Source organism: Pelobates fuscus, chromosome 1 (genome assembly GCF_036172605.1).
Source record: "Pelobates fuscus isolate aPelFus1 chromosome 1, aPelFus1.pri, whole genome shotgun sequence".
In the NCBI taxonomy this organism is placed as follows: domain Eukaryota; kingdom Metazoa; phylum Chordata; class Amphibia; order Anura; family Pelobatidae; genus Pelobates; species Pelobates fuscus.
Genome location: NC_086317.1, coordinates 393,856,424 through 393,999,759, shown reverse-complemented (window position 1 = coordinate 393,999,759; position 143,336 = coordinate 393,856,424). Strand labels below are relative to the sequence as shown.

General features: G+C 41.7%; 1 protein-coding gene across 1 annotated transcript; it reads left to right on the top strand.

Moving 5' to 3' along the window:
* Positions 1–82,265: 82,265 nt before the first annotated feature.
* NEMP1 (nuclear envelope integral membrane protein 1) lies at positions 82,266–142,135 on the top strand. The gene is made up of 9 exons (XM_063444767.1): positions 82,266–82,416; positions 104,206–104,327; positions 105,305–105,521; positions 118,762–118,834; positions 120,524–120,617; positions 121,184–121,298; positions 123,467–123,692; positions 133,487–133,660; positions 141,480–142,135. Exons 1-9 carry the CDS (start codon positions 82,314–82,316, stop codon positions 141,655–141,657), a joined length of 1,302 nt encoding a protein of 433 aa, XP_063300837.1. The 5' UTR covers positions 82,266–82,313; the 3' UTR covers positions 141,658–142,135.
* The last annotated feature ends 1,201 nt before the right edge of the window (positions 142,136–143,336 follow it).

The window sequence follows — 143,336 nt, the reverse complement described above, 5'->3', positions numbered from 1 at the left end:
AACACAGAACCCAGCCTGAGGCACATACCCAGGTGGCTCCGGACCCGTCCCCCCCCCTCTGGACCAGTGGGGGTGATCCCGGTCCCCACCCTGTGGCCCTGCACACACCATCACACAACGAGCCAAGGGGTCCAAGTGCAGCGCCCAAGATGGCGGACGCAATGTGCGCGGGAAGCAAGGGGAGAACCTGCTCCCTTACCATGCTCCTAACGGACAACGGGGCTCCAACATCCCGATCCTGCAACATGGTGAGGCAGAAAAACCCTTATATACCCCCACAGCTAAAAGACAGCAAGCTCCCAGCCATACCTGACAACAGCCCCCAGATGATTGAAAGCGGCAGGCTCAACAACACATGGCTGCTATTGCAGGGAACCCAGAGAACTGCATGGATGGACTATGCTAGAATACCTACTCTGATGGAAGTTCGCTCCAAGCAAATCACGAAACAAGCAGAGCAGATATAGGCTAAACATGGGACTCCCTTTATTGATGCGGTCTTGGGACCACCATGAAGCCTGCCCTCTCCCACAGAGGAAGCTCGAGTAACCCCTGATACACAAGGGTCACAGGACTTTTACAGCGACCTACCTAGCTCTAACCTGCATACTAGTACATAGCTTGTTTTATATGGTGACCATATGTACACAAAATCTGCACGGCACTCATGAACACGCACCCACATAGGTGTCACTACATCACATGAAACGCACAAACTAGCACAACGCAACCATATAGCAGCAAGACTTCACGCGACAAATAGAATTAACAAAGCAAGACCTTGATCTGCCGTAATGGTGACCTAGGTGCAAACGTCTTCCCTCTCATAACATGCAGGGCTGCATACCTAACCATAACACTAAGCGAGAATGTTGTATACACATGTAGCCTAGCACGTTTATTGCAAACTGCGGATGTCTTATAACCTGTTTGTAGCGGAACCCTATTGTGGCTGTCCTCCCTGTATTATGGATTGCCCTCATCTACCCTACCCTGGCCCTAAAGACAAACACTGTGCCTGGCCCTTGGATTACCTCAGGGCAGTGGTGCTATTTCAAATGGGCACTTCGGATACCGCTGAAGTGCCGAAGTAACCGTCGAAGCTGTCGAAGTCGTCGAAGTGCACGGCATCGAACAAAGGACCACGTGGCGGCGGCCATTTTAACTACGAACATCGCCGACCTGTACCATCGACTCCACTTCGACACTTCGACTAACGTCGAAGTACCGGCCGCACTTCGAACGGGACTTAGACATTTTTATGCCAGGAATTGACCGACCGCACAGCTCAAATCTATGGAACTATTTTGGGCAGGAAAATGTGTGTGCGGTCGGTCATAAAGGGACCTCCAGCTAACTTTTGATCTGCTGGAGGGATTGGGACGATTTTTGAGAGAATTACTAATTAAAGGCTGCTGAGTCTGAAAATGCATGTTTTATGTTTGTAGCACAAATATTATAGAAGTTATGAATATGGTGTAAAAGTTATGTTTGAAACTGTACAATAATGGGATTATGTGTCACACTAAGGGGAGGGGATGTGTGGGTTGTACCCAAGATACCATTGGTTGTTTTATGCCTCCCCCTGGGTGTGGCTTGTCTGTGTACAGTTGTAATAAAAGGCAGGCTGGATGTACCAGCCAGCAGTTCTGTTCCTGAAACTGTGTGTCGTCCAGTTATTGGGATTGCTGTGGGGATATCGCTGTGTTACTTTGCCTGCTGGAAACTCTACCTATGGATCTACTATTGCCTTGTTCCTGAGCCTTCCTGGGATCGTCAGTGGAGAATAGCTGTGGGATATCAGCTCTCCGCTACACTGTTATTCTCTGCCATTTTTATATCCTGTCATTTTCATGTTTTAAAACAAAAAATTGTGCTGTATAAACTGCCACATGTTGAAATGCTGACAAACCGCCTGCAGAAGCTGTCGTGGCTCCGCACGCTTTATTGTTATTTCACGCACAAGTAAAAATAAAGAATTAAAAAAAAAAAATTAAAATAGTTTTTCCAGGTGGCAATTATAAAATATATTTCAACTCTAATTACATCAATAGAACCTATTGTTATTTTTCCGGAAAAGAACATCTCTTGCAGAGGAGTAAAAAAAAAAAGAAATACAACCACCTACGTAGCAATACTTGGAATTACAGTCAGGGTGTGGAAAGCCCAAGGCCCAAGCGTTGATTTCACCTTCCTACATAAATCCCAGGACACACTAACATTAAGTGTTTGTTTTCTTGCCTAAGATATCATATGAACAAAATGACACAAAATATAAAGAATTTTTTTTTGTCTATAAATAAGAATAACTAATGTCTAGAAATAAAATGGGTTGGCAGTTTCTCAATCCTATGATGACATGTATTGGTTAAATTAATATTCCTTAAGCAATGTTAGCATATACTTTTGTAACCCAATAATTAAATCTGGAGGTAACTTAAACCCTTAAACTGTGGGTACCAGAGCTGCTTTATCTTAGTGAAGTGGTTACAACATCAGGAATACCCTGGCAGGTCCTTCCATTCAGCATTAAACAATTTTTTTGTTTTGTTTTTTTAATGCTAAAGAGTCCCAAGAAGAAATCCATTCCATCTGTGGTGCTGGGGCTAATGTAGAAACAATAGTGAGGGATCCCTTACTCTGGCTCCCTGCCCTTTGCCTGTTCTTTTTTACAGTTGTTCCGGTCCTGCAGGATCTACTTTCTTGGCTCCGCCATCTTAGAAAGTTTAACACGGAAATAGTATTTTCTGCCCCTCCCTGGCCATGTGTGTCATCTCACACGCATACCCAGTACCATGATGGGCTTCAGCAGACCTCAGTTGAGTCTAGCAATTGTGTAAGAGTCAACAATGAGGATCCGTGACGAGCCACTGGGGGAAGGTGAGTATACACATAGACAGCCAATGATAAAGTTGACTGTAGGCTTGGAGCATCACTAAAGCTCCACTCTTTGTCAACTTTTGTCAACCTGCAGTTTATACATGAGGAAACGTAGTCGCTACTTTGCCTTATGTATAACTTTGCAAAAACGTTGAGAAGACAAAAATGTGAATACAAAAATAAAAGTTCTGCGCTCACTCCCATCACTCCTGGGCGGCAGCAACAACCACAGTACACATCAGCCCCAATATATAGTAAAAACCAAAGAAAAAAAAGTTACCTGCGCTCTCTCCTTAATCCCTATGTATATTTAAACAAATGGAGGTGATTTAGTTACTCCAATGGCCACTGGAGGGAATGCCCGCTTGTCAACTTCAAGGCAGACCCCCCCCTAGACGGGTCCTTTAAACATTTCTGTCTCTTTAGAGATATCTTTGCCAGAAGCTCAAGGAAGCAAGGTGAAAGGTCCGTGTAGGACCCGTCTAGGGGGGTCTGCCTTGACGTTGGCAGGCGGTCATTCCTTCCAGTGGCCATTGGAGTAACTAAATTACCTCCATTTGTTTAAATATACATAGGGATTAAGGAGAGAGCGCAGGTAACTTTAGTTCTTTGGTTAAGACAAAAATGTGGCAGACGAAGGGAAGATGCCTGATTAGTACACTTTAAGATCTGCCTTTCTGCTTTCACAGTTGCCAGAGCTGCTTGGTTGTTTGTTTTCAACCTCCTTTGGCCTACAGACCTCTGACCTGTCATTAAAAAAGAGCTTGCTTCTATACAAGCAGGCAGGGCCGCCATCAGGGGGTGACAACCATAACAGTTGTCACGGGCCCGGCGGCCCTGGGGGGCCCGGCCGCCCGGGCCCCACGTGTAGCGCATGCTGATGGGGCCCATCGGGTGGCCCACTCACTTAGGGCCACCCCATGGGCCCTGTATCTTCAGGGGCCCGGTTAGCGCTGCGGCCGTGCAATAGCGCGACCGGGCCCCTTAAAAAAAATCCCAAACGCAAAGTACTGCTGGGAGGAAGTGGCCGTCACTTCCTCCCAGCTCCCTCCCCTCCCCTCCCCTCAGCACCGCGCGGGAGGCAAGAAGGACAGGCCTGCAGCCCGCAGGAGCCACGCCGACTCCCATCAGCCACAGCCTTCCACCTGCAAAAAAAGGTAAGAAAAATTAGCTGTATTTGTGTATGTATGTCTGTGTGTATGTCAGAATGTCTGTGTGTATGTCAGAATGTCTATATGTACGTTAGAATGTCTGTGTGTATGTTAGAATGTCTGTGTGTATGTCAGAATGTCTGTGTGTATGTCCGTATGTCTGTGTGTATGTCAGTATGTCTGTGTGTATGTTAGAATGTCTGTGTGTATGTCAGAATGTCTGTATGTATGTTAGAATGTCTGTATGTATGTTAGAATGTCTGTATGTATGTTAGAATGTCTGTGTGTATGTTAGAATGTCTGTATGTATGTTAGAATGTCTGTGTGTATGTTAGAATGTCTGTGTGTATGTCAGAATGTCTGTGTGTATGTCAGAATGTCTGTGTGTATGTCAGAATGTCTGTATGTATGTTAGAATGTCTGTATGTATGTTAGAATGTCTGTGTGTATGTTAGAATGTCTGTATGTATGTTAGAATGTCTGTGTGTATGTTAGAATGTCTGTGTGTATGTTAGAATGTCTGTATGTATGTTAGAATGTCTGTATGTATGTTAGAATGTCTGTGTGTATGTTAGAATGTCTGTATGTATGTTAGAATGTCTGTGTGTATGTTAGAATGTCTGTATGTATGTTAGAATGTCTGTGTGTATGTTAGAATGTCTGTGTGTATGTTAGAATGTCTGTGTGTATGTTAGAATGTCTGTATGTATGTTAGAATGTCTGTGTGTATGTCAGTATGTCTGTGTGTATGTCAGAATGTCTGTACGTATGTCAGTATGTCTGTACGTATGTCAGTATGTATGTAAGAATGTCTGTATGTCAGTATGTCTGTACGTATGTCAGTATGTCTGTGTGTATGTCAGAATGTCTGTGTGTATGTTAGTATGTCTGTATGTATGTCAGAATGTCTGTGTGTATGTCAGAATGTCTGTGACTGTCTGTGTGTGTATGTCAGTATGTCAGTATGTCTATATGTATGTATGCCAGTATGAATTAATGTATGTCTGTGTGTATGTATGTGATGTCGGTGTATGTGTGTGTAAGTCCTCATGCATGTGTGTCTGTATGTATGTATGTTAGTATGTGTCTATCTGTCACTATGTATGCCTGTGTGTCTGTATATGTGTGTATGTCTCAGTATGTGTGTGTCAGTACGTATGCCTATATGCGTGTATTTCTGTTTCAGTATGTGTGTCTGTTAGTATGTATTTTTGTGTGTGTGTGTGTGTCTGTGTCCTTTTGTATCAGTGTGTGTTTTTGTGTCTGTGTGTATTCCTGTGGGCGGGATTTGGAGGCGGACCCTGTGGGCGGGATTGGAGGCGGGCCCCAGGGGGCCCAGACCCTGAGCTGAGTTAGGGGCCCCAAAATTTCTGGTGGCGGCCCTGCAAGCAGGCAGCATAAACCAAGGGCTCAATTTGCAGTGAATGTGATTTAGAAGGCCCAGTCCCTATTTGGGGCCCAAATCCCTCTGTCCCTCTTTTCTAGGAGCTCCATATAGTTGATGTGCCTTAGTGTATAGCAGAGCTCCACCGCCATAATACTCACAGTAATGTGTCTATAAATCACTATAAATATGTTTAGGAATCAGTCTGAGTAAATAAGATACATTGTTCTTGTCCTATATTACATTTTAGTTACAAGAATTGCCACTGGTAAGTCAACTAAAATTTATCAGAACAGCCCTGCCCCTGATTACACCCCTGTCCATGTTAAAGGAACACTATAGTCACCTAAATTACTTTAGCTAAATAAAGCAGTTTTAGTGTATAGATCAGGGATAGGCAACCTTCGGCACTCCAGATGTTGTGGACTACATCCCCCATAATGCTCTCACAACCAAAATGCTAGCAAAACATCATGGGAGGTGTAGTCCAAAACATCTGGAGTGCCAAAGGTTGCCTATGCCTGGTATAGATCATTCCCCTGCAATTTCAATGCTCAATTCACTATCATTTAGGAGTTAAATCACTTTGTTTTTGTTTATGCAGCCCTAGCCACACCTCCCCTGGCTATGATTGACAGAGCCTGCATGAAGAAAAAAACTGGTTTAACTTTCATGCAGATGTAATTTACCTTAAATAGTTGTATCTCAATCTCTAAATTGAACTTTGATCACATACAGGAGGCTTTTGCAGGATCTAGCAAGCTATTAACATAGCAGGGGATCAGAAAATCTTAATTAAACAGAACTTGCAATAAAGAAAGCCTAAATAGGGCTCTCTTTACAGGAAGTGTTTAGGAAGGCTGTGTAAGTCACATGCAGGGAGGTGTGACTAGGGTTCATAAACAAAGGGATTTAACTCCTAAATGGCAGAGAATTGAGCAGTGAGGCTGCAGGGGCATGGTCTATACACCAAAACTGCTTCATTAAGCTAAAGTTGTTCAGGTGACTATAGTGTCCCTTTAAAAGTTATGTTGCTGTCTTGTTTTTACATTATTTGTTTACTTTTCAGTTTACCATTAACAATTCAAGTTGATTGTCTTGCCTGTTTATTTCAGTTTAAGTTCCAAATAATCACGTCACTGCTGAGATGCTCTGTCTCAGCACCACACTAGCACAAACCTTAACAGGATACACGCAAGTCTTCTAAATGCACAAAACTCTAAATGGGAGAAGGAAACTTGAACACTGATTTTCAGTAACATTTTTTGTAAATGTATTATATATCTTTGTTAAATATACATATATTACAAGTTACTGTTAAGACTGTCTTTGAGAATAACCATCTTGGATGACCCCATGTTTTTCTCTAATACTAACTGTACATTTTTTAGACTTGTCCTTTTTTCAAAGGGAAAAATAAAAAAAATCTGTCTCGCAATTCATGGTCATATTAGAACCATTTTAAAAAGACATAAAAGTTATTATTTTCATTTTCTGGGACAAGAAACCGTGAGGACCTTGATCCGACAAGTTCACAATCTAAAAAGTAAAAATACGCAAAGGGTTAAGTGCATTCTATTCAAAGTAAAAATGGATTGCTAGGTGTAACAATGATATGTCTATAACATTATTCAAATTAAACAGGTGACTTGAAGCTGGGATTAGTTAAAACAAAGAGGAGATGATTCAGGGTAAAGAGGTTAACTCAGGGATAGGCAACCTTCGGCTCTCCAGATGTTGTGGACTACATCCCCCATAATGCTCTTACACACATAATGCTGGCAAAGCATAATGGGAGGTGTAGTCCAAAACATCTGGAGAGCCGAAGGTTCCCCACCCCTGGGTTAACTCATTGGTTGATATGCCTTCCTAAACATATAAACAAACAAATCAATGTAACCATATCTGCCCCATTTTCCAACTTACTTGCCTTGGTTTGGGATTCCTCTTCAGTTCGTCTGACCTGCAAACTCTCTCCGCCATGAAGGAAGGTAATCTTTGTTTGAATGTCGAAGTCAAACCACTTCCCGAAAAAAAAAACCCTGAAGAAATCTCAACCACAAAATTAAATGCCAGTGTAAACAGAGCCTGTGCTGCAAATGATTGTAGTTATCCTGTTTGTCTTGTTAGCTGTTACTGAATATTTCTCTCTTCAACGTTCTGTCAATGTATCTTTATTGAGCCTTGCAACCTAATCTGTCTTTTGACCATTGGTATCTAGTTCAAATTGTTCTCACTCATTCTCTAATTACCTAGATTGTTTTTATATTTCTTTTTTGCTTTACATCTGCTATCTTGTATCTTGCTTTTTCTTCTCCTTCTCCGCTTTGCTCTGGTCTCTGCCCTGCCTGAGGTTGCAGTGCTCTTACTGCTATTTTCCACCCACATACACATTGCAATAAAACGCTCTAAGCAAGTCAGGGTCTGTGTAGGAGGACTTGGGGGGAGGGCTAAATAGAAAGCTTCTATCACAGCAACACAATGCAGTGGCACAACTAGCCATCATAATAACCATTTCAGTGCTGATATAACCAACTGACCAGTAAATAATATGATTTAACTATATAGATGCAAGAAAAATGCTACAAAACACTACAGAAATATGTAATCTGAAGGACAGTTTTTTTTTTGTGCATTTCACCTATTTGTGTAGTATTGCAATGAGCCTTAAATTTATAGCTTTTGTTTTGTACAATAATATTATTATTTATAAAGCGCCAACAAATTCCTTAGCGCTGTACAATAGGTGGACTAACAGACATTTTATTGCAACAAGACGAGCTGGACACACAGGATCAGAGGGTATTAAAGGCCCTGCTCAAACAAGCTTAGACTCTAGAGGGAGTGGGGTCTCTGATGAGTTTTTATTTCAAATAATGTTCTCCAGTTTTTCTCAGCAGTACTATTTTGATGGGGTGAGTAAGGTGACGAGGTCTCTTGTTTAGTAGTGACCTAGAACTCTCAGCCATAAAATAATTTTTAGATCTGATACACTTTACATTTCCATATTATTATTATTATTGATATTTATAAAGCACCAACTAATTTGCTTTACAATATTATGGGGCATACATTTACAATAAATTATACAATTACACAGTGATACAGGAATAATAGGTAGATGAGGGCGCTAGTTTACAGTCTAGAGGTGGTGGGGGTACAAATACACAACAGGGCAGCAAGGGTGACAGCCACCAAACAAGGTGGAAAAGTAGCAGAACTGGAGGTGAGAGTGGAGTATGGCTCTTTAGGAGAGAAAGAGACAGACGTGGATAGGTACAGATAAGTTACTCAGGGAGTCCATTAACATTTCTAACAGATGTGTTTTGAGGGACTTTTTAATAAAAAATGAAGACTATGGGATAGTCTGATGGGGGTAGGCAGGCTGTTCCAAATTAAGGGAGCCACCCAGGAGAAGTCCTGCAAGCGCAGGAGAAGCGCAGGAGAAGGTCACCGGAAGAGCGGAGAGACCGAGAAGGGGCATATCTATTAATCAGTGAAGAAATGTAAGAGGAGCTAGAGTTGGTTAGAGCTTTATAGGTAAGGGTTAGTATTTTTAATTGACAACTACAAGATTTAGGAAGCCAGTGTAAGGATCGACAGATGGGTGAGGTAAGGGAGGAGCAACAGGTGAGAAAGATCAGCCTGGCGGCAGCATTCATTACTGATTGTAGCGGAGCAGTTTGGCTTCTGGGGAGACCAACTAGGAGAGAATTACAGTAATCCATGCAAGAGATTATCAGAGCATGAACAAACTCCTTGGCAGCATCTTGCGTGAGAAAGGGGTGGATGCGAGCAATGTTTTTAAGGTGGAATCAACAGGTTTTTGCAACATTCTGGAAATGAGGTGCAAAGGTGATGCCAGGATCAAAGATAACACTAAGACAATGAGCTTGCAAGGATGGACTGATGCAAGTACCATTAACTTGCAGGGAAAGTAAAGTAGTAGAATGAGCACTATGAGGGAAACAAATAAGAAGCTCAGTTTTAGAGAGATTGAGTTTCAGAAAGCAGGAGGACATCCAATCAGAGATTGAAGAAAGGCAAGCAGTGACACGTTGTAGGACCATGGGGGAGAGATCAGGTGAAGAGAGATATATTTGGGTGTAGTCGGCATACAGGTAGTAGCGGAATCCAAATGAGTTAATGAGTTTGCCAAGAGAAGCAGTATAAAGAGAGAACAGAAGGGGACCAAGAACAGATCCTTGGGGACTCCAACTGAGACAGGGAGAGAGGAGGAGGTGTCATTGCAAAAGGAGACACTGAACAAACGTTGGGAGAGAGAGGAGGAGAATCATGAGAGGACAGTGTCACAGAGACCGAGGGATTGAAGAGTTTGGAGAAGGAGGACATGATAATGGTCCAGAAGAATTAGTATGGAGAAGTGGCCTTTGGATTTAGCTGTGATTAGAGAATTTGTAACTTTAATAAGAGCAGTCTTAGTTGAGTGGAAGGGACAAAAGCCAGATTGAAGAGGATTGCGGAAGGAGTTCAAATTTAGGAAGTGAGTCATACGAATAAAGACAGGTCTTTCTAGAAGCTTTGAGGAAAAAGGAAGCAGGGATATGAGACGATAGTTGGAAGGGGAAGACGGGTCTAGGGATGACTTTTTTAGGATGGGTACGACAGTAGCATGCTTAAGGGGAGCAGGGACAACACCAGATAAAAGAGAGCAGTTTAGGACAGGTGTTTTGCGTGAGCTTGAACTAGCGAGAGAGGAAAAGTAGGATTGTTAAGCAAGGGCTGTGCTGTATGAACATAATATGAATTTATAACAGATGAGGTCTGACAAGGTGCTGTTGCGGCTAACGCTTCACCACTTTTATTTTTTATTAGGAAGTATACAAACACTGCTCCTGAGTAGTCATTCGTAAACGCCATGGCATATTTGAAACCTTCTCTAGCTTATGGTTCTATGCAACCTGCTAAGACAGTATGCACCATTGCTGGTGTTGCTGTGGCTCTGGCATCAGGCTCTCTGCTTCTATACCAAACAAATCTTCCTTGAGTGCAAATTTAATTTAACCCTTAGTCCATCAATTTAACCCTTAATCTTCATTCCTTCTATAACACTCTGTAAACACAGTGACCTAGAATTGTTTGACATATTTTAATATCATAACATACAAGACAGTTATCTTCATTTTCAGCAAAAGTGCGTAGGTAGTCAAGTCTAGTGTATTTGTGTATTATAAATATGGTGCGGTTCTTACCAATGAGTTCACTTCTTCCTTGTTTTAAGTTATCTGATCCATTATTGCTTATTGCTGCCTCTACAGAGAAGATGTCTTGAGAATATGAAGGTATATATCATGATTTCTTTAGGGTTGCTAACACTAGATTTACTTTACTATCAAGTAGGCTAATCTATGCGTCACTTCTCTTCAGTGCCACAGCTGCTGCCTTTTTCCCATCTGCAAGCTCAATTAAGTATTTCTTTGGTTTAAAACCTTTCAAAGTTATTATATATGAGGAATGTTGCTCCTGTGCCAGCCATTAGCCCTGTTGGTATTAGCTTATCATCTCTTATTTTAAAGTCATATGAGTGATTGTTTTGTTCTTTATCAGCTGCTTGTTTAATATCATCTCTTTTCTTGCGCCTACAGTCTGCATGTCTAAGTATCGAGCTACTACAGTAATTGCATTACAGTAAATGGCCTTCGTTTTTGACTGTTTGAGCACGCTCTGGTCCTGTGCCCTCTTTTGCTGCAATTGTAACAAAAATATTAGAATCATCCATCATTTAACACACTCTGTCACTTTACTGTACACCTTTCTGAAAGGAAATTAGCTCAGTAAATAAACCAACTATTTGCTTTCCATTACCTGCATGATAATCTCTCAGTATTTTTATTTTTTTTTTATATTCTTTATTTTTGTTATGCAGAGTATAACAGTAGTACTTTCCTTGCCCCAACGGCAGTTGCAGTACTTCAGATTCAACAGGTTATAAACACAGGTCGGGCAGTGAGACACAGCACATTTTGTATTAAAAATAATAAAACACAATAACAAACAGTAATGACAAACACAAGCAAACAGCAAGTTTGCAGGCAAGTGAGCGACTGCCAGCTTTGGGAATTGCAGAGCTTTGCTGTATAGCTTGCGGTAGTGGCTGGGTGGTCTCTCAGCTCTCAGGGGAGATTATGTGGTTACAAACAGGGGAAATTAGAGGCGAGTCGGACCTTTTGCCTCCTGGTATGGTGCTAGTTGGCTGGCGTGAATTTATGCCGGGAGGAGGCTATCACCCTTTACTTAACCTAAAAGACATAATGCACAAGCTGTGGTTGAGTGAGTGGGGGGGGGGGGAACGAGGTGCAGCCGTAAAACCATCTATCAAGGGGCTTATGTGTCGGCGGGTATCTAAGGCAACGTCAGGACTTAAGATTCATTAAACTGTAAACCTGATGTAGGTAACAAAACCAAAACAAAACATTGCGTGAAAACATAGCGTTAAACTGTCCTGGAGTGGAGAGGTAGCGTGATCTGGCCAGTCCTTCAGGTGGTATCTGCCGGTGCCGCAGTGGTTTGTTTGGCAGCTGGTACAAAGGATCGGATCCTGGCTGGGTCCCAAGTGTGGGGTTGAGGCTTTTGGGTCTCCGGTGTCGAACATGCTTTTATCATGGGCAGTCCCAGGCGTTGCAGGGTGTCGTTTATTTCCGCGGCCTCTTGGACTTTTAGGTTCCCGGATTCACGGAGTATCATCAGGTAGCTTGGGGAGCCCCATTTGTAGGGGATATTGTGCCGAATCAGTTCTGTTGTTAGTGGCTTTAAGGATCTCCGCCACCCCAGTGTTGCTCTGGAAAGGTCTGGGTAAAACGTGAGCTTGTGGCCTTCAAAGTCGTACGGTGCTTTATTCCGTAGTGCCATGAGGAGCGCTTGCCTGTCCGGCCCATTCTGGAACTGTACGATAACGTCTCCATACACTTCAGTGGAGCGCGATGCAGGTGCCGGTAGCCTGAAGCACCCGTCCAGGGCCATCATTTTGGCTTGCTTGGCTGAGAAGAGGTGCGTAAGTAGCCTTCTTATGAGGTGTGGGATTTCAGCAGCGCTTATCTGGGCTGGTATGCCCCTTATTTTAACATTCTTCCATCTTCTCCGATCCTCCATCATCACCATGCAGTTCTGGGTCTGGGCCTGCTCACGTCTCAGCTCACAGATCTCTTGTTCCACTTTATTTAAGCGGGTTGCATGTGCGGCCGTGGATATTTCGGTTTCTTGGAGGCGTCTCGACACTCCACTAATCTCCTCTTTAAAGGAGTTAATGTCGGCAGCCAGATTGCGTCTGAGGTCGTCTAGGAGAGCCTTCAGTGTGCCCTCTGTCACCGGAGAGCCTCAAGCCCTTTTAGTCGGCATCTCCGCTTTCTGTTTCCTGGCAATGGTGGCCAGCTCCTCCAAGTCAGGGAGGGATGTTTCGCTGGAGGAATAAGATAGCTCGTCGGAGAAGGGCGCCATGACAGGCTTCAGATTTCCTTGAGGCCTCCTCAGAAGCTCCCCGATGTCGGCGGTTGTCGCGATTTTGTCCGCTTTATATTTTTTTGGATTTTTGCCCCATCATAGGTAGGTGCAGCCCTCTCGTGCAGTGCGCAGTTTTGGGCTTAAAAAGGAGGTTTTTGGCTGTATTTTGCCGGTTTTATCAGGAGCACTCTTGGTTTGCATCTTGTCAGTGCGGTAGCTGGCTCCGCCCCCATCTCTCAGTATTTTAAGCACCTTTCTTCCATCATCACTGGCCTTCCTCATGATTAAAGACAAATTTTTATCAGCTAAGAATTGAATCAACTCCGCATATGCTTCCTCATTCTTACATTTATCTTCATCCTCATCACTGGTATCACCCAGTTCAATCATAATGGGTTCCTTAGCATTCATCAACCGCTTATGTCCCAAGAACTTTGTCTCTCATTAATCTGTCAAAGAAATTGCTACTGCATCTGTTACCAGCATCCCTTCTGGGTTTATAACCTGTTGCAATCTGCATGATAATTGGGTAAGTGCACATAGTAATGGGAGAACAACACCACATGTGTGTTTAGTGTCACTGCTCCACTGCTCAACACTCAATAACTTTATTGTACTATGGACAAAAACCCTATTGACAGTACCTTAGGATTGTATCTTAACAGTTTCACTATTGTTTTACCATCACATCAAAGTTTTATGGCATGCATTAACTATTTACCAAGTGCAATGTGTTATCTAATACCCAGTTGCTTGTGGTGAAGATTTATCACATTATTTAACAAGTATTATTTTACATCAAGATGGATCTCACAAAGATTAATGGAAAAAAGGAAAAAAAAAGTCCATAACCCTTAGCTGAATGAAACATTCTTAAAGCTGTAGTACTAGAAGTGCAACTTACATAGGGGTTGTAGTTATAGTACAGCTAATGTATTCCATTTGGATAATGCATTTTACTTAACAAAGCCATCATTATCAGTCAATGTAATTAAAACTGTATGTGATATGCCTACGATCAACATATATTAAGGATTTAGCAATTGACATTACAATCCAGTGCAGTCCTGGCACAGTCAAGGCATATACAGCCTTGCAGAGGAGAATCAAATACATTGGGGTTATGTATAAAAAGTGAGCAATCTGAAAAGTAGCACAAACATAGAAAAGGGGTAGAGACACCAATACAATGTGCCCTCTGCTTTCACCATTTTCCAAGATAATTGCCCCATGTGTAATTCTTTAGACCACTTTTCAGAAAACAACACTTAATGCACAACCTAACCTCAACTGTTTCTGCATCTCCCCGCTTCCCTTCTAGACACTCATTATCTCCACCTTTATGAAGACCTTACAAACTTATATTTGTTAAATATAGAGTATAAGCAAACAGTAGAATATAATGTTTGATAACCAACAGGTGCTATTTAAGAGGAAGGAAATAAAATTGTTTACCAAGACTCTTGAGTTTCAATACCCAGAGAGAAATTTAATTATTTATTAAACTCATCTAAAATTTACAGTGATTTATATAGTGACTAATCCAATTGGCATATTGTGACATTCAGATTTCTTTACATTAGAGCTATTCTTGTTTCTGCAGCATATGGGGACATAAAAGAGCATAAAGAGAGCATAAAAGTAAAGAATATGACAAACCCACATTACACACATTAATATGACCACGGAAGGGAATACAATCAAGTAGAATTATTGGGTTTACTTGCAGAAGTTGGGACTCCACCTTCATTTTCCATCATTCTCATTCATTCTTGTTACATGTGTGAGTATAGGTATATAAGATGATCTGAATATGTATCATAGATAGAATGTATACTCTTATATCCCACATTTGGGGTACTTAGTAACTCCATAAATATTCATATATACCAAAATACAACTGCAATAAGTACTGTATTTCACATGTGCAATCTGTAATAAATCATAAAAAATATAGTGCAGACTATCTGTTAACACCAAAAAAGAAATACAGGAGTGTGTCTGGGAGAGAACTCACATGTACCAGAGCCCTATCACCCCTGGCTCTGGGTTTGAATAGCTCCACTTGAGAAGGATATTCCATGTTTTATAACTCTTATACTAATATGGTGATTATATTAACTCTCATAGTCTTTCTTTTTACTTGAACTCTCTGGGAATTTGATTACAAATGAAAGCGGTTGTCCAAATTTAGTTTGCAACGAAAGTATGCAAATTAAATTTGGTTAATAAGAACCAAAACACTGACATAATTCAGCTTGGCCAGATAGTTTATTATTTTCTGACGCAAACTGTATTCTGTCTGTGCACAAGTCTAATATCCAGCTCACCAACCAGAGCCAGCAAAAAATGCATTAACAACATAAGCCCATGTGTAGACCATCCAATTATTAGTCTCAAGGAAGTATATGTAGAACCTATAAGGTTCTACAAAAACAGAAACTATAGTGCCAGGGGAAAAAAAGGTAGTTTTCCTGGCATTATAGATTCCTATAGTGCCCCTTTATGTGAAGCAACTCCCTCCCCCCATGGTGCAAAAGGGGCTAATCACCCTTTCTGTGACATACCCGAGTCCAGCGCTGATGTCTCTCGGCACAGACTCGGGATCAGCCTCCTCTTCTCCCCTGCCAGCGTCAGCGGAGACCTAATGCGCAGCATGAGTGACGCTGGTTTTCTGGTAGACAGCCACTAGAAGTGGAGTTAACCCACAATGGTAATTATTGCTGTTTACTAAAGACTGCAATAATTACCTTTTACAGGGTTAACAGACCTGGACCTGGGAATATGCACTCAGACCACCTCAATAAACAGAAGTGGCTTTATTTTCCTGAAATGAATCACCATGTAAAATTATGCAAAGAAACAATATAATACCAAGATCTTCAACTTTCAACAATAAGCTTCAATTATCTTTGTTATCTTGTTTTTATTAATTCTGGCCCTCTCTCCATATTCTCCCCCCGACACTCTATCAGGATGAATCACTAAAGACTGGATTTTGTTCGGATGGACAAAATCTAGAGAAAATGACAGAAATGGCAATTCTCATATATACTAAAGCTAATTCCGGTTGGAATTCAAATGGCCCTAGTGAACCTGCAGCAATTGCCTGGATGCATTCGGTGTCCAGATAACACTGGGTGCATCGATTCACAATGCACCGGTTTTACTAAAATTTGGAACCAAATACATCCAAATTTGCAAATTATGATTCATTTGATCTTTTGCAAGTGAATGATAATTTTAAGTACTACTTGATCACTGCCAGTGCTAGCAGCCACCGGGCATATAGTTTAAAAAAAAAAACCCTCATGAGTGAGATAGTTATGTTGTTGTTGGCCAGAGCCACATTAAAAAAGTTTTTAAAAAATGTATATGGGATCAATAAGACCATGTGGAAGGTAGCATATCTACTAAACTTTTCAAATTCGCATCTGGGTAGTCATTGCTAGCCAGTCACTAGAAAGGCTCCATCCCATTGGGATAGGGCTTTTGATGTAACAGGGGTGAACATAGTGCCTTTCTCCCCAATTCGGCAATGGGTTGGGGACATTAAAAGAAATAATGGTGGTGGACAGATCACTCTCTCCACCCCCTGCTTCCACCTAGCGGTTGGGGCTATTTTAAGTCTGGCCCCCACCAATTGGAGAGACTTGGCTGTCAGAGCACTCTGATTGATTGGCTTGCTATCCAATCAATCAGAGTGGTCTTACTGATATTGCATAGTTTGGGAAATTTCCCATGTGATATAATACCTGACACAGCATGAGAAACCCTTTATTTAGGATTCATTTTATTACATTGAATTTTAGTATTTTTTTGTCTTGTTTTTGCAAAATAGATTTTTTTATTTTCATCCGGAATTCTGGATCTGTGTGTGTGTGGTGGGGGGGAGGGGGTGGTTTGTGTGTGCGAGGGGAGGGGTAGTGGTGTGTGTGTGGGGAGGGAGTGGTGTGTGTGTGTGTGGGGGAGAGGGGGATGGTGTGTGTGCGTGTGTTTTTGTTGTACACCCCTTACAATTATTAGAGTTAAGGGGACGCAGTTAGGGCCACTTATTTTAATGGGGGGTACCTGGGGAATTGGGGGTCATGCCATTATTGGGGGGCTTGACAATCGCATTTCTACCCCCACCCACTGTCTAAATATATACTAGCTAGTGGACTTGTTACCTCAAACTTACTTTTCTCCAATTGTTTCCTCTTCTCTTTCTCTTTCAGAATCTGTTATTCCTTTCTTCATTTCTGATCTATTTTTGTTTAAAACATAAGGCAAAGTGAGGACTACTTTGTCCAATGTATTTTTCCTACTCTTGACCATTGTGACAAAAGCGTAGAGCTAAAAGCAAGCTCAATTTTCTTTTTCAAACTAACAAAGGGTGAAGCTTGACAACGGTAGGATATATACATAAGACAAAGTAGTTCCTACATTGTCATATGTGTTAAAGAGAAATAAAGTAGAAATTGAAGTGACACATTGGATTGGCTGAGATTGTCAGTTGTAAAGATCTCAGCAAAGGAGGTGCAGCAGTGTTGTAGCCAGCAGTGACTGACCCACACAGCGCCAGAATGAAGGTAAGTAAACTACTTATTTAAGGGGGGCAAGGGGGCTGGCAACCTAAATATTGTTTTTAACACTATAGTGAAGAATACATGTTTGTATTTCTGATCCTATAGTGTTCCTTTAAGAAAAGAAGAAACAATAGGAAGAGAAGAGGAAACAATAGGCGGTAAGTATGAGGTGATAAAGTTACTTTAAGCTTCATCCAGAGTCAAGATATGTCAGGCGTAGGAAAAATACATAAGATAAAATAGTTCCTACTTTGCCTATGTTTTAAAGGGAAATAGAACAGAAAAGAAGAACAAATTCTGAAAGAGGAAGAGAAGAAACAAAAGGAGAAAAGTAAGCTTGAGTTTTCAGAGCTACTTAACCCCTTAAGGACACATGACATGTGTGACATGTCATAATTCCCTTTTATTCCAGAAGTTTGGTCCTTAAGGGGTTAAGGGTATTTCCTGCTCTCTTTCACCGTGCTCCGATTATAGAAAGATTCCCCAATAGGGCTAATCTAGTGAAAAGGAGTAATGGGAATTACTCACTTACAAAGCAGAAATGGTAACTGCACTGGAATACTCAACATGATCTTTAACAGTTCCAAAAGCAATAGAATCTGGCAATTGATAAATTATATATTTGTTGCTTTTATTAACTCATACATTAAGGTAAAACTTTCATGAGCGGTTCACTATAAGCAGATGTTAACGACTTATCTCCTCTCCAGGGTTAGTGTATCCCACCACCTACTATCTACTACATCCCATCGCCTGCTACTCATGCGAACAATCCACTGCTCCCACCCACAACCCACACATGCAGTCGACACTGCTTGGTCATATTTATCCATATAATCCTTAAAGGGACACTATAGTCACCTGAACAACTTTAGCTTAATTAAGCAGTCTTGGTGTATAGAACATGCCCCTGCAGCCTCACTGCTCAATCCTCTGCCATTTAGAAGTTAAATCCCTTTGTTTATGAACCCTAGTCACACCTCCCTGCATGTAACTTGCACAGCCTTCCATAAACACTTCCTGTAAAGAGAGCCCTATTTAGGCTTTCTTTATTGCAAGTTCTGTTTAATTAGGATTTTCTTATCACCTGCTATGTTAATAGCTTGCAAGACCCTGCAAGAGCCTCCTGTATGTGATTAAAGTTCAATTTGGAGATTGAGATACAATTATTTAAGGTAAATTACATCTGTTTGAAAGTGAAACCAGTTTTTTTTTTCATGCAGGCTCTGTCAATCATAGCCAGGGGAGGTGTGGCTAGGGCTGCATGAACAGAAACAAAGTGATGTCACTCCTAAATGACAGTGAATTGAGCAGTGAAATTGCAGGGGAATGATCTATACACTAAATCTGCTTTATTTAGCTAAAGTAATTTAGGTGACTACAGTGTTCCTTTAAGAAACAAGAGTTGTGCTTACCAGAGGACTATCAGAACAACTATAGTACATGCACTGTACTTGCAGGGTCAGAGAGCAGGAGTAGTCTTCTGATCTCCATCCACCAGTTCGCATGCAGGTCCATGACATCAGTATAGCCCTACATGCTTATGCTGAAACCTAAGTAAAAATTGAGCGGAGGAACCATATTTTACATTATACCTTTACATTAGCTAGTAATTCCGTTTGCACAATCTATGGATAGAAATGTATGTACTTTTCTTTTTTATAAATATGTCCATACTATGGCTGACAACAGAATTGTTATTCCCTAATCAAAATGTTACATATTCCATAAAATATTATTTCAATTCAATGCTTAGCCTAAAAACGGGTTGTCTCAGATAAGGTTAAATATAATATTTAGCTATCAATTCAAAGAGACTGATAACAATGTCTCCCTTAATTCAGTTTGGTTTATAACATCCTAGATCATCTTTTCACATGTGCTATAGAAATATTATTTTTCTCCTATGCGCTTCAGTGTAGGCTGTGTATGTAGGAGTCACAGCTGCACATTGTTTGATAAATGAGATTTGATGAGGTTTTTAAAAATATATCAATAAATGAACACCGAAGTGCATGAAGATAAACTTAGTATGGATCACACAGACAGCCACTAGAGGTGCTTCCTGGGCCAGTCCTGCCTAATGTGCATCATCGTAGTTCAGTGTTTCCCAACTCTGCATGACAGTCCTGAAAGTTCCTCACAGAGAAGCATTGATTGGGCATCAGCTGATTGAATATTTAGAAAATATTTTAATATTGTAATATACTTACTGATCTGTTAATATTTTGAAAAAGATCATTTAAAATGTGTATCCAAAAATATTAAATCATTTGAAAAGCTTATCCAATCCAACTTATCCAGAAATCAGCAAAAAAAAAAAAAACCAGTTTGCTGACTTCTGAGCGTAATTCCCAGTGTGTGTGTGTGTTTTTTTTAAATTGTGAAGGACATGGCAAAAGTATTATCAATGATAATTAAATTTAACCTAAAAAAACTTTTTTGAGGGTACAAGTAACGTGAAAGAACTAAAGTAGGTCAGAATTGGTTTTAATAGACCTGAATATTAAATGGGGGGTCTGGTGAATTATCCCATTTACCTGAACTGATATTTTGGGAGCTGAGGGAATAGCCCAACATGTAATATCCCAACAAATATTCATTAACATTAAAGGAACACTATTGCGTTAGGTATAAAGACATGCATTCCTAAAGCTATAATGTCCTGCAGATGTTTATGTGTCTGCTCCCCACTTAAAGTGTTTGAGAAAGATAGATTTACTTTTCTCTTCGCTGCATTGCTTTCTCTGTGGTCAACCCTCCTCCTTGGCTGAGATTAGCAATCTTGATGATCTCAGCCAATCCTTCCCTTTAGGAAAGCATTGGAAGGCAGCATTTGATTGAGAACCCATTTTGACTTGGTTCTCATCACATAAGTGCTTCTAGAGGCTCTCTGGAAAACAGCTACTAGAGTTTTGTTAGCTCTACAATGTAAACATTGCAGTTCCTGCATAACTGCAATGTTTTACATTACAGGATTAAAATGATAGGATCCCTGCACCCATGGGCAAACTTTAGTGGTCCTTCATATAAACATTGTACACAATGGACTTGAAAGGAATGATAAACCAATTAGGTGCCTGTCAAGTGGTCCATACCTCTTCTTGCATTCTCTACACTGTGTTGGGTGAATAGTAATAAAATTATGGGCTAGAGAGTTCCTAAGATATCTGGCTCAGTCATAAGAGGACATGGGCATACGGCTCTGTATACGGTCTCTTGATGGACCAGTCATCATCAAGAGAATGATGGACACGTTTTCCCCTACTTTACTCATGGCTGTATTAACGCATGGGCACTCGCCCTTAGGCTTGCCAACTTTTCAGTATATTATTCCAGAAGATTTATTCAGAACCTTTATTAAAACGTTTAGGTGGACTAATCACCCCAGTATCAGCTGTTATCTGTACAAATGTGCTTGCTGTTGCGAATACATATCTTGACCTTGATGAAAACAACGTACACATGCTAGTTTTACATAAGCAAGACAAAATCAACACACCTATTTTTTTTTAAAGCTATAATAAATTTCTTTATTAATAACAGTTCTTGTCAGTTGCCTCCCATTGCTACCTACTAAACATTTGTGTAGATTAATCTCTGCTGTACATTTTTATTTCTGTGAGTGATTGTGTAGTCAGGCTCCCAGTTCACTGCTTTGCCCAGGGGCCTATAATGCTGTTAAGATGACTCTGACTTAACTATTTGACTTTTAAGTGTGATTTTCTTATTTCCCTTACAGCTAAATGTAATATAGCAATTATTGAGGCAGTAACTTAAATAACCTTGCTTAATTAATAGGCAGAATATATGTAAAAGTGAATGTACTAACGATAAAATTAAGTAATAAGAAAGTCATGATCAGTACAATAGCTGTTTAGAAATGGGTGACTTAAAAAAAAAATTTCGGACGGACGGCTAGACACGACTTGAAGCAGACGCTTATGAGCAGTGCTCCCAGGAAACCTTGGAATTACATGATACTAAATGCCCTACGACGGAGAACTTACCCTACCTTGCTAATGAACATCAGTGAGGTGCCTTTTTTTTTACTTTTAGCAGACCTACACGCCAAGCAGGTGCCACAACCGTAGTACCCGCTTTTCTGATTAAAAAAATGTTTATAGTTGCTGGGCCTTCACTACTCTGAACTAGTGATTTCTTCAGGTTTGCTGCACCTCTATATATAATTTGAGGTTGTGCTGGTAAAATCACTTTTAAAATTGGGTCATCTCTTAAGATATGCCAGTGCTTATTAATCGCTTTCCTAATTTTTTTTGTTTTTACCATTAAAATTACATATAAAGGGAATTTTCTGAGTATATGTTTGTTGTATATTTTTAGGTTTATAAGTTAGTAATTCTTGTCTTGATGTATTTTTTACTTCTTCCATCGCTATACTCAATCTATTTTCTTCGTATCCCTTTTCTAGAAACTGTTCTTTTATTCTCATTGCTTGTTGTATGTAATCCTCATCATTGGTGCAATTTCGTCTGATTCTCAGAAATTGGCCTTTGGGTGCATTGTTCAATCATGGTTTGTGATGGCAGCTATTTCTTTCAATGTATCCATTAGCATCTACCGCTTTAAAGACGTTTTTAGTTCTGACCTGATCATTTTGTATAAAAACATGAAGATCTAAAAAAATTCATATCCGTTTCACTATGAGTGGTAGTAAGTATAATGCCCCACTCATTGTCGTTTAAAAAGAATTCAAACATCTCTAAAAGTTCAACAGAACCATTCCAAATAAAAATATATCATCGATGTAACGGCGATAGCACGCCAAACTCGACACCCAGGGATGCATGGAGAATATAAAGTGTTCCTCCAAATACGCCATAAACAGATTAGCGGAACTGGGTGTGAATTTGGTGCCCATCGACGTTCCTCTGATCTGAAGATAAAAAGTGTTGTTGTACCAAAAAAATTGTTCGTTAAAATAAGGTAAATACCTTCTAAAATAAACTCTATTTGTTCTTCTTTAAAATCTGCTTTAGTTAAAAAATATTTTACAGCTCTAATGCCTATATCGTGGGGAATAATACTATACAATGACGTGACATCACTAGTAACTAAACGATAGTTACTATTCCATTGGATAGTATTCAAGACTTGCAAAATATGGATTGTATCTTTTAGATGTGATATATTTTTTACCACTAAGGGCTGCAATAGGGTGTCAATATATTCAGAGACCCTAGAAGATATAGAGTCAATCCCTGATATGATGGGGCGGCCTGGTGGATTGACTAAACTTTTATGAACTTTAGGCAAGTAATAAAAGACTGGAATCTTTAGATGTGTTATCTGTAGATATTTCCCTTCTTTTTCTGTTAATATTTCTTTCTCTAATCCCTTTTGAATAAATTTATCGAATAGATCTTTCACTTTCTCTGTAGGGTTGGAGTTAAGTTTCTGATAGGTCGTATTATCCGAAAGGATTCGTTAAAATTTCTCCATGTACTTAGTTTTGGACAAAATTATGACCCCCCCCTCCCTTATCGGCCCGTTTAATGACCAAATTTTCGTTCTTTTGTAATTGTTTTAAAGTATTTTTTCCCCGTATTGACATAATCTGTTGGAATCTATTACGTTTTTTTTCCTTCTTAATTTCTCCCATGACCATGGTCTCAAAAGTGTTCATTTCATCGGAGACCATGTGTCTGGGGAAAAAAAAGGGATTTCTCTTTTAATTGTCTGCTTTTATTGCGAATTCTGTTCCCTATCCAATGGTTATTCCTTATCGTGAAATTATTTTTTCAGACATAAAATCCTCATAAATGTATTCATGTCAACAAAACATTCAAATTTGTCCAATTCCGCTGTGGGTGCAAATTTGAGACCTTTTTTAAGGACTTTTATCTCCTCTTTATTTAATGGATGATCCGTAAGGTTAAAGATTCCTTGTGTATCTATCTCTTTCCCTTCTTCTTCTTCTCCTATTTATTGTTCCCTGGATCTTTGACGTTTGCCTGGGGATTCCCATGATTTGGGTTTCTCTTGCCATTTCAGTCCCTCTATTCTGGATTCCTTCCGAAAAAACGACTGATGGTCATCTAGATTTCTAGGTTCCACTTCTGGAGTTGTTGACCTTCTTTCTCTGCTTCTATTGAAGGTTATGGTTTCTTTTTCCAATCTTCTTGATCTTCTTGTAGGGCTTCTTTCCATGGTTGTATCCACATTAGTCCTTCTCACAATTTTTGTTGGACTTCTCCTAACAATGGCTATGGGATCTTTTCTAGTTGCTGATTGTAGCGGAGAGTATGTATTTCTTGTGGAGATCCTATTTTCACCCATCTTACTTGGAGGTTGTTGTTTTACCACTTCGCTGTATTTTCTATTTGGATGGTGGTCTGTGGAAGTTGATGCTCTCGATGGTGAACCATTCTTGTAATAATTTTTGATGGAAGGCCTCCTCTGATATCTATTACCTCTGGGATTACGTGGTTCATTTCGCAATACGCTATTGGTCAGTGAATCTCTGGGAGGTGGTGCCCGATAATGTCGAGATCTTTCGAAGTCCTGGGTGTACTGATGATCATTTGGATTTTTCCGTTTAGGTTCCCCTTGTGGTCTCCGCCACTCCATATCTCTATTCCAATATTGTTTTGCTGAACCAGTATGTGTTCTTTTGGGAAATCTAATGTTACCTGTTTTATAATCATGGGTGTCCCTTAAATATTTTTTCTTTTTAATTGGAATAGTTTCCTTTTCCGCCTTTTCTAATTTAATCTTAATCTCTCTTATTATTTGATTAAATGTTTCAAGATTAGTAGTATCGCTCAGTTTTTGTCTCCATGCAATTATCTCTTCATCTAACTGAGTTAGGTTCTCTTCCCTTCTGGAAACTATATATCCTATCATACTGAATGAAAAACCTTCAAGAAGCTTCTTCCACCCTGTCATAAAGCAAACATCTTCTTCTCTATCGAAGGTGGGGTCTTTTTCAAATCTAAGCCCCCTTGGTGTAATTTGTTCTTTTACGTATTTTTTAAGGGTAGCTACTTCCCATTTAATTTTCATTTCACGGATAAGTATTTTTTCTAAATGGTTTTTGCATTTATCCGTATTGATATATTCGGTGTCATTTACAGTTTCCACAGTTTCTGAGAACATATGGGCTATATCTTTTACTGTATAATTTCTATCCTCTAGAAAAGACATGTTTGAATGTATCACTGACACTGTATATAAAAGGGGATTAAAACAACAGTAATAAATACGAAATGTATACAGTGACAAAAGTGAATAAGTGTGATAGCAAAGAATGCTATAAACCACCTGAGTGGGAACGCCTTAGACCACACTAACAAATACAAAAGTAAAATACATACAATGGTGGATCACATGTCTAGATGCGTCTAAAAAGAAACATAAAACCATATGGTGTAATATTGTCAATTAATGTCAAAATATGGGTTTCACAGAGATCATGTACTCACAAGCCTGGAGCCAAATACTATCATATAGCTCCAATGAGTTGCGCAGTGGGACTTTTCAGTAGGATGTCCCCGTCCGTCTTCTAAGTACGTAAGTATGTCCGAGCTTCTTGGCGTCCTTTTCTGTTGTCTCTTTCATCTACTTCCGGGTTTTGTTGTCGCATATTTGGAACGCAGTCATCTGCGTCGACTCGGGCGCATAGCTGACGTCACTGGAACACATGGTGCATGACGCATGCGTTCCATTTTGGAATTACTACGATTTTTTTTTTTATCTGTAGTCTTAATGAATGGACAACAACTCTGGGTATAATCTCTAGAATAACATAATAAACATCAGACCACCATTCAAATAGAAAATACAGCGAAGTGGTAAAACAACAACCTCCAAGTAAGATGCGTGAAAATAGGATCTCCACAAGAAATACATACTCTCCGCTACAATCAGCAACTAGAAAAGATCCCATAGCCATTGTTAGGAGAAGTCCAACAAAAATTGTGAGAAGGACTAATGTGGATACAACCATGGAAAGAAGCCCTACAAGAAGATCAAGAAGATTGGAAAAAGAAACCATAACCTTCAATAGAAGCAGTAGAAAGAAGGTCAACAACTCCAGAAGTGGAACCTAGAAATCTAGATGACCATCAGTCGTTTTTTCGGAAGGAATCCAGAATAGAGGGACTGAAATGGCAAGAGAAACCCAAATCATGGGAATCCCCAGGCAAACGTCAAAGATCCAGGGAACAATAAATAGGAGAAGAAGAGGAAGGGAAAGAGATAGATACACAAGGAATCTTTAACCTTACGGATCATCCATTAAATAAAGAGGATATAAAAGTCCTTAAAAAAGGTCTCAAATTTGCACCCACAGCGGAATTGGACAAATTTGCATTTTTTGTTGATATGAATAAATTTATGAGGATTTTATGTCTGAAAAAATTATTTCACGATAAGGAAGAACCATTGGATAGGGAACAGAATTCGCAATAAAAGCAGACCATTAAAAGAGAAATCCCTTTTTTTCCCCAGACACATGGTCTCCGATGAAATGAACACTTTTGAGACCATGGTCATGGGAGAAATTAAGAAGGAAAAAAAACGTAATAGATTCCAACAGAATATGTCAATACGGGGAAAAAATATGAAAAATGATGCAGACTATTTTGGCAAAAAACTGCTTATACGATGCCTGGAGAACGTCCAATCCAGAAGCGAGAGATTATATGTTTTTTTCAAATGTTCACCAGACATATACTAGAATTGATTATTTTTTGGTAAAATCTGAAATTTTGGAGCGAGTTAAGAAGGTGACAATTGGACCTATAACATGGTCTGACCATGCACCTGTAAGTCTAGTCATAAAAAATAATCCGGAATATAAATGTAGAGATAAATGGAGACTAAATGAAAATTTACTAAAATCAGAAACTAATGTAGAAGAACTGCGCACTCAGACTAGAGAATTTTTTTAAATCAACGATACAGGGGATGTCTCCAATACCATGCTATGGTGTACTTTTAAATCATATATGAGAGGATGCCTCATAAAAATGGGCGCTATTATAAAAAAAAAAGAAAGGAAAAGAGCTCAACGAGCTTTATATTGATCTGGCAAAACAAGAACGCTTACACAAACTCACCATAGATGATAACATTTTGGAGGATATTAAAGAGATCAGGGGAAAAATATTAGTAAGAACTCAAGAAAAGATTAACAAAGCTATGTTAACCTTAAAACAGAGATGGTACTATGGAAATAATAAAACAGGGAAAAGTCTTTCAAATAAATTAAAAAATAAAAATAAACTTCAATCTATAAACCATATAACAGTTGGAAGTAAAAAAATGTTTTCTCCAACTCAAATAGCTAAAGCATTTGAAGACTATTATAAAAGCCTATATAATATAAAATGTAATGAGCCATCTGAGGGCAAAACAAAACAGTTTCTGGATAAATTGAGCTTACCAACAATATCTATGGAGAAATTGAGTCATTTAAATGCCCCATTTTCCATTCAGGAGATTAGTAATACTATTAAAGCACTAACAGCAGGCAAAGCACCAGGCCCAGATGGCTTCTCTTCAATCTTTTATAAAAAATTAAGTGATATAATTTCTCCATATATATTAAGAACATTTGAAGATTGTGCTAATCATATAGCCATTCCAACGGAATTACTCCAGGCCTCTATAATACCAATTCCTAAGATAGATAAGGACCCTAAGTACACTTCGAACTATAGACCAATTTCTCTTATTAATTTGGATATCAAAGTTTACTCTAGAATTTTGGCCGATAGACTCAAACAAATCATACCTAATATTGTACATTTAGATCAGAGCGGGTTTGTAGAGGGTAGGGGCACATCTGATAATATTAGGAAATTACTGAATGTCTTATATCATGCGGACCAAAGTTTGTCTCCCTTTGCTATGATTACCCTCGATGCCGAGAAGGCCTTCGACCGGGTTAACTGGAAGTACTTGGAAGAAGTACTGAGGGCCTTCGGCATCGAGGGTTTCTTTAAGGAGTGCACAATGGCGCTATATAAAGATCCCCAAGCCAAAGTATCAGGATACATGTTTCAATCAAACTGGTTCCCTATTAGAAATGGGACGCGACAGGGATGCCCTCTGGCACCCCTGTTATATATCCTTTCTATAGAACCGTTGGCAGCCGCGATTAGACAGAACGAAGACATCAGCGGGCTAAAAGTGAATAAGATGGAGAACAAAATTGCACTATATGCAGATGATGTTCTATTGACCCTTGCAGATCCTATTAGATCTATCCCAGCCGTATTTCGGCTTATTAACGTGTTTGGTAAACACTCAGGTTATAAAATAAATATAAAGAAAACACAAATCCTGATAAAAGGCCTAAGTGGACCAGGGGTAGACAAACTCAAAAAAGATTTTAAGTGTGACTGGGAAGTAAGGAACATAAAATATTTAGGGGTAAAACTATCTCTAGATTATAGAGAAACTGGAGAACTTAATTACACAGACATTGCCATCCAATTTAGGAACACCTTAAAAAATTGGAAGGGATTGGAACTTTCTTGGTTGGGTAGGATTGAAGCAGTAAACTTCTATCTCCTTCCCAAGTTGACATTTTTATTTAGTAACCTCCCGTTGAGGGTGCCATGCCAGACGATATGCGGTCTACAAAGGCAATTATCAAATTATATTTGGCAAGATAGGAGACCTAGAGTCTCATTGGAAATACTACAGAGAGACTGGAAAGAACTATATATGAACAATATGGTAGCACACCTAATTAAGTGCGATAATTTTACAATGGCTAGACCAAACTGGTTAGACATTGAAAAATCAGATCTCGGTGACATGGAACCTCTATCGCTCTGGTGGTGCGACAGTGAATTTCTAAAAAACATAAGATCTAGTAATCCGATGAATAATACAATGATTTACATCGTTAAGCACTTGAAAAAGAAATACGGAACAAAACACATATCATTAAATGCCCCATTAACAAGCCTAAAACTTTACATAAAGGATATAAATATCCAAGAATGGGAAAATTGTGGAATAGTAAGAATAGCGGAACTTTTAAATAATAATAAAATGTTGCCATTTCCAATATTACAATCTAAATATAACCTCCCTTCGAAGGAAATATTTAACTATTTAAGAATAAAATCCTTTACTATGGGAAAAGTCCTTTCGGAAACTTCTCCAATTGACCAGTTCGTAGAATTTCATTATAAAAAAAAAATTGCTTCCAGATATAATCAATTCTTAAGAAGTCAAAGGCAAATAGAAAAAGCACCAGCAATGAATAAATGGGAGCATGAACTTAATTTTTCATCCTCGGTCGAGGACTGGTTGTTGGGTTTACGAGCAGTAAAAAGATATATACACGGGGTGAATATACAGGAAGTGTACTTCAAACTAGTATACCGTTGGTACTTGGTGCCTACTCGCCTTCATAGGTTTCAACCCACACTCCTACCAGATTGTTGGAGATGTGGCAGGGAGTTAGGTTCATTCTCCCACATCTGGTGGGACTGTGAGGAGCTGAAACCTATGAAGGTAATCCTAGCGGAATTGGTAGACTTTTTGTTTGAGGTTCGGACTGTGATTACGCCTCAAATGTTTTTGTTCCATCTAGATTTACCAAAAAGTAATATAAAACTAAAAATTCTTATGATTCACATCTGTATGGCAATAAAACTAGTTATGGCTAGAAATTGGAGAAATATGGGTGCGTTAAACTGGAATGATATATGTACACAGATAGATTACCAACGCAGCATGGAAGCTGGGATTGCTCTAAACAAGATATCTAGAGAAAAATATAACGAAGTCTGGGTCCCTTGGGTTAGATATACTAACCATAAAACTCAAACCCCCCTGCTCCCCTTATAGATAGCTATCCGTAGGAAGTAGTGAAAATGGGATGTATGGATAGGATGGAATGTATGTATGGTATGTTTGTACGACTGTAGATACAGCAGAATCTGGTATATATATATTGTTATTTGAAGCACGGTCCTACCGTTATCTACACTTTACTGTAACAAAACTTTTTGTACTGTGTTTAAAATTTATAGTTGAAAGCTGTATCTGTACTTGAATGAACTTTAAAAAAAAAAAACGTAAATAAAGATTTATATATATATAAAAAAAAAAGAAGGAAAAAAAACGTAATAGATTCCAACAGAATATGTCAATACGGGGAAAAAATACTTTAAAAAAATTACAAAAGAACGAAAATTTGGTCATTAAACCGGCCGATAAGGGAGGTGGGGTCGTAATTTTGGCCAAAACTAAGTACATGGAGGAATCCGAACGAATCCTTTCGGATAATACGACCTATCAGAAACTTAACTCCAACCCTACAGAGAAAGTGAAAGATCTATTCGATAAATTTATTCAAAAGGGATTAGAGAAAGAGGTATTAACAGAAAAAGAAGGGAAATATCTACAGATAACACATCCAAAGATTCCAGTCTTTTATTACTTGCCTAAAGTTCATAAAAGTTTAGTCAATCCACCAGGCCGCCCCATCATATCAGGGATTGACTCTATATCTTCTAGGGTCTCTGAATATATTGACACCCTATTGCAGCCCTTAGTGGTAAAAAATATATCACATCTAAAAGATACAATCCATATTTTGCAAGTCTTGAATACTATCCAATGGAATAGTAACTATCGTTTAGTTACTAGTGATGTCACGTCATTGTATAGTATTATTCCCCACGATATAGGCATTAGAGCTGTAAAATATTTTTTAACTAAAGCAGATTTTAAAGAAGAACAAATAGAGTTTATTTTAGAAGGTATTTACCTTATTTTAACGAACAATTTTTTTTTGGTACAACAACACTTTTTATCTTCAGATCAGAGGAACGTTGATGGGCACCAAATTCACACCCAGTTCCGCTAATCTGTTTATGGCGTATTTGGAGGAACACTTTATATTCTCCATGCATCCCTGGGTGTCGAGTTTGGTGTGCTATCGCCGTTACATCGATGATATATTTTTTATTTGGAATGGTTCTGTTGAACTTTTAGAGATGTTTGAATTCTTTTTAAACGACAATGAGTGGGGCATTATACTTACTACCACTCATAGTGAGACGGATATGAATTTTTTAGATCTTCATGTTTTTATGCAAAATGATCAGGTCAGAACTAAAAACGTCTTTAAAGCGGTAGATGCTAATGGATACATTGAAAGAAATAGCTGCCATCACAAACCATAATTGAACAATGCACCCAAAGGCCAATTTCTGAGAATCAGACGAAATTGCACCAATGATGAGGATTACATACAACAAGCAATGAGAATAAAAGAACAGTTTCTAGAAAAGGGATACGAAGAAAATAGATTGAGTATAGCGATGGAAGAAGTAAAAAATACATCAAGACAAGAATTACTAACTTATAAACCTAAAAATATACAACAAACATATACTCAGAAAATGGTAAAAACAAAAAAAATTAGGAAAGCGATTAATAAGCACTGGCATATCTTAAGAGATGACCCAATTTTAAAAGTGATTTTACCAGCACAACCTCAAATTATATATAGAGGTGCAGCAAACCTGAAGAAATCACTAGTTCGGAGTAGTGAAGGCCCAGCAACTATCAACATTTTTTGAATCAGAAAAGCGGGTACTACGGTTGTGGCACCTGCTTGGCGTGTAGGTCTACTAAAAGTAAAAAAAAAGGCACCTCACTGATATTCAAGAATATATTGGTAGGGACTTTACTATTAAGGACCAACTTGCATGTTTCTCGAAAGGTGTTATATATGTATTAAAATGCCCCTGCAACTTGCTCTATATAGGCCGGACCATCAGATGTATCCATACTAGGATCTCAGAACATGTACGGAATATTAAAAATGGACTGGAGACCCATAGTGTCTCTAACCATTTCAAAAAATATCACCATCAAAATCCAGAAAACCTGTTCTTTTGTCCCATAAAACTCATAAAAAAAGATTGGAGAGGGGGAAATTACATTAAAAAAATAGGAACAGGGGGCGGAGCCTGACCGCCAAGCGAAGCAGACGTGGGCGACATGGGCTTCTGCATGGCGGAGAAAAAACTATGCCATTTCGGTGGCTACGAAGCCATGAGACACACCAGGGTGCACTACCCAAGCCGGGGAGGCACCACTGTAGCGACAGACATAAAACTGAAGCCCGTCGAAGCCACGGGCGCAAAAGCCAAGCGCGGCCTACTGGAGTTGGAGCCGGGGAGAGACGGCCACACATGGGCCTAACAACCCTGTGGCCGGAGCTCGAGAGAAAGCTCCCATCGGAACCAGCAGCAGAACACGGGACAACCCCACTATGGGCATCGGCTGAGTGACCCATGAACTTTACCTGCTCTCTAGCAGAACCCACAGCACATGGTGCTCTGACTCCAAAGTTCCCATAATACCGCCCCCTATCTCCTCTACACTCTTTGTCCCTATGTCCATCTTGGCGAATCTTTGCTACCATCCTCCCCACGTATCCAGTGGCTCCAACAGCCTGGAATAAGTCGCAGCTCTATCCCCAAACCTCTCTCTCCCATCGCTAACCTGACATGATAGAGCTATTTTTTTTTTTATGTTTTATATGTTTCTTATGTTTTAATGTCATTGGCAATATTACTGATGCTTTCATGATACAACAACCTAAACCTACCTATACTAGAAACTCGATAGTAATGTTGATGTTTTAACGACCGATATGATTATGCCTGATGGCATTATAATCTCATTCTGAATGTTGAAGCTTTGCTGCACTAAGCCTGCTTAAAACATAGAATTGTGCCAGTAACTCATTAAGCGAGAAGACACACTGGAGGACTGCTTTTGGGGCACCTCAAACCTGCTTGTACTGTTTATTAAGGCAAAACAACGCCAAGCTACTCACAAACTACACTACACTGCAGTAGAGCTTCAACAAGGTTTAGCCTATAATTGAGCGTGTTATTACTACAAAAATGTGCACACACACAAGCCACTGCCAAGCTTTTGTGAATGTTTGTGTTCATGTACGCTGTTGTGGCGTTTGCCAATGTTATGTACCAACCTGCACAACAAAAATAAAGAATAAAAAAAAAAATATATAGGAACAGAGGAAATGAAGTTCATTTACAAGTTTAATACATTGGTATCGCATGGCCTCAATTTAGATTTTGAGATATGCCACTTTTTTTTTTAATTCTTTTATCATTTGGTAACGAGTGTATGCACTTTTGCACTTTTTTATTATATCTTTATGCACTTTTTCCCATATCTCCTTCACCATTAATTAATTTAGGAGGTTGGGATTAAAAGGTTGTTGATGTATTTTTCCACCTATGAATTTTTATATATCTATCTGTTCACTTTAAACACAAGGGAGAGTGCAATACATTATCATATTGATGCTTATATTAATATCTGTTTTTATTATTTTTTATATAATTAACACTATTGCAGTTCCTTCTCTTTTTTTCCCCTTAAATGATGTTTATTGTTATTATCTTATCCTAGAGATTATACCCAGAGTTGTTGTCCATTCATTAAGACTACAGATAAAAAAAAAACGGAGTAATTCCAAAATGGAACGCATGCGTCATGCGCCATGCGTTCCAGTGACGTCAGCTATGCGCCCGAGTCGACGCAGATGACGTAACCCGGAAATGAAACGCATGGCGCCTGAATTGGAACGCACACTGCGTTCCAAATATGCGACAACGAAACCCGGAAGTAGACGAAAGAGACAACAGAAAAGGACGCCAAGAAGCTTGGACATACTACTACCGACTGAGGAAGCCCCCAATAGGGGCGAAACACGTTTCGGGCTTTGAGAGACATTATTAGCCATTTGGCTATATTGGACTTTGGATCTATTATAGTCCATGTTTTTATATTTTCATTTTTTATTGTATACCCTGAATAAAAGCTCTTTGTGAAGAAATCCCATTTAGTCAGCTTTATTCCTATGCTGCCTGGGAATTACAGGAGTACTTAGAAGACGGACGGGGATATCCTACTGAAAAGTCCCACTGCGCAACTCATTATAGTGCTCCTTTGATATGTTGTATTTGACTCAGTTGTTAAAGAATTGTTTACTTGTTTACTCTTTGTTTCTTGTATCAGTACGTACTTAATTTTTTACTGAGCAAAAAAAAAATAATCAAAAAAATGTTTTTGCCATCTATTGCCCTTCTCAAAAATCTGACATTTTATATTTGTGAGTAGTTAAAACTACTATTAGTCATTACACTCACTGTGACATTTCCCTAACTGGTTTCCACTGAATTAGCAGTAACATCAATTCTTTCCACCTAATGTTAGTGGTCTTTAAGAGAGGCCAGAAATAGTATTACTGTTTTATTGTCATGGCTGCCTGGTTCTGCAGGGAATTTCCTTATATTTTCCTGTACAGTGAGTTCTGTCAGTCAGGTACATTTCACATGGTCTAGAATGGAGACTCGGCAAGTTTAATACCATAACTGCCAGTATTAACAAATATGTACCTGCAATAAGAGGGGGGGGGGGGGGGTTAGTTGAGTCAGTGCACTGATGTGCCAATGATGCAATTTGTACATGGCAAGTGAGTCGATGACATGTGCTCCAGGATGAAAAGCTGTCCAAGCAAGCCAGCCAACCATTTTTGACCATATTTCAAGTGCTACATAAGTAATTACATATGCATGCCACCCAACCATCCCAATTTTTGTAGTACAGTCCTGATTTCCTGGGCACAGTTGGGAACTGTCCCCAACAGTCATAACATAAGCTCTTTATGTTTAGGGCATTTGGGCCCTGCAGGGAGCATTAAAACAGGGCTGGCTAAAACAATTGGCAGGTAGCATGGCGTGTATTCACACCAGGCTAAACCACCAGTAATGTAGGTAGACACACTCCCTCTTCTTACAGGTCCACCCCTTTTAGCTGGAGCCTGTGACACAATTGTGCTGCTAACCCGTCCCCTTTACTCCTCTTCCACCAATGTCACAATTCTGGGACTGCCTTGGGAGGTATGCATATGGGCAGATATGCCCTGGAATTGCTGTCTATGCATTTTATGGGTACATGATATAAGACAAACTAAAGCAGGTCAGGTGGTTCAAGGTCTGACGCATTTGGCTCTTATGGCCCGGCGCTGGAAAAAGGTAAGGGACTAACCCCTTCCTACCCCTAGAGCCCGGCGGGAAGGGGGCCGTGAGGGTGGGGGGGACCCAAAGACCCTATAGAGCCAGGAAAACGAGTTTGTTTTCCTGGCACTATAATAGTCCTTTAAATCTAGTGCTGCAGATGATTTTTTACTGTTTGCAGTTTGCTAGTGCTTCCAGCTGGTAAATAGTAATTACAAGTTATGTTTCTTTGCAAAAACAGTAAATGATGATAATTTGTAATGGTTCCCTTACTGCTTGGCCCCCCGTTTTTTTAAAATTGGTGCTTTGAGAATATTCTGTATTCTGCACATTGTATAGAGTTTAGAAGGCGAAAAACAGAAATTTTAAAATCAGACACAAATACACCGGGCTGAATGGTGCAGATTCAGTCGGGTTGACCAATTTCAAAATGGAATTGGTTTTAGTAAATATGAGAATTGCTAATGTGGCTGGAATTTGCCATTTTACAGAATTTCGACAATAACGAAAAAATGAAATGTATAATAAACAGACCAGACTGACTTGGATAATAGGAATAAGAATACTTCTTGTGCATTACACAAATCTCTAACTTCTTAACAAAGTAGCATCACTAACCAAGTGGCTTATGCTCTGCTCTGGTCATGCAAGGGAGGACAAAAAAAAGTAAGCCCAGAAAATGTCAAACCCACACATACAATGTGGGCTGTGATGATGTGCAGCATGGGGTTAGAACATATCATTGATCTAAAATGGACTGCTGACAGCAAATGCAGCACTACATCATAACACTTTAACGTAGGGTGATCAGATAAAAGGACCACTATAGAAAATGTGCATTGCAAAGCTGCATTAAAATCAATGGTATATTATATAGTTTTAGCTTTTTCATATATATATATATATATATATATATATATATATATATATACAGATGAAAAGAGTGCACTCGAAAGGTCTTCTTAAAGATATAAACAATTTATTGTGCCAAACTTCAAAGATGTACAAGTCGACGTTTCAGTCCTCGTGGGACTTTTTTCAAGACAATGAAAGGCGAAAAAAAGTGATTTAAATATACCATGCAGGTGATTTGATTGGAGAGTAGGTTATATGAAAGAGAGGCTGTGCAAACGTGAAAGTGATTACTCAATTTTGAAAATAGGGATTAACCCCTTAAGTGCCTAATAAGAGGGCCTGGAGGTGAGTGTGGTTACGGCCAACAGTCTAATAATCTGCACTCGCAGACATATTAAAATTCAAGGATAAGAAATATCGAAGCCACCTTAGATTGACTAAGTGTTTAAGACTCTATTTGAATATTTAAAGAAATTTGTTAAACAAAGTTAAACAATACCTTACGATTGCTACATTTTTAAATTTTTAAACAATAGCATAAGGTGGCTACATTTTTACATTGGAATTCCAAGTGCCAAGTGGTTGCCGACCTAATTTTAGACACATTGTAGAAAAGAACTTCAAAGTTTATTTGAATAACCCTAGGGATACTATATATATACTTACTTAATTGCATTATAAACTAACGGCCATACAGACTATGGAATATAACAGGAGCATCTATAAGCTAACCTGCCCAGCTAAATAAAAATTAAAAATTAAAAGTAATTAATATATGATTGATTTAACAAAAAGTCTCATGAGTTAATCACCAAAATTGGTTTTTCTGTGACCTTTAGTACAGATATGAATCCATTACTTTTATTTACGAAACTGTGGCTTCTTTATCTTTTCGGGATGAAGCAGCTGAGTGGGTTGATTTCATTAAGTCCCCCCGGGGATAAAGTTCCTAATGTGAAGATCCAAAAAGCTTCTCTTTGAAGAAGTAAGACATCTCTGTCACCCCCCCTGTTCGGGGCCGGAACATGTTCAATGCCCATAAATTTCAATGTGGGCAATGTATGCCCTATTTCCAGAAAATGTTTGGCTATGGGGGTAGTTGCTATGCCGCTGGATAACGCAGTCCTGATGGTAGATCTGTGTCCCCTCATGCGCTCCCTGAGGTCATTAGATGTTTTGCCGATGTACATGAGTCCACATGGGCAGGTGATGCGGTAGACTACGTGTGTAGTGGTACACGTGATCCTTTGCCGTATCCTGTATTCTTTACCTGAGCGAGGGTGGTAAAACGCTTTACCCGGGGTCATACTATTGCAAGCCATGCACTTCAAACAACGATAACAGCCTGGACTTTGAACAGACTGATGCGCCATAGATATATCTGTATGAACCAGATAATCTCTCAGGTTCCTGTTTCTCCTATAACTAATCATAGGGGTATTCTGGAATATCGTCGGTAGTGTCTTGTCTTTTTTAAGAACCTCCCAGTTGTTTCTTATTTTCTGGGACATCTCGCCCGATAATGAATGGAACGTTTGGGGGAAGATCATTCTATTTTGGTTGCTTTTAATTTTAGGGCCATCCGTGTAGTTTTTGAGTGCTTTTGAATATGCACTCTCCAGCATCTGTCTTGGATATCCACGTTGTGAAAATTTTTCAAACATTTCTTGTACCTGGTTTGCTGCTTTTATAGAATCAGAGTTGTTCCTCAGTATTCTCATAAATTGAGATACCGGTAAAGATTTTATAAGATTAGGTGGATGGTGACTGCTGGCGTGTAGTAACGTATTGCGGTCAGTTTCCTTTGCAAATAAAGTATACCCCAGCTTGTTATTTTCTATGAAGATACGAAGATCCAGGAAGTCGATTTGTTTGTTGTTAATTTGATGGGTAAGTCTTACTGGTGAATCCAATTGATTCAGTGACCCTATCATGTCATGTAGACTTTGTTCCTCACCCGTCCATATGATGAACACATCATCGATATATCTCAGGTATTTCAGAATGTGATGACCATATTTTTGAAGAATGTGTACCTGTTCATATGCATGCATGAATGCATTAGCATACATGGGTGCCATAGGGGCACCCATCGATGTCCCGGATATTTGTATGTAAAATGCTTTTTCAAATCGAAAATAATTGAGTGTAAGACATAATTCCAATAATTCAAGTATATATTCAATCGGGGGCTCTATACGTTCTTGGTACTGTGTTAGTACTTGGCGCATCGCCTGGATTCCCTCCTCGTGGGGAATTATGGTGTATAAACTGCTTACGTCAATGGCTGCTAAGAAAACTCCTTGTGGAGGGAGTTCTATAGAATTTAAGGCTGCTATGACTTGCGCCGAGTCTTTCACATAGGTAGGTAGTGACATTACCGGTTTTTTAAATTTTGTGTCTAACCATTTCCCTATGGGTTCTAACAATCCCCCGATCGCCGATACTATCGGTCGTCCTGGTGGGCGCTCCAGGTTTTTGTGAACCTTAGGCACTGTATATATGATCGGGCACCGAGGGTGGGTTTCAAATAAGTATTCATATTCCGTAGTGGTGAGGAAACCTGCTTCTAAACCCCTTTGCAGTGTCTGTTGAACAACTTTACTGAATTCATAGGTGGGATCTATTAACGTGTATTCATAGACTCTGGTATCTTTTAGTTGTTTAAGGATTTCTTCCTTATAGTCGTCATATTGTTGGACGACTATAGCGCCCCCCTTGTCCGCTGGACGTATGGTAATGGACATATCCTTAGCCAGGCTGTTTAAGGCTTCTCTTTCATCTTTTGATAAATTCGGGCGTCTTTGGTTCCGGGTATTTGTACCCTTCATTGTATCAAATTTTAACATTTGTGAAAATGTTTTTAATGTAGGGTTTGAATTGGAGGGGTCAAAGGTGCTTCTCATTTTAAACTTTTCGCTGTTCTCCTCAATTTGATGTTGTTGATTAGAATTTTTAAAGAAATCTGCTAAACGGAGTTTTCTGTTAAATTGAAATTGCTCAATTTCCCATTGGAATTTGTTAATATTTGCAGTCGGAACAAATGAAAGTCCTTTATTTAGAAGCATAATTTCTGTAGTGGTGAGGTTTCTAGCGGATAGATTAATGATAGGGTTAACTAGCGTCTCCTTGGCGGTCGTCCCCTGTGTCCAGTGCCTTTTCCCTTTCTGTCCCCTCCTGGTGTAGTTTTGATGTTTGGGGGGCGCTCTGTGCCTTGGTGGTTCCCACTTGTTGTTTCTCTCACCAGGCCAAGTCCCGGTTCTAAAAAAGACGTATTATATGATGCTGTGGTATTAGAGTAAGCCCCCTCTCTTTGCGAATCCTTGTAATCAGAGTCAGATGCCGACTCTCCAGAGGTAAAGTCGACAGTAGATGCAATGGGTTTTCTAATCCTAGGCTTGTAGGTTCTATATGCGGGTCTGGTGTTATCTCCGGATAACCACCTGTATACTCTATGCTCTGAGTAATCTGCTTGTACTTTGCTAAGTTTTTCTCTTTTAAACCTGACCAAATCGTTTTTATATTGTTTCAGGTCTTCTGTTAGTTTCTGAATCAATGTGTCACAGTTGGGTGCTGTAATAGTAGTTGTATGCAATACTTCATAGTTTGAGATTTTAAATTTAGTGATTTTTAGTTCACGACCTACCTCCTCGATCACCACCAGCATCAGGTCCAGGGAACACTTGTTTAGTATACCAATCCACTTCCGACACACTTCAGGGTTATTTCTTCCAATAGTTGGAACGTTTTTGATCCGAAAACCTCTAGGGATTTTTTTCATGCGGTAATAGTCGGATAAGTAGGTGGCATGTAGTTCGAGATCAATTTGTCTTTGTTTAAGTTTAAGCAAATTTCTAATGACGTCCCGAGGTTCAGTAGATACTGGTAGGTCCGAGTCCGTTTGCGGCCACAAAATCGCCGCGGCTTCTGCTTCCGTATATTGCAGCACCTCTGCGTGGTCTGCATACGCTCCGGCTCTAGTCAGGAATTCCTCCATAAATCAAATCCTTGAAAACGATATAACTCTCCTGGGTCTGGTGCGTGGATTGAGCCCTGGCTTGACGAGCTCTCCGTAATCAATACAAACTGCAAATGTCCCGCACTCAATGTACCGGTCTTGTGCTTGCCTCGGTGCTGCCTCAGCCTTCAATATATACAGATGAAAAGAGTGCACTCGAAAGGTCTTCTTAAAGATATAAACAATTTATTGTGCCAAACTTCAAAGATGTACAAGTCGACGTTTCAGTCCTCGTGGGACTTTTTTCAAGACAATGAAAGGCGAAAAAAAGTGATTTAAATATACCTTGCAGGTGATTTGATTGGAGAGTAGGTTATATGAAAGAGAGGCTGTGCAAACGTGAAAGTGATTACTCAATTTTGAAAATAGGGATTAACCCCTTAAGTGCCTAATAAGAGGGCCTGGAGGTGAGTGTGGTTACGGCCAACAGTCTAATAATCTGCACTCGCAGACATATTAAAATTCAAGGATAAGAAATATCGAAGCCACCTTAGATTGACTAAGTGTTTAAGACTCTATTTGAATATTTAAAGAAATTTGTTAAACAAAGTTAAACAATACCTTACGATTGCTACATTTTTAAATTTTTAAACAATAGCATAAGGTGGCTACATTTTTACATTGGAATTCCAAGTGCCAAGTGGTTGCCGACCTAATTTTAGACACATTGTAGAAAAGATTTGAAGTTCTTTTCTACAATGTGTCTAAAATTAGGTCGGCAACCACTTGGCACTTGGAATTCCAATGTAAAAATGTAGCCACCTTATGCTATTGTTTAAAAATTTAAAAATGTAGCAATCGTAAGGTATTGTTTAACTTTGTTTAACAAATTTCTTTAAATATTCAAATAGAGTCTTAAACACTTAGTCAATCTAAGGTGGCTTCGATATTTCTTATCCTTGAATTTTAATATGTCTGCGAGTGCAGATTATTAGACTGTTGGCCGTAACCACACTCACCTCCAGGCCCTCTTATTAGGCACTTAAGGGGTTAATCCCTATTTTCAAAATTGAGTAATCACTTTCACGTTTGCACAGCCTCTCTTTCATATAACCTACTCTCCAATCAAATCACCTGCAAGGTATATTTAAATCACTTTTTTTCGCCTTTCATTGTCTTGAAAAAAGTCCCACGAGGACTGAAACGTCGACTTGTACATCTTTGAAGTTTGGCACAATAAATTGTTTATATCTTTAAGAAGACCTTTCGAGTGCACTCTTTTCATCTGTATATATTGAAGGCTGAGGCAGCACCGAGGCAAGCACAAGACCGGTACATTGAGTGCGGGACATTTGCAGTTTGTATTGATTACGGAGAGCTCGTCAAGCCAGGGCTCAATCCACGCACCAGACCCAGGAGAGTTATATCGTTTTCAAGGATTTGATTTATGGAGGAATTCCTGACTAGAGCCGGAGCGTATGCAGACCACGCAGAGGTGCTGCAATATACGGAAGCAGAAGCCGCGGCGATTTTGTGGCCGCAAACGGACTCGGACCTACCAGTATCTACTGAACCTCGGGACGTCATTAGAAATTTGCTTAAACTTAAACAAAGACAAATTGATCTCGAACTACATGCCACCTACTTATCCGACTATTACCGCATGAAAAAAATCCCTAGAGGTTTTCGGATCAAAAACGTTCCAACTATTGGAAGAAATAACCCTGAAGTGTGTCGGAAGTGGATTGGTATACTAAACAAGTGTTCCCTGGACCTGATGCTGGTGGTGATCGAGGAGGTAGGTCGTGAACTAAAAATCACTAAATTTAAAATCTCAAACTATGAAGTATTGCATACAACTACTATTACAGCACCCAACTGTGACACATTGATTCAGAAACTAACAGAAGACCTGAAACAATATAAAAACGATTTGGTCAGGTTTAAAAGAGAAAAACTTAGCAAAGTACAAGCAGATTACTCAGAGCATAGAGTATACAGGTGGTTATCCGGAGATAACACCAGACCCGCATATAGAACCTACAAGCCTAGGATTAGAAAACCCATTGCATCTACTGTCGACTTTACCTCTGGAGAGTCGGCATCTGACTCTGATTACAAGGATTCGCAAAGAGAGGGGGCTTACTCTAATACCACAGCATCATATAATATGTCTTTTTTAGAACCGGGACTTGGCCTGGTGAGAGAAACAACAAGTGGGAACCACCAAGGCACAGAGCGCCCCCCAAACATCAAAACTACACCAGGAGGGGACAGAAAGGGAAAAGGCACTGGACACAGGGGACGACCGCCAAGGAGACGCTAGTTAACCCTATCATTAATCTATCCGCTAGAAACCTCACCACTACAGAAATTATGCTTCTAAATAAAGGACTTTCATTTGTTCCGACTGCAAATATTAACAAATTCCAATGGGAAATTGAGCAATTTCAATTTAACAGAAAACTCCGTTTAGCAGATTTCTTTAAAAATTCTAATCAACAACATCAAATTGAGGAGAACAGCGAAAAGTTTAAAATGAGAAGCACCTTTGACCCCTCCAATTCAAACCCTACATTAAAAACATTTTCACAAATGTTAAAATTTGATACAATGAAGGGTACAAATACCCGGAACCAAAGACGCCCGAATTTATCAAAAGATGAAAGAGAAGCCTTAAACAGCCTGGCTAAGGATATGTCCATTACCATACGTCCAGCGGACAAGGGGGGCGCTATAGTCGTCCAACAATATGACGACTATAAGGAAGAAATCCTTAAACAACTAAAAGATACCAGAGTCTATGAATACACGTTAATAGATCCCACCTATGAATTCAGTAAAGTTGTTCAACAGACACTGCAAAGGGGTTTAGAAGCAGGTTTCCTCACCACTACGGAATATGAATACTTATTTGAAACCCACCCTCGGTGCCCGATCATATATACAGTGCCTAAGGTTCACAAAAACCTGGAGCGCCCACCAGGACGACCGATAGTATCGGCGATCGGGGGATTGTTAGAACCCATAGGGAAATGGTTAGACACAAAATTTAAAAAACCGGTAATGTCACTACCTACCTATGTGAAAGACTCGGCGCAAGTCATAGCAGCCTTAAATTCTATAGAACTCCCTCCACAAGGAGTTTTCTTAGCAGCCATTGACGTAAGCAGTTTATACACCATAATTCCCCACGAGGAGGGAATCCAGGCGATGCGCCAAGTACTAACACAGTACCAAGAACGTATAGAGCCCCCGATTGAATATATACTTGAATTATTGGAATTATGTCTTACACTCAATTATTTTCGATTTGAAAAAGCATTTTACATACAAATATCCGGGACATCGATGGGTGCCCCTATGGCACCCATGTATGCTAATGCATTCATGCATGCATATGAACAGGTACACATTCTTCAAAAATATGGTCATCACATTCTGAAATACCTGAGATATATCGATGATGTGTTCATCATATGGACGGGTGAGGAACAAAGTCTACATGACATGATAGGGTCACTGAATCAATTGGATTCACCAGTAAGACTTACCCATCAAATTAACAACAAACAAATCGACTTCCTGGATCTTCGTATCTTCATAGAAAATAACAAGCTGGGGTATACTTTATTTGCAAAGGAAACTGACCGCAATACGTTACTACACGCCAGCAGTCACCATCCACCTAATCTTATAAAATCTTTACCGGTATCTCAATTTATGAGAATACTGAGGAACAACTCTGATTCTATAAAAGCAGCAAACCAGGTACAAGAAATGTTTGAAAAATTTTCACAACGTGGATATCCAAGACAGATGCTGGAGAGTGCATATTCAAAAGCACTCAAAAACTACACGGATGGCCCTAAAATTAAAAGCAACCAAAATAGAATGATCTTCCCCCAAACGTTCCATTCATTATCGGGCGAGATGTCCCAGAAAATAAGAAACAACTGGGAGGTTCTTAAAAAAGACAAGACACTACCGACGATATTCCAGAATACCCCTATGATTAGTTATAGGAGAAACAGGAACCTGAGAGATTATCTGGTTCATACAGATATATCTATGGCGCATCAGTCTGTTCAAAGTCCAGGCTGTTATCGTTGTTTGAAGTGCATGGCTTGCAATAGTATGACCCCGGGTAAAGCGTTTTACCACCCTCGCTCAGGTAAAGAATACAGGATACGGCAAAGGATCACGTGTACCACTACACACGTAGTCTACCGCATCACCTGCCCATGTGGACTCATGTACATCGGCAAAACATCTAATGACCTCAGGGAGCGCATGAGGGGACACAGATCTACCATCAGGACTGCGTTATCCAGCGGCATAGCAACTACCCCCATAGCCAAACATTTTCTGGAAATAGGGCATACATTGCCCACATTGAAATTTATGGGCATTGAACATGTTCCGGCCCCGAACAGGGGGGGTGACAGAGATGTCTTACTTCTTCAAAGAGAAGCTTTTTGGATCTTCACATTAGGAACTTTATCCCCGGGGGGACTTAATGAAATCAACCCACTCAGCTGCTTCATCCCGAAAAGATAAAGAAGCCACAGTTTCGTAAATAAAAGTAATGGATTCATATCTGTACTAAAGGTCACAGAAAAACCAATTTTGGTGATTAACTCATGAGACTTTTTGTTAAATCAATCATATATTAATTACTTTTAATTTTTAATTTTTATTTAGCTGGGCAGGTTAGCTTATAGATGCTCCTGTTATATTCCATAGTCTGTATGGCCGTTAGTTTATAATGCAATTAAGTAAGTATATATATAGTATCCCTAGGGTTATTCAAATAAACTTTGAAGTTCTTTTCTACAATGTGTCTAAAATTAGGTCGGCAACCACTTGGCACTTGGAATTCCAATGTAAAAATGTAGCCACCTTATGCTATTGTTTAAAAATTTAAAAATGTAGCAATCGTAAGGTATTGTTTAACTTTGTTTAACAAATTTCTTTAAATATTCAAATAGAGTCTTAAACACTTAGTCAATCTAAGGTGGCTTCGATATTTCTTATCCTTGAATTTTAATATGTCTGCGAGTGCAGATTATTAGACTGTTGGCCGTAACCACACTCACCTCCAGGCCCTCTTATTAGGCACTTAAGGGGTTAATCCCTATTTTCAAAATTGAGTAATCACTTTCACGTTTGCACAGCCTCTCTTTCATATAACCTACTCTCCAATCAAATCACCTGCAAGGTATATTTAAATCACTTTTTTTCGCCTTTCATTGTCTTGAAAAAGTCCCACGAGGACTGAAACGTCGACTTGTACATCTTTGAAGTTTGGCACAATAAATTGTTTATATCTTTAAGAAGACCTTTCGAGTGCACTCTTTTCATCTGTATATATTGAAGGCTGAGGCAGCACCGAGGCAAGCACAAGACCGGTACATTGAGTGCGGGACATTTGCAGTTTATATATATATATATATATATATATATATATTTAAATAGACACACACACACAGTGAGGGGAAAAAGTATTTGCTCCCCTGTTGATTTTGAATGTTTGCCCACTGACAAGGAAATGATCAGTCTATAATTTTAATGGTAGGTGTATTTTAACAGTGAGCGAACACCAAAAAAAAAAAAAAAATCCAGAAAAACACATGTGCTTCTTCTCAAGCCTCTCCTTTGTTGCCTTGGCTCTGTGTTTTGGGGCATTGTCATGCTGGAATACCCATCCACGACCCATTTTCAATGCCCTGACTTAGGGAAGGAGGTTCTCATCCAAGATTTGACGGAACATGGACCCGTCCATCGTCCCTTTGATGCAGTGCCGTTGTCCTGTCCCCTTAGCAGAAAACCCCCAAAGCATAATGTTTCCACCTCCATGTTTGACAGTGGGGATGGTGTTTTTGAGGTCAGCATTCCTCCTCCTCCAAACACAGCAAGTTGAGTTGATGCCAAAGAGCTTGATTTTGGCCTCATCTGACCACAACACTTTCACCCAGTTCTCCTCTGAATCATTCAGATGTTCATTGGTAAAGTCAGTCGGGCCTGTACATGTGCTTTCCTATTTCAGTCCCTTACGGCATAGAGTGTTACCAATAGTTTTCTTGGTTACTATGGTCCCAGCTGCCTTGAGATCATTAAAAGATCCTCCTGTGTAGTTCTGGGTTGATTCCTCACCGTTCTCATGTTTATTTAAACTCCACAAGGTGAGATCTTGCATGGAGCACCGAGGGAGACTGACAGTTATATTGTGTTTCTTCCATTTGCGAAGAATCGCACCAACTGTTGTCACCTTCTCACCAAGATGCTTGGCGATAGTCTTGTAGCCCATTCCAGCCTTATGTAGGTCTACAATCTTGTCCCTGACATCTTTGGACAGCTCTTTGGTCTTGGCCATGGTGAAGAGTTTGGTATCTGATTGATTGATTGCTTCTGTGGACAGGTCTCTTTTATACAGGTAACAAGCTGAGATTAGGAGCACTCCCTTTAAGAGAGTGCTCCTAATATTAGCTCATTACTTGTTTAAAAGACAACTGGGAGCCAGAAATCTTGCTGCTTGATAGGGGCTAAAATACTTATTTCACTCATTGACATGCAAATCAATTTATAACTTTTTTGACATGCGTTTTTCTGGATTTTTTTGTTTGTTATTTGGTCTCTCACTGTTAAAATACACCTACCATTAAAATTATAGACTGATCATTTCTATCTCAGTGGGCAAACATTCAAAATCAGCAGGAGATCAAATACTTTTTTCCCTCACTGTATATGTCTCCGCTCAAAGAAAATATGAGAATCATATTTTAGCAACTGGTTACAACCAATGCACATTTCTTAACAGTTGTGAATTCACAGTGACCGTTCCAAATTGGGGCTCCTATCCCATTGTTTCATGTTTGTTTACTGCTGTCCCACATCTGGGTACAGGAGAGAAATTTTCAAAATAAGCACAGGATAAGAACATCATTAGAAATGCTCACCATGTGCAAATTGTACCCACACAATGATGCTTCAGAAGCACTCTGTGCTTGAGCAGCCCTAAGTTGGGCTGCCATGAGCAGGTGCCTATCAGCCTGGTGTGTAGGGATTGTACCGGTTTTAATTATGTGGAGATTCAAATGTTAGTAATTTATTACATTCATAAGCTATAATAACATTTTAACACGTCAAAAAAACCTTAAAAGATTTTTGCTTGGAAAGGTTAGCCCTAAATTAGCAATCAAGAAGCCCATGCGATGACTGACCTTGGCACTGCAGACAGTTTTTAACCCCTTAAGGACCAAACTTCTGGAATAAAAGGGAATCATGACATGTCACACATGTCATGTGTCCTTAAGGGGTTAAAGAAACACTATAGGCACCCAGATAACTTGAGCTCACTGAAGTGTTCTGGGTGTGGTGCCCCGTTAACTATAGTCCTGCAATGTAGAACACTGCAATTTCAAAATGGAGAATGGGGATGACTGACTTATGTAACGGAGCTCCGTGTACTCCGACCGAGTACCCTCCGTTGATGGATGCTCCTAGCGCTTACAGAGGACTCCAAGCACTGCAGACGACACCACAACCACCGCACGCTCCACAACCGCCGTAGCTTAACTGGAGCCGCGCCGTCTTCCTTCCACCCTGAATGAACCTCCAGCATTCAGGACCGTGTGGGGAAGACCTCTCCTCCAGGAGAGCGTATCCGGAACAAGCTCTTAAAAGAGCTAAGTGATTAAGCACAGGGGAATATGCAGAGCATGGCAATCCCCAGTGAAATACAGCAATTCCCTCCAATAACGAGACGAGGCTACGTTTTGAAGGGTCAAGAAGAACTGAGGACTGGGACACCCAGCCTGCTTTTTATTACAAAAAGGTACACACAGGACACTCCCAGGGGGAGGTTGAAATTAACCAATCACATACATGGTACCACCCCCACGTCTCCTCCCCTCAGATAAACATATAACATAATTATAGCATACAGTAAAAATACAGTTTTCACACATACACTGTTACTTTAAAACTATACATTCAATCTCCAAAATTACATATTTGGAATCAGCATACATCAAACATAAACACTTCCAAAAATCAGCCAAATCCCTCCAGCGGATCAAAAGTTAGCTGGAGGTCCCTTTATGACCGACCACAAGCACAATTTCATGCCGAAAAACAACTAAGTCCCATTTCGAATGGGACTTAGTCTCTGGAGCTGAAAAACGAAGTGTAGAAGAAGGTAAGGGTCAGGGGTGTTCGGTAAAATGTGTAGCCGATTTCAGTTCCATGAATTTGGCTACACATACCGCTGACCTCGTTCGAATGAACAAAGATGGCCGCCGCCACGTGTTCATTTGTCGAATGGCGGCCACTTCGAATACTTCGGCTGCATCCGAAGTGCCCATTTAAAGCTGCAGCACTGTTCCAAATTATTTAAAGGGACAGTCTTATAAAATCCAATCTGCTAAAAGAGTCTTTAACAGGTAATACCTTCCAGGGGCCATAGTCTTAAATACTGTTACCCAAAGTCTCAATATGGCCCCAGACAGTTCTTAAAGGGCCAGCAGCAGCCCAATATAGGTTAATAAGTTTTCAGGGGCACAATCTTCCAGGGGCCATAGTCATGAGGAAGGAGGCTGGCAAATAGGCTTCTCCACAATCCAGGGAAGCAGGGCAATTTTCCATTTAAAGGGCCAGTTACAAATAGCGATTTGTAACAACTTATACAGATCAATAGGAGACGGATCTCGGGGAAGTCTTGGAGGGAGTTGAGTGGCAGGAGATATGGGAGGCAAATGCCACTGTTTCAATATGTGTCACTCTTCAGGAGCAAGCATGGAAAACTATGCTTAGGTGGTATACCACGCCTGTAAAATTATATCGAATGCACAAATTGGACACTGACGACTGTTGGCGGGGTTGCGTAGCCAGAGGCACATATATTCACATGTGGTGGGACTGCCCGAAGATTAATAGCTTCTGGAGGTCCGTGGAGGATCTTTTGAGACAGACGTTCAACAGGTCTCACCAGAGGGCCCAGAATTCTCAGGGGTAATATCTAGGATCAGAGAATGTAGAATTATGGACGACTTGACAGCGAGGGTAAGAGTGACAATAGCAACGTTTCAAAAAATGTGGGAACCATGGGACAACAGTTTAGTGGGCTCAAACGGAGACTGACAGGGCCTTTTCTTGGGGGATATGTCCCGATTTAGAGAGGATCCCTCCTTGAGGGGGACATGATTCCTGCGCTGTCGTTGCGGGGTTTCATGTTTTATTGAGTGTAAAATAAAGAATATATAAAAAAATAAAAATAAAAAAAAGAACACTGCAATTTCAGAAAAACTATAATGTTTACATTGCAGTGTTAAGACAGGCACTAAAGGTACTTCCATGAGTTTTCAGGACTCAAAGTTGCCTGATGCAGGACATCCAGCGTCGGTAAAATCCCCATAGAAAACCATTGATTCAATGCTATCATATGGGTAGGGTAGGTAATTCCAAACATCTAGACAGATATGACATCCATTAAAATATTTGCAGCAGAAGTTATATTTGCATAGAAAATTTTTCTATCTACACACTACAGTGGCAAGCTTAGCAATCACCAGGTTTTCCACATAAGCAGAACACGCACTGCTGTAAGAGAACATAGGTGTCCACCTTTGGTGCACCAGCATAGTGGTGATGTGTATAAGGATACTGCCACCCTCCATCAAAAAGCAGAAATTAATTTAAACGTATTGACAAGTCCAGTGGTGGAATGCATGGTCTGCACCTCCTGCTAAAGTAGATCATAATAATCTCTCCCTTGCGGCTCTTGTACTCATTGAGGGATTCTAACCACAGCGATTACTATGATCCCATAGTTCATCCCACTTAGCACAGCCCAGATAATGTCCTCAATTATACATAACTAAAGAGATAACAAAGGTGTGTATATTTAAAGGGTCACTATAGTCACCCGAACAACTACAGCTAAATGTAGTTGTTCTGCTGAGTTTAGTAATTCCCTGTAGGCTTTTTGCAGTAAACACTGTCTTTCAGAGAAAATGCAGTGTTTACATTACAGCCTAGGGACACCTCCAGTGGCCACTCCTTAGATGGCTACTAGAGGTGCTCCCTGGGTCAGTGCTGCACAGTGTGCAGCACTGACATCCAAGGTCTCCACGCGCTGCGTGGAAATACTGAACTTTCCTCAGAGATACATTGATTCCTCTGAGGAGATGCTGATTGGCTAGGGTGGCATTTGGCTCTGACCCACGGACCGCCTCCTTGGCTGAGATCACCAATATTGACAATCTCAGCCAATCTTAAACTTTCCTATGGGCTATTTACTATATTTAGGGGGGCAATGGGGGCAATATAGTGTTTTTAACACTACAGGGACAAGAATACATGTTTGTGTTCCTGACGCTATAGTGTTCCTTTAACCCCTTAAAGACCAAACTTCTGGAATAAAAGGGAATCATGACATGTCACACATGTCATGTGTCCTTAAGGGGTTAAATAATAAAGCCTTTAGAACTCTGGTGCAGTTAAAGGACCACTATAGGACCACTATGTTAAAATCAACTAAACAACTAAACTCACTTCCAGTGCTAGGAGAGTCTCATCTCTGCAGCTCCTTTCCCCTCCTGTGAAGTCATCATTACTGACACCTCAACAATGTTTTTTTTATCAATATGAATTGAATCCAAGCAGACCAGGTTGAGGTTCATTAGGGGATTAAGTGTCCCTTTAAGGTCATGACCCCATGCAGTATGTTACATCTCTCAGAATGGTTGCCCCTGGGCAAGTAGGATGATGATACCAGAAAAGATGTGTGAATGAAAGCCCAACGCTATATAAAATGGCATTCCTGTGACCTCCAAATCTAAAGAGGCAACTTCAGATTATCTACATATGTGCCTTCAAGCCTTTGCATTGGTCAGATGAGTTATTCTGCTCAGCAGTTATGATTACTAGGAAGATAGCCCTCAGGGTGAAGTGGGACGAAACAGAACCTACAAAATCTCAGTTCTCTGGCCAGAAAACTGCACGGAAGTCTCACGGGGACTGCTGTCTTTTCCAGACACCCCTGTAGAAGACAAAGAACCACAATTTACAACAAAGTCTGTAGCTTCAGAAGCTAAGTGAGCTTGTGCCATTTTTTTTGATATTGTGTTCAAAACTCAGTTTCCCTAATAAGTCCAGTACTGTCCATGTAAATGTGAGGACCTCTGTAAACTAGGTTAATTTTTTTATAGGAATCCATGAAGAATAGATAAGGTTCCCTGGCCTAACACGAAGGAAATGCTCAGTCCTTGTAGCTTCCTGGAAATGATCAGAGGGTGAGTGGGAGGAAGAGACCAGGTACCCGTCTTATTGCATGGAGAATGGTGGACTTGGATGGCATTTTTCATGACACTCAGAGTGGTAGCTGAACTCAATAAACAGTACTTCATATTCTGAGGCCTCCTCACAATATTCCTCAGAAAGGATCTTAAGGAAGCTGTAACAGTGTTATGGTATAAAAATTAAGTTTCCAGTGATAGGTTTATAGAAAGATCATTTGCCTTTCTAGCATAGCACAAGAACGATGTGGCCAACGTCACCCCCGTCTTCTTGGTTTTTCTACGATTTGCTGATTAACAGTTCTAAAGAGAACTTAGAACCTGTACTTACCTATATCATACCCAATCTTTCACCTTTTTCCACTGTAGACAGTTTCAGGTGCCATTTCAAGAGCATTAACAAAATCGAAACCGATTATATTCACTGTAACTCCCGTATATTCTTTTATTCACATGTTTGCAACTAGAGAGACCCTTTAGGTTGTCTGTGCTGCATTTTATTGCATTATATACACACAATGCATTTCTTAAAATATTTGAAAAAAGCTATAAATTAAAATAATATATTGAAAATAATACTCATATATTCTCATTGAGAGAAAGTACATTTTGGCATTATTGGAGACTGTCTCAACCATCAGACACACAATTATATTGACACAACTAAGTGACAAAATCCCAACCATTGACATACAAGTATTCTCCTATCTACAATAGACTAGTTTTTTTGACCTAGACTGAGATAACTGTTTAAATTCAACAACGTATATTTGAACACCAAATTGTGACGTAGTCACTGTGACAAAAGCTCCTTCCCACATGCATTTCCCAAGGACTCCTGGAGGAGTGTGGAAGACGGCCTCCTGCCCACTAACTATGGTCCAGGTCTGGGACACCGTTTGGGAGTTATCGTGCCCAGCCACCATTAGTAGCTTTCCCTGGGTGCCACTGGTTCAGCAGTTTGCCTTCATGCAAATGAAACTGAATGCTAGCTCTCTGGTGGCCTTTCGCATGAACCAAATCCTTCTCTGACGTGGTCTCCTCACGCTACATAGGGAGACCGCGCCAGGTTTAAAGTGCTGGATTATTGTTTGAGGCTTCCTCAAGAACTTCAAACCGGCTGCAAGACTCTCTCTTCAACTACTTTCACGTGTACCGAACCCCTGGACTGTTTAATGGATTCTTCTGCTTTCTCCTGACCCTGATCTCGGACTGAACTACCACACCTGCCTCTCTCTCTCCAAACCTAAAGACCTGTACTCTGACTGAGTACCTCCATAACCAAATCCACCTATTTAGTAACAAGCATCATCAGGACAGGAGAGCACACACAACAATTAACAATACACAAACACATCATACACACCCTGCACCTTGGTGAAATAATCTCCACTTTACAACCTATACATAAATTGCTGCCCACAACTGCAAACCAGTAGAAACACCAAGCCTATTTTTTTCTGACAGTTTTGAATAATGAGAGAAACACTTTATGCTGCCTCAAATAAAGGCTATATACCACTGCTTTTGTTCCTGCAAAAGTACTCTGAAATGTTGTCTCACATAAAACCTGCAAACCAAAAGTTTTAAATTACATTAGAACTGAGTCCAGAAATGGGTGCTGGATGAGGTTTGGCTTGGATCTCTCTAAATTACAATTGATTCTTTCAGGGGTACCCAAGTAATCAGTTCTTTTAAAATGGATCCAAATTGGATCCCCTAATATTGATATCTTTCATGTCAAATCGTATCATTATCATGCCTTGTGCAGAGACTTGCTTGAGAGCTGCTCTTAAAAAAAACAAAAAAAAAACACTAATTAAAAAACTTTCAGACCTGGCAAACATTCATTAATTCACTCGACATACCATTAAAGCACGCTGTAAAACACTAACTGGTACTTACACGTAATAAAACTAACCTTGCATAACACTGACTGATACTTACATGCAATAAAACAAACCTTCCAGAACACTGACTCGTACTTGGAGGCTGCCTAACTATAAGCTGTCATGCATAGAAACTGTTCCACTTAATTTCGTCTGGTCCTTGGAAGATATTTAGTTCTCTTATTGTGAGATAGTAAAATGAGGTTTGTTTGGTTTGCAGATATAAGGTTATGGACAATTTTATTAATTTGTTTTTTATTTCATATTTATTTTATTCTTGGGTCTACTACTCTCCCATTTTATAGGACACGATTGTGTCATATTCCTTGCAATGTTATTCATTAAAGTGCCTTGTTTTACCACACTATTTGATGCCACTGCTGGCATCTAAGTTGATTAAAGAGAGAAAAGTTGACTGATGGCTAGGGAACAACCACTAAATGTTGATTTTATTCACAGATCAAGTGAGAAGTGATCAACAGAGGGAAAAAAAGAGCAGTGCAAAAAACGATACTTCTATGTTAATATATATATATATATATATATATATATATATATATATATATATTAACACGTATTCCCAACACAATGGTTCAGGATTAAATGTTTAGGTTCCCAGTCCCTCTCTCTGTGAAGTGAAAAGGTGATTTTACCTTTTCTCTACCCCCTCGCCGGTTATGCTGTAGCTGGCCCTGCCTTCATGGCTGAGATCATCATTCTTGATGATCTCAGCAAATCCAATGCTTTCCCATAGGAAAGCATCGGTAGGCTAATGCATGCGCTCTGCAAAACGCATTGAGACGCTGAACGTAGGTAGTGCATGTCACAACAAGGGTGCATAATTCATTATTGCACTATGGAATATTGTCCTTTAATGTAATTTGTGTAGTGCATAGATGAACTGAATTTCTTTGATATGTTAATGATCATTAGCCTTGTGTTCAAGTATCATATCCAAAAGAAACATTAATATGTGCCCACAGAAAAATAATTAAGCCTAATTTTTATTATATTTAGAATGGGACAATCACCATCTTCTAAACAAGCCCAAACATGATTGGTTTAACTTAACCATTTTTGAAGAGATCGGGATGTCCACTATATTGGGTTACAAGTAAGAAGTGTGACATATCTATGGAATGGAGAAATTGTAACAAATTCCTAAATGCAATTATTATTTCTGTTGCAAGTACATAAGAGGAGATAGAACCAAATGTTTCCATTTGGATTGATGTTGGTCTCTAGAGATATTCCTTAACTCCACCTCTATATATATATATGACTATAGTGTCCCTTTAAAGACGACTAATAAATATTTCACTAACACCAGCACTCTTATCCTCTGAAAAGAATATTCCAGACTCCGGTCACCATAAACACTTCATCTTAACACTGAAGAAATGTCCCCAGGTTCCAGTGTTCTCCCTCTTCTCCTATGGAGGGGCTAATGTGGAAGCATTAGCTTGAGCAGTGAAGAAGCATCAGTGATTGTTTTAGAGAGTCAGCCTATCACTGGAGGTCCATCGTTAGTAAGCATATATTTTTAACCTGTAGTTAAGATGGGTTATCCCATGATAAGCTGAGAGCATTTCCTGATGCTCTATACCTATCCTTGCTTCCACCTTGCTGCTTGAGCTAACGCTTCTGCATTAGCCAAAGTACAGAAGGAGAGGAAGTAGACCAAGCATTTAGACTCTAAGTGTTAAAGTTTTTTAAATGGTTTACAATTAGAAGGTAGGACAACACCAGGACACTCCAGGCTTCATATCCAATTGAGATGAGTGGCCATGGTGCCTGAAGTGTTCCTTTAATATCCATAGTTTAATCAACACATCTCCTTTGCTCTTCGGTTACACACCTAGATATACATTGTGTCTCATCCATTATATCCCTTTGCAGGTTCCCTGTCAATCCTATGTTTGTTTCTGTCTGGTTTTGTCAGACCTGCACGTATTTGTCCATGCTGATACATTTTTTTAAATTATGATTACATTTCCCATTAAGAAATGTAGTTTAGTTCACTGCAATAATTTTATTAGATTTATTTGTGGTTTCCCAAAAGGTTCTGCTGTTAAACAGCACAGATACAAACTGTTTCTCTGTGGTAAGGCACAACTGCAAATGCAGCTTTTCATGTGACACAAGAAAGACTGTCTTATTTATGTCTAATTGTGCTGCTACCATTCACTCTCCATTCTTCTTTCCAGGCTATTTTGAGACACTGAATTTTATCTCTGAGCATTTACGTGTCCCTGTGCCCACACTCTCCCCTGACGTACTTCCTTCCTCCCACAGACCTTAAGATACACTTGCTGCCAATTCTGAAGTTCTCTACCCACCCACGGGCCTCCATCCCTATGGGACCCCCAAACATCCACATGCGAGAAGAAATAGGGGGTGGAGAAAATCAAGAGAAGCTTTAATTACAACAATTTGTGTAGGCTTCAAAATTATTTGCATGTTTTTTTCCTCTCATTGTCACGTCTCCAAAATGTGTAAATATAAAGAAATGTTAACCCTGCCAAGAACAGATTTTGGTAAGCAGATAGACAATTGATTGTGATGAAATATATTTAACACTTAATTCATACATTCACAAGGTTATTCACTAAAGTCCAAATGGCCCCTACTAAATGGAGCAAAACCATCCAGCTGCATAAGGGGCAATTAGGAGTGAAAATCCACACATGTTCATGCTATTTGACAATGTCCGAATTTGTATACAAGGATCCAAACGAGCCTGAAATAAGTCCGGATTTTAGCCAGACTAAATGCCTCTGGATGGCTGAAATCCAAACCTGAATGCTTCAAATCAGTGCCCAGATTTAAAAAAAATTATAATAATAAAAACAGAACTATTTGCCTACTGACAGTGCTTACAGCCAGCGGGCGTACAGATAAAAACCCTCCGCGCTGACAGCCAGCCAAGAGTAAAAAAAAAAACCTGTGGTTGTCAATAAGACCCCCATATTACTATAGGAGATTTTAAATGTCCCTTTGCCACTACATATTAAAACTAGCGACTTGCCAGCTATTGCTGCATAGTCCCTAGAAAAGCCCCATGGCATGAAAATGGGGCCTATAAAATAACAGGGTTTGGGGGGGAGAGCATGTATTCCCTTGACAAGTCTAAAGACTTGTTATATTATTATTAGACCCCACACCTGCTGCCTATGGAAGGGGTGCTGTGGTTGAGACATTAGGTCACCCCTGTTGTTGTTTTTTCACAATCTTTATTTTGTGTAGTTTTTTTTTTTTTTTAATTTACCAAAGTTTTCAGTGTTTTAATGCATCTGCCTACGACCATGGTACATGGACATAGGGTTCTTTGTAACAGTCAAACAAGTTGTACATACATCCCTGACAATCGTAAGTTCGCATTCATTTCTTGGAAGGTGACAAGCCTAGAACTAGTACATATATTGTTCAATTGATTGCTTTAGTGTACATAAGCATGTGTTAACTGGCTATCATGCTATGTTATTGGTTGCGAAACCTTGTCTGCTCAGCACAGGGCTGTGATACAGAGATATATGGCTGTGGCAATGTCGGGTAATGATGTGGTTATCAGTAGAGGGAAAGTCTGTCTTGGTCTGGGGAGCATGAATGGCCCGAGAGCCGTTGAGTCAGTGGATTAGGGGTGCAAGGGATTACAGGAGGGCAAGGTGGGGGAGGCGAGGAGGACGAGAAAAAGGGATGAGAGAAAACAAAAAAAGTTTTTTAATAAATGATTAAAAGGTGGGGGGTGAGAAATTAGATTAGGTGCTTGGATCACCAGAGGCCGCGTTCATCAGCCACGGGGTCCAGGTCTGGGTACACTTTTCTGTGCACCCCTGTATGGCGGCTGTCATTGATTCCATGGCATAGATCTCTCCCACCCTATCAACCCATTGCTGAAAGGCTGGCGCACCCGTCTGTTTCCAAAACGTCGGTATCAGCGATTTCTCTGCGGTCAGCATGTGTTTGGTCAAAGACTTCTTGTACGATTTCAATGTCATGTTTGTATGGTGCAGTAGCATTGGCAGAGGCTGGAGGAGCAGTTCAGGGTATGAGATCTACCTGATCTTTGAGTTCACCATCGCCCAGAAGGGGGAAATTGCAGGGCATGACCACCAGATGTGGAGCATGGTACCAATGTCTGACCCACATCTCCAGCACATCTCTGAATTGTCCTCGCTCATGCGGTGCATGAAATCAGGAGTCCAGTACCAATTAGTCAGCAATTTAAAGCTCATCTCTTGGAAATTTGAGCGAATAGAGCATTTATGTGTGAATATGACATTTTTTTCCCACTCCTGTGTAGTCAGTGTCTCTCCGGTCTCCCTCTCCCACCGGGCAATGAACTTTAGCTGTGGTCTGTCCTCCCCAGCATTGCGTACAGTATTGAGATCCCTCTTCCTACATGTCGCCTGGCCTTGTATAGCGTCTCAAAGTGGGTGAGATCTCTGTGGAATAGGTGTTTACCGGGAGAGGTGGAATAGTAGGTCTTAATTTAGTGGTAGTGAAATCTGTCTAGACCAGTTGGGTTTGCGTCAGGGTGCCTGTCAGTCAAGGTTTTGCGTTTGTCTCTATCACACCATTGGTGCACATAAATCCAGTCCGTCTGTACGAAATTGTGGAGGTCTGCAGGAGCCAGGCCCCCTCCGAAGTCTGGGTTATGGGTGATGGGTGATGGGAGTCAGCAGGTTGGGGATGTGGTTAGCTGCTGGGAGTAACGAAGGGAGCACCAGACTTTTACTGTAGCATCAATCAAGGGATTACCAGTTTGGAGGGAGTTGTATGTCGTGCTGCCTAGCCAGAGTAATGAGGGGAGTTTTCCTCCAGTCTGTGCCATTTCGAAGTGTACCCAAAGTGTCATTGTTGGGTGGACATGCTAGTCAGTTATTCTGAGTAGATGTGTGGCCTGGTAGTACCCAATAATCGATAGGAGCCCAGTGCCTCCCCAATGTTTGGGCAGTTCCAGTTGGGCTTTACTGACCCTTGGGGTTCTCCGGTTCCATGCAAACCTTCGGATAGCTGTGGTCATTGATTGAAAGAACGCTCTAGGGAGTGTGACTGAGACAGTTTGGAACAGATATAGGAGGCAAGGGAGGATGTGCATCTTAATGGCATTGATATGGCCGAACCAGGAAATGTATAGATCATATCTGCCTGCAGGGTGGTGAGGATAGGGAGGAAGTGTGCTTGGAAGAGTTGGGATAACTCTTTGGTCAGCCATATGCCTAGGTACTTGAGCTGCATGTCACACCACGAGAAGCGGAACTGCGCCCGCAGGTGCCTCACGGGGAGCGTGATATTGAGAACTTCAGAGTTTTCCATATTAAGTTTCAAGTTCGAGAGCTGCCCGCACTATCGGAAGATGTGTAGAAGGTAAGGCAGGGAGATCAGTGGCTTCTCCATGAAGAAAAGCAGGTCGTCCGCATATGCCGCGACACGATGTTCCATGTTCCCCAGGCTGTATTCCGAGATTCCCCAGTCCCTTCTGATCGCCTCCAGGAATGGTTCCAGGGAGAGGGCAAACAGGAGAGGGGACAGAGGGCATCCCTGTCGCATTCTGTTCCTGATATATGCATATGGGGGCCGAATCTCATATGTTGTAGTATGGCGTCAATGTATGTCCAGTTCACCCGGTCAAATGCCTTTTTGGGGTCAGTGGAGAGGAGAACCAGTTCCCTCCCCTGTGACCGAGCGAAGTGGATGATGTTGAGGGCTCTGATGGTGTTGTCCCTCGTCCTTCTGCCGGGGTCCAATCCCACCTGATCAGGGTGGACAAGATTGGGCAGCACTCTGGACAGGCGCAAGGCCAGGGCTAATATTTTGAGGTCCGCATTTAGTAGTTATATGGGACTGTAGCTCGTACAACATGAGGGGTCTTTCCCCTCTTTAGGTATAACTGTTACTATTGCCTGGAGTAAGTCATCCAGAAACTGGTGTCTGGTCGGGATAGAGTTCAGGCTCCCCACAATGTGTGGTAATGTGTGTCTGAAGGCGCGTATGTAGCAGACCGGGAGCCCATCTGGTCCTGGAGCCCTGTTGGCTTTGGATATTTTGAGGGCTGTGGCCAGCTTTTCAGGGGTCAAGGCCTGCTCTAGGTCTTCGGCCATCTCTGGGGTGAGCTTACGTGTAACATGCCGGGAGAGGCACAGGCTCTTAGGTTGTTTTGGCCAAATTATATAGGTCGGTTTAATATGACTGAAATGCCGGGAAACCCGGGAAACAGCCGAACAGGAAAACCATGCGAAAGGGTTACACTCCTGGCAGTCAGCATACAATCCAATTCCCCCAATAACGAGATGACACTTCGTTTTGAGGGTTAAGCAGAATCTGACTGTCCTGGCACATACAGCCTCTTTTATTCCCAATCCCAGCCACAGTACAGCCCACAGGGTTTTACAGAACAACCAATCAATCCGTACAATACACACAGACACTCCCACACAAAATCCTCCCCTCTGCCTGTGATATGATTACTGAACACAATGGGTAATCTCATTATCACAGGCAGAGGAATACAGTTTTTACACAATATTTATAACTTCTAAAATATACATGTTACAAACATAAAACATACATTTTCATAATCAGCATGCGAGAAATAAACACATACTCAAAAATCAGGGCAATCGGTTCAGGGGTTAAAAAGTTAGATGGAAGTCCTTTATGACCGACCGCAAGCACATTTTCCTGCCCAAAACAGTTCCATAGATTTGGGCTGTGCGGTCGGTCTATTTCAGGCTGAAAAAGTCCCATTCGAACGTGCGTTCGAATCTTTGAACGGGACTTAGTCTCTGCGGCTGCAAAATCATTGTGGGAGAAGGTAAGGCTCAGCGGTGTTAGCGGAACTGTGTAGCCGATTTCAGTTACATGAATTTGGCTACACATACCGCTGAGTGCATGGAATGAACCAAGATGCCGCCACGTGTTCGTTTTTCGAATGGCGGCCACTTCGACTACTTCAACGGCATTCGAAGTGCCAATTTAAAAGTACAAACCCTTCTCTCTGGGAGATAAAGGGCCAGCAGCAGCACACCAAAAATCCATTATGACCAAATCTTGTAATTAAAGGGCCACATCTTCCCGGGCCATAGTCAGAAGGCAAGCGGCGGGCAAGCAGCCCCCTCCAAGGACACGTGGCGAGGTCGCTTTCGCCACACCCCACTTCAGCCTTGTTTAGTCACAGGATCAGCATTCTTGTTAGTGAGCTGCAGTCAAAGGAGGACTCTCCCGTCACCCAGCACCTCCCAGCTCGGTCCCCCGCACCCACCGATGAGACCCGGGGATGGCCGCTCAGGGGGACCCCAGGGGCGGAGAGGCACTTCTTAAACAGTAACCCACACTGCTGGCATACGACCCCCCGCCCCTCACCAGAACGTAACCAAGCAGAGTGAGGACCCCCCTTCTCAGGCTACGTCTCCCCTCAGTGGGGCCCCAGGGCATGAAAGCCCAGGGGGCCCCCAGGGCAGGGATGACAAACACAGGCAGCACATAAATATGAAAAAGCATGGCATTTACGCCACAGCGGGTGCCAGATTTCGCTCTTCAGGTCATCCGCAGTCTGACCTAGGGTCAGAAAGGATACGGTAGGCAGTGTCATTGGGGGACAGTCCCAGACTCAGCCACACAATCTCTGGCTCATGCAGCAGGCGGCACAGGGAATCCACCATCACCCCCCTGTGGATTGTACCCTGCACCCAGTGCCATCTTCGTTAAGCAGGTATCCTGGGGGGACCCAATACCCAAATGCCCCCTCCCAAGCCAAAGATCTCATCTCAGGGGGTGGCTCAGTATCGTCTTCCCCCTCAGTGCCATCGGATGGGGACAGGAAACCTGGGGCGGGCTAGCTGCGTGCCATGGGGACAACAAGGCCAGGAGAGTACATACCCCTTGTGTGTGCCGCGGTCATCTCGCATCCGTGGTGACAGGAAAACAAGAGGGGTGCTAGGGCCAGTCTCCGCATGGGGCAGGCAGCTCTGGTCCCCTGGGTTAGTGCCAGCTGGGCCATTACAGTTCGTATTCCTTGGGACCAATCTGGTCCGCCTCTCTGCTGGGGCAGCTGGGTAAGCGGCCTCAGGGCTCGTCAGGCATCCAGTTAGTGAGGAAAGGTATTGATATAAAAATACCTCTAGGTAAGTTATGGCTTGTGGCCTGGCAGCCATCATGGCGTCCTTAAGTTGGAAGGAGAGCAGGCAGCAGATAACATCACATGGTAATCCATCCCTTCTGGGAGGCCGGAGTGCTCTATGAGCCCTTTCAATCTGATATTCATCAGGGGCTTCCTCCCCCAGGTTCTGTGTGAATAGCTGGGTCAGGGTGTCAACTAGGTCCTCTCCTTCTCTTTCAGGTAGGCCTCTGACGTGGATATTATTATGTCAGCCACGATTGGCAAGGTCCTCCACCTGTCCCAGTAGCTTCGGTTGTACTGAGCCCTGCCTGGAGGTTGCAGTGTCGGCTGGCTGAGAGTGCTGGATAGCCTGCTGGCTATAGGCTTCGAGCTCCCTGACCCTTCCTCCCTGCTCGAGGGCAGTGAGGTCTCTGTGCACCTCCTGTACATCCTCCCTGATGACTGAGCGCAGTTCAGCCACTAGGGCTGTTTTCTCCGCCCTGGTTAACATGAGGTCATCCCTGTTATATTATTATTAGAGAGTGTGTTGAGGATGAGTTATTTACAAGCTCCATCTCCATGTGATGAGATCTTTCTAGCGAGTGGCAGCAATGGCTGCCGAGCCACTAGTTTTAGATATTAAGTAGATATATAGGTTTTTGTCCCAAGGCTTATTTATTTATTTTTTTACCTTTTTAATGTGGTGGCTGGCTAGCAAGCGCTGACCAGCTGCATGGTTTAGGGTTACTAAAATATTTGCCCGATGATGATGATGACTAGAAATGTTTATATAAAAAAAAAAAAATTATATCTGCTTGGAAGTAGGTATCAACTGATTATCGGTCTGGCCGATATTATCGCCCAATATTCTGTATTTTCAGCAATATCGGTATCGGCCAATAAAGATAACGATATTGCCGATAATGCAGCCATCAGGGTCCTGGGGGGCCCAGCACTCTCTTACTTACCTCCCCAGCAGCTCCCTTCAGCTCCCCTGTCTAAATCTCGCGGCCTGTATGCTGTCAAAGCGTTGCCACGGGTTACCATGGCAACACTTTGCGCGGCATACAGGCCGCGAAATTTAGACAGGGGAACTAAAGGGAAGGTAAGTAAGAGTGTGCTGGGCCCCCCCAAAAAATAAAAAGTTAAAAAAAAATAAAAATGCCCCCCACCCCAATTACATACCTACACAAACACACACTAAATTCATTATATACACACACACTACATAAATATACTGCATTCGCTATACACAAACACTACACAAACTGCATTCACTATATACACATTACACAAACACACACACTGCATCCACTATACACACACAACACACACACACACACACACTGCGTCCACTATACACACACACACTACACAAACACACCTCATTCACTATACAAACACACAATCTGTATTCAATAAATACACACACACTACATTTACTATATACACACTACACAAACACACACTCTTCATTCATTATATACAAACTACACACACACACTGCATTCACTATACACACACTACACAAACACTCTGCATTCATTATATACACACTACACAAACGCACACTCTGCATTCAATATATACACACTACACAAACACACTGCATTCACTATACACACACATTACACACACACACTGCATCCACTATACACACACTACACAAACACACACTGCATCCACTACACAAACACACACTGCATTCACTAATCAAATACTCTCACTGCATCCACTACACACACACGTATTCTTGAAAACATAAAAAATTCTGACTAGCATGTTTATTTTGTGCATTTACCTTAATAAAAAAAAATTTGCAAGTAAATAAATAAATAATAAACATGTTCAGTTAACAGTAGATTTGTGTAGAAATAGTTGATTTTTTTCAAAATGGTAAATGTACCAATATCAGTAAGTTATCGGCTATCGCCCTGAAAGTTCACAGATTATCGGTATCCGCTCTAAAAAAAAAAAAAAAATCAATATCGGTCGCTCCTTATAGACTATACACAGACTATTTTTAAAATGACACCCAACTACCCAAATGGGCAAAAAAGTTGTAATCACCCTTTACCATGGACGTTTGCCACAAACTCCTGGAGGAGTGTGGAAGCTGGCCTACTCCCCATCGACTATGGTCCAGGTTGGAGACCCGTTGGGGAGTTACCCTCCCCAGCCACCATTAGCAGTTTTCCCTGGGTGCCCCTGGCTCGGCACTTTCCCTTCATTCGCATTAAGAAACCCACAAATTGTCCTCAGCGGTACTTAGCTGCGATCGTTATGGAACTAAATTCGTCATGAGGACTTTGTGCGGTTCCCGGACAACTTGGTCCGGGGTTTTAAATGACTTTGCTACCTGCCAGGAGAGCACTTTTTGAAGGGAAGGTGCCTTGAGACTAAGGGGCATAAACGCTACCTGAGAGCCAGATGGAGCACCCCATATTTCGGAAGGCAGGAGCTCCCAAATGTGGACCATCAATAGCAGAAAACGCCCTGGAACTATTTTGGGCATAGGACCATGTGTGCGGCCGGTCAGAACTCGGTGGCGTTTCCCCTACACTGCATGGATCTGAGCGCTATTTGGAGAACTTGGGCGCTCAGATCAGGGCTATTTTGGGATGTATTATTTGCGGGGTTATATATATTTTTATGTTTTATATTTTTGTGTTTGGCTCCCTGTTCCTGAGAGATAATTAGCTTACCGGTCTTCAATGCAATTATCTCCTAGGCACAGAGATTTATGGGAGAGGCTTGTCTTGTATTAAATGGAGAACCTATTCTGGGGGCTGTGTAAAAAAAAAAAAAAAAAAAGCAGGCAACCTGGCCATAATAAACCAGTTCCTTTACACCCTTCACTCAGTCTGGGCTAGTGTTTAGGTGGATCAGCTACACTCTCTGCAGGAGAGCTTAATCACTGTAAGCTGCACCCAGGACCCTGTTCTAGGACGGGAAGCGACGGGAGCTAAGAGAGGAGGTTGTAAACTGACAGCCAGTTTTTTTTTCAATAATTTAATTGTAAAAAAACTTTAGTAAACTGGGGTTAAATAGGATACTCCTCCTCACCCATAAATCACTTCTGCAAGCTGAAGTGTTTTTCGGGTGTGGACTGGTCTTTTAAGGCTTTCAGCTCAGTTAGCACTTTCCACGGCACTCACAGCCACTGCCATCAAAATTTGTATCATCATATTGAAATTTGTTAGATTGGTGTGCTGGGCCCATGTTGCCTTTGAGACCGTATGGCAATTACCCCCATTATGGCATAGGTGGTGTATTCTGGTTTTGTGCTGCCCTATGCATGACAAAACTGGGGCAGGGGCAGTTTAGTAGCCACTTATTCACAAACCCTTTCCAAAGTTAGTGTTTATATTAGTTTTTTTTCTCTTTTCATATAAAAGCTGCACCTTCAATTATGATATCATCATTATACCTTTTACTGCTCTAAAAAAAAAAAAAAAAAATCATATATTTGTGTTCAGCGAGTACAAGAGTAGCCCCAATGTACAGGTTTTATGGAGTTTTGGAAAGTTACACGGTTAAATACGGGGAATGCAAATTAAATTATCTGGTACTTCTGCCTGTGTTGACAGGCAGGTCCCTCAATATATAATTAATAAAATAATTATTTATAAATACACTTAGAATTAAATAATATAAAGGAAAGGCATAGGGCCAGTACTGCTTTTTACTCTTTTTTTAAATAAATATATACTAGTGAACCTTAACTGCAACAAGTCTTTATTGCACAAGGAGAAAGTGAAAGAAGTTTAACATCGAGGGGAAGCACCAGTGAGCTCTATATATTCATGATATATTGTGAGTGCAACTATCACTAGCTTGTGTGATTTTGTTAAACTGCATTATGCTCTGCTATTTTTATTTTGGTTCTAGATAAAAAGTGTTAACCACAAAACATTATACTTCTTCTATACATGGTTTGATGAGAGGTTAAAGAAAAACAAGGCTCAGGGGTATCTACCACATATAGTTTATCCCAAAAAGATATATACACTATTAAGTATATATAAGTTGATTATTGTTTATATATACATCAACAAGCCATGATTTCAGTTGATTGCTACCCTCTAGTGGTCACTTAAGAAATAAAACTCTCCATGATTATATCTGGAATTCAGTTTTGCACAAGTTTACTACCTTTGTGTTGTAGGATATAACGGGCAAATAGTTAGGATTACTCCATTTGTACAAAATGATCTGTTATGCGCAGGGAGCTCCAAAATATAATATACTGTTATACTGTAAACGAATAATATAAAAAAAAAAATTAACATAAAGAAAATAATGCATGCAAATCTGCCAGGTAGAACAACGTCTTGCAGAAGGGAGGTAATTACTATTACAAAATTGAAGATTATATTAGCTTTAGTGTACTAATAATCTTAATTTTAGTAATGACAGGAGGCGAATATTTGCATATCTTTCTTTACTGAAAACTCCAGCAGCATAGAAACAGTAACAACCAATCAGAGAAAAGATATGCTGCCCATAAAAGGGTCTGTCTATGACATCATTTCCTCTTTCTTTGAGGCGAAAAAAAGTAAGTCAAACATAAAAAACATCAATACAGATGACAATTCAACAACATATAACGATAATGAACTTTGGTAGATCCATGATGTGATGGATTGGAAGACGATTCTTCGTCCCATAAAATGGATATTCACGCTGAAAGAAAAAGAAAAAGGTGAAAGGTTTCTGGCGTGGCAACGTGTCCGCATATCATAACTATTGTATAACTGAGCAGTAATGTATAGTAAGATGCGAAGTCTGATACTTAAACATATGACATCAAAATCAGAACGTGAGAAGCATAACCACCAAATCAAAGGAAAAACTGATAATTTATATAATCCATGCATAATAACAAACAATGTAAAATATATGCTAACATATACAGTAAGAACCTGCATGCTTACCTGAGCACTAAGACTTAATCCTGAAGAAACTATGTAATCTGGGGGGGGAAAAGAAAACCTAGGGCGGGAAATATTCGCCTCCTGTCATTACTAAAATTAAGACTATTAGTACACTAAAGCTAATATAATCTTCAATTTTACCACATGACAGGAGGCTTCATATTTGCATTTTTAAAGCTTAGGCCTAACCAGTGTGAAGGAAGCATGCGAAACATGGCGGAAATAGAACGTCCGAAAAGTACTTTCCCTAGACCAGTCCGCGCAACGCATAATGTCGGTTAGGGAGGCGCCTGCCAAGAACGCTTGGGATGCCGCCGCCCCCCTAACCGAATGTGCTCCAAAGCTAGATTCGATTCCTGCCAGTTGTAGTAACCAGCGAACCCATCTGGCCAGGGTGGTCGTAGACACTGGGCCGTGAGGCTTCACGTAGGAAATCAGCAGTTGACCCGTCGGTAAGTGCCGGAGATTGGCTGTGATTTCTACGTATCTCCTAAGTGTCTTGACAACACACAGTTTGGGATCCGATTCAAAGTAAGGGTAGGATACAGAGGACGTATCTGATTTAGTCCGTCTCGCAATGGAAAAGGTGACTCCCTCTGGAGTGAGAGAGAAACCGTCCACGTCAAAGGCTCTAATGTCAGACACCCGTCGGAAAGAGACAAGGCATAGCAAAAGGGCCAGTTTTGCTGAGAGTTGTTTCAGAGATAGAAACGGGTTGTCCGGCCAACCTCTCAGGAAGTCCAGCACTCCATTCACCTGCCAGAGGTTGGAGTATTTAGGTGCTGGGGGTCTCGTCATTCTAGTGCCTCGCAGCAGGCGACATACCAGTGGGTCTTGACCCACCGGTCTGCCTTGTACTGGGATGTGTGCCGCTGAAATGGCCGATCTGATCACGTTAAGGGATCTGAATGATCTACCAGTCGAGAAGAGATGAGCAAGGTAGTTGAGTATCAGCGGGACAGGGGCAGTAAAGGGATCGGAATCCCTTTCCACGCACCAATCACTCCAGGCTGACCATGCGGAAATGTAACATCTCCTGGTGCCCGGGGCCAACGAATCCCAAAGGAGGTCTTTAGTAGACTGCGATAGGCCGTGGACTGACCAGGAACCCCTGAAATCGTCCAAGCCACTAGTTCCAGTTGGCCTTCCAGGACGAGGGGGTGAGGTTCCCCTCGAGGTCCCGACAGAAGGAGTGGGAAAGTCGGGAGCAGAACGGGATTGTCGTGGGACATCTCCAGGAGGTCCGGGAACCACGGTTGACTCTGCCAGAGGGGCGTTATGAGCAGGTTCGAAGTCCTGTGGGTGCGTAAGTACCGCAGTACTCGTGGGATCATCGAGAATGGAGGGAAGGCGTAGGCTCCGTGTGAGGGCCAGTCCTGAAGGAAAGCGTCTGCCGCTTCGCCCATCGGGTCCGGAAGCCAGCTGTAGTATCTCCGTAGTTGGTGGTTGGTCCTTGAGGCGAACAGATCTATTGATAGTGGACCCATCCGTTGTCGCAGTGTCTGAAATACCTCCCTGTTGAGCGTCCAATCGCTGGTGTCTCTCCAGTGCCGGGAGAACCAGTCCGCTGTCAGGTTGGAGACCCCTGGGAGATATTCCGCCTGTAACGTGATGTTCCTCTGCATGCAGAAGCTGTAAATGTCCTTCGTAGCTTCGGTCAGGTCTTTGGACCTCGCTCCGCCCAGGCGGTTGATGTATTGTACCGCTGAAATGTTGTCCATGCGGAGTAGGATACAGCAGTTCGACTTGTCTTTGGCCAGGCTGCGTATGGCGAAGGAACCCGCAATCAACTCCAGGCAGTTAATGTGAAGGCCGGTTTCCTCTCCTTGCCATGGGCCCCCCGTGGAGGCCTCTGAGCAGTTGGCGCCCCATCCCCACAAACTGGCGTCCGATTCCACGATGAAGTCCGGGGAGGAGCCGAAGATCGCCTTGCCGTTCCAGGCTTGTATGTGTAGCAACCACCATCGCAGTTCTGATCTCACCTCCCGAGTGAGTGGGATCCAGTGGTCGTAGGAATGTCCGGTGCGCAGGTATCCCGCTTTCAGCCGTTGCATGGCCCTGTAGTGTAGAGGGCCCGGAATATCGCTTGAATGGATGAGGACAGGAGTCCTACAATCCGAGCGAGCATCCTGAGTCCATCTTCAAGACTCGCCTGATTTCCTTCCTTATTGAGGCAATCTTTTTCGAGGGGAGGCGTAGTACGCATTCCCTCGAATCGATGTCGAAGCCCAGGAATTGTACCGACTGGGATGGAGAGAGAGACGACTTTTGCCTGTTCACCACGAATCCCAGGGACTCCAGTAAGTGAACTACAAATCTCGTCTGCGATCGCAGCCTGGACGCGGATTCGCAGAAAATCAGCAAATCGTCCAAGTATACGAGACAGCGTATGCCTCTTGTACGGATGCGAGCCATCACCGGTCTCAATAGCTTCGTGAAGCACCACGGAGCCGAGCTGAGGCCGAATGGCAGGCAAGTAAATTGGCATACCCGTCCTCTCCATCTGAAGCGGAGAAACTGACGGTAATCTTTGTCCACAGGGACCGTGAGATACGCGTCTTTGAGGTCCAGGCGTGTAAACCAGTCGTTCTTGACGAGAAGGTCTTGTAGAAGATGGATGCCTTCCATCTTGAAGTGTCTGTAGACCACAAAGGTGTTTAGCTGTCGGAGGTTGATAACCGGCCGATACTCGCCTGTCTTCTTCTTTACCAAGAAGATATTGCTTATAAAGCCTCCCCCGTCTGGCGCGTATTGAATCGCGCCCTTCTCGAAGAGCGTGTGGATCTCTTCGTCCACCAGTTGGTTTTGTTCTGCCGACATGTGTATCGGGAGGGGAAGAGAGGTTTGGACAGGTTGCGCGGCAAAGTCTATTACGAAGCCGCGCACCGTCTGGAGAACCCAGGCGTCTTTTGTGATCTGTTCCCAGTTCTGGAAGAAAGAAGACAGGTTGCCTGCAATAAACTTTGGGACATTTGATTGTATGGAGGGACTCACCATTATTGAAGCGGCCGCGTCCGCGGCCCCTGAAACCTCTGGTCCTTCCTGCGCCTCGGAACGTAGAGGGCCTTTGTGATGAGGACGGGAAGAAGGTTGACGTCTGTGGAAACGCCCTGGAACCCGAGGTCCAAAATCGGCTGGCGGCACGGTTCCGCTGTCGGCCAGCCCTTCCAAAAACACCTCTTGTGGGAGGAGTGTGGAACACCTGCCTGAGGGAGGTCTGGGCCTTGTTTAAGGTCGTGAATAAGTTCACATGTCGTTTTAGCTCTGTGATGAAAGCATCGCCAAATAGTAGACCCTGGGCCTTTGGTCCAAATTCCTTGGCTCCCAGTTCCAGGAGCTTGCTGTCGATTCTGATCAGTGCCGATCTGCGTCTCTCGACGCAAAGCGCTGCGTTAGCGTTGCCCAGCAGACATATTGCGCGTTGGGCCCATTCGCGTATGACATGAGGGTCCAGTTGCGATTCTTGGCTGAGGGCCATGTCAGCGAGATACAGCATCTTAGCTATAGGGCCCAGCAGATCCAGCACCTTGTCTTGTGCCGCCTTTATGCCCTTTTCAACCCCTTTGCGCGGGTCTCTGCCCGAGCGTGACATAAACACTACCATAGTGTCATCAAATTCTGGCGTTAGTGCCACCTTGTCGGGGATCAGGGGCCTGGGGCATTCGGCCCGGAGGCGCGTCCGTACCTCCTTTTCCAATGGCTTGCGCAGCCAGTAATGTATAAATTTTGCCAGATGTTCTGGCAGTGTCCACTCCGAGGAGCGAGGGTGTCGGACGGTGCGTGGGTCAAATAACGGCATCCCCTGATCGTCCATAAAGACGCCATCTCCGGACGGACCGGTGGTGTGGCTGTCGTCGGCCTCTTTGTCCAAAAAGGTCTCCTTGACATAAGTCGAAGAAGTGGGTGGCAGGTCTTGCCATTCCTCGTCGTCCGAGGGTGAACCGTCCCTTTGCCATTCATCCACCACATTCAGGCGGTGCGGGCCGTAGGCATCGTCCTTGTCCGAGGATAGGGGTGCGAAGGGTGCGGGTTGTCGGTCCGCGCTCTTGACCCGTTTGACGGGCATCTTGCCCTTCGCCATGGCGGAAGGTGGGGCTCGAAGGCTTTCTGAGTCTCTTGGCCTTGGACGCCTCAGAGCCCGACGCTTCCATGCGTTCCGGAGGGCTAGTATCACCATGGCTGTGGGGGAGGGCTCGCAAGAGGGCCTTTTCCACAGAAGCCGCCACGGCGGCATTGATCATGGCCTGAAAGTCTGTGTTTTGTGTATCTTCCATGATCAGATGTAGCGTTAGACCTGTGGGACGAGAACAAGGTTCAGTGGGGAGAACCGTGGTGATTTATCGTATGCAAAATATAGACAATATTGTCGGGTCTCGCTACGACCGGGGATATCCGGCGTAGGGATTGCATGTATAGAAGGCTTTTATGCACGTAATCTTATACAAAGGGCTAAGTTTTTAGAATTAGGTACGCCCTAGTGCATATTCTCGGGGTTCACCCCGGGTGGTGTGCCGTGGAAACCAGAGGACACCCACATCAACCAAAAAACATGGGACGTATCGCCCTGCATGCGTAACTGGAGGCTCACCCCAGGTGGTGTGCCATGAAAAAATACCCAGAGGACACCCACATAGATTTCACCCTTGGGTGCAGTATAGAGGTATGACCCTGTAAAGGGTAACCATATAGTAAACCCTGGATGGGGTAAAGTAATCCCAGACAATCCCCTGAGGGAGGGAATATAGGGATATGTCCCTTTAAATTGCTGTATAATATTCAGCGATAGTATGTATCATATAAGCCTTCAAATACCAGTGTAAATATATATATATGTATGCATGCACTCTTCTTTGCCTCACTGAGGCAGATATACATAAACGTGTTACACTTTCTGCAGCCTTAGGGGCAGACTGACAAAAAAATATTGCTTTCCCCTGCACCTTGTAGAACGCAGGTGGTAGGGGAGAGAGCGGGGAGTCCCCCTGAGGGCGATCCCCGGTATCGTGGCGGCGGTCGGGTGAATACCGAGCCGCCGTGAGGTACAATAGATGGCCGCCGCGGATCTCGCGACAACCGCGAGATCCAAGATAGCCGCCGGCCGCGTGGAGAAAAAGCTCCCGATCGCGGCCACAATTAACACGTGGGACGCGGCTGTCACGATACCTTACCTGTCATCCTCGGACCCACGCACTACAGCCTCCTCCTTCACTGAGCGGCACGGCACCTCTGACGCCGGCCGCTCAGACAGAGCGGAATTTCTAAGTTCGGCGCATGCGCGCCACTGCCGTCGGCTTGAAGCCGACAAGATCCTGACGCAGCCACGCCCCCGGACCTTTTGGGGGCGTGGTTTTAAGGCAACACACACCACACTAATAAAGGGCTGTCCTGACAGCAGTAAGACGCCCTAGTGTGGTTCTTGCTGGTTCCCCTAGTGCTATTTATGTGACATTTGTATTCTCTCCTGGTATTTGACTTTTGGCTACTCTATTTGACTACTCTACTCTCTGGTTCCCTGTACTTTGGCTTGCTTATCGTTATTCCCGTATTCTGTTATCCCTTGACCTCTGGCTATCCCATTTGACTACTCTAACGTGAGTCCGGCCATTCTAAGGTCCGGTATACGTTCTATAGTTAGGTTACACTCTGCGAGAAGGGGTCACTATCGTGACATTACACTAGGGCCATGGACCCTGCAGGTGTTAACCCTCTTGGGCTTGGTACGGACAATAGGTTTGAGGAACTGGACCATCGTATGGACCAGATCGCCCTCGCCGTACAGACATTAATTAACCGCACTGCTTATCTCCAGCCGGAGGAGCAGACTCCTAGTCAGAGACCCCAAGAACATCCCATGGAAGTGCTACCTACAGGCACTTCCAATCAGGCTACAGCACCTCTCAGGTATGCGGGTGATCCTAACGGATGCAGGGGGTTCCTAAACCAGATAAGCATCTACTTTGAACTCCATCCTAGAGCTTACCCTACCGATAGAGCTAAGATTGGGTATATTATCACCCTGTTAGTTGATAAGGCTTTAACCTGGGCTAATCCCTTATGGGAGAATGACAACCCAATAGTCTTTAATTACACTAACTTTGTTGCAGCTTTCAGGAGAACTTTTGATACCCCAGGCAGAAAAACTAACGCTGCCAAATCCTTATTACGTCTAAGACAAGGTACCCGTTCTCTAGTAGATTATGCTTTGGAGTTCCGTACTTTAGCTGCAGAAGTCAGATGGAACGAACAAGCATTCGTGGATGTGTTCCTAAATGGAGTGTCTGATAGAATCCTAGATGAAGTGGCCACAAGAGATTTACCAGACACTCTAGAGGAGCTAATAACATATTTAGCTCATATTGATGAACGCCTTAGGTATAGGCAGAATACCAGAGAGAGACCTAGGAGAGTACCGGAACGTCTTGCTCTAACCTATCCCTCGTCAGAAACCCCTCCAGAACCCATGCAATTAGGGGCTACAAGATTGTCTGAGACAGAGAGACATACCGTAGGAGGGAAGGTTTATGTTTATATTGTGGCAGGAAGGGACATACACGAGTGAATTGTCCTAACCGGCCGGAAAACTCTCGCACCTAAGTTCACAGGGGGGACAGGCCTTGGGTGTTATGTGTATGTCCTCCTTCAATGATAAAAAAGATCTCCGGCTTCTTCTACCTATTACTTTAGAATGGGAGGGAAAGAAAGTATCCACCCTTGCTTTAATTGATTCTGGGGCTGCTGAGAATTTTGTAGATCACTTATTCGGGCAGAAAAATACCCTTCCATTCCAAAAAAGATCGGCACCCTTGGCCGTTGAGGCCATAGATGGTAGACCATTATCGATACCTCTTATTACCCAGGAGACCATTCCTCTAGTATTATCTACAGGTCTTCTTCATAGGGAGGTTATCACTCTGCAACAGATAACATCTCCTATTTTTCCTGTAATCCTTGGGTTTCCTTGGTTAGCCCAGCATAATCCGTCGATTGACTGGGAAAAGAGGGAGATTATTAAGTGGGGAGATTCTTGTCACAGTAAATGCATTACTCCGATTAAACCAGTGGGGTTAATCAATATACCTACTATGGAACCATTGACCACCCAAATACCCAACCAATATATTGATCTTAAAGATGTCTTTGAACCTAAAGAGGCAGAAAAATTACCTCCTCATCGTCCCTATGATTGTCCTATTGAATTGTTGCCCGGTACTATGCCTCCACGAGGTACAGTTTATCCCCTGTCGATAGCCGAGAATAAAGTATTAGAGGAGTACATTGCCGAGAACTTAAAGAAAGGGTTTATCACTAAATCTTCATCGCCTGCGGGCGCTGGATTTTTCTTTGTATCTAAGAAAGAGGGGGATTTAAGACCCTGTATTGATTACAGAGGGTTAAATAAGATTACTATACGTAATGCTTATCCTATTCCCTTAGTGACTGAACTATTTGACAGGTTGAAAGGAGCTACTGTCTTTTCTAAATTAGATTTGCGGGGAGCATATAATTTAATCAGAATAAAAGAAGGGCATGAATGGAAGACTGCTTTTAATACTCGTTATGGTCATTATGAGTATCGAGTTATGCCCTTCGGGTTATGTAACGCCACAGCAGTCTTCCAGGACTTCATTAATGATGTGTTGCGAGAATTTTTACAAATGTTTGTAATAGTATACTTGGATGATATCCTGATTTACTCTAAAAACATGAACGAACACTATGAACATGTCAGATTGGTTCTTTCAAGGTTATTAGAGAATGGTCTCTATTGTAAACTGGAGAAATGTTTGTTCCACAAGGAAGAAGTGCATTTCCTGGGATATATCATTTCTAGTACGGGTTTCCAAATGGAGCCGAAAAAGTTAGAAGCCATTCAGCAATGGCCCTTACCAGTTGGACTTAAAGCAATCCAACGCTTCTTGGGGTTTGCCAATTACTATAGAAAATTCATTAAAGGATTCTCTTCTATAACAGCCCCTATTTCTGCTATGACGAAGAAGGGCAGAAATCACAGGGAATGGGGTACAGAAGCTAAAAGAGCTTTTGATTCATTGAAAGAAGCCTTTTCCTCAGCACCAGTATTAAGACACCCTGATCCTTCTCGTCCTTTTATACTGGAGGTAGATGCATCCGAGTCAGGGATAGGAGCAATACTATCTCAAAGACCTTCGGATGATCAACCATTGCATCCATGTGGGTTTTTTTCTAAGAAATTAACGGAAACTGAGAAAAGATACGATATAGGGGAGAGAGAGTTGTTGGCAATTATTTCTGCCCTTAAAGAATGGCGATACTTGCTTGAAGGGTCACCCATCCCTGTTACCATTTTTACAGATCATAAAAACCTCTCTTACTTCAGTGAAGCCAAGAAAATGTCTGACAGACAAGTACGTTGGTCTTTATATCTCAATCGTTTCAATTATGTTGTTACATACAGGCCAGGGTCAAAAAATATTAAGGCTGATGCCCTATCCCGCCAATATGAACCTGTTACTTCCTCCAATGAAGTTATGTCCTCTTTAATCCCTCATAATCGTATTGTCGCAACTGTCTATGCTAAAGTCTCATCGGGATTAATAGAGGAGATCTCTACATTCCAAGATCGCACTACCTTGACTGTTCCACAAGGAAAACTATATGTACCATTAGCCTATCGGGATAGAGTACTATCCCTCATGCATGACTCCAAAATGGCAGGGCATCAAGGGATACATAAAACCACATCATTACTGGCGGAACGGTTCTGGTGGCCTTCCTACAAGAAGGATGTGCGTGAGTTTGTCCTTGCTTGTAATATTTGTTCCACTACAAAATCTCCTAAGGGTCGTCCTATAGGACTCCTCATGCCCTTACCTATTCCGGAGACTCCATGGTCAAGTATTGCCATGGATTTCGTAGTAGACCTACCCCCTTCTAAGAACTACACTGTCGTATTAACGATAATTGACAGATTTTCCAAGATGTCTCATTTGGTCCCTCTTTATAAATTACCTACATCATCTGAACTGGCGTATATATTTATAAGAGAAGTGGTCCGTTTACATGGGGTACCCCATGATATTGTCTCTGATAGAGGCCTTCAATTTATTTCTCGTTTCTGGAAAGCGTTTTGTGGACAGTTGGGTATCAACCTTAACCTTTCCTCTTCTTATCATCCCCAATCTAATGGGGTTACGGAAAGGATGAACCAATGCCTGGAACAATACATCCGTTGTTTCACTTCGGTTCATCAAGATGACTGGGCGGACTTGTTATCATGGGCAGAATTTGCTCACAATCATCATGTCCACGAATCCACTTTACACAGCCCCTTTTTTATAAATTATGGGTTTAATCCTACAACTTTACCAAGTTCCATTCATTCTACAGGAGTGCCAAGTGTGGATGACACCGTTAGGAACATGAGGGAGACTTGGTTAGTGGGTTAAACAAATATTGACTCAAAGGGCTAGTGTGTACAAAGCTAATGCGGACAGGCATCGGAAACCTGCTCCCACGTTCATGATCGGGGATAAAGTGTGGTTAAGTACCCGTAGCATTAGACTTAAGGTCCCATCTATGAAATTTGCTCCCAGATTCATTGGTCCATTTCAGGTTCTCAAACGTGTCAACCCTGTTTGTTACAGTCTTCGTTTGCCCTCTAATATGAAAATACCGAATTCGTTTCATGTCTCACTTCTTAAACCATTAATTTGTAATCGGTTTACTCGTAATACCCCTCCTCCTCTTCCTGAAGTTGTGGAGGGACAAAACGAATATGAAGTGAGGTCTATTTTGGATTCTCGTTTTTCTAGGGGTAAACTTCAATACCTTTTAGACTGGAAGGGGTATGGTCCTGAGGATCGTTCATGGGTGGACGCTTCTGATGTGCACGCCCCTCGCCTGATTCGTTTGTTTGAAAGGAGGCGTTCTAACCGCCCTGGGGGCGGTCCTTGTGGGGGGGGGGGTAATGTCACGATACCTTACCTGTCATCCTCGGACCCACGCACTACAGCCTCCTCCTTCACTGAGCGGCACGGCACCTCTGACGCCGGCCGCTCAGACAGAGCGGAATTTCTAAGTTCGGCGCATGCGCGCCACTGCCGTCGGCTTGAAGCCGACAAGATCCTGACGCAGCCACGCCCCCGGACCTTTTGGGGGCGTGGTTTTAAGGCAACACACACCACACTAATAAAGGGCTGTCCTGACAGCAGTAAGACGCCCTAGTGTGGTTCTTGCTGGTTCCCCTAGTGCTATTTATGTGACATTTGTATTCTCTCCTGGTATTTGACTTTTGGCTACTCTATTTGACTACTCTACTCTCTGGTTCCCTGTACTTTGGCTTGCTTATCGTTATTCCCGTATTCTGTTATCCCTTGACCTCTGGCTATCCCATTTGACTACTCTAACGTGAGTCCGGCCATTCTAAGGTCCGGTATACGTTCTATAGTTAGGTTACACTCTGCGAGAAGGGGTCACTATCGTGACAGCGGCAAAACGAAAAACAGAAATAAGGTACAACCCCGGCTACCCTCCACTCGTCCCCACCCAACCCCTGAGAGCAGACAGGTCCGCGCGGCGAGCGAGGCACGGGGAGCCACGCCATCCGCGGATCGTCTGAAAGCAAATAAAGTACAGTGTACAGGGGCTAGTAGAGAGGGGAGAAAAAACGGGTACAGGTAGACAGGGTGAAGGAATGAAATAAATACAAAGCAGTACACAATAACAGAAATGAAAAATCAAATGAGATGCAGTGTACCATACAGAATAACAGTAGATAACCGATATGAAGTACCAGGTAAAAAATACTCTGACCTGTTGATGGCTGGAGCAGCAAAGAAAGAGGAAATGATGTCATAGACAGACCCTTTTATGGGCAGCATATCTTTTCTCTGATTGGTTGTTACTGTTTCTATGCTGCTGGAGTTTTCAGTAAAGAAAGATATGCAAATATGAAGCCTCCTGTCATGTGGTAAAATTGTACATTATAGCTAGGTATACCCAACTAAGGCTTTGATTTAATTTACATTCGTCCAAAAACAAATGCACAAGTCTAGTTTTTTGTGGTTTGTAATATATATATATATATATATATATATATATATATAATTTTTTTATTTTTTTTTAAAACACTGCTGCACACAATTTCCAATTATGTTTCAAGACTCCTGACTAAAGACAAAGACTGTCAGGAAGAATGTTAAAGACATGTAAATTGGAAGTAGCTTACATATGTTATTTCACACACCATTTTTCTTAATTTTTGGTCATGTGTGCCTTAAGAAACCTTTGACATCTTTTCTTGAACTCAAGTTTTTTCTGACTTGATTTTCTGGATGAGACTGGGAATTAAGGCTACTGGAGGGAACACATGCGCCAGTCTGAAATTCCACGTGATGGACATTCAGTCTAGAAATTCTGGATTATATTGTCTGTAAAGGGATGTGAATATCAAACGTTTACGATTCATTCTTCTGGGCATAAGATCTACATCTGAAGCTCCATAATCTTCTGATGAGGTCTGGGTGGAGAGTCCACTCTGGTTGGGACCATTTTGACCTGCTCAAATCATCTGCTACTATGTTTTCCTTTCACCTTATTTGCATAGCGGGCAAATCTTTGCCTATAAAAATATTTCTGAACAGAGGAAATGAAGGCTTTTGATTCTCGTTCCCTCTTGTCTGTTCAGATATGCAACTGTGCTGTTGTCTGATTGGGTTCTTACAGCTTTGCCTAAAATTCACATTTTGAAATTTATCACAGGACGCTGAGAACTGCTTTCAGTTCCCTAAAATTTGAAGAATGGTGAGTGTCTCTTACACAGACCTCAGACTGCTCCATAACTCCTGAAGGAAGTGAAGCCCGGCCACTCAGCTCTCCGACCGGGAAGCTAGCAGGCCTTTTGCCCCTGTTAACATCCAGCGTGCGTCACCATCTGAAGAAATTACCTGTCCGTCCTGTGCTGGGACAAAAAGAACTGGGCTAGTGATCAGCTCTTTGGGCTATATATGGTGAATGGAATGAGCGAATGTAAAACTTTTTATTTTTTTCAGACTACTTGCCGCAGCATAGGGAAGTACAACCCATTTGTGTACTGCCACCATATTCTAGCCGTACTCGTCTCATCCATGGTGAACACATCCATGTATTTTGCACCATTCCAACAAGCTGATTTAATGAGTGATAAATTAGCTATTTCTCAGGCAACAGACCAACATTTCATCTGCACCTTTGTGCACTCTACCATAGATGGCCAATTATTTTATTGATTCACGGTATGAAGTTAAATTTTTGTTTTTCTTTTTGCGAACCATTTATTTTTCTTCAGTCATTTAAGAAAGATGACAGAGATCAAGCTGATTTGTTTACAATTCTCTTGCATGACTTTCTTAATGCATTCATAATGATGTGTCACTTTTATCTTAATGTCAAGATGGTCATTAAAGGGATACTGTACTTTATTTCATTCAGGTAGTTATAATATCTAGCGCCCTGTTGCCATTGCTCTATTGAGTGCTTAACTGTTTTAGTGCTAAACGGGAGTCCCCAGCAGCTCAGTCTCTCTGTACTGCTTTGGCTAATGAGGACACATTAGCCTGAGCAGCAATGGGTGACTGAAAAATGGTTAAGAAGGTCAGCTGTTTTCAGCCTAACACAGCACCCATTACCTGTAAAAACATTAAATATAAAAAAAAAAGTTAAAAAAATAATGCCCCCCCATTTTACACACATTACATACCTACATAAACACACACATTCATTATATACACACAGGAATTGAGTAATCTCTGCCTTAGCCATCACTTCAGAAAGAGCTAGGCTGTGCAAAGCCAGAGACCCTCATTCAGTATTAAAGGGACACTAAAGTCACCAGAACCACTACAGCTTAATGTATTGGTTCTGCTGTCTATAGCATACCCCTGCAGGCTTCTCAGAGAAAAGAAAATGTTTACATTACTGCTTAGTAACACCTCTGGTGTCAGTCACACAGATTCTCATTAGAGGAGCTTCCTATTTCAGTGTCCATGCTGAACAGTCCACATAGAGATGAGTGACTACCACTAGAGTTGTTCCTAGGCAGCAATGTAAACACAAAGATACCGATATTGCCGATAATGCAGACCAGGGCCGTCATTCGGGTCCTGGGGGGCCCAGCACACTCTTACTTACCTTCCCAGCAGCTCCCTTCAGCTCCACTGTCTAACTCTCGCGAGTCCCGCGGCTGTAAGAACATTGCCACTGGTTACCATGGCAAGGCTCCGTGCGTCACGCAGGCCACAAGAGTTAGACAGGGGAGCTGCTGGGAAGGGAAATAAGAGTATTGCTGGGCCCCACAGGGAATGCAATATCCCCCCCTGCCTGGCCAGGTAAGGGGGAATAAAACAAAATGTAAAAACATTAAATAGTAAAAAAAAAAAAGTTAAAAAAAAAAAATTATGCCCCCCCATTTTACACACATTACATACCTACACAAACACTCACTAGATTCATTATATACACACACTACACAAACACACTGATTTCACTATACACACTACACAAACACACACACTCTGCATTAATTAGACACAGACTACACAAATACATTACATCCACTATACACCCACACTACACAAACACACTGCATTCAGTATATACACATTACACACTCATGGCATTCACTACACACACACACACACACACACACTCTGCAGTCATTGTACACACTACACACGCTGAATTCACTATATACACACACACACACACTACACAAACACACACACTGCATCCACTATACACACACTACACAAAAACACACACTGCATTCACTACACAAACATCCACTACACACACTGCATTCACTATATACACATTACACAAGCACACACTCTGCATTCACTATACACACTACACAAACACACACTCTGCATTCACTATACACACTACACATTCATTGTACACACTACATACACACACACTACACTAACACACACACTGAAAATAAATAAATAATAAACATGTTCAGTTAAAGGACCACTCTAGGCACCCAGACCACTTCAGCTTAATGAAGTGGTATGGGTGCCAGGTCCAGCTAGGGTTAACTAATTTTTTTATAAACATAGCAGCTTCAGAGAAACTGCTATGTTTATCAATTAGTTAAGCCTTCCCCTTTTTCCTCTAGTGGCTGTCTCACTGACAGCCGCTAGAGGCGCTTGCGTGATTCTCACAGTGAGAGCACGCAAGCGTCCATAGGAAAGCATTATGAATGCTTTCCTATGCGACCGGCTGAATGCGCGCGCAGCTCTTGCCGCGCGTGCGCATTCAGCCGACGGGGAGGAACGGAGGCGGAGAGGAGGAGGAGAGCTCCCCGCCCAGAGCTGGAAAAAGGTAAGTTTTAACCCTTTTCCCCTTTCCAGAGCCGGGCGGGAGGGGGTCCCTGAGGGTGGGGGCACCCTCAGGGCACTCTAGTGCCAGGAAAACGAGTATGCTTTCCTGGCACTAGAGTGGTCCTTTAACAGTAGATTTGTGTAGAAATAGTTTTTTTCAAAATGGTAAATGTACACAATATCGGTATCGGTAAGTTATCGGCGTGGAAGTTCAGAGATTATCGGTATCGGCTCTAAAAAATGAAAATAGATCGATCCCTAGTAAGTTATAAAATGTATTTCTTCAGTCCTACAAATGGTTATAACCAGTGATTTATAAGACTTGAAAATCCATTTTTTTTAAAAAATGTATTCTAGATATTCTGTCCATGAACGTTAACGTACAAAATTATGTAATGAGGGGCTATCAGATTGGCCCTCGCCAGACAATCTCATATGATATATATATATATTTAGTTATTTTTTTGATTGATCATCAGCCCTAAGTTTACCTACAGCTAAATACGGAAATACATTTTCTCAGAACATTGTAATAATTTGGTTAAATATATATGAAACTTTATTTAGAAATTTCATCCAGAATGAAAAGTTCCCAACTAATTCCGATTTATTCTCAGATTAAATTTTTTGCCAAATAAGTCCACTGGGACCATTTGAAAATAGATCCATCAAAAAAGTATTTTAATGTTTAGATTAAAAGAACTTAAAATCATAAAAAAGATCTAAAAAAAAAAAATCACAAGGAATGCGGACAAGCAAGAACTTCAACCGGACCACCAGGATCCAAAATTCACCCTTCCCCAGCTCAAGGTAAGGAGGAAATAAACTTTATTTATTTTTCTAAATGAATTTTATTTTTAAAGCCCATCAGTCAGCATGACTTCACTAAAGCTTCTATCCATTACAACCTTTCTCTTCCACCCAGGGCTTTATTTACAGCAAGGCAAACAAGGCATTTGCCTAGGGCAGCAAAAGACGCTGCCCTAAGCACCCAGGTAAATGCTTTGTTTGCCTTGCGTCCTGGTGGGGCCAAGAGCTGGCCACCTTAGAGCCCCCAAGGAGTTAAACTGCTAATATTCTAGCTGGGCGGCAAAGGAGTGATGTCCTCAGCTCTTCTTGTTCCCTGGTGTGTCCTTCTGTGATGCTAGGATCCTAAATATGACGTCACTCCGGCTCCAGCATCACTAAGCGGTGTGCGAGGGAGCAGAGCAAGAAGAGCCCAGTTCTGTTGCCGCCTCCACTCAACAACAAACACAATTTACAGCCCCTATTTACATACACACAAGCACACTATGTGCCCTATTTACATGCACACATACTACACCGCAAAGAGTCTCATCCACACAAGCCAAGGATGTCTAACACTCAATCAGCGCTTCTCACTTGCTGCACATTAACGTCTCATCCACAATGCTTCTCTATTAGATCTTAACATGTATAGCTTGGAGGAAAGACGAGACAGGGGGGATATGATAGAAACATTTAAATACATAAAGGGAATCCACACAGTAAAGGAGATCATCATATTTAAAAGAAGAAAAACTACCACAACAAGAGGACATAGTCTTAAATTAGAGGGGCAAAGGTTTAAAAATAATATCAGAAAGTATTATTTTACTGAGAGGGTAGTGGATGCATGGAATAGCCTTCCAGCTGAAGTGGTAGAGGTTAATACAGTGAAGGGGTTTAAGCATGTGTGGGATAGGCATAAGGTTATCCTAGATATAAGAGACTAATGAAAGTATTTTAGAAAATTGGGCAGACTAGATGGGCCGAATGGTTTTTATCTGCCGTCACATTCTATGTTTCTAAGTATTAATAAGGACGAGAAGTTGAAGAGGAGTCAAAAGGCATTTAGATTAACGGAAGGAGTGGTTGGGCAGCTGCAAGAATTGAGTCGTTGCGCTGGAAAATGGTAAATAATGGGTTATTTATTGGAAATCTTTAAAGATTAAAGTGGGGTCAGACAGATGTCAATAAATATATATATATATAATTTTAGCAAAAAAAATCGTTTTCTTTTAAACGGATAGTTTAGGCACCATAACAACTTATTTATATGAAGTGGTTATGGTGCCCGGAGTGTCCCTTTGTGTTCATGACTGACACACCATGAGCCTTGGAAAGAAGCTTTATAATGAAATGGAAAATAAAACAGATGTAGCCCTATGATAATTGACACATCTTTCACAGATTAGTATAATACCCATGGCTTACAGTTATCCCCATTAGCTGCAGCACTGCCAGCTGTACTGACAGACACATTCCTTACAGGGCGAAGACGGTGGCAGCGCCAGTGACGTTCCTTTACGCGCCTGTCGTTCTACGTCATCCATACGCGCGGCTCTGTAAGGCTGTGACGGGCGCGCCTTGGTGATTAGCCGTGCTTGCGTTCCAAGCCTCGGTGCCGCTGCCTCGTTCAAGTCCTCGGTTATGGCGGGAGAAGTGGAAAATGAAAGAGGCCTGGGAATGGCCTGCGGGCTTTTACTGGTGCAGCTCTTACTTTTACCCAGTGTATTGTGTATTTCAGCTTCAGGTAAAAAGACTGTATGTTTCCAGGGCCTTTAGACCACAACATGTCTTATAAGTACTTCCCTCTTTCCCCACGTTTGGCATAGTTAACCTAGAGCTGTATGGGGAACATGGGGTCCATGTATTCTCACTACACGGGGGGTAGTCACTGCCATTGGTCTGACAGCTCCCACAGGTGCAGCAAGTAGTAAACTTATTCACAATGGGAGGGCTGCCAGACTCTTCGACGTGTGGTTTTGGGAAGCATTCCTAAGATTAGGTTAAAAGTCAGGTAGAGTTTAGGTTTAGCAGTTTTTAATTGGAGAAATAACAGATGTTTGTCCCCACCAAGCCCTGATCTGTCTTTTTTGCCCATTCCCCAGACCCTCTGTTTCTTTGTGTGTGTCCCAGCCCCTTCCCCAGCCACTCTGTGTCTCGTTCTCTCCACAGGACCATTTATGCGTGCCTTTCTCCCCCACCCCTCTGTCGCTTTGTGTCCATAGTCTTGTTACATGTATTGGATACAGTGTTTCGTCTAATTGCAATTTTCGTCAGGGGGGGGGGGGGGGAATTGAGATGCATGGAATGGCTAGTGGGGAAACAAAGCGACATAGAGAGGCAGGGGGAGAAAGTGACAATGGCCATGAGAGGGATGCCCACCTGCCACGTCAAGGCAAACTCTTAGGTGGGTCCTCTACTGACTATTCACCTTGCTTCCTTGAGCTTCTTGCAGAGATTTCCCTGAGACAGAGAGGGGTGTTTTCTTATGTATAAAACTGTCATTGCACTACTGTATGTACAGTTGTGCTTTTTAAAAAAAAATTTATTACTGTATTTAATACATCTAAACTCATCTTTCTGTCACTTGTTATTCCTCTTTTTGATTATGTTCAGTTAAAGGACCACTATAGGCACCCAGACCACTTCAGCTTAATGAAGTGGTCTGGGTGCCAGGTCCATCTAGGTTTAACCCTTTTTGCTGTAAACATAGCAGTTTCAGAGAAACTGCTATGTTTACCTATGGGTTAATCCAGCCTCTAGTGGCAGTCTCATTGACAGCCGCTAAAGGGGCTTCCGCGCTTCTCACTGTGTTTTCACAGTGAGAAGACGCCAGCGTCCATAGGAAAGCATTGAGAATGCTTTCCTATGGACTGGCTGAATGTGCGTGTGGCTCTTGCCGCGCATGCGCATTCAGCCGATGATGATGACTACGAAAAGGAGGAGGAGAGTTCCCCGCGCCGAGGGTGCCCGGCGGGGGGAAAAAAGGTAAGATTTAAGCCCTTCCACCCCCTAGAGCCCGGCGGTGGGGGGGACCTAGAGACCCTATAGTGCCAGGAAAACGTGTGTGTTTTCTTGGCACTATAGTGGTCTTTTAACCCCTTAAGGACACGTCATGTCATGATTCCCTTTTATTCCTGTAGTTTGGTCCTTAAGGGGTTAAGAGAAATTAGAATTATGAGGGGAAAATACGTTCTCAATTTGAATGCTTTTTTTTATTTATTTTTTATTCCTTGACCAAAAAGGAGGCCCATGAAAGCTTTGTATCGGTTTTTCTTTTAATTAACTATATATAATCTCATTGGGGAAAAAGAAAGTGCACACTCTTTAAATTCTATGGCTTTACATATCTGGACATCATAACAATAAACTGTTCCTTATAAGCTGTTAAAATTAGGTAAATGCAATCTTAGATGAACCAAAATGACCGTGTATTGATTTATTTCACAAAAATAAAGCCGAAATGGAAAAGCCATGTGTGAAAAACTAAGTACACTCTTACTGCTTCCATAGGAATTAAGAGGCTAAGTAAGACAGGTGCAGCTAATCAAATACCCTTGATTAATTGATCATCAGCAAGTGTGACCATCTCTATAAAAGCCAATGTTTAGCATATATACATAGCAACAATTTATATGCAGGAAGGGTGCAGATAAAGGAAAATATTGGTGCAACAGAAAACACATTAAAACATTTTTGGAGTGAAAACATGTGACTGATCTCTGGTATGGTAAATATTTAAACCATTACGCTCTACCTTAGGCACATCTCACATGGGGGCCCTCCTTTATTGTAAAAGGTTTTTTAATTCAATGGAATACTGCATAGAACTTTTTTCTTTTCCTACTATTTAGTAGATATACTCCCAAATAAAACATTTTGTAGTCTTTCTGCCTGCTGTCTTGGGGAGGGTGTCTTCATAATATTGTAAAGCGCTACGGAATCTGTTGGCGCTATATAAATGGCAATAATAATAAATAATAATAGAAATACATCTGCTGTCTATAGCCTTCACAAGCTTTCCCCTTTTTCCCAGGCACAGTTTTTTTTTTTTTTTTTTTGAATTTGTGCTGGGGAGTTGACCATGTAAATGCCTCAGTGCTGCAGCGATTGTGACTTTCCAAGGCTTCTCACTGAGCTGTAGTACAGCTGTGGCCCACCGCACCTGCAAGCGTTGGCTCTATCGAGCTAATAAAAAGCAGAAGAAAACTCAGGAGGTATTTCGGAACCTAGTTATAAAAGTGGGGATTTGTACGTGGAAACTGTTTTTAGAAACTGTTGGGGGCGAAAACAAAGACTTGACACACAAAGCAATTCCAAAATTTATTTTAATGGTGAATAGAGGGACTATTCTAGGGAACTCTAAGCACCATAACCTTTTCAATGAGATGAAGGGCTAAGGTGCCTTTAACCCCCTACGGATCGCGGATGTATGAGGTATGTCCAACATAAAACGGTCGCTTCCAGCCGCTCTAAACATATTACACAATGCCACGATATTGAGGCATAGTGTAATGCCCCACACACTGCCGTGTACCCGAGTGATCGATCCCCCCCGGAGCGATCACTTCCGTGTTGCCGCACGTGGTGCCCAGCAGTGTGGAGCAGAGCATCGGAAGCCTTCAGGCAGGCTTCCGATGCTCTGCCTGTACGGAGTATCTCGAGGGGTCGAGGCACTCAGTAAACTTTTTTTTTTTTTTTATTATTAACCCCTACCCTCCCTCCCCATGTACTTACTGATCGCCGCTGTTCCCCCGCCGGTGATCAGTCTGCTTAAGGTTAATAAAAGTTAAAAAAAAAAAAAAAATTATTTTTTTTTTTTCTTAACCCCTTCAGGACGGAGTCAATAGTACACGTTCTGATCAAAACAAAACGTAAACAAAAACTGGAATTTGCGCTATATGTCTGTTCACCCGTAGTTCCCCTCTTTAAATGCACCCACACTTATTATATATCATTTTGTTCAGGAGAAACAGGGCTTTCATTTCATATAAAATATTTGTATATGAAACAATTTATTATGAATAAAATTAAAAAAAACTGAGAATTTTTTTTTTTTTTTTTTTTAAATTTGTAGTTCCGCCTCACATTTTAGCTGTAAATGTCATAATACTGTTAGGTTTTACTGCAACAAAATGCACATATTTGTAATCAGCGATGTCTCACGAGTACAACAGTACCCCCCATTAACAGGTTTTATGGTGTTTTGGAAAGTTACAGGGTCAAATATAGAACGTTCCATTTTCAAATTGAAATTTGCCAGATTAGTAATGTTACCTTTGAGACGGTGTGGTAGCCCAGGAATGAGAATTACCCCCATAATGGCATACCATTTGAAAAAGTAGACAACCCAAGGTATTGAACGTGGGGTATGTTTAGTTTTTTTTAGTAGCCACTTAGTCACAAACACTGGCCAAAGTTAGCGTTCATATTTGTTTTTGTGTGAAAAAAGCAAAAAACTAATATTTGGCCAGTGTTTGTGACTAAGTGGCTACTAAAAATGACTGGACATACCCCATTTGCAATACCTTGGGTTGTCTACTTTTGCAAATGGTATGCCATCATGGGGGTAATTCTTATTCCTGGGCTACCATACGGTCTCAAAGGCAACATAACTAATCTGGCAAATTTCAATGTCAAAAAAATGAAATGCAAGCCTTATATGTGACTCTCTAACTTTCCAAAACACCATAAAACCTGTACATGGGGGGTACTGTTATTCTCGGGAGATTTCACTAAACACAAATATTAGTGTTTTAAAACAGTAAAACATATTACAACAATAATATAGTCCATAAAAGTGCCGTTTGTTTGTAAAAAATGCAAAAAACGTCACTTTTACTTAAAATATCATCGTTGTAATACAATTTACCAGTTTTAAACACTAATATTTGAGTTCAGCGAAGTCTCCCGAGTAAAACAGTACCCCCTATGTACAGGTTTTATGGTGTCTTGGAGAGTTACAGGGTCTAATTTAGTGCTTGCGAATTAAATTCTCTGCACTTTCTCCCTGTGTTGTCAGGCATGTCAATCAAATTTTAATTAATCAAATGACATAATTATGTTAAAAAATTACTTAAATATACACGTAGAATTTTAATATATATGCATTCATAGGTATATAAATTCTACGTGTATACTAATGTAATCTTTTATGTAATTATATGTATTTATCTCTATATATATATTTGCGGTTATTTGTATTTTATATATAGATAGATATATATAGAATGTCATTCTAAGTGTATTCTGTTTCCAATATATATATATATATTAATAACAAAATACAGTTAGAATGAAATTACATATGAATATATAATTTATTTTATATTTTGTTTCAATATTTTATTTATTTAATTATTTTATTTATTTATTATTGTAATTATGCGTATATATATAATATATATATGTAGATCTATTATATATATAATATATATACATATTATATATATGTAACGTCATTCTAAGTGTATTTTAATATTAATATATATACTAATATTAATATTAAAATACATTACGTATGACGTTACATATATATAATATGTATATATATTATATATATAATATATATACATATTATATATATATATATATATATATATATATATATATATAAAAAGGCATTTAATTTATTTTAGAACATTTTAATATATTTTTTTTTTACACTACCTACCAGCAGGGGGACTGTCTAATATTTTAGACAGTCCCCCTGCTGGCAGATCCATAGCCAGCTATAGGGGGCCATGTGATCGCTCTTTGAGAGCGATCACATGGCCCCCGGGGGCCTCATTTGCCGGAGGGGGGCTGCCTGGGCTCTCAGACGAGGATCGCGGCGGAGGTGAGTACACCTCTGCTCCTGGGGCTGCAAGCCGTTACGGCGTTCTATGCCGCCGCAACGGCTTTAAAGCCGCGACGGCATAGAACGCCGTAACGGGGTTAATATATACATATTAATATAAAAATACACTTAGACTAAAATTACACACACGTGTGTATATGTATATATATATATACAGAACGCCAAATGATAGCTGCTCACCGGTCTTGTTTAAAATTCAAAAGTTTTATTTAATCATATAAAAAATCTGTGACCAACGTTTCAGTCCCCGCTCGGGACTTTCCTCAGGGTCAGACAATAAATGATAGGACAACACATATTGCTTGCAATGTATGTCAATATATAGCCATAACAATGATTGTAAGTGACTCACCCAGGTGCATGGTGTCCTCGGCGTTTCCGCCGTGTGTACTTCCGGGTATGCGCATTAGGTATCAGCTCAGCACTGCCCCCTTTCATCTACGTATTCGAAATTCTGTATTTCAAATAGGAAGTGGGCAGCATATTAACCGTGCGTATGGCCTCAGCTATGCTTCCGGGTGTGCGCGAGCACCTAACCCGTGACTCCACCTCCAGTATGGCACGTGACTGGTATCGTCACGTGACACGTGCCGTGTCGGAAACGGCAAGCGGGGCGTTGCTAAGCAACGTAGTGCGCATGTTACACCGGTTGTATGTAAACAAACTCGTGTATCAGTTATAAGGACAAATGCATGTGAATACGATGTGATGAAAGTGATGTAATATTTAATGTGACATGGTCAGCTAATGAAAACAATAAATATGTATCTAATAGAGACATGTAATATATTTAAATTAAACTATATGACACAAAGGCTGCATCTCATAGGAGTGAAGCTGTATATGTTATTAAAGTGCTGTAGGAGATACTTTAGCAAGTAATTCATTAAAGTGATGACGTACAGTAATTAAAGTGCAAAGAATAGTGCTGAAAACCATGCAGTAATAATGGTGCAAAACTTGTTTCATTTATTTATTCATTTATTTGGCTCCCTTAATGCAGTACCAGTATTATTTTAGACATACAAGCTATTACCCCCTATTTGGGCGTTGTAGACATGTATTTATATTTTAATGATATAATTGATATGTTATGGCTATGACGTTAAGAGTTATGTTCTTTACACACTAGTTTTGCACCATTACTACTGCATGGTTTTCAGCACTATTCTTTGCACTTTAATTACTGTACGTCATCACTTTAATGAATTACTTGCTAAAGTATCTCCTACAGCACTTTAATAACATATACAGCTTCACTCCTATGAGATGCAGCCTTTGTGTCATATAGTTTGATTTAAATATATTACATGTCTCTATTAGATACATATTTATTGTTTTCAATAGCTGACCATGTCACATTAAATATTACATCACTTTCATCACATCGTATTCACATGCATTTGTCCTTATAAATGATACACGAGTTTGTTTACATACAACCGGTGTAACATGCGCACTACGTTGCTTAGCAACGCCCCGCTTGCCGTTTCCGACACGGCACGTGTCACGTGACGATACCAGTCACGTGCCATACTGGAGGTGGAGTCACGGGTTAGGTGCTCGCGCACACCCGGAAGCATAGCTGAGGCCATACGCACGGTTAATATGCTGCCCACTTCCTATTTGAAATACAGAATTTCGGATACGTAGATGAAAGGGGGCAGTGCTGAGCTGATACCTAATGCGCATACCCGGAAGTACACACGGCGGAAACGCCGAGGACACCATGCACCTGGGTGAGTCACTTACAATCATTGTTATGGCTATATATTGACATACATTGCAAGCAATATGTGTTGTCCTATCATTTATTGTCTGACCCTGAGGAAAGTCCCGAGCGGGGACTGAAACGTTGGTCACAGATTTTTAATATGATTAAATAAAACTTTTGAATTTTAAACAAGACCGGTGAGCAGCTATCATTTGGCGTTCTATGTATCTTTGGAGTCCAGGCTTTGGCACCCGGCATATCAGGAACATTAAAGCGTGAGTGCATGGGATTTTTTTCTATTTTTATATATATATATATATATTGTGTATCTAAATTATTATAAAAATAAACTGTAAAAAACATAAATTTTACTTACCGAAAATTTCTTTTTCCTGAAGATTAGAGGCAGTGCTTACACCATAGGGATATCCAATCTGGAGGGAAAAAACAGGCAGGCAAATCTCCAAACATTTTAACCCCTCCCCTAATTACCTCCTTTCCAATAAGTAGCAGCTCCTCCTGATCATCCCCAGACAATACATAAGCCAAATAGCTGCAAAATTACTGAGTTTATTAGAAAAAGGGGCGGGAATTGTAGCACTGCCTCTAATCTTCAGGAAAAAGAAATTTTCGGTAAGTAAAATTTATGTTTTTCCTATCAGATTAGAGGCAGTGCTTACACCATAGGGATATAATAAAGCAGATCCTGAGGGCGGGTTTCAGTTCACTACTGCTTGAAGCACCCTGCGCCCAAAAGCTGCATACTCCGAGGCCAGTATGTCCCATTTGTAGTGTCTTGAGAACGTATGGAGAGAGGACCGAATAGCAGCTGAACAAATTCGAGACGGAGAAGCAGCTGCACGCAGAGCCCATGACGGCGAAACAGCTCTAGTAGAATGTGCCTTTATAGGGCCTGCAAATTCCGTGCCACTCTTAGAATAAGATAACAGAATACAATCCTTCAGCCATCTAGCCAGAGAACTCTTCGAAACCAACATACCTTTTCTTTGTGCCTATGAACAAGATAAACATACTGATATCCTACCGGAAGGATTCCGTAGCTTTTAGATATTGCCAAAGACATATCTTTACGTCTAAGCAGTGAAAATTACTTACCAAGGCATTAGACGGATTCCGACAAACGGTCGGCAAAACCACTTCTCGGTTGACATTGGCAACAGAAAAAACTTTAGTGATACCTGAAGGATCGAGCTTCAGAACCTCCTTGTCCTGATGAAAACCAAAAAGGGAAAATACTCCCGAAGCGCTCGGATCTCACATACTCTATTAGCTGACGAATAGCCACCAAAAAAAAAAAAAACGGTATCCAACGAAAACATCTTCAGGGAAACTTCTTCCAATGGTTCAACAGGCGGTACTCAAAGTGCGGAAAGGACCAAATTCAGATCCCAGGGAGGACAGGCTTCCCTAACAAAGGGCACCAAACGTGTCAGAGCTCTGAAGAACCTTGAAATCAGAAAATTCGAGGTGAAACATCTGAGGGAGAAGAAACTGATAGCAGAAACATGTAATCTAAATGAAGCAGGTTTAAGACCTTTGCAAATCCCATCTGACGGAAGCATAGAATCTTCTGGATGGACGCGGAAACAGGGTTGACTTCAAACCTACAACACCGCTGAAAAAACTTGCAAATCCTAACGTAGAACCTTGAAGTAGATTCCTTGTAAGATGCCAAAAAAATTTTTTTATAACTTCAGGATCCAGACCTTTACTCTCTAAAATCTGGAGTTCAGAAACCAGGCCGTCAAACGGAATCTCCGAAGGGCCGGAAGAGGCACCATGGCGTCCTCTAGAATTACTCCTGAAAGAGGAAGCTTCCAAAAGGTGGCCCCCGGAAAGTTCAGGAGAACCGAGAACCAACTTCTTCTTGGCCACCATGGAAGGATTAGGATAATACTTACATTTTCCAGCCTTACTTTTTGAAGTATTCTGGGAAGAAGCACTACTGGCGGTAAGATATATGCCAGGTTGAACTTCCATGGTACTGACAGGGAATCTATGAAATCCGGCCTGTCTGCTGGATTTAGGGATGCAAAACGTCTTGTCTTCCTGTTCACTCTGGATGCCATCAGGACTATCTCTGGAACACCGAAGCGGTCTGTGATGAACTTGAAAGTTCTGCATGACAGGGACCAATCTGCTTGTTTCAAATGATGCCTGCTCAGGGCATCTGCCACCACATTGAACTTTCCTAAAATGTGAACTGCAGAGATTGACATAAGGTGCACTTCTGCCCACAGCATGATTATTGAACAAAGGCTTTCTAATCTTGTTGATCTCGTACCTCCCTGTTTGTTCAAATATGCCACTGTCGTTCGATTGTCTGAACGAATTTGAATATGTTGATCTTTGATGAGAAACTGAAACGCCAAGAGTGCCATCCATACGGCCTTTAATTCCCTGAAGTTCGAGGAACTTCTCATATCCTTCTCTTGCCAGGACCCCTGCTTCTTTATGTCTCCCAGATGGGCCCCCCAGCCCAGCGCAGAGGCGTCTGTTGTTATGATAGTGAAGGACTTCATCCGGAATGACAGACCCTCGTGGAGGAATCGAGAAAATGTCCACCACTGCAGACTTTTCAAAGTTAGATCGTTAAACCTCATCAGCCCATCTAGGCCGAGATCCTGTCGATACCAGACTTGCAGAATGTTTCTTTGTAGAGGTCTCATTCTGGCTTTTGCCCAACCGACTGCCGGGATTGAGGCTGTAAACAGACCCAGCAAGCACCTGGCTTCTCTGATTGAAAACACACTTTTTTCTCTGAGATTCCGGATTAACCGCTTGATCTTTAGTATCTTCTCTTCTGGCAGTAATAACTTCATCGCGATAGAATCCAAAATTAGACCCAAGAACTGGATCCTTTGAACTGGCACTAGTTCCGATTTGTTGAAATTTATTAGCCAGCCATGCTTTTCCAGCGATTTGATGGCTGTCCCCAGGTCTAACTGTAGTTGAACTTGGGACTCTGCAATGAACAGCCAGTCGTCCAAATATGGAATGACAGCGATGCCCATACCTCTTAGAAAAGCTGAAACTACTACTAGAAGCTTCGTGAATACTCTGGGCGCTGGTGACAGGCCGAAAGGCAGTGCTCTGAATTGGTAATGTTTGGTTACCGATTGGCAGCACACCGCAACCGTAGAATACTTTTGCTGGATTCCGCTATGGGTACATGAAGATAGGCATCTTTCAAATCCAGGGACGCAACCAACTTTATGGGTGAATAAGCAGAGCAGCTGACTTTACTGTTTCCATGAGGAATTTCTTTTTGATAATCCGCTTGTTTACGGCCTTTAGGTCTAGGATAGGTCTGAACGAACCATCTGGTTTTGGCACCAAGAAAAGTCTTGAATAGGTGCCTTGATGTCTTTCCTTTAGAGGAACTTCTTCCACCACTCTTTTTAGTAACAGAGTCGATACTTCCCGCATCAGAGGGAGTTCCATATCTAGAGAATGAATCTCGGAACATAGAAACATGTTCTTGGGGCTTGTGATAATTCTAGAGCGTATCCGTGCTCCATCACTGTAAGGACCCAGCGATCCGATGTTGTCTCTTTCCAGTGCTCTAGGAAGTGACTCAACCTTCCACCTACAGGCCTGGCGTCATCATTTTTTATTTCTCTTGGCAGTAAACCTCTCCTTCTTCCTATAATCAAAGGCTCTTTTCTGTTGACCCTTGAAATAGTTTCTACGAAAGGAACTTCTAAATGAGGGAAGTGTCTCTGCGTTACGGCTTCTAAACTGCTTCCTATATGATACTGGTAAAGCTTTCCTTCCTTCCTTCATCTGTTTCAACAACTCATCCAGTTTTGAACCGAAAAGTCTACCTGGTTCAAAAGACAGTTCACACAGTGAATTATTAGATGCCGCATCTGCTGACCAATTTCTAAGCCAAAGCGCTCTTCTGGCGACTGTTGAAATACCTATATTCTTGGCCGATAATTTCAGGCTTTCTGCAGAGGCATCCACTTTTCTAGTTCTTCCAACCAAGTTTATGGGCCTTGGTAACGGATGACCCCGTAATCAAAGCTTTAGCTTGGGCTGCAGAAGAGATGAACAACTTCTTTAAAGAGGAGTCCATGCGTTTATCCATGACATCCTTGAGCCCGCTTGAATCTCCAATTGGTAATGTAGTCTTCTTACCTATTTGAGCAATAGGAACGCCCACTACAGGGATAGTATCCAGCTTACAGTCTTGTTCTGCTTCTATGAAAAAGAGAGATTTAAAACTGTCTAGCCAATAAACAGCATGTGACTTGGGAATTTTCCAATCTTTTAAATCAACTCCCCAATCTGTGGGTGAAAAAGAAACCTATTGGACTTCTACCCTGTTTCCTCAAGTTCAAATGCCACTGCACTTCTTTAATCAATACCCCAAATGGATTCTACTGGGAATGCAGATTCCTCATTTGATGAGACACTGCTGAATTATCGCCATACTCAGAACCACTAGTTCCAAACTAGAATCGGAACTTCCCAAGATCTTAGGCTTTTGTTAGCATGTATAACAATCTGAGAATCCTGGGCAACCGAAGCCTGGATTGTCTGAAATGCTGCTGACCACATATCCACAACTGTTTGCTGCATACTTTGTTGCAACCAGCTGATAAAGTGGACATTTCTGTTCTTTGTGCTTCCTCTGAAGCTTCTTTGAACACACAGAGCAAAGTTTCCTTTTTACAACCATCTGGCATAAGATGGCCACACACAGAGCACATTAAATGCTTGGCTAGATGTACATTTCCCCTTCTCAGCAACTTTATCCAAAATTTTCAGGATTATATACTGGGAACAGAAAACAAACAAGGGAAAATAAACAAAATTTTTCCCTAAAGATTCAGGCTAGAACCATTTAAATAAAAACTTAATCAGTCTTACCTTAAATGGCCTGAGAGTGTGTTGGAGGGCAGGTGAGAAACACACTTTGCAACCGTTCTGAGAGCTCCTGGCAAACAGAGGTTGCTGCTGGTAATGCTCCTTTTAAGTCCTGTAACCAAACAAAAACGCCAAGTTCAAATTTGGCGCCTGAATCCAGGTTCGCATTGCGCATGTGCATAGCGCTCTGCGACTCCCTGGTGGAACGCAACGCAACCTGTGTGTGCGTTCCACCGACAGGACCTCCCAGCCGACGCACGCCTGCGTCCTTCGTCAGACCGGCACCTGGCACGGCAAGAGACGGAATAAATTCTGAGGGACCACGCCGTCCGGCGTGTTAAACGCTACTTACCCGAACATCAAGGAAGCAGAGCCTCCCGAGCCTCAGCCCTTCTCACCTGCTTCCTGGAGAACCTTCCTGCATAACCTCCCCTGCCGAAGGCAGGCAAAGAACTGGGGATGATCAGGAGGAGCTGCTACTTATTGGAAAGGAGGTAATTAGGGGAGGGGTTAAAATGTTTGGAGATTTGCCTGCCTGTTTTTTTCCCTCCAGATTGGATATCCCTATGGTGTAAGCACTGCCTCTAATCTGATAGGAAAATATTTTTTTTTCTAACTATTTTCATATTAATATATATTTACATTAAAAAAAATCCACTTAGAAAGAATATATATATATATATATATTCAATCTCTATCTATCCCCTTTATGCCCATGGACAAAAAACGTCTTTAAGGACCGCAGAATTATCTAGTACGTCCCCGGCAAATAGGAGCCCTGGACCGGCAATCATGGTCGGGGGGGGGGGGGGGGGGGGGACTGCCGGAGACCCCAGCAGTTCTGGCCCTCTAGGGCCATGTGATCACCATGATCACATGACCCTCCAGAGCCATATGATCACATCGCTGCGAAAGGACTCTAGGAGCTGCCAGCAGGGGGACTGTCTGATCTCTCAGGTAGTCCCCCAGGCTGCTAAAAAGTAAAAAATAAAATATTCATACACATGTGGTCCTAATTTAATGACCTACCTGTTTTACCACGGCTTGCATCTACGACCAGGCGTAAGTGCGTGCCGTTGTGGGGATTCCCTGCTCTAGTGCACATGTTTATGTCTGGGGTAACTTCCCTGAACATAGACGAAGGCACCAGAGCAGGGAATCCATTAACTCCTCACATATTGACCGGGTCGTAGGTCACATGTATTATATAGAATATAAATTGAGAAAAACAAAACACATTTTATAAAAAAACAAAAACGCTAACTTTGGCCAGCGTTTTTGACTAAGTGGCTACTACAAAAGACTGGACATATACCCCATTTTGAATACACTGGTGTGTCTACATTTGAAAATGGTATGCCATGATGGGGTTATTTTACATTCCTGGGCTACCATATGGTCTCAAAATGCTACACAGACCCAGAAAACCAATCTGGCAAACTGAATTGGGCAAGCTGGTGGCTCTTGTGGTCTGTCTATTTAGCATGGGTGTTTTGGTGGTTGTAGATGCGTAACAGATTTTGGGGGTCAAAGTTAGAAAAGGTGTGGGTTTAAAAAAAAAAAAAAAAAAAAAAAAAAAAATATATATATATATATATATATATATTTATATATTTATATATATATATATATATTTGTGTGCTCGGAATTTAAATACGTAATGAATAGTAACTGTGAGCAAAGTTGGTTGTGGTGTGCCGAAAAACCAACGTACGATAAATTTGAGAAATACACACTTTATTGCATTTTTTTTACTAAACCAAGTTCCTGAAAGCTTGGCGAAGCTCTTTCTCTGGCTGTGGAATATATTCCGTATATATGGAGGATTTCCACCGTCCCAGTCTCTTGATGATATGGACCGGTGTGTTAGTGCTAGAGGCTGCAGAGGCGGCTCCTATACGGAAGGAGTGCCCAGAGAATGTCGTCGGGTTGTGTCCGAGCTTAGCTAACAAAATTCTGATATGAACCATCAATTTAGCGGTGGTTAACGGGTGCCCTTGTAGTGTTAAGAGCGGAGAGTCCTGTGGGTGATCGTGCAGAGATGACCGTAGGTGATCTAATACTTTTACCGGACACCAGGCATTATCAGTAGGGAAGAGAGGAATTATAGTAGGATGTAGTGATTGGTTGGTTTTAGTTGTAGGGATCGAAAGTTGGTAGTGATCCTGTATCTTAGTGAGGTGTGATATTTTAAGACTTAGCTTTATATCTCCTTGGCAAATTACGGTGAACTCTCTAGGTCTGAGAAAACCGTAGAAAGCGAGATATATAGCAGATTTAATCACCGTATTAGTGCCGATGTCGAATGGGGCTGTGTCAAGGAGATTGCTAAGTGACCTGAAGATAGGCCCATCTATAGGTAATCTAATGGTAGAGAGTGGAGGTGAAACCTTAGTTATACCTTTCAAAACCTTTTTGATGGGATATGAAGAAAGGAAAGGCGTGTTGTTAGGGAAAAGGGTGAGGCTGTGGTGCTGGACCCCCGTGAGATAGAGTTTAATGGTGTTGTGGGATAGTTTTAGGTGTAGGTGGCAAAAGGAGGCAAAAGCCACCATGGTTTGAATAGAGAAGTCACCTTGTAGACCGAACTCTGCAGTGAATTTATTAAATATATTAAGTGCCCTATTGTAAGTGATAGCCGTGTTTGGTGATAATGCTTGGTGAGTGAGTGCTCTAGCGTGGTTCAAGAGTGTGCTTAATCCAGGATTAGCTCGTGGAACCGTGGTGTCCTGGATGGTTGTAGGTGAGCCGTTGGGAGTGCCTGAGAAAATGCCTGAAATTGAGAACGAGAGAGAGCGTCAGCGGCCGTGTTGTGAATCCCCGGGATGTGAAAACAAACTAAGTGAAACTGGCCGGATGCTGCCAACCAGGTCAGCTTGCGAATCAGCCGCATGATGGTTAGGGAAGATGATCGCCCTTTGTTCACGATTTCGCAAGCTGCCGAGTTATCAGAGTAGCATTTGACTGCCTTGCCAGACCAGAGATGACCCCAGGTGTGTGCGGCCGCCACAATGGGATAGATTTCAAATAAAGCTGAGGTCTCTCTGAATCCTGGCAAGGCATCCGTCTCAGTGGGCCAATGGCCCCTGAACCAGTGGTTCCCGAAAATGGCTGCAAAACCGGTATTGGCTGCTGCGTCTGTGTGGATGATGGGTGAAGAGGTGGAGAGAGGGGGAATAAACATGGAGATTCCATTCCAGTCTTTCAAAAACTTCCCCCACATAGCTAGGTCAGCCTTGGCGTGGGGGTCCAAAGAAACTGTGCCAGAGTCCGGAACTCCGTGCATCAGGCAAAGAAGTCTGGATATGAAAGATCTTCCCTGCGGAATGATGCGCATGGCAAAGTTCAGGGATCCGAGAAGGGACTGAAGTTCCTTCCTAGTGCAAACATCATTCTGCAGGAACAAGTCTATTTCCCCTCTCAAACGTGTCAGTTTGTCGTGAGGGAGGCTAGCTTTGAGGTTAATAGAGTCCAGTTCTATCCCCAGAAAGGTCAATTTGGTAGTGGGGCCTATAGTTTTGGCTGGGGACAAAGGGACTCCAAGTGTGGCAAATAGTGCAGTAGTGCTTTTGATTGATGTGGGTGATGTTGACCCTGGCTCTATAAGTAAAAAGTCGTCGAGGTAGTGGATAACGGAGTGACACCTAGTGATGTTCAGGAGCAGCCAGCACAACGACTCTGCGAAAATGTCGAACAGTTTGGGGCTGCTACGAGAACCGAAAGTGAGTCGTGTAGAGAAGTAGTATAGATCACGCCATTTAATACCGTGTAAGTGCCAGAGTGAGGGGTGCATGGGTAGTAATTTAAAAGCGTTAGTAATGTCCATTTTGCTAAGCCAGGGTCGGTTACCAGATGAAATTATGGAATGTATGGCGTCGTCGATGGTTACGTATTGAAGTGAAAATTCGTCTGCTGGAATGAGTGCGTTTATGCTAGGAACAAAAGAGGAGTGCGGTGCCGATAAATCAATAATTAAACGTTTTTTATTAGAATATTTGTGAGTAGCGATGCCAATGGGGTTAGTGCGCCAGGAGGAAAATGGTGAAGAGGTGAAGGGGCCTATCATAAACCCGTTGGTGATTTCTGAGGCAATGAGGGAGTCTGTGGAGACTGGGTCTAAACGTGCAGACTGTAGATTAGGGCATTCAAATGTACCTGGGGGAATGGCAACTATACCCGTGAGAAACCCTTTAGTGAACCCTGTGGTGAGATAATCTACCAGATGCCTGCTAGGGTGAGACCTTAGATAAAAAACCAGGTTGTCGATGTTTATGTCGGTTAGTCATTTGTTTGGTGACAACCTGGCTGGACACATGGTCTTAGTATGTGCCCTGAAACATATGGAGCAGATGTGCAATAATCTACAGGCGCTGAAACTGCAGGAGCCTGCGTTAAAGTTATTGCACACCTGCGCCTTCCCTAGAAAGGAGATGGGCCTACCTAGCTTATCCCGAAGACCACCTGATGACTTGCTGTAGGGGGTGAAAGTAGAGTGAGGTGTGAAAGAGTGAGAGGTGGGTGTGGAGGTGGTGGGATCTGCTTCGACTGGACATAAGTCCGCCATGTGGGATGTCGAGTTGCATATAGCACAAGCCGGGGGCCTGAGTCCAGCGAAGTGGCGACAGAACAATTCAGTGTCCATCTGACCCCAGTTCATTTTGATATTGAACTGTTTTTAGATGGGTCGCCGCCTTCGCTGACACTGACTTGTGGTAGTCATAGAACGAGGAGCCCCCGTACTTGATGCCTAGATCCACCACCTTGTGCAGATAAAGGTCTAACTCCTCTCTCCTGTGTGGGTACACTGTGCAAATAACATCTCTATATATCCCGAAGGCTATCACAAACTGTGGGATTGATAATTTTTTATTAAGCCTGGGATCCCTCGTCTTGAGTACCACAGAAATGTCGCCACAGTTGAAGGCCTTGTTCTCAAGAACATCCTGGGAGGCTATGAGCAGAGACACCAGACACACGTCCTTCCCGTCTAATATATCTTTCTTGATAGAGTCAGGGACGGAGTGTGCTGGTGACTCAAATGGTGTAATGGTTGTGCCTGGTGCTAGGGGGGGGGGGGGGGGTATGGGAGGGCATGTAGGTATGATGGGTACAGCCGTGATAGGAGCTGGGATTATCGTGATAGGGGCTGGGACTATCGTGATAGGAGCTGGGACTACCGCAGTAGTACCTGGGGAGGAGATGGCGCTCTCCACCTTGGATAGTCTGTTATTGAGGGCCTGAAGATTGGCCAAGATCTCTGCCAGGGTATCCTGGTTGGACGTGCTGTAACTTGGTGGTAGTCCTTGAGAGCTAGTGCCTGGCCTAGGCCCGGGGGCTTGGTGGGTCAGTAGCCTATAAAGTTCAGCCTTTCTGGCTGTGGCCGGGAAGGGGATTCCCCTGAGCCTAAGTTCGGCCGTAATTTTGGGAATAGTCCATGCTCTCAAGGACGTGGGGGTTGAAAGGGTGAGAGAATCGCTTGGAGACTCGGGTCTGGTTGGCGTGAATTGTATATCTTCAGTCAGTTCTTCGGTTGGCATGGGTTCTTGGGACATTCTAAAAAGGAAATGATTATGCTGCTGGTTGCTATGGGGACCAAACAATCAGCTGAACGGCAGAGGTGAGTAGGGGCTGGGAGTTTAAGTAGGGGACTTACTCCTCCCACAAATTCAGGCCTCCACAAGTTCAGGCCTTTTAACATATATATAATTTTATTTTTATTTTTTTTTATTTTTTTTTTTTAACCCACACTTTTTCTAACTTTGACCCCCAAAATATATATATTAAATTATATGATGAAATTAATGGCATCTTTAGAAAGAACATTTTATGGCGAGAAAAACGGTATATAATATGTGTGTGTACATTAAATGAGTAAAAGAAAAATTATAGCTAAACACAAACAGCCCTGGTCCTTAACAGTAAGAAAATTGAAAAACTATCTGGTCACTAAGGGGTTAATAGCGCCCACGGAAAACAAATTTTTCTCTACAAAGATATATAATTGTATAAATACAGTGGAACCTCGGAATTCAAACGTTCTGGTAAAATTCGGAAGTTGAACTAAAATTTTGCGTAAAAAATGTCTTGATACGCGAACGATCCTCGGTACCCGAACACATCACGCGGTGTTCACAGAGGGACACAAGTGTTGGGAAGCATGGGATACAAGTGTGAGATGAGGAAATATTGGCAGAAGGACTATGTAAAGGGATAGAGGGGAATATAGGGAGAGGAAAACCAAAGGGACACAAGTAAAGGGTGAAGGGATATGATCAGAATTATTATGCAAGAAGAAAGTGGAAAAAGGAGAAGCATACCAGAGTACAAAGGGACTATGGACATAAGGATACAAGCAGAGGAAAGAGGGCTATTAGATATTTTGAACCTGACATAGCTATTTTATATGCTTTTGTATGTAATGCCAGAAGAACAGTTGCCTATCCTCATCCATTTAATTTTGGGGGTCCGGAACGGATTAAACAAATTTACAATTTTTCCTATGGGAAATGTTGATTCGGTTCTCAAACAAATCGGAACTCGAACAGTCTTCTGGAACGGAATAAGTTTGTGTTCCAGGTTCCACTGTACACATCATTTGTATTTATCTAGAGGTTTTTCAACTCTTCATTTTATCTTTTTGCTGTCATCCTCTGCTGGTTAAAGGGCCACTATAGTGCCAGGAACACATACTAGTTTTCCTGGCACTATAGTGCCCTGAAGGTGCCCCCACCTTCAGGATCCCACTCCTGCCGGGCTGAATGGAGAGGAAGGGGTTAATCACCCCTTCCTGAAACTGCTATGTTTACAGCAGAAAGGGTTAATCCTAGGTTGACCTGGCACCCAGACCACTTCATTAAGCTGAAGTGGTCTGGGTGCCTATAGTGGTCCTTTAATAATAATATTGCATAATTTGGGTTTTCTTATGTTCACACGCACAGTTTTCATTTGTTATTTTGTAAACTCCATGTATGCATTTGATAAAAATAAAAAGCATTGTGCTTAGCTACCTGCAAGTTCAAAATACTCCATAAATGCATACCATTTGCAAAACCGTGCCTTAGGACAGGGATTCTGAACCCAGTCGTCAAGAACCTTCTACCAGTCTAGAATTTAGGGACTACCCTGTTGAATCTAAAGTGTTTTTTTTTTCTTAAAACACTTTTTAGATCAAGCATGTCAAACTCAAAGGCTAGCTGAGGCCAAATAAACAAGGATTGATTTGTGGGCCGCAAAAAAAAAAAGTATTCATAGAAACGTAGGTTTGTTTTGACAAGTACAGTATTAAAAAAAAAAAAAACAACAAATAAACAGAGCAACCCACACAAGCCCTGGCCTTTGTTTAAAAAGAAAAAAAAAAACAGCCAACAAGCAGACTCCACTCACATTGCCGCTGTTAGTATGCAAATCCGGATTCCAGCCTCTGATATACCTATAATGGCGCTGTCCGCACCCTGCCCTAAAGCGGATATTCCTGCTACTCCCTGAAACCCTGTCAAGGTGGAGCATGTTGACGTCACTTCGGAATGTGACGTGGCGTTGCGTGCCTCAGTGCACCTTCAGATCCTCCAGTGTCCAGCCGCTGCCATTGCAACACTGACCATCACACTGTCTGACAGACGCACGCTCACATCATTTTATTTATTGTTGCCTTCCTCTCCCGGGTGTCCAGTGGGGATCTTCTCTCAGGAGCTCAGTCTCACTGCTCCCTCACTGTAGTGATGCCGGAATATGACGTAATTCTGGCACCCAGCATCACTACAAAGGGCGCGCATGAGGGAGCAGTAAGATGGAGCAGAGTAGGCATCTGCAATGTGTCAAGGTATTTATATCGGCAGACATTTTGTGCTATGGTAGAAATTAAAAGTGTATATTCTGAAGTCACTCTGAACAGACCAGAATCCATTTTGTTATTCTCAAGTTAACAAAGAGACACAACATTTCTATCCTTTCTGTTACACTAACCTTAGCTTGAACCTAAAGGAATGCGTTGTCTATACAAACCCAGTGATACAATGAAAGCAGGGGGATGAATATAAGACTGTCTAGGTGTAATGGAATATAATAAATTCTAAACCCAGACATAGGTGACAGAGAAGATTAAATAATTTAATTCTACTTTCTATATCTAACAGATTCCCATTGTATTAAAGGGGTCAGAAATAGTTTAAGAACTGTCATATTAGAAATTACAGCAGAATTTGGAGACACATAGTCTGGACAAAACTTAAAGAAACCGTTTGATCTGACGAGTAAACTTGAGTTATAGGCAACATATAGATAACGTAAATGACGTCAAAATAGCCACCAGGAAAAGTTAACTCTTTCCTGGATAGGTATGTTTAGTGGGACAAGACTGCCCTCTATAGTCCAAATACTAAAATGGTTATCTGGGAGGTAATCACACCTCCAATTTGCTATTGGTCTATTAGCCAGTGACGAACAGAGAATCTGTCCCTTTAAAAAGTCAAGACAAAGGGAAGAGAGGCATTCAAAGGGATCAAGGCAGATGCAAGGAGGTATGCAGAAATCAAAAGTCGGAAGCAGGCTAAGAAAGAAAAGACAGAGAAACATTCCTTGACACTTAGCTACCTGAGAACATCTGGTGAGAATATCTATTTAACTGGTAAATATACTGGTTTCATTTAATTAATTTAAATTAATTAAAATTTTTCTAATAGCATGATATATGACTGGATAAATCACGATCAGATTTCGATATTCAGAAATCTTAGTTATTAAAGAATATATATGGTTATAGCATCCCAATCTGCAGATGGGATTAATATTAATTATATATATTAATGTAATTATTATCACATGTTAGCATATCGTGATATTTATCCAGTTGTATTGATTTGCTATTAAATAAGATTTAATATCTGTTTAGGCAAATTATTAAAATATCAGCTTATATAATTTGGTAGATTTCTCATTGGATGGATCCAGGAAATGACTAATGACTGGTTTAAATATTATTTTATTTAAAATTACATAATAGATCTTAAATCCCTAGAAGAGGTCTAGCCAGCATTGAAAGGGTTATTCTAACTGTCCGCTAAAGTTTTTACAATCTTACGCTGCACTCTATTCTCTGTGTGAAACTTTCACATTCTTTCTCTGTGAAGACAGTCGTAAATCTTGTCTTGACGGCTAATGCTGTAGATTCTAAACTGCGTTAACCATTGGGGGATGTTTTTATATTACCATTTGTATTGCAGACTCATGTTATACTGAATTTCCATTGATTATTATCACGCATGTTAATTATTATTACTTGAATATAAAAATAAATTGTATCTATTTTTATAACACATTGTGATTTCTTTATATGGTATACATTTCACTTACCCGATAACGTTCTTAGGGATCTGACAATTAAAATAGTGGGTAATTCTCATCTGTTTACTATTATTATCCCATAAATATCCCCACAAATGTAAGGAGAGCAGGTGACTACTCTGCCTTAACATGTCAAACTCGCGACTCGCTGGGCCTCAAAAATATTAATTGTGGGCCGCCCGCTAGTTTGACATGCTATCTTAGACACAATTGGGTAATTCCTAAATCCTGGACTGTTAGGGGGTACTTGAGGACTGGGTTGGAAACCACTGGTCTAGGATATTGCGAATTATGTATTTGAACTTTATCATATGGCAGTTATTTTCACCTATTTTACTGACTATACAGTAGACCACCCTATGCTGACTCCAATCCAATGGTATTGATAGATATTGCTTGGACTGGCCAGTTTGAGCCAAGTATTTTTTTTTAAGTGGCAAGCTCAGTAGTGATATTTAAAAAGATCGATCAGTACTGATATAGCCAGTTAAATTTACAAGCTCCTATATAGTCCAATTTATACCAAAAAAAGAAAATGTCAAAATATAACTTTTGGAATTCAATTATTTATACCTGTAACCTATAAAGCCCCCAAACAGTGGGAAGTGGTTACATCTAAAACTAACTCAAAGCTGTTGAACGCTTGTAATAAGACAGCCATTCTATATTACCTCTGTTTTGTCATTGCAGTCTACATTTATGTGTCTTGTTTTTGTTTTCTGTTAAAGAAACTAAGGTACATATTATTGCACTTCAAGAGGGATCAATTTTAAGCTATAATGCATCTCAGAATTTCTGCTACAGGAAAACCACTGAGCCAAAGTGGAATGACATATGGACAAAGGTGCAGGTAAGAATGGGGGGAAAAATCCCTTTTAATTAAATATGAGAATATCTACATAGGAAAACACTAACCCGTTGCTATTTCAGGCAGGATTGTAGACCTGTAGAATTTGTAAACTGTTTATATGTTTATACTTAATTTTTTTTTTTTCATCATAGAATAAAGGAATGTTTCCTTAACATTTCCTTAACCTGTGTATGTCTTTGCTATCTCTTAAAATTTGACTTTTGCTCTGTTTTATATTTTTAACTTATGGATCAAGTTAACTAAGTAGTGCTTTGGTATTTAGTTATAGTAGTTACTAATTGAGCCACTAAGTGACAATCACAGTGTTATAAGACTTCAGAAGTTAAAGGGACACTGTGGCTGCTTCATCTCGTTCTAGAGCTTAGTCTCTGGAATCCCTTGTCGCCATCATTCCATTCAGCTTTAAACCATTTTTAATGTTTTGGTGCTAAACAAAAATCATCAGCTGCACGAGCCTGAGGTTTTTTTACAATCTGGGAATTTATGGATCCTACACTATTTTATAACGACAAAATAAAGATTATATTGTCATGATAGGGACCCATACCCTTTTTCTTTTGCCCTAAAAGTTATGTTCAGGGATACACCCCATATGGTGTTGGCATTTGCTGTGAACTTGTTGGCTCATATTTCTTATGTTTTGTACTGTTTTAGTCCACAGAAACTGTATTACAGTTCTCCGTGTCAAGCAGAATGCCAAGTGCAGTTCTGCAAATTACTGTTTTTACACTGTAAATTATATATAGTAGAACTGTGAATGCATTTACAAGATAGATTTTCTACAAAAGTGCAATAACAATATGATAAATAATCACTTTAGAGAACAATTTTAGGATCGATATTGCCCACAGCTTTCCAGGATGTACTTTTGTAATGTTTTTGATACATTTACTACATTGCTTTTCATGACTTTCTATTGATCTGATTTGTTGCTTTCTTTTATATTCTTTTTGCAGATCCGGATTAACAGTACCAAAATGATACGAGTGACCCAAGTAGATAGTGAAGAGAAATTACAGGAAATGGAAGGCTTCAATATTTTTGACCTGTTCTCCTTTATGAAGGAAAAATTGAATGACACCTACATAAATGTGGACCTCCATAGCAACAAAACCTGCATTAAAGTAAATGTTAATGAGGCAGATACAGTATACAGTGTAGCACTTTCTCGAGGTGAGAACTACTTGAAATTTTGCCTGCTTGTCTTTTCTGAATGTTCTACTAGTGCAGAACTTTAACAATTGTTAAATGGAGCGTATAATGCCCAAAATAGCATGTTATATTGGTACTATAGGTTCCCTTATAGCTTTGTCAGTGCTGTCAAACACTTTTTCTCTGTAAAATTTAAATTAAAGAATGATTACTGACCTCTTTTCCAGCATTGGCATTCATCCCTTGGAGCCTCCAGCTCCTCCTTCGGTGATGTTGGCATTCAAGCTGACATCACCCACATTCTTCTCCAATCCATTGCAGTATTTGATTCCAGGAAAGCGTTTTCTCTGTTATGGAGGAGAAAGCGCATCTAGTGGCTGTCTGAATGACAGCAGCTAGTGATGTGTTTTAATCATGCAATGTAAACATTGCAGGGTTAAATTTACAGGAGCCACTGCACCCATACCACTAAATTGTTCCCATTTTTTTTTATATTAATATTAAATTATGCTTCATACCTAAATATTTAATGTCAAATTAAAGCCCTGTTTCCCCTGAATAAAATGATATATAATAAGTGTGGGTGCACATAATTTGAAAGAGGCGAATTACGCCTGAACAGAGAGAGAGAGCGCAAATTCAAGTTTTTGTTTACGTTTTGTTTTGATCACAACGTGTACATTTGGCTCAGTCCTTAAAGGAACACTATAGTCACCTAAATTACTTTAGCTAAATAAAGCAGTTTTAGTGTATAGATCATTCCCCTGCAATTTCACTGCTCAATTCACTGTCATTTAGGAGTTAAATCACTTTGTTTCTGTTTATGCAGCCCTAGCCACACCTCCCCTGGCTATGATTGACCGAGCCTGCATGAAAAAAAAACTGGTTTCACTTTCAAACAGATGTAATTTACCTTAAATAATTGTATCTCAATCTCTAAATTGAACTTTAATCACATACAGGAGGCTCTTGCAGGGTCTAGGAAACTATTAACCTAGCAGGGGATAAGAAAATCTTAAAGGGACACTATAGTCACCTGAACAACATTAGCTTAATGAAGTAGTTTTGATGTATGGAACATGCCCCTGCAGCCTCACTGCTCAATCCTCTGCCATTTAGGAGTTAAATCCCTTTGTTTGTTTATGAACCCTAGTTCACCTCCCTGCATGTGACTTGCACAGCCTTCCATAAACACTTCCTGTAAAGAGAGCCCTATTTAGGCTTTCTTTATTGCAAGTTCTGTTTAATTAAGATTTTCCTTTCAGATTAGAGGCAGTGCTTATACCACAGGGATATCCAATCTGGAGGGAAAAAACAGGCAGGCAAATCTCCAAACATTTTAATCCCTCCCCTAATTACCTCCTTTCCCATAAGTAGCAGCTCCTCCTGATCATCCCCAGTTCTTTGCCTGCCTTCGGCAGGGGAGGTTAGACAGGAGGTTCTCCAGGAAGTAGGTGAGAAGGGCTGAGGCTCTGGAGGCTCTGCTTCCTTGATGTCCGGTAAGTAGCCTTCAACACGCCGGCCGGCGTGGTCCCTCAAATTTTATTTTGCCGTCTTTTGCCGTGCCAGGTGCCGGTATGACGAAGGACGCAGGCGTGCGTCGGCTGGGAGGTCCTGTCGGTGGAACGCACGCACAGGTTGCGTTGCGTTCCACCAGGGAGTCGCAGAGCGCTATGCACATGCGCAATGCGAACCTGGATTCAGGCGCCAAATTTGAACTGGGCGTTTTCGTTTGGTTACAGGACTTATATGAGCATTTACCAGCAGCAACCTCTGTTTGCCAGGAGCTCTCAGAACGGTTGTAAAGTGTGTTTCTCACCTGCCCTCCAACACACTCTCAGGCCATTTAAGGTAAGACTGCTAAGTTTTCATTTTAAATGGTTCTTAGCCTGAATCCGTAAGGAGAAAATTTTGATTATTTTCCCTTTTCTTGTTTTCTTGTTTTCCCAGTATGTCTAGTTGCTGAGAAGGGGAAATGTGCATCTAAAACCAAGCATTTAATGTGCTCTGTGTGTGGCCAACCTATGCCTGATGGTTGTAAAAAGAAACTTTGCTCAGTATGTTCAAAAGAAGCTTCAGAGGAAGCAAAGAGAACAGAAATGTCCACTTTTCTCAGCTGGTTGCAGCAAAGTATGCAGCAAACATTTGTGGATATGCAGTCAGCTGCATTACATTCAGTCCAGGCTTCTGTTGCCCAAGATTCTCAGATTGTAAAACATGCTAAGAAAAGACTGAGATCTTGGGAAGCTTCTGATACTAGTTCGGGAACTAGTGGTTCTGAGTATGAAGTTAATTCAGGCAGTGATTCCTCAGATGAGGAATTTGCCTTCCCAGATGAAGCCATTGGGAAATTGATTAAAGAAGTGCAGTGCATCTTTGATTTTGAGGAAACCGGGAAAAAGTCCAAAGTGTTTCCTTTTCACCCACAGATTAAGGAATTGATTTTGAAAGAATGGAAGTTCCCTAGTCACAAGCCGTTTATTTCTAAGCATTTTAAAACTCTTTTTTCCATAGAAACGGAGCAAGACTGTAAGCTGGATACGGTCCCTGTAGTGGACGTCCCTATTGCTCAAATAGGTAAAAAGACTACATTACCAATTGGAGATTCAAGCGGGCTCAAGGATGTCATGGATAAACGCATGGACTCCTCTTTAAAGAAGTTGTTCATCTCTTCTGCAGCCCAAGCTAAAGCTTTGATTACGGGGTCATCCGTTGCCAAGGCCCAAAAACTTTGGTTGGAAGAACTAGAAAAGGTATATACGGGAGAAGCTAAGGAAGACCCGTTAAAGCTATTAAAAAATATCAAGATGGCATCTGATTTTTTAGTGGATGCTTCTACAGAAAGCTTGAAATTATCGGCCAAGAATATAGGTATTTCAACAGTCGCCAGGAGAGCGCTTTGGCTTAGAAATTGGTCTGCAGATGCGGCATCTAAAAATTCACTGTGTGAACTATCTTTTGAACCAGGAAGACTTTTCGGTTCTAAACTGGATGAGCTGTTGAAACAGATGAAGGAAGGAAGGAAAGCTTTACCAGTATCATATAGGAAGCAGTCTAGAAGCCGTAACGCAGAGACACGTCCCTCATTTAGAAGTTCCTTTCGTAGAAACTATTTCAAGGGTCAACAGCAAAGAGCCTTTGATTATAGGAAGAAGGAAAGGTTTACTGCCAAGAGAAATAAAAAATTATGACGCCAGGCCTGTGGGTGGAAGGTTGAGTCACTTCCTAGAGCATTGGAAAGAGACGACATCAGATCGCTGGGTCCTTACAGTGATAGAGCACGGATACGCTCTAGAATTATCACAAGCCCCAATGAACAGGTTTCTATGTTCCAGGGTTCAGTCTCTAGATATGGAACTCTCTCTGATGCGAGAAGTGTCGACTCTGTTACTAAAAAGAGTGGTGGAAGAAGTTCCTATAAAGGAAAGACATCAAGGCACCTATTCAAGACTTTTCTTGGTGCCAAAACCGGATGGTTCGTTCAGACCTATTCTAGACCTAAAAGCCGTAAACAAGCGGATTATCAAAAAGAAATTCCTCATGGAAACAGTAAAATCAGCGGCTCTGCTTATTCACCCAAAAAGTTGGTTTGCGTCCCTGGATTTGAAAGATGCCTATCTTCATGTACCCATAGCGGAATCCAGCAAAAGTTTTCTACGGTTTGCGGTATGCTGCCAATCGGTAACCAAACATTACCAATTCAGAGCACTGCCTTTCGGCCTATCTTTAGCGCCCAGAGTATTCACAAAGCTTCTAGTAGTCGTTTCAGCTTTTCTAAGAGGTATGGGCATCGCTGTCATTCCGTATTTGGACGACTGGCTGTTGATTGCAGAGTCCCAGGTTCAACTACAGTTAGATCTGGGGACAGCCATCAAATCGCTGGAAAAGCATAGCTGGCTAATAAATTTCAACAAATCGGAACTAGTGCCAGTTCAAAGGATCCAGTTCTTGGGTCTAATTTTGGATTCTATCGCAATGAAGTTATTCCTGCCAGAAGAAAAGAAACTAAAGATCAAGGGGTTAATCCGGAATCTCAGAGTAAAGAGTGTTTTCAATCAGAGAAGCCATGTGCTTGCTCGGTCTGTTTACAGCCTCAATTCCGGCAGTCGGTTGGGCAAAAGCCAGAATGAGACCTCTACAAAGAAACATTCTGCTAGTCTGGAATCGACAGGAACTCGGCCTAGATGGGCTGATGAGGTTCAACAATCTAACTTTGAAAAGTCTGCAGTGGTGGACATCTTCTCGATTCCTCCACGAGGGTCTGTCATTCCGGATGAAGTCCTTCACTATCATAACAACAGACGCCTCTGCGCTGGGCTGGGGGGCCCATCTGGGAGACATAAAGAAGCAGGGGTCCTGGCAAGAGAAGGATATGAGAAGTTCCTCGAACTTCAGGGAATTAAAGGCCGTATGGATGGCTCTCTTGGCGTTTCAGTTTCTCATCAAAAATCGACATATTCAAATTCGTTCAGACAATCGTACGACAGTGGCATATTTGAACAAACAGGGAGGTACGAGATCGACAAGATTAGAAAGCCTGTGTTCAATGATCATGCTGTGGGCAGAAGTGCACCTTATGTCCATCTCTGCAGTTCACATTTTAGGAAAGTTCAATGTGGTGGCAGATGCCCTGAGCAGGCATCATTTGAAACAAGCAGATTGGTCCCTGTCATGCAGAACTTTCAATTTCATCACAGACCGCTTCGGTGTTCCAGAGATAGACCTGATGGCATCCAGAATGAACAGGAAGACAAGACGGTTTGCATCCCTAAATCCAGCAGACAGGCCGGATTTCATAGATGCCCTGTCAGTTCCATGGAAGTTCAACCTGGCTTATATCTTTCCGCCAGTAGTGCTTATTCCCAGAATACTTCAAAAAGTAAGGCTGGAGAATGTAAGAATTATCCTAATCCTTCCATGGTGGCCGAGAAGAAGTTGGTTCTCGGTTCTCCTGAACTTTCCAGGGGCCACCTTTTGGAAGTTGCCTCTTTCAGGAGAAATTCTAGAGGACGCCATGGTGTCTCTTCCGACCCTTCGGAAATTCCAGTTGACGGCTTGGTTTCTGAATTCCAGATTTTAGAGAGCAAAGGTCTGGATCCTGAAGTGATTAAAATCCTGTTGGCAACTAACAAGGAATCTACATCTAAGATCTACACTAGAATTTGGAAGATATTTTGTCAGTGGTGTTGTAGGTTTAAAGTCAACCCGGTTTCCGCGTCCATACAGAAGATCCTAAGTTTCCTTCAGATGGGATTTGCAAAAGGCCTTAAACCTGCATCATTGAAATTACAAGTTTCTGCTATCAGTTTCTTCTCCCTCAGATGCCTGGCCTCAAATATTCTGATTTCTAGGTGCTTCAGAGCTCTGACTCGTTTGGTGCCCTATGCTAGGGAAACCTGTCCTCCCTGGGATCTAAACTTAGTCCTTTCCGCGCTTTGTGAGCCGCCCTTTGAACCATTGGAGGAAGCTTCCCTAAAGATCATTTCATTGAAAACTGTTTTTTTGGTGGCTATTACATCTGCTAAAAGAGTATGTGAGATCCAAGCTCTTAGGGCAAATTTTCCTTTTTTAGTTTTTCATCAGGACAAGGTGGTTCTAAAGCTCGATCCTTCGTTCAGCCCGAAAGTTTTTTCTGTTTCAAATGTTAACCAGGAAGTGGTCTTACCAACTTTTTGTCAGAATCCGTCTAACGCTTTGGAAAGCAAATTTCACTGCCTAGACGTAAAGAGATGTCTTTTGCAATATCTAAAAGCGACAGAATCCTTCAGGAAGGATAACAGTCTTTTTGTCTTATTCAAGGGCACAAGGAAAGGCATGAAGGTTTCGAAGAGTTCTCTGGCTAGATGGCTGAAGGACTGCATTCAGTTGGCTTATTCCAAGAATGGCATGAATCATGCAGGCCCTTTAAAGGCTCATTCTACTAGAGCTGTTTCAACGTCCTGGGCACTGCGAGCGGCTGCTTCTCCTTCTCAGATTTGTTCAGCGGCTACGTGGTCCTCTCTCCATACTTTCTCAAGACACTACAAGTTGGACATACTGGCCTCGGAGGATGCAGCTTTTGGGCGCAAGGTGCTTCAAGCAGTAGTGAAATGAACCCGCCCTCTGGATCTGCTTTATTATATCCCTGTGGTATAAGCACTGCCTCTAATCTGAAAGGAAAAACATAAATTTTGCTTACCGAAAATTTCTTTTTCCTGAAGATTAGAGGCAGTGCTACAATTCCCGCCCCTTTTTTTCTAATAAACTAAGTAATTTTGCAGCTATTTGGCTTATGTATTGTCTGGGGATGATCAGGAGGAGCTGCTACTTATGGGAAAGGAGGTAATTAGGGGAGGGATTAAAATGTTTGGAGATTTGCCTGCCTGTTTTTTCCCTCCAGATTGGATATCCCTGTGGTATAAGCACTGCCTCTAATCTTCAGGAAAAAGAAATTTTCGGTAAGCAAAATTTATGTTTTTCTTACCCCCTGCTATGTTAATAGCTTGCTAGACCCTGCAAGAGCCTTCTGTATGTGATTAAAGTTCAATTTAGAGATTGAGATACAATTATTTAAGGTAAATTACATCTGTTTGAAAGTGAAACCATTTTTTTTTTTCATGCAGGCTCTGTCAATCATAGCCAGGGGAGGTGTGGCTAGGGCTGCATAAACAGAAACAAAGTGATTTAACTCCTAAATGACAGTGAATTGAGCAGTGAAATTGCAGGGGAATGATCTATACACTAAAACTGCTTTATTTAAATAAAGTAATTTAGGTGACTATAGTGTCCCTTTAATTAAACCGAACTTGCAATAAAGAAAGCCTTAATAGGGCTCTCTTTACAGGAAGTGTTTATGGAAGGCTGTGCAAGTCACATGCAGGGAGGTGTGACTAGGGTTCATAAACAAAGGGATTTAACTCCTAAATGGCAGAGGATTGAGCAGTGAGGCTGCAGGGGCATGTTCTATACACCATAACTGCTGCATTAAGATAAAGTTGTTCAGGTGACTAGTGTCCCTTTAAGGGGTTAGCCTAAGGCAGTGATGGCGAACCTATGGCACGCGTGCCACAGGTGGCACGCCGGGCCCTCTCTGTGGGCACGCGGCCATAGGTTTGCCATCACTGCAGAGTAGGCGCCTGCCTGCCCGAAACGGCAGGCGCCTACTCTGCTTCCGTGTCGGCAGGACCGGAAGCAGGGGGGAGGGATCGAGGAAGCAGCTCTCCTGTCCTCCCTCGAGCTGTGTGGAGCGTTGCCGCGCGTTACCATGGCAACGCTCCACACAGCATCGCGCGGGAGGACAGGAGAGCTGCAGGACCTGTCCTGTCCTGCATAACACCACCGGACCACCAGGGATGACTGTGTTCCCCCCCTCCCCTTCACCAAAGGTAACAAGAAGGGAAGGGGGGGGATACTGATTTAATTACCTACCCCCCTTACCTACAGCACCCCCTACTCCCCTTACCAACAGACCCCTACCATAGCACCCCTACCCCCAGCACCTCTACTCCCACTACTCACAGCACCCCTACCCCCACTACCCACAGCACCCCTACCCCCAGCACCCCTACTTCCACTACCCACAGCACCCATACCCCCCCTACTCCCAGCACCCCTACTCCCAGCACCCCTACTCCCAGCACCCCTACTCCCAGAACCCCTACTCCCAGCACCCCTACTCCCACTACCCACAGCATCCCTACCCCCAGCACCCCTACTCCCACTACCCACAGCACCCATACCCCCCTTACCCCCAGCACCCCTACTCCCACTGCCCACAGCACCCCTACTCCCACTACCCACAGCACCCCTACCCCCTTACCCACAGCACCCCTACCCCCTTACCCCCAGCACCCCTACTTCCACTACCCACAGCACCCATACCCCCCTTACCCACAGCATCCCTACCCCCAGCACCCCTACTTCCACTACCCTCAGCACCCCTACCCTCAGCACCCCTACCCCCAGCACCCCTACTCCCACTACCCCCAGCATCCCTACCCCCAGCACCCCTACTCCCACTACCCACAGCACCCCTACCCTTCTTACCCACAGCATCCCTACCCCCAGCACCCCTACTCCCACTACTCACAGCACCCCTACCTCCCTTACCCCCAGCACCCCTACTCCCCCTACACACAGCACCCCTACCTCCAGCACCCCTACCCCCCTTACCCACAGCACCCCTACCCCCAGCACCCCTACCCCCTTACCCACAGCACCACTACCCCCAGCACCCCTACCCCACTTACCCACAGCACCACTACCCCCAGCACCGCTACCCCCCCTACCCACCAGCACCCCTACCCCCAGCACCCCTACCCCAGCACCCCAGCACCCCTACCCACAGCACCCCTACCCACAGCACCCCTACCCCCGCACCCACAGCACCCCCATCCACAGCACCCCACCCCCTACACACAGCACCCCTACCCACAGCAGCCCCACAAACACAGCATCCCCCCACACACAGCACCCTTTCCTCCCCCCACACACAGCACCCTTTCCTCCCCCCCACACACAGCACCCTTTCCTCCCCCCACACACAGCACCCTTTCCTCCCCCCCACACACAGCACCCTTTCCTCCCCCCACACACAGCACCCTTTCCTCCCCCCACACACAGCACCCTTTCCTCCCCCCACACACAGCACCCTTTCCTCCCCCCACACACAGCACCCTTTCCCCCCCCCCACACACAGCACCCTTTCCCCCCCACACACAGCACCCTTTCCTCCCCCCCACACACAGCACCCTTTCCTCCCCCCCACACACAGCACCCTTTCCTCCCCCCACACACAGCACCCTTTCCTCCCCCCACACACAGCACCCTTTCCTCCCCCCACACACAGCACCCTTTCCTCCCCCCACACACAGCACCCTTTCCTCCCCCCCACACACAGCACCCTTTCCTCCCCCCACACACAGCACCCTTTCCTCCCCCCACACACAGCACCCTTTCCTCCCCCCACACACAGACCCCTTTCCTCCCCCCACACACAGCACCCTTTCCTCCCCCACACACAGCACCCTTTCCTCCCCCCACACACAGCACCCTTTCCTCCCCCCACACACAGCACCCTTTCCTCCCCCCACACACAGCACCCTTTCCTCCCCCCACACACAGCACCCTTTCCTCCCCCCACACACAGCACCCTTTCCTCCCCCCACACACAGCACCCTTTCCCCCCCCCCCACACACAGCACCCTTTCCCCCCCCCCCACACACAGCGCACCCTTCCCCCCACACAGCGCACCCTTCCCCCCACACAGCGCACCCTTCCCCCCACACAGCGCACCCTTCCCCCCACACAGCGCACCCTTCCCCCCACACAGCGCACCCTTCCCCCCACACAGCGCACCCTTCCCCCACACAGCGCACCCTTCCCCCCCACACAGCACCCTTTCCCCCCACACACAGCGCACCCTTCCCCCCCACACAGCACCCTTTCCCCCCCACACAGCACCCTTTCCCCCCCACACACACAGCACCCTTTGCCCCCCCCACACACAGCGCACCCTTCCCCCCACACAGCGCACCCTTCCCCCACACAGCGCACCCTTCCCCCACACAGCGCACCCTTCCCCCCCCACACAGCACACCCTTCCCCCCCACACAGCACCTTTCCCCCCACACACACAGCACCCTTTGCCCCCCACACACAGCGCACCCTTCCCCCCACACAGCGCACCATTCCCCCACACAGCGCACCCTTCCCCCCCCACACAGCACCCTTTCCCCCCCACACACAGCGCACCCTTACCCCCCCACACAGCACCCTTCCCCCCCCACACAGCACCCTTTCCCCCCCCACACAGCACCCTTCCCCCCCACACAGCACCCTTCCCCCCCCCACACAGCACCCATCCCCCCCCCACACAGCACCCTTCCCCCCCCACACAGCACCCTTCCCCCCACCCTACACAGCACCCTTTCCCCCACCCTTTCCCCCAAACACACACAGCACCCCAATCCCCCCCACACAGCACCCCAACCCCCCACACACAGCACCCCACCCCCCCACACACAACATTACACACAGACACATACACTGCACCCCTCAATGCAGTATATGTGTGTGTTCAGCAGTCTTTATGTATTCAGCAGTGTGTGTGTGTGTGTGTGTGTGTGTGTGTATTCAGCAGACTGCGTGCGTGTATTCAGCAGACTGCGTACTCAGCAGTGTGCGTGTATTTAGCGGACTGTGTGTGTATTTAGCAGTCTGTCTATGTCTCGGTGTGTGAATGTGTTCAGCAGTCTGTGTGTATGTATTGCATTTGTTGGAGATACTAATATAAGCTTAATTTATATCATTATTTAAAATTTGTATAATTTAATCTATGTTGTGTTCTTCTTTTAAAACAAAAGTTGTTAACTGTACGAGTAGTTTTTTCTAAACGTAAACCTCAGTATTCAGGTTTAATTGTCGTGTTGGCACTTTGAGGGAAAAAAAGTTGGCATGTATTGCAGTTTGGGCACTCGGGCTCAAAAAGGTTCGCCATCACTGGCCTAAGGTAAAGTGCATTTGATGTGCTTGTTTACAAAACAGTTTCCTTGTGAACAATAAAGTTTTGTATAAAGCCTACAACATCTGGTCTCTAATACAGCTAACACTGCAATTCTCTATGCTACTTTGGGAAGCTGTTAGCTCATTAATTCATTGAGCAAAGCAACATTTTGACCCCACAAATGGGTCTTTGTCAAGCTTTTGCAGAACTTCCTCTCCTAGCTCTCAGTATGACTGCCACTAGAGGCATGTTAAGCCTGCAAAGAAAACCCTGCCATTTCAACAATGTTTTCAGCTGCAGGTTTTAAACGGTATATAGCACACAGACCACTTAATTTAGATGACATGGTCTGGGTGCCTTTTAAGCCTCTGCAACATGACTGTGTTGAAATGTGATGTAGTTATGTTATGACAATCACTGTAGTCCACTCCAATAAGACTTGTTTTTGTTTTGTATTATTACTGATCTAAAGTTTTGTTATGAAGACAAACTGTGATAGTTGATCTCTGGCAGGGATTTAATTTGCAGAAGCTGTTTGTACAGGGCTGCATGTCTTTACCTTCTCCAGTTATGTAATTGAATGACTCTGATAGTGCTTAAGTAATTTCTGTAAAGGATCACTGCTTTTCTGGTTAGCTCCAAACGGAAACAGGTTGCCATCGTAAGAGGAAATGAAACTGGCACAAAACTATTTATACCACAGCAAAGTATTTATGAAAAGGGAACAAGGTGCATATATTTTATATAAGTATAAAACATAACTGGGTCAGCTTTAGCACATTTCATTCACTTTATTCAATATTTAGGTAGTTTGTCATGGAAATCACTTTGATATCGTTGTGGGGACATTAGAGTCCCCCCGACCAACTACATCTTAATGTAATTGTTCTGGTTGATTTTTAGAGTTGGCACTGCCTTTTCAGAGAAAAGGCAGTGTTTACAGTTGTGTGCTCAAAAGTTTGCATACTCTTGGAGAATTGGCAATATATGTACAATTTTTAAAGAAAACATGAGTGAGCAGGTAAAACACATCTTTTATTTCTTATGGGATTCATATTAAACTGTAGGTTATAACAGAATGGCACAATCCTAAAGCAAAACATGGCAACAAATAAAAAAATGAAATTACCCCTGTTTAAAAGTCTGCATACCCTTAGTTCTTAATACGGTGTATTGCCACCTTTAGCATCAATGACAGCATGCAGTCTTTTGCTGCATTCATCTTGCCATAAATTTTCACAAGATTTCTTGTGCCTTAAGAGCTCACACGCCCCTAAAACATCACAGTGGGGATGGTATTGTTTTCACAATATGCCTTGTTGACCCCTTTCCAAACCTAGCACTTATGGTTGTGACCATAAAGCTCTATTTTGGTCTCATTACTCCAAATTACGGTGTGCCAGAAGCTGTTAGGCGTGTCAAGGTGTTGTCAGGCATATTGTAACCGGACTTTATTGTGGCATTGGCCCCTTAAAGGCTTCTTTCTGGCAACTTGACCATTCAGCTCATTTTTTATTTTTTTTCAAGTATCATCTTATTGTGCTCGAAACAACCACACCATATTTTTCCAGAACACTGTGTATTTATACTGCGGTTACCTGTGGGTTTTTCTTTGTATCCCGTACAATTCTTCTTACAGTTGTGACTAATATCTTTCTTGGTCTACCTGATCTTGGCTTTTTATCAAGAGATCCCCAAATTTTCCACTTCTTAATAAGTGATCAGTACTTAGTGGCATTTTCAAGGCTTTGGATATCGTTTGATATCCTTTTCCATCTTTATAAAGTTCAATACCTTGTTACGCAGGTCTTTTGACCGTTCCTTTCTGCTCTCCATGGCTTAGTATCTAGCCTGCTCAATGCACCCACGTGAGAGCTAACAAATTCATTGACTATTTATACAGATACTAATTACAATTTAGTGTGAGAAATTAACCTTTAATTGCCATTTTAACCTGTATGTGTCACCTTGTGTGTCTGTAACAAGGCCAAACATTCAAGGATATGTAAACTTCTGATCAGGGCCATTTGGGTGATTTATTTTATCCTTATGATTTAAAAAGGAAACCGAACCACTATGTCATAAGAAATGGTTTCATAAGATCACTATCCTTCAATAAGACCATTTTTTTGTAAAAATATTTTTTGCATGATCAGTCATAATTTCAAAGTTAATGCCGACATTTAAATTTTTTGCCAGGGTATGCAAATGTTTGAGCACAACTGTACAGTCACCCATAGGAACACCCCTTGTGGTAGTCACTGAGACGGTGCTTACTGCTCAGCACTCATGTTCAGCGTCTCCAATTTCTAAATTAATGCGCTTATCATTCCTCATACAGATGCCTTGATTCAATGTATTTCTATGAGTAGATGCTGAAGGGTACACTGCAGCGTTTTGACGCTCATGCCCAATAGCCTCCCACTGCTTTCCTATGGGAAAGCATTGGATTGGCTGAGATTTAAATTTTGATAATCTTGGCCAAGAGTATCTAATATGAATTCATTGTTTGAGTAAAGCCCACATCAGTTTTGTCTTGTTACATCTACTTGCTTGTCAGTCCACCTATTGTGCAGTTTTGTGGAATACGTTGGCATATGCATTTTTTTTATTTTTACTATTTTACATAGTAGTGGAAGCACATTTAAGAGCTATTTTTAATCTGTTCTATGGAAAACTGAGCTTATTAATGCACAGTCTTTACATTAACTTTAATGTAAATAATCTTTTTGCAAGGTAACTATTTGAGACTTATTTTATATTATTTTCTTACATAGGTTTTGATCCAAAGCTTTTCTTGGTTTTCGTTATTGGTCTTCTTTTGTTTTTCTATGGCGACTCTCTCAGCAGGTGAGTTATTTACAATAAATAGTATATCTACACATTTATAGTAATTTTTGTATCTCTAACTCATAGTTGAATCTGATGCATGGTTATACTTGCATGTTAATTAAGAAAAAATATCCTACTGTTTGTACCTTCCCACCCCCACCTCCTATGTCCAGGACATGTTCGTTTTCTTAGTTCTATTTAGGCCACAGATGGCATCACTTGAGAACGGCTTACCCATGAATATGTTAATCCATGTAGTGCACATCAGGTTTGCAGGGTTTTACTGTTGTTGGTTGTCAGTTTGATGGTTAAACAGCAAACTACCACTCAGTGGTAGAACATCTGGGTTCAACTGCTCCCTGTGTGTTAAGCCTGTTACGGGGGCATTGCGCTGGGCCTTCCGGACTCACCTTGATATAGATTTCCTGGTGGTTTACTCTCTGCAGGGGCTGGCCATTGCAAGTCATGACTAACTCCACCTAGGCCGCTGTAGCTGGGGGCTCTAGTATCGCTGAAATCTGTTGTAGGAACTATGGTGTTAGGTTAGTACAGCAAAGTACAGACATGGGAATAAAGTATCCTGGACCTTAGTGTCTGAGCTTAGCATAGGTTAAATATGAAACAATTTAATGAGCAACTGTGTGTTGGAAGATTAAATAAAGAATATATAATAGAGTTAAATCCAACATTAAGGTAGTGATATAGTGACTAAGACACATTTCAGATGGTTTAAATACACTTCTCAGAGCACCTTTCTTAGCGCAACAATTTTTTTGGGGGGGGGCGTGGGGGGGTTTATTGATGCTTGTCACTTTAGGTGATTGCTGCTTAAGTTTATCACAACTTTGTTTATTTCTTAAAGCGCTATCCATATTTGGGTTGTTTGTTTGTTATACAGTTTGAGGATTTTAGTTCAATCCGTTTTCCTGGCACTGCAGGTCCCCTCTCCCTCCCACCCCCTAATCCCCGGTTGCTGAAGGGGTGAAAACTCCTTCAGTAACTTACCAGAGGCAGCGACAATGTCCCTCGTCGCTGCTTCTGACGACGACGACGCTCCTCCCAGTGATTTTGTTGGCCGGTGGGCGAGACTGATGCACATGCGCGGCAATGAGGACGTCCAGTGACGCTCTAGCACAGGTTTTCTGTGCTATGAAGGAGGAAGTGCCCTCTAGTGGCTGTCTAGTAGACAGCCACTAGAGGAGGAGTTAACCCTGCAAGGTAATTATTGCAGTTTATAAAAAACTGCAATAATTACACTTGCAGGGTTAAGAGTAGTGGGAGATGGCACCCAGACCACTCCAACAGGCAGAAGTGGTCTGGGTGCCTGGAGTGTCCCTTTAAGCTGTGTTTTCTCATATTCCTTTTTCTTTAAAGCGGCTCTGTCACTATAAAGATCCCTTGGCTCTTAGCCAAGGTATCTCTTGGTTAGGCCTCGATTATTTTTTTTATTTATTGTAATTGGTTGTACGTGTTACAAAATACCAATTATGGTGAAACCGTGACACAAAATCTATATGTTGAGCAAATTATACTTCAGTGCAATAACTCCACAATTGTAGTGAAATCAAATAAACACAAATATCACGCAGTGCAGCAACCATACAGATATTTGCATGTATCCAGATTAGAAAATAAAAGAAGCGGCATTTTGTTCTGCACACCATTGTTTATTTTAATTGTATATGTTGGCTTTGTTCCCTTTTACAGGAGTCAGCTCTTCTACTACAGCACGGGGATGTCTGTGGGCATGGTAGCATCAATGCTAATTCTTGTGTTCATGCTCTCCAAGCTGATGCCCAAGGTATTTATAGTCTATATAACTATTCATCATTTTTAGTCATACTTGACACTCTTTTGCCCTTGAGCTTTAGTTATCATACTGTGAACTGAAAACGTGCTATTTTGACAGAAATTTTGTTAGGGCGTAGTACGTCAGTCATGAAAATGGTAGAAACATTTCTAGGGACAGTCGCTTAGACAACAACTAGAAATCGTTCTCTTTTTCACAAAAAGACAGTGTTTACAAAGGAGAGGGTGCAGGGACAGGGTTGTAGGGGTTCTGTTGTTTGGCAACAAAAACAACCTTGTGTAAGCGCCACACATTTTCAAGGTTTCTCAGCCTGACTGCTGTACTCAAGAAAAGAATGAGATTTTGACAAAACTAGATATATAGAAGCAGGATAGATAAACTTTTATTTTTGGTGAGTCACTTTAACCCCTTAAGGACACATGACATGTGTGACATGTCATGATTCCCTTTTATTCCAGAAGTTTGGTCCTTAAGGGGTTAATTACATTTTCTGCTGTGAGGGGGATGTTGAGGGATAACTTGTGGAAATGTTCAGTTTTTCTCTCTTCTTTCTCTAGAGAAGCCCCTTTTATGTGTTGCTGTTGGGTGGTTGGTCATTTTCTCTATACATCATCCAGCTGGTCTTCAAAAACTTCCAAGGAATCTGCACTGAATACTGGCAGTACCTTTTGGGTATGTAAATGTATGTCATGTCACATTTATATTTAGCTATGTGTCTCCTGTAAAACTCAACCAACTCCAGTGTGTGCTAATTTGTGAGTGACAATTCTGACCTTATTAGTAGAATTTCACTCGTATTAAGTGTGCCATGGAATCCCCAGGCATGTAGTGTTGAGGCATTGCTGAATAGTAATGTATGACTTGAACTTTTAAGCTCTGTATATGCGTGTGTAAGTATGTACTAAAAAAATAATAATTAACAAGCTGCCTGTTTCTGCTTTTGTGTTTAATTCTTGTGTGTTTTAACGTGTACCAAATGCATGTCTGTCCTAGCATAGCCCCAAATTCAATACAAATGAATTATAATCTGAGATTCCCTGCAGTTGACCTTGCGTACTTGTAGACAATCACTAGAATTAGATGATAGCACATGGGTTTACTGGGTATTGTAACGGTGTCACTTTCTTCCAAGTGCAGTGGCTCTCACACGCGCACACTCACTCACTCAGACAAACGCGCACTCACTCACTCAGACGCACACACTTACTCAGAAGCACACACTCACTCTCAGAGACACACACAGACTTTTTTTTTATTATTATTAAAAAATGTCCACACAGCCTCCCTAGCTGGAGAGCTGATGTGGACCTGTCCCTGGGGTCCAGTGCGGTGGGCGCCTGTCTCCATATCAGATGCGGTGAGGAAGCTGTGTCCTCTCTGTTCCCTTTCGCCGCGTGCCGTTTGCTGATGCTGGGAGCCGGAATATGACGTCATATTCGGAATATGAATGGCACCTTCACTCCTTTCCAAAAGCAATTAATTATTGACCTGGGAAATTTATTCCCATTATAAGTTTTTCCGCATTAAAAAAACACTGCATTTTTTCGATTTCCATCATGCTCAAGGTAGCATGTGAACCCATATTTAACATATTCATCAATTCCCTTTTTTATTTCTCTCTTAGGGCACAGGATTGTAATGTTATACTCTTCTAGCAGCAGAGTTAATAACGAAACAACTTCTAGCACTGAAGTAAAAAGACAAACTGTTAACTAAGCAATAATTAAAATTGAAATGCTCTTGGAAAATTCTATTGTTGCATTTAGTGCAATCTAACAGTAACGGTTGCGGTTGCGGATCATTTCCAGCACGGGGTTAGGTACAAGATTAAGCTAAACGGTCATTCTTCATTTTACAAAAAACTCTTGGATTATATGAATTTTGGTTATCTGGATGCTTCTGGTATTTTTAGATTTTTTTTTTTTTATTTCACATATCGCGACTGTATCTAAACTAATTACAAAAAAAAGCAATTACAAAAGATTTTTGAGGCTTGCAATACCTCCCCACTAACCTATTTACAGGTTTCGCTCTTTCTCTGTTTCGCTTGAGATCCAAGGATTTTTATCAAACGGCAAGATCTTTTTGAGACAGCTCTGTTACACCCCAGTCAATCTGTGAAAAGCAGTGGAGCATAGCACTCGCTCGTGTGTGTTGTAAATTGTCATGATCCACCAGCAGCTTTTCATAGAGAAACTCTGAGACCATTGCTTCTTTATGAGAAACCCTTACTTGCTCTGTGATTGAGTGCTCAAAATGAGTGAGGTTTTTAAAGGGTTTTAAAAAGTGCCAATATCTCTTAAAATCGTTACTTTTTATAAAATAATACAAAGGAGACATGCTCTAAACCCCAAAAATCATGTAGTCAAGTTAAATAACTTGAGAGGTTTGGAATGTTCCTATAATTTGTAGTTGCCCTTTAGAATCCTAAACCCCTGCTTTTTTTAAAGAAAGAAAAATCCAATTATATATGCATATACATATCTTGTTGAAGGCCGCTGTAGGCACTAGAGGCAATAATAATGAAGGCAGCCTCTATAAACAAAATATTTAAAACGTATTTTCATCCCATGCTTGTAAAATAACTTGTCACATGTGGGATTTTTGCACAACTGAACAGCCAACTAAAAGGAATGTACGATTTGAGATTTTTATTTTATAAAAATCTTGCTTGTTGTAATTTTAATTTCTTTCCTGTGCTCATCAAGACACCACTGCATAATGTGTTTTGTAATGCTTTAAATGTTGGGCATCTTCAGTAACTATTTCCTCCCTCAGATATTCAGAAAAGGTTTAAAATTGTCAGATATTGTTTGCTAACTCATTTCTTCTCTTCACAGGTTATTTGGGACTTGTGGGCTTTGTCAGCTTTGCAATTTGCTATAAATATGGTCCACTGGAAAATGAGCGCAGCATTAACCTGCTTAACTGGACTCTGCAGCTAGTTGGACTTCTGCTTATGTTTGTAGGAATTCAAGTACGGCAGATGGCAATCACTATGATTGTTATCGCATTTTGTACCAAACAGATTGAGTACCCAGTACGATGGATACACATCCTCTACAAGTAAGCTTCTGAAGATTTGATGTACGTTTAGTACTGTTGGGGCAAGGATTTAAATGACACATAAAATTCATTGAAATATGTAATTGACACAGGCAGACCTTAGTCTGACTTTTAAAGGGAATTGGGTAACATACATTTATTTATTTTCTTCTGTGTACACCTTATGATTTAGTGGAGAGTTTTTTATTGTAGGTATATAGTGGTAAAAAACGGGTTCATGTAGGAAAATTGGCACCTGTCCTGGAAAAAAATATTGCACGGCACAATTTTTTTTTCTTTTTTCTCCATGACATTAAGGAGGGGTAGATTATGTGGATTTATCCTTTTGAACCTTGATACAAAACCTTCACGGTATGAGGTATATGTATAAAACAAGCACTTATAGGAAATTAAACATTGCATTGTTACTGCAACCTTTTCTGTTGACTTAGCATTATACTTTTTAATTTGATCCCTTGTCAATCACATTGTTTTTGAATGTTATGTAATTTATTACATGGATTTTAATATCACTGTATTTAAGTTAATAAACAATTCATCAATATGCCACCCACTGGAGTCAGATCATTATGAAAACATGCTTAACTCTGTGTTCCACTGTACTAGGCTTAGGATACCAGTGGGCATATTTGGGAATAGGAATTGGAGTATATAAAGGGACACTACATACACGTGAAGTGTTTCCTTTTTATACAATGAAAAAAAGTTGCACATGTTAATAGATCATATAAGATAATCTGTTTAGACCCCCTGGCTGTCAAGCAGACATGCCCTGTTGCTTCCTGCTTGGGTTAGCTGCAATGAAGAGACGCACTTGCCTAGAACACCTGCCTTACAAAGACTTCTCATCGAGCTGTTTGGGAAGTCTGTGATTGTACAGCCACAAAAAGCCTGGGTGAGATTAGAAAGGGAGGGTTTGCAAATGGAGGAGACAAGAGAACTGTAGATTTTTCAGGCTGCTTTTTGGTATACCTCAATGAAAAAAATGTAAAATTAAATGCATGCATATTTTCCTGGGGTTATATTTACCAAACATATATTTATTTTATCCAATTTTTGGACAGTGGAGTGTCCTTTTAGGTGGCAGTCGCGAATGAAGTCATTTGCATTTCTTGCGAAACCAAACTCCCCTCGTCAGTTATGACATGTCTGCTTTTATGATTGTACATGTCGAGAAAGAAAGGGGTGGTGGTAGTCTATTTCCCCATCTGTATCTCTCTTCTTGCTGCCACCACCCTCTTCTTCAGCCAGTTAACTTTTGTTAAAGTTTAACAGTGTCCAGGCTCCTAAAATATTTCCACACCTAATGGCTAAAAAACAATGCATAATAAAAAGGGGCTTTTTAATATGCTAGTGTGACATACACATAATACAATTATTTGTCAGTTTATCAGCATTCTAATCTGGCTGCAACAAAGAGCTGCTTATAACTTGAACCTGATGACCTTTCACATACTATCCCTACACTGTTGTAGAACTGTAATCTTTCTTACGAACACTGAGCAATATATTATGTGCTGGTACCTTGATCAGCGAACAGGGTTCATATTTGAGCTTGGTTGCTTCATCTAAGTGTTGCTTCTAAGTGTGTGTGTGGTTGGAGATATTCTGGAGAGTTTTACAGAAGCTTCAACTGTCTAAGAGCTGTGCTAAGAGTTCTTTTTTACTGTTACAGGTAAGATTCATCTGTAGGAAAAGGTTACTGACTGCACAAGGTTTGATTTCCTGTTGGTAATTATAAGGCATTTGATTGGATTAGGTAGCTACTTGCTATTGATTGCTATTTAAATTAGCTATTGTTTGCTAATAAGCAGAGGCCTACCCAGGTGTTAAACATTCCTAGTGGGAGGTGATTTTAGGAGTATATAAGGGTAGTTGTCATTAGCTTGGCTAATAGAGCTTGGTTGCTTCATCTAAGTGTTGCTTCTAAGTGTGTGTGTGGTTGGAGATATTCTGGAGAGTGTTGCTTCTAAGTGTGTGTGTGGTTGGAGATATTCTGGAGAGTGTTGCTTCTAAGTGTCTGTGGTTGGAGATATTCTGGAGATAACCCGGAGGTAATCCGAGGTATTCAGGAGGATAAATAAAAAGTTAAGGTTTGTTTGATTTAAATTATTCACCTCATTGGAATGGCAGACTTAGTTCAGTGTAATAGTTGCTTTGCATTTGTTTCACGTTCCACTTTTTGGAGGTTTGGTTGTTGTCTAATCTGTGGACAGTTCTCTATTTTGCGGCAGGAGATTGTATTTTTGAAGTCTGAGATTTGTAAATTATCTGGTAAACAAACTCAGGCTGGAACTGCTGCAAAGCCACTGCCGCAGAGACATACTAGGAATGGCAGATGGATTACTGTAGGATCTGGTAGACTTGGAGTTGTGGATAAAAGGCATATTGCACAGTCTGTTGCTCTACATAATTCATTTTCTGCACTTTCAGAGTGTAGTGGTGTCGTGGAGAGAGGCACTGAGGCTAGTGGTGTTGTGCAGAGAGGCACTGAGGCTAGTGGTGTTGTGCAGAGAGGCACTGAGGCTAGTGGTGTTGTGCAGAGAGGCACTGAGGCTAGTGGTGTTGTGCAGAGAGGCACTGAGGCTAGTGGTGTTGTGCAGAGAGGCACTGAGGCTAGTGGTGTTGTGCAGAGAGGCACTGAGGCTAGTAGTGTTGTGCAGAGAGGCACTGAGGCTAGTGGTGTTGTGCTGAGAGGCACTGAGGCTAGTGGTGTTGTGCAGAGAGGCACTGAGGCTAGTGGTGTTGTGCAGAGAGGCACTGAGGCTAGTGGTGTTGTGCAGAGAGGCACTGAGGCTAGTGGTGTTGTGCAGAGAGGCACTGAGGCTAGTGGTGTTGTGCAGAGAGGCACTGAGGCTGGTGGTGTTGTGCAGAGAGGCACTGAGGCTGGTGGTGTTGTGCAGAGAGGCACTGAGGCTAGTGGTGTTGTGCAGAGAGGCACTGAGGCTAGTGGTGTTGTGCAGAGAGGCACTGAGGCTAGTGGTGTTGTGCAGAGAGGCACTGAGGCTAGTGGTGTTGTGCAGAGAGGCACTGAGGCTAGTGGTGTTGTGCAGAGAGGCACTGAGGCTAGTGGTGTTGTGCAGAGAGGCACTGAGGCTAGTGGTGTTGTGCAGAGAGGCACTGAGGCTAGTGGTGTTGTGCAGAGAGGCACTGAGGCTAGTGGTGTTGTGCAGAGAGGCACTGAGGCTAGTGGTGTTGTGCAGAGAGGCACTGAGGCTAGTGGTGTTGTGCAGAGAGGCACTGAGGCTAGTGGTGTTGTGCAGAGAGGCACTGAGGCTAGTGGTGTTGTGCAGAGAGGCACTGAGGCTAGTGGTGTTGTGCAGAGAGGCACTGAGGCTAGTGGTGTTGTGCAGAGAGGCTTGGTGAGGCCTAATAGAAAGCAGTTGTTGGTGGGGGATTCCATCATAAGAGGTGTCGAGATGGACAATGGTGGTCTTGTGAGGTGTCTTCCCGGAGCTACTGCTCACAGAGACAGGAGACGTATCGGTAATATTGTTAAGCAAGCAAAGCAGGAAGGGGAATTGGATGTACTTGTCCATTTAGGGACAAATGACTTGGCTTGCAATGAGGTTTCAGAGGTTAAGGAAGTTTTTAGTGTTTTTGCCAATGATATACGGCAGGTTGCTTCCACATTGTCATTCTCTGAAGTTCTGCCTGTGCATAACACTCAGAATGACAGGCGGATGCGTATTAGGGACTTTAACTTGTGGCTTGGTGAATGGTGTCGGGAGCAAGGATTTGGCTTTATTGCTCATGGTAGCTCTGTTTGGAATGGAAATAAACTGTACAAAAAAGATGGTTTGCATCTTTCTCAAAAGGGAACAAATGTTCTCAGTGAGCAGTTCAGAGGTTTTGCTAGGATGTATTTAAACTAGGAGGGGGGGGCAAAAGGGTGATAAAACATCAATCCAATTGTCCCCCAAAACAAGGACAGAAGGTGCCTGTAGCAAGTGTGTTAAAAAATGATAAGCTTAGAGTCATGTCTACAAATGCTCGCAGTTTAGGGAATAAGATCCATGAACTTGTGGCAATAATGGCAACTGATAGTGTAGATTTAGTCGCTGTTACTGAGACATGGTATAATGAGAAAAATGACTGGGACATAGCAATACCAGGGTACTCTTTATATAGAAAAGACAGGGAAGGCAAGAAAGGGGGAGGGGTGGCCCTGTATGTAAAGAATAGCATAAAATCTAGCCTAATAAAGGTTAGTGAGGCGAACATAGAGTCAGTTTGGGTTACGTTAGAATTTGGTAATCACACAGTAACTCGTGTAGGTGTGATTTATAGGCCCCCAGGACAAATTGAAGAGTTAGATAATCTACTAGTTGAAGAAATAGCTAAAATGACAATGAAGGGGGAAGTTATCATCATGGGTGACTTTAATCTTCCTGATATAAATTGGAAAACAAAAGTAGCTACTTGTGCCAGGAGCACACATATTCTAAACTCCCTACTGGGATTGTCTCTAAAACAAGTCGTTGAGGAGCCAACTCGTAAAGAGGCCATACTAGATTTAGTGTTAACAAATGGAGATTTGGTATCAGATATTACTGTAGGTGAAAGTTTAGGATCCAGTGATCATCAGTCAGTGTGGTTTAATATAAGAACAGTGACTGAGTCACACCACACAAAAACAAAAGTTTTAGACTTTAGAAAAACAGACTTTTCCAAAATTAGAATATGTGTAAAGGAGTCATTATCAGACTGGAGCAATTTAAATGGAGTCCAAAAGAAATGGGATTATTTCAAAGTTGCACTACTGAAGGCAACAGAAAATTGCATTAGGCTTGTCAGTAAAAGCAAAAAATTCAAGAAACCACTGTGGTACTCCACAGATGTAGCCAAAATAGTAAAAAACAAAAAGTTAGCATTTAGTAATTATAAAAAAACCCAGAGTGAGGAAGACAGAATGACCTATAAGATTAGGCAGAAAGAGGCTAAGCAAGTTATAAGAGCTTCCAAATCACACACAGAAGAGAAAATAGCACAGTCAGTAAAAAAGGGGGACAAAACCTTTTTTAGATACATAAATGAGAAAAGAAAAGTAAAACAAGGATTAGTTAGATTAAAAACAAAAGAAGGAAGGTATGTAGAAGAGGATAAAGGTCTAGCTGACTGCCTCAATGAATATTTTTGTTCGGTATTTACAGATGAAAATGAAGGAAAGGGACCTCAGTTAAGAAAAAGGATAAATGAGTCATTTATTACACGTGAGTTTACAGAGGAAGAGGTTCTATTTCAACTCTCAAAAGTAAAGACAAATAAGTCAATGGGACCTGATGGAATACACCCAAAGCTATTAAAAGAGCTTAGTGGTGTACTAGCAAAACCATTAACAGATTTATTTAACCAATCATTGATAACAGGAGTAGTCCCAGAAGATTGGAAGTTAGCGAATGTTGTGCCCATTCACAAGAAAGGTAATAGGGAGGAGTCGGGCAACTATAGGCCAGTAAGCCTAACTTCAGTAGTGGGGAAAGTGATGGAAACCATGTTAAAGGATAGGATTGTTGAACATCTAAAAACACATGGATTTCAAGATCAGAGACAACATGGGTTTACTTCAGGGAGATCATGCCAAACTAATCTTATTGATTTTTTTGATTGGGTAACTAAAATTATAGATCAGGGTGGTGCAGTAGACATTGCTTACCTCGATTTCAGTAAGGCTTTTGACACTGTTGCACATAGAAGGCTTATCAACAAACTACAATCTTTGAGTTTGGATTCCAATATTGTTGAATGGGTAAGGCAGTGGCTGAGTGACAGGCAACAGAGGGTTGTAGTCAATGGAGTATATTCGAAGCTTGGGCTTGTCCCCAGTGGGGTACCTCAGGGATCTGTACTTGGACCCATTCTCTTTAATATTTTTATTAGTGATATTGCAGAAGGTCTTGATGGTAAGGTGTGTCTTTTTGCGGATGATACTAAGATATGTAACAGGGTTGATGTTCCAGGAGGGATAAGCCAAATGGAAAATGATTTAGGTAGACTAGAAAAATGGTCAGAGTTGTGGCAACTGACATTTAATGTGGATAAGTGCAAGATAATGCATCTTGGACGTAAAAACCCAAGGGCAGAGTACAGAATATTTGATAGAGTCCTAACCTCAACATCTGAGGAAAGGGATTTAGGGGTGATTATTTCTGATGACTTAAAGGTAGGCAGACAATGTAATAGAGCAGCAGGAAATGCTAGCAGAATGCTTGGTTGTATAGGGAGAGGTATTAGCAGTAGAAAGAGGGAAGTGCTCATGCCATTGTACAGAACACTGGTGAGACCTCACTTGGAGTACTGTACACAGTACTGGAGACCGTATCTTCAGAAGGATATTGATACCTTAGAGAGAGTTCAAAGAAGGGCTACTAAACTGGTTCATGGATTGCAGGATAAAACTTACCAGGAAAGGTTAAAGGATCTTAACATGTATAGCTTGGAGGAAAGACGAGACAGGGGGGATATGATAGAAACATTTAAATACATAAAGGGAATCAACACAGTAAAGGAGGAGACTATATTTAAAAGAAGAAAAACTACCACAACAAGAGGACATAGTCTTAAATTAGAGGGACAAAGGTTTAAAAATAATATCAGGAAGTATTACTTTACTGAGAGGGTAGTGGATGCATGGAATAGCCTTCCAGCTGAAGTGGTAGAGGTTAACACAGTAAAGGAGTTTAAGCATGCGTGGGATAGGCATAAGGCTATCCTAACTATAAGATAAGGCCAGGGACTAATGAAAGTATTTAGAAAACTGGGCAGACTAGATGGGCCGAATGGTTCTTATCTGCCGTCACATTCTATGTTTCTATGTTTCTATTTGACGTAGAGCTCAAATTATTCAATGGCCATTGGCAAATTAAAATTTAGCCTTGTTAAGTACAAATTCACCCCTTTTTAATGTGCCACAGACCCTGCAGGCTCCAGTGGTGAGTAACTTAAGGTCTGGTTATTAGTAGTGTAGGAGTTGAAATTTTAAGATAAATAAAATTGGCATTTTAGTGGTGAAATATCATTTGGATCTGTAACCGCCATAAATGGATTATGTTGGAGTTGAACTATTCTATAAAGTGTTTTCTGTGTGTGGTACTCCTTACGTTTTTATGCAAAAATGTTTGTTTATTTTATTCATTTTATCTTTTTTTTTTTTTTTTTTTTTAAATAAACCTATCTTGGTCAGTGAAACATGCTTTGCAAAGTTACCAAATATTTTAAGGTTTATAAGGCTATTGTGACTTGGGCTGGTACAATAAAACAATGTAAAAGACTGATTTAATAGTATCACGGGGGGGAGGGGGGTTAATTTATAAACCAAATTCTGTACAACTCAGACCTACATACAGTCCAAGCACAAATGAACAAAATATGAATGTGCACTTTGACTGAATGAATCTTGGTAAAATCTATAGTGACCCTCTCTGAAGTTTAAGTGTATGGACTAGCGCTATATGTATTGCAAGTTCAATGGAAGACAGAAACCTTACCAGAATATATTTTCCATGAAATTGGCAATCTACAGTTTGTTGATCAATAGGTCAGGCGTATGCCTCTTTCTGTAGTTTGTAAAATTGTATCAGTAAATTCATTAGTTGTCCCTTTCATCACAAGTGGTTAATATCATCCATCCCACCACAGTCTATACATTGGCTAACTTTCATGTTGAGTTGCAATGCAAAACAAAATATCCATAAAGCCCAAATTATCTTCCTCTTTTTCAGTGAGTTTTAATATATTTTTTTTAAATTACTTTTTCATATCTCTGTGTGTAATACATTTGTATTACTCTTAGCTAACATTTCAGATTATTTCTGGATATTGCAATATAAATGGGATACCATATAGTCTCTCAAACTTTTTATCCACATCTGAAACTTGTATCTTCTTTAAATTGTTCACTTTTTTTTTTTTTTTTATACTGTTTAATCTATAAAATTAATTATTTTTTAGTTATCTTATACACACTGATCTTCTATCCTGCTTTTGTTGGCTATGCAAAACTTGTTTTAGATAAAGGTTGTGTGTGTGTGTATATATATATATATATATATATATATAATTATTTTTTTATGACATCTTCGGTGTTTATAGTTATAAAATGTTCTTATAGAGCCAGATGCTAGTACAGTTTACACTCAAATCTATTAAATATTTACCACATGGGTGTAATTTCTCTTTCTGATTGGCATTGCAAAGAATACCATGGATCATTCATGCCAAATTGATAGCATGAAAGAAAGGACTATGATTAAATTAGTTTAAGGATGCAAGCAAACGTTTTACAGAGTGCATGTAATACAGTACATTAAAGCAATCATATATTTGCAGAGTTTCAGCAGGTATATTTTACATAGCAAAATAAATATGAGCAATACTAGATTGCCATCTTGAATTTCAGTTTCCACCATTGCAAGACTTTGTATCATTAATACAAGTATTTAAAAATGGTTTTGAATAACCAAGTTTCTGTCCAAGTGATTTTTATGGACATGGGTAAATGGGTTTTATATTTGTTTTTATAGACAAGTGGGATTATTAGGGGAAAGAAAACCCTTTTCCTGATGTGAAAGGTTCCAGCCATATATGAAGGAAAATAATAGTCGTTATTCATACTATGAATTCTAATATGAAAGAATTACATTACAACATGACCACTAGAACATAAAATTAAAACTGCCAAACTCGTTTTATTTTTGTTTTGTTTTTTACTTTCTGTAAAATCATATTTGGGGTTATCTTTGTTTTGTTGCATGTACAATGTTATTGCTGACAAATGTTTGCTATATTACTGTAATGTTCTTTATGATCAAAGTAACAATGTTCCTATTTATAATACATTGTGATAATCAGTTTTTTATTATTATTGCCATTTATATAGCGCCAACAGATTCCGTAGCGCTTTACAATATTGATTGTTAACTGATTTTAACTTTTGAATTTATATCAAATTAAATTATTATTATTTTTTTTTGTGTGAAGGTTTAACCTCTGCTGTACTTACAATATGTTGGCACTTCCATCCTCTGGCAATGAAAAGATAAAAGTGTAAACACATTTCTTTTGATAGCACCTTAATTTTTGCTATTGTCAATTTCAAGTTACTCCAAATTTCATTACTGGCACAGAATGGTGGGACATGGTTTTCTTGTTACATAGTCTAAATTTTTAGTACATAAATTGTGTGTGGTGCTGATGACTCATCTTGGCATTCTAGATGTTTGAATTTCTTCTTCCTTGTTGCCCAGTCAACCTTTAATAGCCATGTACTATGTGAAATGTCATTAAGAAACTTCTCTACCAGGGAGTAGTATACTGTTTTTCAGTATTTCGGAAAGTGACACCAACCCATTTTGTCTACATAGAAAACCTACTTGATGAATCTGTATGTTATGTCCCTTTAGATTGGTAAAGGCTTGCAGTGTGATCCTGCACTATCAATGAAGGGCTCTAATCTTCAGCAAGATTCAATGTAGGTTTCTTTATGTCTGATTTTCATTCTTTTATCTGAGCTCTGCCATTTTGTGCTCTGCATTGATTGTACTACTGTTTTCATGTTTTGTTTGTGTCTTTATCTGTTTAAAACCTTTTACAAGCAGGAACAACCTTTCTCCACTGGTACCTTTTTGATAAATTGTATTTTATATTTCTAATATTGAATTCAGAATGTTTTATTTGATGTGTATTTGTAGAACAATCTTAAGGTAATTTAATAAATATTAGCACAATTTAGTTAAGTGTTCTGTTTTTTGTTTTTTTTTACAATTCATTTATTTATTTTTTACTTCAAATTATAGAAGCCTAGTTAAGGCCAGAGCCAAGCCTGTTCCTCCACGGCTGTTATCTGAGGAGGAATACCGGAAACAGGGAGAAGTGGAGACTAGGAAAGCATTGGAAGACCTTAGACAATTTTGCAGTAGCCCAGATTTTGCTGCATGGAAGATGGTGTCACGAATCCAGACACCAAAGAGGTAATGTATCACGTCTGACATATATATTTTTATTTTTGCAGTGCATAGATAGTAACACACACTTGACGGCATGAAATCTAAAACCGTAATAAAAGAAATTAGCATTTTAAGCTAAGCTGAATGCACTAATTTATTTTTTTTTCTTTAAGATTCAGAAGATTAGTAACACGTGTAAGCGACAGACAATACCACCCTGAAGGCCCCTGGCATATACATATAATAAGCGAATACCCAATATAGGCCCCAGCTAAACAACAATCTAAAGCATTAGAAATTAACTGAAAACTCTGCAAATAAAATAATTCTCTTTTAGCGTTGCTTCTAATGGGCAATGGAGGAGACCGCTAAGTAAATGTAATCACTGCAGTGTTCTCCCCGATGTTCCTCCACCCCAGGGAAAACCTAGGGGGATGGTACTCAGCCTTCTTCGCTGGGGATCGTGCTGGTCAGCATTGCTGTGTGCCTGGAGCTGGAGCAGGGAGAGCGCTCTGTGGCACTCAATAGCCATTCAATAGCCTTTACTAGAGTAAGGAGCTGTCCCTTCTTCTGCTTTGTTGGGGTGTCTTTTAGTTTTCACTTTGATTGTTTGACTCCTGGCATTTGACATATGATGAGAATGTAATGCTACTCCTTTTTATATATTTTGGCAGAATGTAAGGCTTAAATAGCCTTTTAATCTACGACTATGAAATACTGCGTCTTATGCATTAACCCCTGATCTTTCATGCTGCCTATTGTTATAGTAAAGGTTAAGTGATTAAGTAGTGATTAGTCTGGGGATACATTAAGGGAAATGAAAGAGAAGCTGATTTTACAATGGCTACTATTTACATTACACATTGTTGTATAAATACAGTGTAGAGATTGTGAACATAGGAAGAGCTATGTAGCTAGTTCATGTGGTATGCAGGTGTTCATTGCAGTTTGGCTCAATAAACTCTGACACATTCCATTTAGGTGAAAGTTCCAATGCAGTCATTAATATAAACCCATAGAAACCGTTACATGGAAGTTAAAACATAATTTATTATATTATATGAAGCAAAAAAATTAAAAAAAAAAAAAGTGGCACTAGAAATAATAGCACGTGAATAAAAAAAATCTGAAACACGGTCTTCTAGGTGGATATGATGCCAGGTGTGTCCTGTTGCCTCATGTTAGTTCGGCATTTAGCCTTATAGCACAATGTTTTTAGGGTGAGAAAATCACATTTAAGAAAAAAATGTGTGTACACATTTTGAACCTTGTCTAAAATATTATTGTCACAAAGTGCCTAGCTTAAAAAAAAAAAAAAAAAAAAAAAATTCAGCTTCAGTAAAAATCATTTTAATTTAGATAGATCACTCACAGTAAAATAAATGGCCGTATTTTAATTTATGAACACTAGATGGTGTTGGCAAAATAGTTTTTAACTGATTTATAGAGGAACTATCAGCATGATTTTTATAAACCAATATCTAAAAATGATTGTAAAGAAACTACCCCTGTTATTTCTATACTTTTTTTTCCCCTGTTCGGTAGATAAAACTTCCGACCACCCCCTGGCTCATTCACTTCAAAGCAAACCCCAAATTAAGCTCTCTCTCTGTGTGGCCGCCGTTCGTATAGCCCAGGGATAGGCAACCTTCGGCTCTCCAGATGTTTTAGACTACACCTCCCATGATGCTTTGCCAGCATTGTGTGTAAGAGCATTATGGGGGATGTAGTCCACAACATCTGGAGAGCCGAAGGTTGCCTATCCCTGGTATAGCCGAACAACACGTGCCAGAGAAAAAGGAGGCAGTGTTACTTGGTCGTCGAGAGTCTGGAACTAAAATCAGACATTTGACTTTCCGAACGCCGGTCAAATTGCATGAATGCTTCCTTTCACAGACCAGCCAGGCGACTGCTATTCGGTAGATTTGTTCCCACGAACTAGGGAACAAATGCTACCTATGAGCCAGGTGAAAACTATTTGTGGGTTTATTTGTATTTTTTTTTTTTTTTGTATCTTTCGAAATAGACAGACCGCACAGCACAATTTCGTGGAACTACTCCTGGGCAGGAGCATCGTGTGCTGTCGGTCAAATTAAGACCTCCATGTAACTCTTGAACCCCTGAACTGATATGGCTGGTTTTTAAATATCAGGACTATCAGGGGACATTTTTGTGGGGTTCACAGGAAGTTTATGGTTCTTTCTGGGTTTTGTGAAAATGGGCTTGGGGATAATTGAGTTTAGTAAGTTGCTTGACTCCATTATCTCCAAAGTACAGGGCACGGATTATATTACTGTCTGTAGGAGTGTCCTGGACCTGAAAGCCAATGTAACTGCAAAATTTATTTTGTCACTGTCTCCTCTTAGGTCCAGTGGGGAATGCCCCTGGAATATGTTAATGGAAACTGTGTATATTTGTAACTGCATATAAACTAGGCGGCTAGCCTGAATAAACCATTCCTGTTGTACCCTTCATCTAGTTTAGACTGATGTTTTGGGTATCTGTCTACTTTGTTGGGATAATATACTTGGATGCTGTAATTCATCTGGAGAAAAGTTCAAATCAACACCCGAACTGCGAGCTATAATCACTCAGGCTCTAGCAGTTTGGGAGAAAATAGGCGAATGGGTATCTGTAATACCAGCATTTGTTACAATTGTACATTTATTTATTTAAGAACAATGTGTTGTGAGGTCTGAAAAAAAAGAATTAAATATAGAAATTCATAGCGCTGTATTCTTTAATTGAATGCCTCCATCTTTACTGTGTCAATTATTATGTTCTTTGCACCTCAGTCGGCTTAAGGATCAGAGAAGAAACAGAATTAATGTTTCTTTTACAATGCAATATGTGCCATGATTGTGCCTGGACTAAACTGTATTTGGATGTAAATTCTTACATTTTTAATATACATTCAAAAGAAATAGAGCATATATGTAAACATGTTAACACAAGTTATGGATACAATGTGCTCAAAATCCCACTACTTCTGGGAGGCAACATTGGTTATTTTTTTTAACCTGGGAAGATGAGATGGTCCAAAATTTCCCTGCCAGGCCCAGTCTTATGATGTGGTATACAGAATGAAGTGACGGGATCACTTCACTTGTCCTTCCTGCTCCAATCTCCTTTTCTTCTCCTTCATTTGACACTGTCTTCTTTATCTTCTTACACAGTCTTCTCTCCTCTTTCACCTTCCTGCTACTTTCTGCTTATTTTGCACCCTTCTGCTCCTTTCTCTTTCTGATCCCTTCCTTCTCCTTGCAGGCCCTTTCTATTCCCTTTCCTACTTTACCTTTGTGTTCCTTCTGATCCTTTCTGCTCCTTTACCGTTGTGCTCCTTGCTGCCCCTTCCTGCTCATTTCTGTTCCTTCTCCTTTCTGCTCCTTCTTTTACTTTACCTTCCTGCTCCTTGACGTTCTTTTTTGCTCCTGCTCCTTTCTGCTCCTTTACCTTTGTGCTCTTTCTGTCCCTTCCTGCCCCTTGCAGACCCTTCCTTCTCCTTGCAGCCCCTTCCTGCTTCTTTCTGCCCCGTCCAGCTTTTTGCAGACCCTTCCTGCTCCTTGCTTACCCTTTCTGTTCCATGTAGACTCTTTCTGTTCGTTGTAGAGCTTTTATGTTCCTTCTCCTACTTTACCTTTGGCTCCTTCTGATTCTTGCTTACCCTTCCTGCTTCTTGCTGCTCCTTCCTGCCCCTTGCAGAACCTTTTTGCTCCTTCTATTTTACCTTCACAAGAACACTTTAGACGACGGTACGTTCCTCCGCCTCACCAGGATACGCAGAGAGCTCAGGCATATATTGTCCCAAGGACTGCTCCATACCGCGAGGAAAGCATCCAGGTATTTTTTTGAACTCTCTAATAAAAGTGGCAGACTGCTGGCGAGGATGCTCCAGGAGAAACGGAGAACACATGTCCACAAAGTCCACACGAGAAGAGGTGGCATTACACGGCTCCCTGAGGGCATTCTAAAAGAGTTCCGGGAATACTACGCGGCGCTATACGACCAGGTGCAAAAAAACGGACGGGACCGGCAACACCAGGACAACACCAGGAGCAGATAGCCACATACCTGGAGGACCATGTTATCCATAAGCTTACCCCAGAACAGGAAGCCGACCTAGAACTGCCCCTGGCGATCGAAGAACTAGCAGCAGTGCTGAAAACAACAAAACCACACAGAGCCCCAGGACCGGAAGGACTCCCAGTCCCATATATACGCACCTTCAAAGACGTTCTGCTACCCAGACTCTGGACGGGCATCAGCTCCATACGAACCGGAGGTCAATTCCACACAGACACCCTGAGGGCGACAGTCACGATCATACCAAAGGAAGGCAAAGACCCAACAAACTGCGTCAGCTACTGGCCAATCTCGCTGCTGAACACGGACTTAAAACTCTTCGCCAAAGCCATGGCCCTTAGAGTTGCACGCATGCTCCCAGACCTGGTACGCCCGGACCAAGTCGGATTCATACCCGGGAGGGAAGCCAGGGATAATACCATCCGGGCCCTTAACATCATACACACAGCCACGGCCAGCAAACGGGACATGGTGCTACTATCCACCGACGCCGAAAAGGAATTTGACCGGGTAGACTGGACCTTCATGGCGGAGACCCTGAGACACCTGGGCTTTGGGCCACACATGCGGAACTACCATCCGACGGTTTGTCTGGAACCAGAAGCCGGCACGCATATGGAGATCGACCCCGGAGCGGCCAAAGAGTGAAGGAGGCACAGGGCTGCCGTCAATCATCACATACTATCAAGCAACGCACCTTCGACTGGCACACCAACCAAGCACTAAACGATGGGTTAACATAGAACTACAGCTAGCGCAGGGGAAGATCCCATGATATATGCCACACTGAGGGTCTGGTGCAGAGTGCAATACACCAAGAAACTTACGACGTCCCCCAACCCACTCACGCCCATAACTAACAACCCGACACTGGCAGGAGGACTTAGTCCCGCCGACCTAAGGAACTTCGGAGCAACAGATTGGGCACACATACGCCAATGGTGCAACGGACCGAATCTCAAGACCTTGGCAGAACTGCTGCAAGACCGCAGACCAAACAGGCTGGACAAATTCCGTTACCATCAGATAAAAAGGTACGTCAACGCCGTGAAAGGCATGGATCACCTAAATCGCCCTCTGCATGACCAAACACCTCGCACATGGCGTATCGACCCTATACACCACACTACAGAATAACTGGGATAAGAGCCCTCTAGGCTTCATGGAGCGATGGGAAAGAGAGACAGAGGTTGAACTATAACTGACCTCGAGTGGTGAAATATCTTCCAGTTGACGCACAAAGGATCCATAAGCACAACATTTCAAGAATGCAACTATAAGATACTGACACATTGGTACAGGACCCCGGACGTCCTACGGCACGCACACAAATCGATCCCAGTAGAATGCTGGAGATGCGGCACAGAAGAAGGCACAGGACTACACATCTGGTGGACATGCTCCCACATCGTACCATACTGGCAAATAATACATTGAACGATCAAAGAAATTACGGGTACGGAAATCCCCCTCCAGCCGCTACCGATGCTGCTAAATCACACACACACACACACACACATACCTCCGAAGACATACAAAAAGGGCCTCACCTTACACCTGCTCACAGCAGCAAAAACGCTCATACCAACAATGTGGAAAGGCCCGACAATTCCCTCTTTTCAACAACGGGTCGACAGGGTAGAAACAATCTACAACATGGAAATGATGACGGCCTCACTGCAGGGACGCTCAGACAAGTGTGCCCTGACATGGTTCCCATGGATGGACTATGTGTCTAAGAGAGCTACACGGGCTGGTGCGGGGGGAGCGGGGACGCTACCGCAGCAGCGCAAAATCCCCGACAAGATGACGCACGGCCACAATAAACACCACAACTGACTGAACCACACACTTGATCACAATCCATCACCCCTCTCCCCTCCCCCTCCCCCCCCCGGGACTACAGACATACAACCGAGACGTACATCCGATACACTCCACAACAATCACAGCTAGACCATAGCAGATCAGACACCTAAAAATAGAGATGAAAGAAAGAAAGACAGACAGAGGAAGGCATGCACGATCGGAGTAGAGCGGCTGACTGACCTAGGACTCTCATAGACACACACGATATAGGGAGGAAGCAAGGGAAAATCAACCGGTAGAGAAGATGCGACTCCATGCTTGGTAAAGGGCTTCAAAACACCTCAGAGCTGACAACTAGCATAGGCACCTAACATACAGACCACCCCCCCGATCTACCTTAAACGAAACACGACGGACACTAACCATGAACGCCTGAATGGAAACACATCACCACACAAGATGTAGGACGCGACTAACCCACACAGAGGAACAAAAGGAAAACTAACAACCAAAGAGACACTCTAACCCGATAGAGACCAAGATATCACTAACCAGGAGTAAACCTAACCTGACTCTTCAAACAACCCTGGAGAAATAGAACTACGACATAACTAGACAATATCACATAAACAACCTACACCCAAAACTCGATCCAACGCATATAAAAGAACCACAAACGATTACAACGATCACCCGAGCTCTTAGGGCAAAGGACACAGAGCAGGCAAAACGCCAAAAAGGATATACACTAAAACATGGCTGCCCGACTCGGGAACAAGCTATATAGACGAGTCCCAAAATATGCTCACCACCAATTAAAACTCACACAAAATATAGCAAGACAAGGGGTCATAATGCAAAATGAAGACACTGACATCCTAACACATACCGCACATACGGCAGCGCTAACTCCACCTGAGAATCCACCCTACTTGCTCTTACAGAAGTAAATACAAAGGAATAAATACACCTAAAAACTCGCAATCACAGACACTAATTATTTATAGCCAACACGGAAATACGCTCTTATCTCCTCACAATAGAACTGAATATACCTGGTTCTGATCATTACTAAAAACTAAATGTTTAACTGTTCTACGAATGTTCATCCATATACGTTCAATGCTATAACACGATCTCTGTTACCTGTCTGAAACTGAAAAATAAAAAAAAATAAAGAATGATATGACCTAAACTAAATTGAAATTTGCTGCCAAATTAACACTGTTAATATGAAAGTGCTAATTCCAACCTTCCAATGTGGCCAAGGAAGAGGCACGGTCTACATGTCGACGAGATGCCTAGTTTGTGTGGAACGATGCCTAAACCATTTGACAGTAAACTGAGCATGGCACCAGGACACTCTTGGCAGCAGAACCACTAACACAAGCTATGTCCTTTAACTCATCCCTTTTTTTTTTTTTTTTTTTTTTACTGATTTGTTACAAAATTTAATGTAGTCAGCCAATGTTTTAAAATATTAGGTGACAAACAAATATATGTATATAATAATATATTTGATTTATAGTAATGAATATCAGCTGCTCTCTGCCCTGAATATACGTACATAATGATGCTGTTTAAACCAACTGATATTACTTTAAAAAGCACCCTCCCTTCTAAATTCGCTTGTGGCTTAGTTTAGATTATGGTGGTTTAAGGACAAAATATGATCCTACATTGCATTAGCCTTCCACAGTGAATGTATATCACAATTTTGGATGGTCCTATTCTAGGGCACTCTAAGAAACAAAACCACTACAACACGCAGTGGCAGTTATAGTGACCAGAGTCTTCTGGCACCATCACACCGTAAGAATTCAACCTTGAATGTCTGACCTTGTCCCTATTTTGACCTTTATTGGTTGAGCTAGTTTGGAATGGAGTGCACTGTATTTAACTTTATAGTACATGCAGACTTTGTAATTAATCTTGTATGGTTTACTTTCAGATTTGCGGACTTTGTGGAAGGTTCATCTCACTTGACACCCAATGAAGTATCCATTCATGAGCATGAATATGGCTTGGGGGGATCTTTCTTAGAGGAAGAACTGTTTGGGGATGACAGTGACATGGAGAATGATTTACATCCTCAAAGTACATATTCTCCAATTCGGCAACCTTTTTGATATTGTGCAAATGTGTTGCATATGTAGGAGACGGAGTCACAGGTGTGTTGCAAATGAATATCAAGCCATAACATGAAGAGTTTGGTTGGACAAAAAAAAAAAAAAAAACGTGACAAATTGCCAATACATTTGGGCCCCATCTAGCAAAAAGTTGATGCTGCTGCCAAGAAGAGTAAGCCTTGGATATCTTGGCATCGAAAAGTCCAAAACATAATGAATGTCCAAGGTCTAAAAGTGTACACTGTTTTGTTTTTAAAACAAGAGTTAATCTCCCTAAAGATTATGGATATGCACAACATACCTGACAAATCTGTGTTTTAATTATGCAAGGATGAGCCATATGTTGAATATTTTTATTTAATGTATCACACCATTACATATATTTTTGTTTGTTTAAATACAGAGGAGTGCAATATATATGGTGTTTTTGTTTCAACCAAAGTCGTGCACCTAGTAATCCGACTTTTCCTTCATTATTTCCTCTCCTGTGTAGTGTGCCTGTAGATATGTGGATTTACTGCATTTCATTGAGTAAACTCTATATTTTTTGCCAAAAGGAAGACCATTTTTTTCTTCTACAGTCAATTTACATGCAAAATAAGGTTTTGTTTTTTTTGTATTGAAGTTATCTTTAGGCATTTTTTTATTTATATGCAACATGGTGCTGAAGTATCATTTTTTTTTTTTTTTACTGCTTTTTTTATGTATGCTCACAGATATTATGTATATGTATGACAACATGCTATATAGGTTAGATACGTGTGTCAGTCTTCTTTTTTACCATTAATAACCTCTGGTCAGATTTAAGCGACCATTTTCAGCATGACCGTCCACCTCAACTGCCTATTTCGGTCATGACTCTTCCTCCCACTTCCCCCACTTGGTTATGTCTATACAACCCATCTGCCAATTTTGGTCATGATCTCTCCAATTGTTACAGGAAAAATATATTATCTGGTTTATGCTGTAAACTAGAAGGTTTGGGTAGTTGACAAGAGAATTTGAAATTTTAGGCCAAAGTAGCCATTATTGAATGTTAAGGCTTAAACTGAGTTATTCCTTGTTGGTTCTCCTCACTTGCTTATTTAGTAACAATCCCTGGATGTTAATCGTCAGACCACTACATTGTTTTCTTTGACAATATTATAGATATTCTGACAAGGTTACAGGATGCATTATATTTTTCTCTCCAGTAGACAAAATATTCAAACCTTTTAGACAGTTGTCTGGTTATTTCAGTCATTTACTGGAACTGTTTTTATTTCTACATGCAAAATATTTCTTTATAGTGTTTAATACCAGCTTGGTGCTTCTTTTCAATGTAAAGTCAAAGCATGTTTACAAAACAGTACAACAGGTTTGTGAAAGGTGCATGAGGCAAAGGCACAAAATAAATTTGACTAAGTTGAAATAGTGGATTCATATACCTGAAATTATCAGCACATGACCACTATTTAAACTGCTGTGCATCATGCACTGAAATGACAACATTTTCTACTTTTGTAATGGGAAAGTATTTGACATTATGTATGTATATTTAACTTTATTTTTTTCCATTACATTGGGAATGATGGCTTTTTGTTTTGGAAAGGGGGGGGGGGGGGGGAGTTGCCACATTTGTAAATACATATTTGAGATAATGTTTTGGAAACCGTCATAATTACCTGATCATATTTGAG

Coding starts and splice junctions, on each gene's coding strand:
- NEMP1 (XM_063444767.1), top strand. CDS start 82,314: ATGGCGGGAGAAGTGGAAAATGAAAGAGGCCTGGGAATGGCCTGCGGG. Junction 120,618..121,183: donor TCTCCAAGCTGATGCCCAAG/GTATTTATAGTC, acceptor TTCTTTCTCTAG/AGAAGCCCCTTTTATGTGTT. Junction 133,661..141,479: donor CGAATCCAGACACCAAAGAG/GTAATGTATCAC, acceptor GTTTACTTTCAG/ATTTGCGGACTTTGTGGAAG.